This window comes from Peromyscus eremicus, chromosome 12, assembly GCF_949786415.1.
Source record: "Peromyscus eremicus chromosome 12, PerEre_H2_v1, whole genome shotgun sequence".
Lineage (NCBI taxonomy): Eukaryota > Metazoa > Chordata > Mammalia > Rodentia > Cricetidae > Peromyscus > Peromyscus eremicus.
Genome location: NC_081428.1, coordinates 1909879 through 2053351, shown reverse-complemented (window position 1 = coordinate 2053351; position 143473 = coordinate 1909879). Strand labels below are relative to the sequence as shown.

Sequence of the window (143473 nt, the reverse complement as noted above, 5' to 3'; positions counted from 1 at the left end):
GCCTGTGAGAGGCCCCTCAGGGATTTTTTTCAATGGCAAAGGCAAAGGATTACCTTGTCTGTCCCTTGATGATCTACATTTGTTAGTCCAATGTTTGCCTTTACCACACCTTCTGCATAATCCAGAAGGGAGGGGCATTCTGTTGGGATTATTCCTTGAAAAAACATTGTTTCTAGGAATGCCCTGTTTAAAGTCCCTTTTTAGGTGACCTTATTTACCACAATTGAAACACTTGACATTACTATTTTTCTTCAAACCTCTAGAAATCACCTCTTTTATCCAAGTATCATCATGGTCATGAGATTCAATATTAATTGTATCTGGGATCCATTTTTCCAAGGGTGCTGATCTTGTCTTTAATGGCCTAATTGCCCTTTTACATTGTGCATTAGGATTTTCAAAAGCCAGAGATTCATTTATTATCTGTCTAGCTTTTAAATTTGGTATCATTCTATTTACTGCTGAAGATAGCCTTTGTAAGAAATCCTGAAGGTTTCTTTGGGCTCTGTATAACTTTTGTAAATGACTCAATTTTCTTCCCTACTTCCTCAGTTCTGTCCTAAGCATTCAAGGCTGCCATTTGGCATAAAATTAGGGTGTGGTCATCATACAAAGATTGTCTTTGTATATCAGCACAATCATATTCTCTAAGAAGTTGATCTTGGCAAATTTCCATACCTCTAGTTCAATTGTCTTAGACTCTTCTTTCCACCAGGTCCTCCATTGTAACTGTGGACCAGCTTCTAGAACAGCTATAATCAAATCTTCCCTGTCTTGACTGATAATTCTATTACAAGTTGACCAAAACTTTAACATCTGATTTTAACAGAGAATGCATACCATATGAGACTATAGCTGCCTTGAATCTCCTCAAATCTAACATTTGCACAGGAGTCCAATCAGCTTATACATAGCCTTGAGCATTTGGAAGTTCTTGTAAGGTTACTGGATAGATTAAGGTTCGCTGTTTGAAAGCCTTAGGCTGTTTCTCTGTAACCTTATAATGCAATGCTAAGATTGGTTCACCTTTAAATTCTTCTGTCTGGGTCTGAATTTCTCTATGATTTTTTTAACAAGTTTTTCTAAAATTTTTATTTTGGCACTCACATTAACCAACTTTTTAAATGACAAAACAGAAATGATCAAACAAGTAATATTTACAATTGACATTACATCTATCCCATCAACATTAATTATCCTCTCATTTATTTGTTCCATTTTCAGGTCACCTAATGTGTTATCAAACAGAGACCAAACACCTTCCATTGTAAAAGTGTTTTCCACTTTTTAATGTGGAAAAAAAAATTTCTTTTAACTAATTTCTCCCTTTAAGAAATCTTAATTGCCTCACCAACTCTGTGAACTGTGTAGAACAGTAGAAGCACAAGTGGGTTTCAAGGCAGCTACCTAGTGTGGTAGCAGTCCGAGATGGTGATCCAGGGAGAGCCAAAGGGAAGAAACTAGAGAGCCAGCTGTTTGTATGGGGAACATACAAAAGCAGCATGTTTAGATCCTGGGCCTGGGGAGTTTGTTATAGAGAGGCTGCAACAGAAACTTAGCCAGTGGGTTAGGGACTGCTGGCCCAGGGAGGATGGAGATTCCAGCGGCATATAGCTCCAGCCTGAGCCTCAGGCAAGCGGCTTTTTTGTGAATTCATGCCACAAACATTGGGTCACCAAATGTAACATGAATTGCTAAATGGTCTTATTAATTGAAAACCCAGAGCCAGACATTGGGGTGAAAGCTGAAAGATTAGAGAAATAGAACAAGCCAGGCACGTTCTTACCTCTATGAAATCCTCAGCCTCAAGAAGCATGAGTTTCTGTTTACTCACGCCTTATATACCTTTCTGTGCCCTGCCATTCTTACTTTCTTCCTAGTGCTGGATTAAAGGAGTGTGCCACCACGCCTAGTTCTGTTCCCAGTGTGGCATTGAACTCACTGAGATCTGGATGGATCTCTGCCTCTGGAACACTAGGATTAAAGATGTGTGCTACTGCTGCCTGACCTCTATGTTTAATATAGTAGCTGGCTTTGTCCTCTGATCCCCTGGCAAGCTTTATTGGGGTATACAATATATCACCACATTTCCCCCTTTTTTTGGTCTAAAATAATAAAAGCTTTATTAGAGTACACAATATATCGCTGTATTTCTCCTTTTTTGTCTAAAATAATAAAAGGTTAGCCGGGCGGTGGTGGCACATGCCTTCAATCCCAGCACTCGGAAGGCAGAGCCAGGAGGATCTCTGTGAGTTTGAGGCCAGCCCGGGCTACAGAGTGAGTTCCAGGAAAGGTGCCAAAGCTACACAGAGAAACCCTGTCTCGAAAAAACCAAAATAAATAAATAAATAAATAAAATAAAAATAAAAATAAAATTTAAAAAAAGGTTAATATCACCACACTCTATAATAGTGAAAAATGCAGATAGATGATATTTGTGGTCCTCTGGAGTTATCAACTAATGAGAAAGTGAGTTGTACAAAGAATTAATGGTATACAACCCTGTAATTAGATCCATACAACACAATGCTGTAAGTGCCTGAGCTTACTTCCCAGGCCAAGGTCACCTGATATAGCCTCCAGGAATTAAATCAGGCTATTTGGATGGGCCACAGCACAACTGAGGCTGTGACAATTTTACTGAGAGCAATCAGACTTTTTTTGATGATTCTTAAGTTTTTTAAATTAACTTTTCCCCCTTTATTTTATACACCTATCACAGTTTCCCTTCTCTCCTCTCCTCTCATTCCCTCCCCTTCCCCCACTTCCATTTACCCCTCCCCCACCCACTTTTCCTCTGTCTTCATTCAGAAAGGGGTAGGACTCCCAAGGGCTTGAACATAGCATGGCACATCAGCAATCGACTTTTTATATCTTTATCAGAAACAGACGATAATGGCAAATTCCAGGATCAATACAGTTGTAGTTGCCAGGATACAGTGATGTTTGCAAGCTACACAGGGCACACAAGATTAATGTCTAAGACTAGTTTTCCAGTCAAGCTTCCTTGCTTCAGAAAGACAAAGCAGCCTGAATGCTTCATTGCTTGAAGGGGTGCCTTGGTCAGTCTGGAACTGGAAGGCACATTGTGCCCAGGAGCCATGGACTCTATCCAGAAAAACCTATGATGCGTGCCTCTCAAGGTAGCTAGGCCAGAACAACGTCATGGTTCCCTGCATAACACAGCACACTGGTGATGTGAGTAGACTATGAAGGAAGAGCTTCGAATAGGAGCAGGCAGTTAAGGGAGATAGGGCAGAGGTGGGTGAGCATGGGGGGCATAAGATCCACACAGAGTGGGAGTGACCCAGGTACAAAAACTGATGTGAGGGCTGGGAATTGTGTAGTCACCGGGACTAGACAAACCAGCTTGCAGACTAAGGGAGCCATGTCTTTCCTAGTGCTGAATTTGTTCATCAAGAAAATTCATGGGAGTTGAGGTGGTTGTGTGGTCAAAAACAAGGGATTGGACACGTCAGTGAAGTGCTTGTCACTTGTCGAAGTTATCTTCATAGTGCTGTGATAAGATTCCATGACCAAAGCAATTTTTAGAAGAAAGAGTTTATTGGAGTCTTACACTTTTAGAGCATGAGTCCAAGGCCATCATATTGGAAAGCATGACAGCAAGCAGGCAGACAGTAGCTGAGAGCTCAAATCTGATCCACAAGCATGAAGGGGAGAGCAAATGTCATGGTATGAACTTTTGAAACCTCAAAGCCCACCCCCAATGGCACACCTCCTCCAAGGCCACACCCCCTCCAAGGCCACACCTCCTCCAAGGCCACACCCCCTCCAAGGCCACACCTCCTAGTCCTTACCATTTGAGGTCCACCAATTGAGGATCAAGTATTCAAATACAGGAGCCTCTGGGAGACATTCTTATTCAAACCACCATAGGGTTCAAGGAACCATTACTTTATTTCACTGGACTTTGGTGGTCAAGGATCTAATACAGGATTTTCATAGTTTCTAACTTGGATGGTCAAAATACCCAGCATTGCTATTGATGTCATTCTGCAGAGTTTAAAAAAATTTTTTTGTAGTTTTTAATTAGTTTTGTTTGGTTTTTGCTAAGAAGAAGACTCTATTGCTTTGATATTTTTAGTGTATTGAAGTCATCAACTTATTTTCCTAAAACAAACAAACAAAAACAACTGAACATCCTAAAATCTGAAAACATTTTTTTTGTTCCTTTTTGACACTGTGGGTAAATTGTGCTCCACAAAATTTTCAGTATCATCTGGGGTTTTGTTAAAAAAGGAATCAAGCAGAAGTTCCATGCTTGAAAAACATGTCGCACCATACTGGGTGAAGGCCCAGCATGTTGCTCACTGCTTGTAAAAAAGATGATTCATATGAGATAGAGGCAGCTTTAAAAGGGAGCAGATTGCAGGCTGAGGGACAGAGCTTGAATACAGCATAGATACGCTCCCTCCACCATCAACACCCCCCCACCCCAATCTGTGTTTCCAGGCAAGGTAAGATGACCTTTTCCATGTTCAAGAAGGAAAAATCTGAGGTCAAGTGTAATTTCCCAGCAGGAAGCTCCCCTGGAAAAGAGCAACACTCATTCGGAGACAACCCTACCCCTGTAGGATTGAGAAAGGTGCCCCACGATGGTTGGAGATGATGATTCCTGCCCTGGACTGGATTAGCATCTTCTGATTCATAGGCAGAGCCTCAGCTAGCCTCCAGAGCACTGGTGCCTGGACATGGGACCTTTGGGAGTTGAGCAACTTTGGGAGTTGAGTTTAGGTGAGATCAGCAGGGTGAAGTCCTGTTGAAGGGAATAATGTCCCCACAAGAGTAGGAAGAGACAGTTGGGCATGGTGTTAATCCCAGAACTCTGGAGGCAGAGGCAGGCAAATCTCTGTGAGTTCAAGGCCAGCCTGGTCTACAGAGTGAGTTCTAGGACAATCAGGGCTATGTAGACCCCACCTTAAAAAAAAAAAAGAGTGAGAAGAAGCGTTAGAATTCTGTCCTTCCTGTGCAAAGACACAGCAAGGCAGGGAGAGAGTCCTCCCCGAGCAGCTGGTTCCCTTCTTGGGGACTTCAACTTCAGAACTATGGGATGGTGTATCTGTGATTTTGGCCACTTGTGCGTGTTTTCCCACCGCATGTGGAACTACCTCCCTGGTCTCCCTCAGCTGCAGCTTTCCCTCCACACACTGTACTGTTACCCACTGGGCAGTCTTGGATGCCCCATCTCTACTGGTTGGCTTCCTAGAGTAGGAACATCCCTATGTGAGACTTCTTTGGCCTGGGCCCTGCCCACTGGCTTTGGATAAAACTCCTTGCCCCAGCCAGTCACGGGAGGCCAGATGTGTGCTCACACTGCCCTTTAAGAGAAAGTCATTGACCTCTGAGGGACATGTGTCCCTGACTGTGCTCTTCATCCTAGAGAAGAGGCTTGGAATGTAAGCAACAAGCTTGGAGCAAGGCTCTTATCCTTTGGGCTCTCCAGTTATCCCTTGGAGAGGAAACTTCTGTTATAGACAGGAAGGCTGGTGCTCACAAGGCCTATGGAAAGGTGGGGCACAAGGGGCAGAACCAAGCTGGCACCCTGAGTACCATAATGTGGATGCTACAATATTGTAGTTGGAAGAAGTCACAGTTACTCTTTCCTCCATGTGATGAGGGATTCAGGATCCAGATGTGGAACACTACACACCATGCTGAGATTGAGCTGGAATGGGGACAGCTTTCTCTTGTGTGTGTGTGTGTGTGTGTGTGTGTGTGTGTGTGTGTGTGCACATGTGGAAACCAGAGGCCAGCTCCAGGTGTCATTCCTCATTCCTGAAACTTGCCAAATAGGCTAGGCTGGTTAGACATTGAGACCCAGGGATTTGCTGTCTGCTCCTCCCCAGTGTTTGAATCAGAAGTGTATGCCACTATACCCAGCTTTCTTCTGAAGATAGAACTCATGTCCCTGTGCTTATACCAACTGAACCAGCCTTATGAGCAGTCTTCTGGTTCCAAATCCTGGTTCTTTCCATCTGGTTGCATACCAGGACTCCTGTACCCGAGTCTGCTGCCTCACAGCCCATTCATAATGGAAATCAGAATAGGCATTGGTATGTAATTGAGTGACTCAATAAGTAATGAAATATTGCAAGAGTCATTGTGTAAACTCACAGTGATCAAGCGTTCCACCAGCCTCCAGCCTCTCCCCAACTGATGTGAGGTTTGGATTGAACTGAAAGCGCACTCAGTTGTCTTCCTGTGGCCTGCTTTGTGACACAGAGGAACATGAACTGTATGGTAGGGGAAAAAAATCAAAGCTCTCACCAAATGAATTTGGACAGCTCTGTAGAAGATACCAAATTTCAGAGATTTATTTCTAATTGTGATAAAAGTATTAGCATACTATACTCATTAATTTTTGTTGCTGTGAGAAAACACTATGCTAAAAGTGACTTATGAAAGGAGTTTATTTCAGCTGTGGCTCCAGCGGGATAAGAGTCTGTCATGGGAGGTATGGTAACAAGCATGACAGCAGGGGTGTGGAGCTCAGAGATCACATCTTCAGACATGAAGCAGAGGGTGGGGGAAGGGAAGAGGGGAAGTTGGACTAGGAGGTAAACCCCCAACGCCTGTCCCCAGTGAGGTACATCCTCCAGCAAAGCTCCACCTCCCAAAGGTTTCATAACCTCCCCAAACATCACCACTAACTGGGGACCAAGTGTTCAAACACATGAGCCTATGGGGTGTAGCTGTAAGTTTTCTCTGGCTCTACCTGGCCCTGCGGTCCCTCAGCTGCTTATAAAATAATCATTCAGAGGTTTAATATTAATTATCAACTGTATGACCTGTGGCAGACCTCTTGCTAGGTAGCTCTTATAGTTTACCCAACCTATAACTGTTAATCTATGTATCGCCATGTATTCCGTGGCTTTATCTGCATCCCATTACATGTTGCTCTTAGGATGGCAGTCTGGCCTCTCCCTCACTGCCTTTCTCTTTCCTGTCTCTCTCCTTGGATTTCCTGCCTGCCTCTAAGCTGCATAATCCAAAGCAGCTCATTTATTAACCAATCAATCCCCTTTAAATAAAATAAAACTAAATGTTTTAAATTAAATTAAACAATATTTTGGGAATTTGGGTGTAGCTTCTCCTACTACTTCCTGCTAATTGGGGGTGCTGGTAATCTTATGGGGATCCTGAGAAAATTAAGAATTATAGTTAAATCTTGGCTTCAGTAGTCTGTGAGGATGATCATCTCAGCCAGTGGCCTTGAAGCTGGTCTGGATGTTGGATCATCTGGACCATGGTGTAATCAGAGAACTTTCAGGAGGTCTTGGCTGGTCAAACCATATTAACCTGGAAGCAATCCACAGGTTCTCATTTTCTATGGAAGCAAAAGCAGAACCTCCTTTCCAAAGCAATGCATCCTTAGATATAAATTTTGAAGTCAAGATACCTTAAAAATACACACACACACACACACACACACACACACACACACACACACACACACATTTAACTTAGCAGCCTTTACAATAAAATGTCTTTCTGTAGTCAAAAATCCCCAAGACAATATAATCCAGATTCTATGTAATTTCCATCTTTACATGGCTTATTATATTACTTTCACTGTTTCTTTAAAGACTTTATTTTTTAAAACTATTTATTTTTTATATAACTGTCTATCTTCCTTTTCCTCTCTCTTCCAAGCCTACATACATTTTTAATACAATGTAAATGATTTACAGGTTTATTCCATCTGAATCTGTCTTTTGTGTATCTATAATCCTATTTTGATCATTGCAAATTGCAGTGTGGCTAGATTGAAGAGCAGCCCTGGCTGCTGACTCCACCCACTTCAGCTTCCCAACATGGCAGAGGTACCCAGGAGAGTCATGCTTACTCTGTCAACTCTGGGTCCATGCTGCCACCAGGTAGCTTGCAGCCTGCCCATAAACCCTTTGTGTCTGTATGAGTAAAAGCTAAATCCACCATGCAGCGTGCTGAGCAGTTTGGAGATAGCTCTGTGTACTGCAGCAGGAATCCTCCATGTTGTAGGTCAGGCTTCCACCCCACAGTGTCTCTGTATCACAGCTTGCCTGAGAGAGGCTATTTTTTAGCTCCATTTTAGAATCTTTTTAAAGCTTTCTCAGGTTTTGAGTGGATTCTTGCTACCATATCTGGGCACCAAATGTAGCCAAAAAGTTTCTACTGTTCTGCCTGGCCCCTCTGGAGAAAACTTCAGGCTACAATGGGGAGGGCATTTCTCATTCAAACCACCATCCATAGTGTATGCATATGACAAAAGGCACAGGTCTCAGCTGTCTGGTCCAGTGAATCTTAACATATTATTATATCCTTGTAGCCACCATTCCGATCAAGAATAGACTGTTTTCAGCTCTCCAAAAGGTTCCTTATGTCCCTCCCAGTCAACAATCCTTCACCAAAGATAATCACTGGTCTGTCTTTCTCTACCATGAAAAGGTTTTTCCTGGTTCTGCTTTGTAGAAACATGTCCATTCTTGTGCAGTTATTTTTTTACAACATAGAGTCTGTTGTGTTAGCATATGGTGCATGTGTCATTTGTATTTTATGGCTGTGTGGCATTCCACTTCTCTGTCTTTCTGTTAATGATTATTTCCTGATAACAGTTGTATTAGGTATCAGTGTATTCCTACTGTGCTCCAAATTTGCCCTTTTCTCAGGGACTGTGAAAGTAGATCTGGACTTTTTGAATATTGTTTCTCAGAGTCCAGCTCTTAAAGCTTGTCAGTAGAGGGTGCTGGAGTCGCCTTGTAGGGGAAAGAGTTTTCTTTGCAGGTCAGCACTGCTGGTGTCGCAGGCTCATAAGTCCCACCAGCACCTGGTAGAAAGTAGCTTCAGAGAAGACACTTCCTGCTGCTCTTGTAGCAGAGTGTGGCTGTGAGGTAACTTGCAAATAGCTTTCCCAGGCAAACCAGAAGTCTCTGTCTGTCTGTCTGTCTGTCTGTCTGTTTCTGTGTGTGTGTGTGTGTGTGTGTGTGTGTGTGTGTGTGTGTGTGTGTGTGCGCGCGCGCGCAGCGCGCGCGCACGCGCGCGTGAGCGTGCACGAGCACGTGTTCAAGCGTATTCCTGTGATACAGAACTGCATGGCTCTGCCTTTCCCCCAGGGTCCAGATCTCAGCCTGGGTCTGTGAGGTTTTTCCTTGGCTGTGAATCTCAGTCTGGGGTGGGCAGTGGCTCTTCCTGGTCCTTCCGAGTTCTCTTCTTCCTGTGGTTAATCTCTCACTGTTCACATCTGCCCCTGAGGTAGCAAATTCTTTGTATTAAACTTTCTGTTTGCAAATAACTCGGTGGTTTCTCTCTCTTGTTTGGATTCAGAGGCATTTTTGGCCGTCAGGAGCCATGCTGCTGTGAATGTTCTGGCCCTGTCTCTGGGTGTCCACAAGCAGCCATTTCTGTTGAGAATGATCAGGAGACATTTGCTGAGTCATGGCGTGTGTGTCCTCCTTGGGTGGATGCGGCCAAGGCAGGTGGGGCTTTTCTAAGTGTTTCTTACAATAGACACCTACTGGAAGGTTTGAAACATCCAATCATCTTGCTCTTGGCAGAGCTGGGTGTTGTTGCTTGTGCCCTGATCATGGTGTTTCATTACAACTTGTTTCGTTTCCTTATGACTAGTTGTCTTAGTCACTGTTCTATTGATATGAAGAGACACCATGACCACGGCAACTCACGCAAAAGGAAGCATTTAATTGGGAACTGGCTTCCAGTTTCAGAGGCTCAGTCCATCATCCTCATGGCAGGGGGTATGGCAGCACACGGGCAGACTTGGTAGCTGAGAGTTCTACATCCGGATATGCAGGCAAGAGGTAGAGAGAGACACTGGGACCGGCTTGGGCTTTGGAAATCCTGAAGGCCACCCTTAGACACGCTTCCTCCCATAAGACCACACACACATCAGCAAAGTCACATCTCCGAATCTCTCAAGTAGTGCAACCCCCTAAAGATCAGGCATTCAAATATATGAACCTATGAGGGCCATTTTCATTCAAAACACCACACTAGTGATGGTGACCTTTCATGGGTGCTGGGCCTTCTGATATTTATTCATAATACGTTCTTTTAAATGGCTTGTCTTGATTAGGGTTACTGTTGCTGTGATGAAACACTATGACCAAAAGCAACTTGAGGAGAAAAGGGTTTATTTTGCTCACAGTTTCATATGACAGTTGATCATCAGAAGCAGTGAGGGCAGGAACCCAAGCAGGGCAGGAAGCTGGATGCAGGAGCTGATGCAGAGGCCCTGGAAGGGTGTTGCTTACTGGCTTGTTCAGCCTACTTTCTGATAGAACCCAGGACCAACAGCCCAGGGACGGCACCACTTACAGTGGGCTGGGCCCTCCCCATCAATCACTAATTAAGAAAATGTCTTACAACCGGATCTTATGGAAGCATTTTCTCAATTGAGGCTCCGTCCTTTCAGATCACTCTATTTTGTGTCAAGTTGACATTAAACTAGCCAGTACAATGGTGGCTATTACATTCTTTTCCAGTGTGTGTGTGTGTGTGTGTGTGTGTGTGTGTGTGTGTGTGTGTGTGTGTGTGTGTAGGTGTAACTTTCATGTGGGTCTGTTTCTGGCCTCTTGATCCTGCCCCAACTGTGTCCTTGTGCCAATTTTCTCAGATAATATGTAGTTCAGCTTGTTCCCCTAGTGAAGAACACTTAGCTATAGGCATTAGATGCCAGACCAGATGTGCCATCACAGGGCTTTTTAAAATGGGGTTTGGGGATCCAACTCAGGTCCTTATGTTTTCTTAGTAGGGCTTCACCAGCACTCACTTAACAGTTGAGCTGTCTCCCCAGCCCCTGGGGAGATTTTCCTGATAGATTAGGGAAGAATAGCCCCTGTGTATTCCTGTGGTCTTTTCTGACTCAAAGCAGGCTGTTTGCGACCTCTGGCAGGGTGATTAAGTGAACAGTGCAGGTGAGCACAGGCTTTCAGTGGGTTGAGGATCAGTCAGCTGTGGGATGACGGCTCCACCCAAAGGGACCCCCGCGCTGCCACGTGGGCCTGAACTCATCTCAGACCTCTGCACCGTGCTTCTCCCATGGCATCAGTAACTCTAACAATAAATCACTCATCCAAAAGGACAGTTTGCCTCGGTGTTGTTCCCCTGAGATGGTTTCAATACAAGAAGTAGGCAGCTGCAGCTTTTCATATCAAAACACTTGTTTGCCCAGGTCAGTCTGGTGCAAACTGAGTTGTAGGACATCATTGCTCTGTGCCTCTGTCTGCTCTCTGTGTGTTCTGAGGAATGCTCTGGAGGTACCAACTCCTTCTATCCTCCCCAGGAGCTCTTCCAGGGTCTGGTGCCTTCTCCGCATGCTTCCAGAAGAATCCATTTACCACCTCCACAACATGAGCCACCTTTGAGGCCTTGTGTTAGTTACTTCTCTGTCACTGCAATAAAACACTATGAGCAAAAGCAGCTTGCAGCAGAGAACTCATTTGACTTATGGTCCCAGGACTAGTCCATTATGGCAGGGGAGAGATGGTGGCAAACGGCCAGAGCTGGAAGCTGAGAGCTCACATCTCAACTGCTCACAGGAATCAGAGAGCAAGACCTGGAAACGGGGCAAGGCTATCAACCCCCAAAGCCCTGTGACATACTTCCTCCAGCAACTGGGGACCAAGTACTCAAATACTTGAGCCTGTGGGGGCGCATTTCTCATTCAAAGCCTCCCAGGCCTCACTGGCAGGGTTCTCAGAAGATGTGGGCCTCCCTGCATGTGCTGGTCAGGGGTCATCAGGGAAACAGTCAACAGGATGTGCTCCTGTGCCAGGAGATTGATTACAGAGCAGTGGTTGCAAAGTCCCCAGATCTGCAGTAACGAAGCTAGGGACCCAGGATTGCTGCTGGCTTAGCTCTAGTCTGAGTCTGAGGATTGAGAACTCAGAGAAACAATGGTATAAAGTCCAATCCAAAAGCCAGCAAAGTAACCACAAAAGCAAGGTGTTTCACCCGAACACAGGGAATGATAGCTCACTGAGGCAGTCCTTTTGACCAGACCAGTTCCTCAGCTGAATACAGGAGGCTCACCTCCATGGGGAAGGTCCACCCATTCAAATGCTGTTTTCATTCACAAACACCCTCTTAGACACATCCTGAATAATATTTGTCCGCGTGTCTGGGAGTACCCCATGGTCCAGTCAAGTTGACATGGAGTAGTCACCACATTGCGGAGCTGTGCAGGCTGCTCTGCCTGTTGTAAATGCCTGGCACTCACCCAACGGGCAAAGAGCTGGATTCCAGCCAGGAATTTGGAGCTGATGGCCCCATCTGGGTCTGGGCATTGCGGAGGATTTCACTCTGCCTTGCCACTCCATGGCTGCCTAGGTGGCTATGAAGGATGCCTGCTCCATCTCACTCTTGGAGATATTATTCTGTGGCATGTGGTTTCCATAGCTTAGATAATTTTGGTGGAGGGCTTTCATTTTAAGAAGAGAACAATGTGGGGCCTGAGGCTTGCCTTCCTTGCAAATCATGGAACTGTATTTCCCCAAGAAGGGCTTGTTTAGTCTGTCCTGGTAATATTGGAATAGGATTCATTTGGGGGAACCATTGGTCTTCTTTGGCTTCAAGCTGTGGGTGACCCATGAGTTCATTCCCTGTGCAGCACCCTTAGCCACTACCCTCATTCTCCTCTTACTACACTCACCAGAATGGATCTTTTCAGACTCCACAGCTTAAAGATTAAGTGACCTAAGGTGTAGACGGAATTTTCTGTCCCGTCAGCAGCTCCCAAATAAATACACTGAAGCTCATATTAATTACAAATGTTCAGCCAATAGCTCAGGCTTGTTACTAGCTAATTCTTTTTTTTTTTTTTTTTTTTTTTTTTGGTTTTTCGAGACAGGGTTTCTCTGTGTAGCTTTGCGCCTTTTCCTGGAACTCACTTGGTAGTCCAGGCTGGCCTCGAACTCACAGAGATCCACCTGGCTCTGCCTCCCGAGTGCTGGGATTAAAGGCGTGTGCCACCACCGCCCAGCGTACTAGCTAATTCTTACATTTAAATTAACCCATATTTCTTATGTGTGCTTTGCCATGTGGCTTGGTACCTTTTCTCAGAATGGCATGCCCATCTTGCTTCTCTCTGCACCTCCTGGTGACTCCCAACTCCACCCTTCTTCCTCCCACCATCCTCTTAGTCTGGCTCTCCTGCTTATACTTCCTGTTTACCTATCAGCCAATCGGCTTTTTATTAACAATGAGAGCAATATATATTGACAGTGTATAAATATTGTTCCATAGAACTAAGGTTTATTACTCATTTATGCTACAGTGCCACATTTGGTTGATTCTACACACAGTGATCAACTGTCCCTGCCTACCAGAAGTTTAGGGCTGCAATCTGGGGGTACACAGTGCCCTTCCAGAAAATGCTGTCTAAATCTATATTTCCTGGTGGTTCTACTGCCTTCCCAACTCCACTGTCTGAGAGGGAGGTGTCCCTTTCAACTCAAGGCACAGATACCTTCTTTGTACACGGGAATACTGAGGGTGTCACTTTGACAAAGTTTCTTGTTAATTCTATTATAGACAGGAAAAATGTTGCAACCTTTATGGGAACAGAAAATCCAGGGAGTGTTGGCATTGGGTGTGGCATCTGCTTTGGCCCTGGGCTGCCATTTAGCATTTATATAGAGGGAGGGGAGTGATATCTATGTATCTATGCAGTGAAGGAGGGAAGTATCCATCCCTGGGAATTTTAACCTCTGTGAAGTATCCAGAGTAAAGGCACCTTGGAGGTAAAGGTACTTGACACCAAGCCTGATGACATGAGATCTGGATCCACGTGGTGGAAGGAAAGAACTGGGCTTCCAGCATGTTTTTGTCTGACCTCTACACATACACTGTGGTGTATACACACACACACACACACACACACACACACACACACACACACACACACACACACAGAGAGAGAGAGAGAGAGAGAGAGAGAGAGAGAGAGAGAGAGAGAGAGGGGATTTTTTATTTTACTCTTATTTACTTTTGAAATTATATGTATGTGTTTGTGTCTCTGTAAAAGTGTCAGATTCCCTGGAACTGGGATTCCAGGTAGTTGAGAACTGCTTGACATGGGTGCTAGGGACTGAACTCAGGTCCTCTGAGAATACTGTTCTGAGCCCTTCCCATTCAAACCACCACAGTTCACTCTATGACCCCATAGACTTGCAGCCATACTGTACTGAAAAAAGAATTTAGTCCAACTTCAGAAGTCCCCATAGTCTTCCACAGTTTCAACACAGTTTAAAAGTCTAAAGTCTCTTTTGAGACTAAGGCAATCTCTTTACTGCAACCACCTGTAAAATATAACCAAAAAGCATATCATATGCTTTCAACACATAATGGCAGAGAACATACATTACTATCCCCAAGGGGAGGAAAGGGGAACAGTGAAGAAATATTAGATAAAAGAAAGATGGAAACTAAACACAGCTAAGTCCAGATCCTGTAGCTCCATACCCAATGTCTTTGAGCTTAGCTGGCCCTTGCTTTCCATCTTTCTCCCTGACACATACACCCTTCTCATGTTCCACTCCTCTGTGTAGCTCTCCTTGGCAAGTATCCATGGCTCTGGCATGTCTAACATCTTGGAGTCTCCATGCAATCCAGACTTCAGTTTCACAGCTTCATGCAATGGCCTGTCAGGGCTTCTAGCTCTTGCAGGGACTTCCCTACCATGTACTGCCTGGCCTTGTCAGCTCTCCTGAACCACAGAGGAGGACCCCACAATCCCTTTACTTATGTACCTTCATGACTCTGAAGCCAGAACCATGTGAGTGACAGTTTGAAGTTTGGCTGCCCCCTTGAATCACATTTACTGTATCTTTCCTTTGTTCTTGCTTTTTAGGAGCAGAAAACGCCTTAGTCTTTCCTTACCATCAGTTGGGAGCTTAGGTGGGTGGGGTCTTGCTCTGAGGACACCCCTCCTTTATTCTATTTTGGGTCAGGCCTTTCTTTAATCTCCTTATCTCTTTTAGCACAAGCCTTGGTTCCAACATTAAATTTCTATGGTGCTCTTTTTCTTCTTAAACTGTACATTTTGTATTAATTTTTGCTCCACTTGCTCTTTTTCATTGTATATTTGTATACGAGTAAGCACACAAGAAAGTCAATATTCGCCTGTCTTGAAATTGCTCTGCCAGTGAAATTGTCTTAGTTAGGGTTTCTATTGTTGTGAAGAGACACCATGACCATGGCAACTCTTACGAAGGAAAACATTTAATTGAGGTCGCAGCTCACATTTTCAGAGGTTTAGTCCATTATCATCATGGCAGGGAGCATGGTGGCATACTTGCAGACATGGTGCTGGCTATATCTTGATTAGAAGGCAACAGGAAGTGGACTGTGTCACTGGGAATAGCTTGAGCAAAAAGAGACCTCAAAGCCCGCCCCCACAATGATGCACTTCCTCCAACAAGGGCACACCTACTTCAACAGGGCCACACCTTCTCATGGTGCCACTGTTAATATTCAGAACCCGCCCTTTGGTGCCACCCTGTGTTCTGACATAAAAGTCTCTTTTTAAGGAAAAACTCCACCCATTTCCTCTCTCTCTCCTCTTCTGCTTCTCTCCCACAAGGTGCTCACCTCTGGAACCTCTCGTCCTTCTCTGTCTCTGTCTCTCTGTCTCTCTCTCACATCTTGAACCACAGCCATGAGGCAGAAAGGGAGCACACTGGCTATGGCATGGGCTTTGGAAACCTCAAAGTCCACCCCGAGTGACACACCTCCTCCAACAAGGACACATCCCCAATCCTTCTGAAACGGTTCCACCAACCGATGACCAAGTATTCAAACATCTAGGCCCACGGAGGCCATTCCCACTCAAACCACCACAGTTCCCACCTTTATCTGTGAGGCCCAAGAGGATTCTCAGACATCTGTTTGTTGTTGTAGACAGGTGAATCATGTGGTTGACTCTGTGCCTCAGTTGTACCCATTTTAGAAGTCACAAAAGTGAGGCCAGGAATACAGCTCACATACTTGCTCAAGGTCACACTGGGGTGAGGGCAAAGTGTGAAATAAAGTGCAAACAACTTGAACTCTGTCATATTTTTTTTTTCTAGTTATCCCTGAGAGATACCGTCTTCATTGTTGGTAGACAAACCAAGTCCGGAAGGTTGTCTCAGAAGGTAGGCGGAACGCTGCTTACCAACTCCTCTTCAGAAGGAATTAATTTCCTCGTGGCTTCTGCCCTGTGGTTTAGCCCCCCAGACGGAGCTAAGTTCTTACCCAGCAAAAGTGAGTGTCTTTCCTTCTCAGCGTCCCAACACTGACCCAGGTGATCTCAAACTTACCACATTTCAGGTTTCTAGAAGTTCAAGGTAATTGTGCAAACTGGAAAACCGGTGGTGCTTCTGTGTGCATTACCTTTCTCCTTGTTATGACCAAATACCTGAGGAGAAATGACTTATGAGAGGGAGGATTTACTTTGCATCATGATTTGAGGCTGTTCTCCTTTGTGGAAGGAATACAGACAGACACACCACTGGGAGCAGCTTGTAGCTGTGGCAGCAGGAGTGTGGGGTTGCTTGCTCACATCTTAGGGATCAGGAGGCAGAGAGAGGACATGAAGTGGATGGTACCATAAACTCAATGCCCATCCCTCAGGACTCACTTCTTGTAGCCAGGCTCCATCTCATAAAGGGTTCCACAACCTTTCACAACAGCACCATCAGCTGCAGACCAAGAGCTCAAACACTTGAGCCTGTCAGGAACTCAAATGGTTAAGAGTTGATTTTTGAGCATACTTAATTAGAGCAAAGAAATCTGTGGCTAGTCCTGTGCTTGCACCCAGAATGCACTGCTTCCAGACCTGTGCTCATACCCAGAATGCACTGCTTCCAGACCTGTGCTCACACCCAGAATGCACAGCTTCCAGACCTGTGCTCATACCCAGAATGCATTGCTTCCAGACCTGTGCTCATACCCAGAATGCACTGCTTCCAGTCCTGTGCTTGCACTCAGAATGCACAGCTTCCAGACCTGCAGGCTGTCTAGCTACATTGTGTCATTCTTTGTCATGGAGTCATCATAGGTCAGAGCTGAGGACTTGTTGGGAAATCTGGTCCCATCTACTGAAGGACAGGGAGTCTGAATACTCCATCAGTGAAGGACTGGCAGTTCCCTGAGCTGGGATCAGCATCTAGAATCCCAGGGCTCTCAGTGTGGTACTAGGAGCCAGCATGCCAGGCTGTCCTGTGTACTTCACTGTTGAGGCATGGCCTCCATTTCTGTGTGCTGAAAGATTCCAGAGTTTTCTAAACTGTGGATTTCTTCATCTATTTTACCTACCTGGCACATCAACTTATATTTTTGGAAGTTCATTTTAAAATTGTGTATATATGGGGTTTGATTTAATTCAGTACACATGTATAATGTGTAATGTTTACATTGATTCACAATTCCATTTTCTTAAACGTCTATTTTTCCTTTGTGCTTGGCACTTTGGGTAAACATTAGACATTTTTAGTTGATGTGTATGGGTGTTTGCCTGCATGTGTATCTGTGCACATGTGTGCAATGCCCACAGAGGCCAGAAGAGGGCGTCGGATCCTCTGGAACGGCAGATAGAGGTGGTTGCTGGTAGCTCCTAACCACTGAGCCGTCTCTCCAGCCCTGTGTTGGGAACTTTCAAACACTTCTCTGTTAGTTATTTATAAAACGTTTATTCTGTCCCTGGTGCTAGACTTGGAACACCCACCTGAGTGGAGTCCTCTGATCTCCTTGTGTCTGGGTATCTGTTACTCCACCCTCTCACTTAGGAGACTTGGCAGTGTGTCTTTGTCCTTTCAGATGGTCTACACGAAGATGAGGCTGGTTTACGCTTTCATTCTGGTGGTGGGCGCGCTCTGCTTGTACTTCAGCATGGAGCCTTACAAAGAACTGCCGTTTGTTCTCAAGAAAGATCAGGGCAAGTTCCTCCAGCTTCCGGACATAGACTGCAAGCAGAAGCCCCCTTTCCTCGTGCTGCTGGTGACTTCATCCCACAGGCAGCTGGCGGCTCGCATGGCCATCCGCAAGACGTGGGGTAGAGACACAGAGGTGCGGGGGCAGCACGTGAGGACCTTCTTCCTTCTGGGGACCTCAGACAGCACCGAGGAGATGGATGCCACAGCCCAGGAGAGCGAGCAGCACCATGACATCATCCAGAAGGATTTCAAGGACGTCTATTTCAATTTGACCCTGAAGACCATGATGGGCATGGAGTGGGTCCACCACTTTTGCCCTCAGGCCACCTTTGTGATGAAAACCGATTCAGACATGTTTGTGAACGTTGGCTATCTGACCGAACTGCTGCTGAAGAAGAACAAAACGGCCCGGTTCTTCACGGGCTACATAAAGCCCAATGACTTTCCCATCAGGCAGAGGTTCAACAAGTGGTTTGTGAGTAAGTTTGAGTACCCCTGGGACAGGTACCCACCTTTTTGCTCTGGTACCGGCTATGTCTTTTCCAGCGACGTGGCGAGTCAAGTATACAATATCTCAGAGACTGTTCCGTTCCTCAAGCTGGAGGATGTGTTTGTGGGGCTCTGCCTGGCCAAGCTGAAGATCCGGCCCGAGGAACTCCACGCCAAACAGACCTTTTTCCCCGGTGGCTTACGCTTCTCTGTGTGCCGCTTCCAGAAAATTGTGGCTTGCCACTTCATGAAGCCCCAGGACCTGCTCACTTACTGGCAGGCCCTGGAGAGCTCTCAGGAACAGGACTGCCCCGCTGTCTAAGGGGAGCCTGCGGCCCCTGGGACAAACTTCTGATGATAACCTTTGGTGATGCTTTGGGAAGATCGGGGATGGCCTTGCTGGGAACTGTCCAGGGTAGAGAGAGAAGGCGGAGAAAGACAAAGCACTGATCTCAATGCCCTGCATACGCAAGAAGGGAACACACGCAGAGTAGCGGCTTGTTCCCACTTGGCACCCAGAGCAATAACAGATCTCGTCTTTCAGGCCTTCGCACTACGTTCTCAATGTTTGAGACACGCCTTCATCTGCTCATTTCAGGGCTGAGTATTCATGTGAAGCCATGGATGTGATCATTCCCATTTGACAGGTTAGGAACCAGCAGCCAGGGTCACTCCCTTGTCCAAAGACTCACAGCCTGTGGACGCAGCAGGAATGAGAATCAAGTGCTATCAGAATTCAGTTGGTGTTCCCCAACTGAGTGTCCCATTCTTTGGGAGAGGGTGGTGATGGGAGGAGCTTAGGGTGGGTGTCTTAAAGCTAACTAGCATCCTTCCGTCCCTTTCCTGAGTCCCCTGCCCCTTACTTCCCAATCCTTATACTTTTTAAATGCTAAGTCTGAGATGAACCAGCTTTCTCAGGCCTCTCCCCTCACTTGAATGATGTAGCTAGGCATTGAGTCTGTTAGCTACTTGGTACCCAGTGTATCTTCAATATGGTCCTAGGAGACATGCATGCCTGCAGATACTAGCTCACCTCCATGCTAGAAGGAAACTGGGTTGTATGACCATATAAATCAGCCTGACAAGCCATTGCTGAGTCTTGCTGTATAGGCCAACCACACTGCTGAAACCCCAGTGAGGGTGATCTCTCCCCTGAGCCTTCTGGGGCACCTGGTCTCTGTTGCGGATGTACTGATGGATTGATGGTGAACAGTGGCAGCCCTGGAGCACTTCAGATCTCTAAGTTCAAACTCAAGGACAGCCAGGCACAGGCATGGTCTCTATGGGTGTCCAGGAACTTTGCTGGGACCTAGGCTGGTCCAAGACCCTGGGATGCAGAGCATGGAGGTAGGGGCTCTCTCTGCATCTATGATCCTTCCTGACCTTCACACTGGGTTTATTACATGGTCATAGATCTGCTGAGTGTTGTGGTTTGGAACTTAACCCTGAAGGTTTTCAGAGCTGGGTAAAACCAGGGGTTCATGGCCATTCAGCCACTGTCACCAGACATGTAATCTTGCTCTGTACTGTGGAAATTATTGCTTTCTCCTGCTTTTGACTTTATTAGATTTTACTATGTGCTTGGAGCAAAGGCTTCATGTGACTGTAATTGTAAGCATTGCAATATGCTCTCATCTGAACTCAGGAAAACTTACTCAATGGTCAGAACACTGTTAGGTTGGAGGAAGCTGGAAGCTGCCTCCAGGGCCTCATTTCCACACTTGTTCCTGTCCCTCCTCTGAATCTCTTACATAACTCTTGGGAAAAATTATTCTGTCTGCAACATTCTTCAAAAATCATACAACATCAAGTTCTGGACCCTTAGTTCAGAATATGTGAAAATCTGAGCCAGGCAGAGAGAAAGGGCAATTACTCCTGGGTGTGTGCTAGTGATTACATACACCACCAAAACCACACCCAACCTGATCTTTTGACAGAAGAGGAAGCCAAGGCTCGTAACAGTATGGTGGCTTTGCTGTCTTATGGATGGAAGAGCTGGCATCAGAACCCAGCACCAGCCTCTGCATCAGACCTTCCCTTTATTTATTCATTTGTTAGCCATATTTGCTCATTGCATTCACATACATCATGAGCAAGGTCAAAGTTAGGGGTCTACAGAGAGCAGACCTGAGTAAGCACTCAGTGCTGAGAAGATGGTCGGGAACAGGTTCTCTTGGTCTATGCACAATACCCCGGAGTATAAACAGATGTGGTCCCCTGTGCTCACGCTTGCAGATACCAGGCATCCTTTGCAGGCAGCCGTTCTTCGTTCTTACAGCCAAATTGCTTGTTAGCAGAGGCAGCTGAGGTGACTCAGTGACTCACCCAGAGGCTGAGATGTGGAGACCCAGCCCTCAGCCTTTTCCACTGGCACACCACGAACACACCTTCCATGTGCTTACTTCTCTTAGAAGCTTGGGGCATCTCCCTTTGCCTGCACACTGCCACCTCTGTCCTGGGTGTTGGCTTGAGTGTTGGTCTACTTCTTCCTGGTTCTGTCTGATTTCTGTGATTTGGCCCTGGGGCTATCCATAGAATTCTCACAAGCCTCCTGTTTAGACTAGCTTTCTCATGAGGCCATGTGCGTTTCACACACACACAAATGACAGATCCAGCTGTCTACATGCAGGCACCAGGCTAGTTTTATCACTTGGGATGTGACAAAGCGAGCGCCTCCGATCTTCTCTGTAGTGTGTTAGGTTGCCTTGTTCTCTCACTTTTGCACAATCAGCTGCACACTTGTCACCAGGCAAGTGTGTGCCAAAGGCCAGGTGTGCTCTGGTAAGGACATGAGCTGAAGGAGTGACTCACAGTTACAAACCCCGGAGGGTTTCTTGAACTCCAGCCTAAAGGCAGAAGTGAGACACCCCGCCCTGCTGAGTGAGAATCGCTTTTACGTCACAATTGCAGCGGCGGTAGCACTCTAGTGCCCACCGCTGGCCTCAGGATGCTGTTTTGAAAGAACAAAGCCAGGCTTCAGACACCCTCTGGTTTCTCCACAGAGTCTGCGGCCTCATGGCAGACTAAATAATTAACAAACCGAATTTAATACGGTAGCTGCTGGGCACCGTTTAAAAAATAGATGAGATGGTGTTTACATTTTCTCCATCCCTCCATTTGGAAGCATTTGCTTTTTCACATCACATTTTTAAAATTAAGAATTAATTTTCTGTATCCATCGCATTGGAACTGGCATCTTAGCCTTTTCTAGGCTGGGTCTCTCCTGGTAGATTGGGACGTTTACTCCTCCCTGTGTGCAGGACTTTGACTCAGGCGTGTTGGGGAGGAGACACCTGTAGTTATCCATAGGTCCTAAGGGGGCTTCCTGAAGGGGATGCCTGACACCAGCCAAGCTGCGCAGTCCATGAGGGTGCTAGCCTGGAAGTGAACACCAGTGTCCCTTCTGGCCTGGGTAACATCGTTCAGTGGGTTAAGGTGCTTGCTGCCAAGTCTGGCGAATATAGTTCAGTCCTTGAGATCCACATGGTGAAAGGAGAGAATTGACTTTCACAAGCTCATGGTGGGCCTGCACACACGCGCATGCACAGACACAAAAAATGAAATGTAAACAAAACTAGTTTTTTTGCAAAGGCTCCTTCAAACACTGACCTCCAAGGCTCTTTGCTTATTTTTATTTTTTGGTGGCTCTCCATGATGTAAACCCCTGTGTGCGAACACTGGCAGAGGTGTATTAGGTTCCCAGTTACACCTCCAGGGTTTGCAAGGTGCTTTCATTTGGCTGATAATTTGATAGGAAAATTTGTTGGGGCCTTGCCTCAAGTGTTGCTGGTTCCCTGTCTCTTTACCTAACTCCCAGGATGAGACAGATCCTCAGAGATGGCCTTAGATTGTTCCTGGAGGTGAACAGGGAAACTGTCCAAGCTCAGAGTTGAGACAGGGTGTATGAGCCTGAGATGAATGAGTTGGAATGAAGCATAATAACAAGAGCAAAATGTTTTAAGTCAATTAAAAGCAGCATTCTCTAACTACTAGGCATAGTCATTTTAAATACAAGCAGAAATATGGATTCTGTGGCCAAATGTCTGTGTGTGTGTGTGTGTGTGTGTGTGTGTGTGTGTGTGTTTGTGTGTGTGTGTGTGTTTGTGTGTGTGTGTGTGTGTGGTATTGCTTTGTGGTTTTGGTGCTGGGGATGGAGCCCATGGCTGCACACATGCTCCCTCCAAACCCTGTTGAATTGTTTTGCACCATGCATTCTACTACCTCCATGCAGGGGGTCATGGGACCAGCTCCTGATGCCTGCAGTCAGTTTGAGTGCTGTGCTGGGTAGTTATGACTGTTAACTTGACACAACCTAGAATCACCCTGGAAGAGAGTTTTAATGAGAAATATCTCTTTATTATCAATTGATGTAGGAGGACTCAGCTCATTGTGGGTGACTCTGTTCCCTAGGCAAGGTGTCCTAACCAGTATGAGGAGAAAGCCAGCTGAGGGCAAACGAGGACCAGTGTTTACCCTGTCTCTGTTGGACCTGCCTGTGCCCCACTGCTCTAAGTTCCTGCCCGGCTTCCTGCAGTAAGACGCTGCAGCCTGGGATTGTGAGCCAAATAATCCCTTTCTTCCCTACGTTGCTTTTTGTCAGGGTATTTATCACACTCACAGAAACGAAGCTAACACTGATGCTCAGGGCCATACCTACTCGGGGTCTCGGACCCTTCTCACACCACCACGCCCCTGGATGTCATCGCCAGTGCTAACCCTCTGTCCCAAACAGAGGGGAGCCCAGCAAGCTGTGAAGCCCTTCTCATAGACGGGGAGAGCTGACTCATTTCACTTGGTCACATAAGACAAAAAAACACCCGCTGTGACTGGAAGCAACCCATCTGAAACTGAGGACACTTTGTGATCAAATTTGATTTCCTAAAGGATAAAAAATTTAGATGTCTATGTCAATGAATGGTGTTTGAAATTGTCATTTGCCTGTACAATGAGGAGGTTCTACAGGCTGGTACTGTATTTTGGGAGCGGGTATATGTATTTATGATTTGTTAATAATGATATTTATCTTTAATAAAAGTTGAATTATAAGCAGCATAATGTATGTGGGTGTTCTAACTTACAGCTCCTCTGAAGTTAGCAATATCCATATGGTCTAAAATTGGGCTTTTTTTTTTCCATTGATGTTTGTGTCTGGAAAGACTTTTTTTAAAATTTAATTTGGCTTTGATTTTGTATGCTTAGGAAAGTATTGCTGAAGAGCCTTGCTTACCTTTGAAATACAAGGAGACTTCTTGTTTCATCGTATTTTGGAGGCAAAGCCACAGAACTTGACAGTTTGAAAGGCTTTCAGGGGCAGTCAGCCTTGGGTGAGCAGTGTGAGCTACTGATAATTATAAATCCAGACAGCAGGCAACCATTCTTTGGAGTTCTTTTCTCTCTGGCGTACTTTTCTATTGTTTAAGCTTAAGGAATTAATCTTATGAATTGACTGGCTGTGACTTCGGCATCTTTGGCAATCATTTGTTTTTGGGGTTCAGTTCGGATCCTGGTCTCTCATGTGTCACTTAAATGGAAATAAAGCGGATGAACAGAAGTGTCTCCCTTTGACTCTGACATGACTGTCACAAATCTCATGCCACAGAGCCCTGGAAACCTCTGTACCCATGCTCCATACTGCTCACCTCCTCTGCCAGCCTCAGGGATCAAACAAAAGCTGGAAGCCAGCAGGGAGGGCCACAGGGCTGGGCATGGAAGTGCAGGGATGCCTGGAGATGGGCAGCTTCCAATGGCACTAATTCTCCTCACCCACCAGCTACACCTTGCCTCTCCATGACACTGTGGAGACTGTCCGTGGGCCCCTTGAAGTCTGGTCCCATCTGCAGCTCTGGTACCCACTCCCTTCTGGAACAGTCCCTCAGCACACAGCATGCTCTCCCTGTTTACACAGACTGTCTTCCAGACCGCCCCCCTCCAGTTCTGCCTCTTTTCTCTTTTTCTCTTAGTGCAAAAACCCTTCCAAAGAATAGCCTTCCCCAGGCTGTCTTCACCTTGTTCCCCTCATCCCAGTATACCCTGACCATCCTGGTGGAGGGGCAGCACCCTCCCTCTGGTAACTGCTCCAACCACATGGGAGGGCAGAGTCCGACCTGCTCCTTCCCCACCTCCCAAGGCTCTCATCCCTGCATTCCTCTGCTTTATGACAGACACGGTGGTCTGCACTGGATTGTGAAGAAGGATCGGTGAATACAGTGCTTGCCACATGAGCAAGAAGATCTGAGTTTAGATCTCCAGAGCTGTTGTAAGCTGGGAACAGAAGTGTGTTATCCCAGCCTCCCGACTGTGAGATGGGAGATGGAAACTCCCTGGAAACTTGCAGGCAAAGTGGCCTGGTATACAAGGTGGCAAATGCCTCCAACAAGGTGGAAGGTGAGAAATGACAGTAGAGGTTGTCCTCCACGACTTCCACAGATGTACTGTGACACCTATGTGCTAGAATTCACACATGGAAACACACACACACACACACACACACACACACACACACACACACACACAGAAAACAACTGTGGTATAATGATTTCCTTTCCATTGGAGGACAACCTGGATGAGCTTGTTTTCTTTCCACTGTGTGGGTTCTGGGAATCAAACTCAGGTTGCCAGCCTGGGTGACAAGCGTCTTTACTGGCTAAGCCAATTCGCCAGCCCAGGTAACTTTCTGTAGCCATACGCAACACTGGTTGGATGAAGAAGCAGCCAGTTATTGTCTCGAAGCCTTATTGATCTGCGCTATCCTGTGGTGCAGAACTGTTTAAGGTGCTAGAGAAAGGTGGTCCTACAATGTCTATTTTAGGTTTGTCAATGATTCCGATCCTTACGACCAATGTCTATGGACCAGGGAAATCGTCCTTTCCATCTGGCATGTGCAGGCGGGGAGGGTGGGCCAGGCCAGTCACAGCCAGCCCCTCATGGTAATGCTGTGTATTCTCTTCTTGTTTGGAGGCACTGTGGCTCTGTAGGCTTTGTGGGCACCACCCTTTGTCAGTACAGATGGAGCTTGAACTCAGCAATTAGATCTCTTTCTGTGATGAGACCCAGCCCACCCTCAATTAGATAATATTTGTATTAGTGCAGTGAACAGCAGAAATTCTGGTAATGCTCGCCTCAGGTGAGAACCAAGAACACCAGACAGGGAGGGCCCTCAGACACAAGCACCCAGCTCCATGTTCAGAGAGTGAAGCTGAGTTCCACTGACCTGTCGACCAGAGATGACATCAGAACCAAGCAAGGCTTTCTACTCCCTTCTTCCTGGTTTGGGATTTCAAATACTACATTAAATCATAGTGCTTGAGGTGAGATGTTAACCATTAGGACTTTTCTGTGATTTGCTGGTTCTGAACTGTGGAAGAGGAGACCCCATGCATGAGAGGCCCCGGACTCAGAGGCTCAGAGAATAGAAACGGTTTGTCAAGGTAGACAGAAGTTCAATCCTGTTGCCTTATACCTGGAACTCTGATGAGTGCTGAAGGCACAGATCTTAAAGGAGACGTGACTGGTATAGATCAGTTTCCCACCAGCTTCTGGACCAGTGACTACCACATATCAACTCAATAAATGTGTTGAGCTCGCTCCCTCCTAACTCCCTTGGCTTCTTTCCTTCCTTCCTCCTGCCCTTCCTTCCTTCCCTCCTTCCACTCTGGCCTTGAACTCACCATCCCCCTGACTGGCCCTCCTGAGTACTAGGATTACAGATGTGTACTACACCTGGCAGAAATTTATTCTCTATTAAAGGAAATGAGAGCTGAGGAGGCTGACAGTACAGTGTAGCTGTGATGAGTGGAAATGGGACAGGCACCAACAGTATTCCTGAAGTACCAGAAAAGCTCTCCAGAGAACGTACAAGCAAATGGACACCCAGTGAGCCCTACTCACACAGGAGCAGCAGGGGCTGCTGGGGAGATGGAAGCAGGAACATGGTGGACCAGGGAAGAGTTTGCTCATGTATGGAGATGGGAGTCGGAAGAGGCTGGGGAGGGCTGGGCCTGCTGTGTACTGTCTGTGCCCCCCAGATTCATATGTTGGAGCCTATTTCTCCATGTAGTCATGTTTGGAGGCTGTCTTAGGGTTTCTCTTGCTGCAAAGAGACACCATGACCATAAAGGAAAACATTTAATTGGGGGTGCCTTACAGTTCAGAGGTTTAGACCATTATTGTCATGGTGGTTGGCATGCAGGCAGACATGATGCTAGAAAAGGAGCTGAGAGTTCAACATCTCGATCTGCAGGGGGTAAAAGGAGACTATGTGTCACACTGGGCATACATGGAGCATCTGAGACCTCAAAGCCCACCCTCACAATGACACACCTCCTCCCAGAAGGCCACACCCACTCCCAGAAGGCCACACCTCCTAATAGTGCCACTCCCTATGGGCCAAGTGTTCAAACACACGAGTTTATGGGGGACCATAACTATTCAAACCACTATAGAGGGCTTTTAAGAGGTAATGCCCTTGTGGATGGGCTCGATGCTTTGAGAAGTAATGAATTAGTCCATCAGAGTTCCACCCTAATGGATGGGTTTGATGTTTTGAGAGGTAATGAATTAGTCCATGAGAGTTCCACCCTTTCTGCCACAGAAGGTACAGTATAGGGGATAAGAAAATATCTGTTTGTATAACAAGAAGAATGTTTTTAGCAGGAACTGAGTTGACTGACACTTTGACCTCAGACTTCCAGAACTACCTGATGTTTAAGCTGCCACACAAGACATTTGTTTGGGAAGTCCAAGTTATTAAAACAAGACTAGACAATTTGGGGCCAGATGATGGCTGTCTTTATAATGTGATACATGGAATTCTGTTATGGTTCCCTGGGATTTTGTGCTCTGATCTCTGGGACAGAATCCAGTGAGACAGCTGTGGCTATGCCATATTGCATGACAAAACAGATTTTGCAGATGTAATTAAAGTTCAGGATCAGTTGACTTTGAGTTCATCATAGGGGCATGACTTGGATGAGTCCAGACTGGGAGCCCTTTGAAAACTGAGATTGCTCTGGACTGCGCAGAGGTTCCAGAATGGGGAAAGAGCCATTTCACAAGCTGATGGTGGGTGTGCATTGGGAATGGGAGGCCTCAGCTAACAGCCAGGAAGGAGATGGGGCCTCAGTCCTGCAGAGCCGAGACTGTTAGCAACACAGAGTTGGAGTGGATTTACCCAGTACCTCCTGGGATAGCCTTGGTAAGATGGTAAGATACACACAGCCTTTCTCTGACGAATGTGGCAGGCTTTCTGTCTTCAGGACTGTGAGGTAGCAAGCAAGTGTTTAATGCTAACTCTAAGGTGATTAGTTGCAAGATGTGGTGGTTAGTTTTTAATGTCAACTTTATATAAGCTAGAGTCATCTGAGAAGAGCGAATTTCAACTGAGGAATTAATTAAGTCTAATGGCCTGTGGGCATGCTTTTGGGGGCATTTTCTTGATTAATTATTGATGTGGAAAGAATAATCCACTATAGGTGGACACCTTGGCTGTATAAGAAAACAAGCTGAGCAAGCCATATGGAACAAGCAGTGAGCAGCACCCCTCCTGGGCCTCTGCTTCTGTTCCTGCCTCCAGGTTCCTGCCCTGACTTCCCATGTGATGGACCTGAGAGTTGTAAGGTGAAATAAACCCTTTCCTCCCAGGTTTCCTTTGGTCAATGTTTTATCACAGCAGTAGAGAGCAAACTAGAGTAGAATTTGGTGCCAGAAAGTGGATTGTTGCTGTGACACAGCTGAACATGGTTTTGGGAGGATTGTGGAAATGTTTGGAACTCTGGGCTAACAAAACCATTGAGTACTCAGAGCTTAACTTGATCCTCTGTGGGGGTTTGTAAGGTTAAGACTGCTGAGATCCATGCAGGCAATAGAGGCCTGGCTTGAGAAGGTTCAGAGAATGTTGAGAGTTTCTCAAAGATTCTATCATTATCATATCACTCATGTGAATTAAGAACCTGTTGTGTCTAGCCATGTGAGGCTGAAAAGTCAGATGTGATTAAGAAGAGACCAGCATGAAATTAAAGTCTTCTGGAAATATATCCTCAGGGTCAGCATACAGAAGCCGCAGTCCAGAGGGGACCAAAGTTGCATCTGATGCTGGCAGCTGGTCATGTGCAAGAGACTTCCACGTGGTGCTGGTTTTGGCCTCATCAGAGCTGAAGAACTAAAGAGATCATGGAGAGCAGCTGAGGCCTGGCACGGAGCGGCCAGGAGAGGCCACTGATGAAGGTGCAGCCTCAGTACAGTGAAAACCCCAAGATGGAAGGGGTCATGGAGAGAAGCTGAAGCTCAGGCCGTGCGGCAAAGTAGTCCCAAAGAGGGACCAGGAAGCCATCCATGAAGGTGTAGCCTATAGAGACCCCAGCACACTGGAGATGCCAGGACCATGCCATGTCCATCAAGTATGGCCGAAGGTGTGCAGTGGAACTGGCCTGATCTTAGAAAGCAAGCTATGTGTGTTGCAGGTGGCAGAGTCAGCGAGGTGGAGAAGTCCCAAGTCTTTTGGAACCCAGAAGATCATGAGTGAATCTCAGACATCAGGCACTCAGGTATTCATACTGCTTGGTTTGGGTTTTGTTTTGGTGTGGTTCTTCCTTTTTGAAATGAAAAATACATACTTTAAATTGGTATGTGTGTGTGTTCATGCATGCATTCATGCATGCGTGTGTGTGTGTGTGTGTGTGTGTATGCACGTGTGCATATATGCATGTGTGTGTAGGTGCCTCTGAGGCCAGAAGAGCATGCAAAGCTGGAGTTAAGGGAAGTGGTAAAGCCACCTGATGTGGGTGCTGAGAACTGAACTCAGGTCGCTAGAAGAGGACCTCCTAACCACCGAGACATTTCTCTGGCCCATTTACAGGTTTTTTAAAGATTTATTTTACATTTGTCTGCATATATGTGTGTGTATACCACATGTGTACACTGTCTGCAGGGGCCTAGGAAAGCCTGGACTCCTTGGTACTGGAGTCACAAACAGCCGCGAGCTGCCGCGTGGGTGCTGGGAACTGAACCTGGGTCCTCTGCAAGAGCAGCCGGTGCCCTTAACCACTGAGCTGTTTCTCTAGCCCTTAACTTATTTTTGATTTTACAGGAGTCTGCAGTTGGGAGACTTTGGACTTTTTTTTTTTTTTTCATAGAACTTGGACTTCAACAGTTTTGAAAAATTTAAAGCCTGTGAGAGTTTTAAAGTTACACTATGTTTTGTATTGTGTGACTTAGAAGAGATCTTGGGGATAAATCCAAAAGAAAGGCCAGGCATTTGTGGGTTGAGTTGACAGGGGGTCAGTTGTGCTAGTTTTTTGTCAACCCAGCACAAGTTAGGGTTATCTAGGAAGAGAGAACTTCAGTTTAGGAATTAACTCCATCAGATTTGCCTGTGGGCAAATCCCTGGGTCTTTTCTTGATTAATGATTGACAGGGGAGAGTTCAGCTCACTGTGGGCGGTGCCAACCCTGGTAGGTGGTCCTGAGTTGTATAAGAAAGCAAAGGAGCAAGCCAGTCAGCAGGGCTCCTTCCTTCCTTCTGTGGCCTCTGCTTCAGTTCTGGTCCCCACGTTCCCACCCTGACTTCCCTCAGTGATGGAATGTGACCTGAGAGTTGTAAGCTGAAATAAACCCTTCCCTCCCCAAGTCACTTTTGGCCATGGTGTTGATCACAGTGATTGGAAGGCTCTGGAGAGAGCAGAGGAAGTGTTTAAGAATGAGAATTAGGGCTGGCAGCGTGGCACAGTGGGTGAGGGTACGTATTACCCAAGCCTGGCACTTGGGCTTTATTCCTGGGACCTCTATGATGGAAGGAGAAGAAGTGAACAACAGAAGTTATGCTCTGACTTCCAAATGTATGCTGTGGCACACAGGCCCTCACTCTCATACATCAAACACACACACAATAATAATAAATAAAACATTTAAAAAACCCAGAAAATAAAAGAAAGAGTTAATACTCTTAGAGACAGAAGTGGTAACATAAGAGAGTAACAAAAAAACACACAACAAAGAGGACCTAGAAATCAAGAAAATGGCAACAGAAAAAAAATCTTCATGATACATTCCCATAAGCCAGAAAGACAAACTGATCAGATGAACAGCCTGCTCCTTTCTCCAAGGACAGTTAATGTGAACTTGGTCACACGGTCCATCTAGGGGCAAGGGTTCCTAGGAGATGTGTCTTAGTCCTCTTGTGTTGCTATAACAGAATACCGTTTATAAAGAACAGACATTATTTCTCATAGTTGTAAATGCCAAGAAGCCCAAGATCAAGGAGCTGTCAACTTTCAGGCTTCTGGCTGACTGAGCCTCATCAACCTGGTGCTAGCCTCGAGACCCTGAGCGTGAGCTGGTGGGCTAGCCAAGGGAGCAGCCGGGTCTGGGGCTATCTCTGGCTACAGGGGCAGAAGCATCTTCTTGGGTTTTTCTTGGGATGTTCCAGAGTGTTCCTTGTTCTCTGGGTTGAATTGTGGCCTCTCCTGACTCAGGTCTGTTCTGAGCCATTTTGTCAGACTGTGCATTGATTCTCTGTGCCACTGGATACTACTCAACTGCTGTGGTCATGTTGTGAGTGTAATGGGAGCAGATTTCTGTTGACTGTAACTGTAAGCCCTAATTAGTGTGTACAGAAAGCCTACAGAGAAAAATCAAACTTCGTGGGGAAAAGCCAGAATCCCATCTTTAAAAGAGCCCTTAGGGACCTCCACTACTGTGGAACCCAAGCGAGACCTGACCCACTGTCTTTGTACCTTGCGTCTCTAAAGTGACACTTGTCATATGGGTATTCTGCTCAGCAGCAAACCATAAAGTCCCCACTAAGGGAGGGGCTCACTTAAGAGACAGGAGTACAAGGTATGACCCCATGGAGACAGTAGCTGAGATTAGTGTGATAACTGTGTGTATCAGCATGTGTGTTAACCAGAACCACAGGAAACTACGGTTGCCAGGGGTCCCTTTTCCAGCTACCAGGATACCGTACCCGACATCAATGGCTGTCATAAAACAGAGGACTGATCGGGCATAGGAGGGGTTTTAATTGGGTGGGGGCGGGTGTGTGTAAGCTTGGATAAATGGCAGATGAAGCTGGAAGAGGCTGAGGGAGAAGCCATGGGATTAGCGGCTCCAGATTTCCTTTGGCTTACATCTGTCTTCTGTCTTGTATACAGTTTTCACATGATTATATCATAGCTCCCTTCTTTCTCCTCTCTGCTTGATTTCAAATTTATGGCCTCTTCTTCTTCAATTGCATGTGTGTGTATACACAGACATACATAGAGTATTCCTAAAAACATAAATGCCACCTGCTCAGTCCACATATTGCTCGTATATATGTTTTCAGGGCTGACCATTTGTTATTGGATAATCAATTGCTGCTCTCTTCCCTGGGGAGAACTATCCCTCCTGCTCTCAAGGCACTTCAGTTGCCTGTAGTTGTTTATGGTTGAGACCTCGTGGGTTTTATTGCACACAATATTATGTATTAGCTTGTCCTAGTCATCACAGGGTTTTATTTGGGCACCTTAAAAACACAACCGAAGGTGTTTATAGGCATTGTGTTTGCACCTTCAGAAATGAGTTTGTTTGATCTAAGCTGAGAGAGAGAGAGAAAGATAAACAAACAAACAAACAAACCAAACCAAACTCCTTCCCACACCCAGGCTAATCAGAAAGCTGCCACAGACAAGGCAGCCCGGCTAGCTTTGTGTGGGTTATTTCTCACAGGACCCCTCACCTCTAGTCAGTGGGCAAGTACTGGCCGGTACACAAGAAGTGAGTGGTTTAAGGCCACCTGAGCCTGCAGTGTTGGAGGTCAGGGTCTGACAGGCTGTCTTACTCCCAAGCCTAAAAGAACTAGCCTGGTCTCCTGCAGCTGAGAGCTGAGGTGGTTCTCCAGAACACACCTCTCTTTTCTGGGTGAGACATCACCAAGGTGGGTGACGGGGTCCACTGGAGGATTAGACCCTCTGCCACCTCTCAGGAGCTAGAGAAGGTGGGTCAGAGGTGGGTCAGCAGCCACCAGGCTGAGAAGCCTGGTCCAGCCGTAAGGGGGAGCCAGGGCCTCTGCGTAGGTGCCGTTTCATTGCAGCGATGGAGCTACATGTGTGGCTGAGGCAGTGGGTTTAGCAATGGAAGAGACAAGTGAGACAGGAAGTGGGGAGAAGCTGGGGCTGGAACCCACTGTCTGGTCTACGGTTGTGGCTGCTGCTGGTGGCCACGGCAACCTGCCGTGGGGAGAACCTCCTGCTCTGTTTGTTCTTCCAATTTTGTGCAAATTCCGGGTTTGCCAACTGTACTTTGGAATCATACAGAGAAAGAGATTAGCGGAAAAGTGGATCTAACTTGATCAACTTGGCACCATGGAAACCACTCTAGTGTTCTATGAAGGCTGTGTAGGGCATTAGCAACAGCCAGCAAAAATCCTACACACACTCGTTATCCTTTGAGCTGAAGACCCCAGGGTGGAGGCGGTGTCCCCAGCACCACTGAGCCATACAAAAGGACTGTTGGCAGGAACACTGCTTACCTCAGCAAAATGTGGAAAACGATGCTCACATTCAAGGAAAAAAATACGTAATAAATAATGGGAAATTGTGCACTGGTCCAGGAATAACACACATGGCTGTGGAGTACTAAGCCGTTCATAGACTGCTAAGATGTACTGCTAAGCGAAAGCCAGCTGGGCATAGACTGAGCAGAGAGCAGTCAACAGTTCAAGTCTCAGCTTCACCCAGGGCCCTTTGTTCTGCAAATTTGACTTCGTAGTCTATGAATATGTTTCATGGTCACACATGAAAATTAACTTTAAAATTCATTTCCAAAAATTGAAGAACAAAATGAAGCAAATACTCTGTTGTGTATTGATTTTGTAGTGTAGTAAGATGCCCGCTCTACACCCATCCCAGGACAGTAATAACTACACCTGATTGTGACTTTAAGCCTCTCAATAGGGGTCCTCTCTAGCTGTGGCAGGTGTAGTGTGGAGTGAAACACATGAGCAACAGGGTATAGAACCAGAGATTTGGGGGGTGCTGAGAGCAGATGAGACACAAGGTCTGTTGGTCAGCTGGATGCTTTGTCCAGAATTGGACTAGGAGATACTAGGCTTAATACATGGCAATTCTCTCTTTAAAACACTCCCTCACTTTCATCTAGGCTACAAGCCTAGACACAATGAATGATCCTTCAGCAGCGTAGACCCTCACTGCCCGCTCTGTGGTCACTCAAGCAAAAGGGGCTAGAGTTCTCTGCGAAGGCACCTCTTTCCAGATGTGAGACCAGAGGTGGAGAATGAGACCCAGATAGTAGGCAGACTGGAATGGTAGCAGAAGGACTCAGGCCAACAGCAAGCAGCTGTTCTGGAGATGGGGAAGTCTAAGATGGTCCTCACCTTGTGAGGACCTTCAGGCTGTGCTAGAACCTAGCAGAAACCAGATGGCCGTGGATTGAAACCTCTGGAGCTGGAAGCCCCAAATAAATTCTTCCTCCCATTGAGGGTGAGTGCCTAGGGACACTTTTGTATCCAGAATGTAGAGAGGAACCTGTATGTATATTATCAACAGCCTAGGACATGGCTAATGGCTCATTTGTTCTCACTGGCCTCAGTGCCCAGGTGCTGACTGGAGTAACAGGGTTAATGTAGACAGACACTAACTAGGCCCAAGTGCTGACTGGAGTAACAGGGTTAATGTAGACAGACACTAACTAGGCCCAGGTGCTGACTGGAGTAACACAGGGTTAACTTAGGCAGACACTAACTAGGCCCAAGTGCTGACTGGAGTAACACAGGGTTAACTTAGGCAGATACTAACTAGGCCCAGGTGCTGACTGGAGTAACACAGGGTTAATGTAGGCAGACACTAACTAGGCCCAGGTGCTGACTGGAGTAACACAGGGTTAATGTAGGCAGACACTAACTAGGCCCAGGTGCTGACTGGAGTAACACAGGGTTAATGTAGGCAGATACTAACTAGGCCCAGGTGCTGACTGGAGTAACACAGGATTAATGTATGCAGACACTAACCAGACTCAGTGTTCCAGGACCCGCCTGAGCTGGATGTCCAGAGAAGAGGGAGGTAGGGAGAGAAGCACTGAGTCTCAGAATGTGGCTGGGACCACCTGAGCAGAGAGGCAAGACTGAGCCCCAGAAGGACTGACTGCCCTTGTTCCAGCCCTGTCAGGTCTGGGGGTGTGGAAGCGGGATGCCAAGGCAGGATTTCCCTGTGGTGTGAACCTGCCTTCTAAGGTTGTAGTCAAAAGTTTTTTCCAGTCCTGCCCAGCCCCATGGTCAATGTAGTCAAAAGTTTTCTCCTGTCCATGGCTGCTTGGTCCCAAGTAAACACACAGAGGCTTCTATTATTTACAAACTATATGGCCTATGGCAGGCTTCTTGCTAGCTAGCTCTTATAATTTAACTCAACCCATAACTATTAATCTGTGTATTGCCACATGTTCTGTGGCTTTAACGGTCTGCTGGCATGTTGCTCCTTGGGTGGCAGGCTGGCGACTGTCTAGACTCTATCTTTCTCTTTCCTGTCTCTCTCCTTGGATTTCCTGCCTGCCTCTAAGCTGCCTTGCCATTGGCCAAAGCAGCTTATTTATTAACCAGTGGGAACAACATATATTCACAGTGTACAGAAAGACATCCCTCAGTATAAGGTCTCTGTCATTGGTGGCTGTGGTCTGTTAGTCAGCTCTACTTTGAGCTCCCTTGCTTGGTGTTTTGTTACAGTGATGGGAAGTACAAAGCCCATGGTGGATGGGCTCATAGAAGCCTTTGAGCTGCAGAGAACAGGGGCATTTTTTTCTTCTGTGGCAAGACTCAGAGCCTGTGATCTATTTTAAGGTTTCCAAGTTAATTGGCATGATGGGGAATGATGTCCAGCTCCTCTGAGCCCACTGAGTCTTTGAAAGCTCCAGGGAAAAGATAAACTGGGCTTAGGAGACTGATTGAAAGGTGGGCATGGGTCCATAGGAAGTATCTTCACTATATAACACACCCAGGGGAGAGCAAGCTGTCTGCTTTACAGCCTTGGCTCTGGAATTCTAGGAAGTTCTTCCAGTGAGCCTCCACATCCACCTAGGATCCCTTGCTGCAAGATCCCAGATTGTTCTGTATTACCTAATAACAACAGAAATGACATCATGAGGACTAGTGTAGCTAGAGTTTTCCTGCCTGCCCCACCTCAGGACAAATTTCTCTCACCTGCCAGACCCACAGCTGCTCAGACCTGACCAAGTAAACACAGAGACTTATATTGGTTACAAACTGTATGGCTGTGGCAGGCTTCTTGCTAACTGTTCTTACAGCTTAAATTAATCCATTTCTATAAATCTATACCTTGCCACGTGGCTTGTGGCTTACCGGTACTTTACATCTTCCTTGTCCTGATGGTGGCTGGCAGTGTCTCTCCCACCCAGCTTCCTGTTCTCTCTCTTCTCCTCTCTGTTAGTCCTGCCTATACTTCCTGCCTGGCCACTGGCCAATCAGTGATTTATTTATTGACCAATCAGCAACACATTTGACATACAGACCATCCCACAGCACTTCCCCTTTTCTTTTCTTAAAAAGGAAGGTTTTAACCTTTACACATCTCCAAAGTCAGCTTGGTATTTTTGGGAATTTGGGCGTAGCTTCTCTTACTACTTCCTGTTGGAGGGGGGCACTGTATCTTATGGGGACACAAAGAATATTTTAGGATTATGGAGTAGTCCACGAGGGTGTATCGTCTGAGCCAGTTGCCTTGAAATGGTTCTGGATGTTGGATCATCTGGGCCATGGTGTCATCGGAGACCTTTCAGGGGGTCTTGGCTGGTCAAACCTGATGTATCTTAATCTGGAACAAATCCATAGCCTCTGGCTTTCTGTGGGAACAAAAGCAGAGTCTCCTTTCCAAAGCAACATATCCTTACATCTAAATTTTGAAGTCAAGGTACCTTTAAAATATACATTTTGGCATAACTCAACAGCTTTTGTAATCAAATGTTTTTCTTCAGTTACGAATATCAAAGAGAACATAATCCAGATTCTCTGTGTGGTAGCCATCTTTACGTGGCTTATTTTTTTATATTAGCTTGAGCCTATTGTTTTAAACTGTAGCCTTCTAAGCCTGAAAGGGCGCCGGCGCTGTGGCTGCTGACTCTGTGCACTTCAGCTTCCCAACATGGCGGTGGTACGTTTTCTGCCAGCTCTGGGAGCCATCAACTCTCAGAAATAGTGGGTCTATGTTTCTATCAAAGCAGCGTGTAGCCCAGAAACCTCTTTTTTTTTTTTGTACTAGCAAAGGCTAAATCTACCACACAGCTTAATATGCCACTTGCAGAGGCCTCATTCCCGCCATACTGCAGGTCGAGCATGCACGCCAGGAACCCGCCATAGTAGCTCAAACATGCAGGCTGCCGCTAGCTTGAAAGAGACAACTAGGAGCTGTTTTTAGCTCTGTTTTAGAATCTTTTTACTCAGGTTTTAGGTGGAAACTCTTGCCCTACGTTGGGCGCCATTTGTAGCTAGAGTTTTCCTGCCTGCCCCACCTCAGGACAAATCTCTCTCACCTGCCAGACCCACAGCTGCTCAGACCCGACCAAGTAAACACAGAGACTTATATTGGTTACAAACTGTATGGCCGTGGCAGGCTTCTTGCTAACTGTTCTTACAGCTTAAATTAATCCATTTCTATAAATCTATACCTTGCCACATGGCTTGTGGCTTACCGGTACTTTACATCTTCCTTGTCCTGATGGTGGCTGGCAGTGTCTCTCCCACCCAGCTTCCTGTTCTCTCTCTTCTCCTCTCTGTTAGTCCTGCCTATACTTCCTGCCTGGCCACTGGCCAATCAGTGATTTATTTATTGACCAATCAGCAACACATTTGACATACAGACCATCCCACAGCAACTAGTGATGTGACTTGGTCAGAAAAGTGCCTGTTGGGCAAGCATGAGGATGTGAGTGTGAACCCAGCACCCAGCATCCCCATAAAACATCTAACTTTGGTGGAATGAGCTTGAATTCTCAGCTCTGGGGAAGCAGAGACAGAAGAATCCCTGAGGCTTGCTGGCTGGCTAGTCTAGCTGAATCAATGGTTTACAGGTTCGGGGAGAGACCCCGCCTCAAAAAATAAAGTAGAGAGTGATGAAGTAATACACCTAGTACCAACCTCTGGTGCTGTGGATATTGCTCTGTATGCTGTGAATGTGTTGCTCTGATTTGGTTGATAAATAAAATGCTGATTGGCCAGTAGCCAGGCAGGAAGTATAGATGGAACAAAGAGAGAGGAGAATTCTGGGAACAGGAAGGCTGAGTCAGGACTCGCCAACCAGACACAGAGGAAACGTGGCTGAACATAAATAAGAATTATGGGTTAGTTTAAGTGTAAGAGCTAGTCAATAATTAGCCTGAGCTAATGGCCGAACAGTTTAATTTATTATAAGCCTCTGTGTGTTTACTTGGGTCCAAGCAGCTGCAAGACTGGCATGTGAGAGAGATTTGTCCTGACCATGGGCCAGGTGGGACACAGGAAAACTTCAGCTATACTCTGGCTTGTATATGTGTGTGCACATATGTGCACAGGCATCAGCATGCATGCATGAACATACACACACAAAGAAATAGCATCACCTAATCCACGAATAGCAGATGGCATCTCCTAGTCTTCTTTGCAGTTGGATTAAGGTCATGTGATCACTTATAGCCAATTAGGTTGTAACCCAATATGTCTTCCGGGCATAGCACACAGAATATGTGAGCTAACAATATTTATTTCATATACTTGATGGTGATTTCTGAGGCCCCTTGCTGATAGATTAGAGCTTCAAGTTGGACATGGCTTAGGTCTCAGAGAACTATGGAAGTGTTGCCCTTGAGAGAGCAAAAGTCAACAGTACCTGCATATGAGATCATGTGCGGTTCCTCTGCAAAGTCCTGACAACCACAGCAGGGTGGATGTGCTTCCAGAGTGATGTTTCTTCCCTAGAGTTTGGAACCAGTATGTCTTAGTTTCTTATTATGGATACTTACAACTATTAAACACAAATGTCTTCAAAGATGAAAATGAATAAAAGTGAAACTGTACCTGTAGCTTTGGAGAATTATAAAGATGGGGATGACAATTTGCCTGCGGGAAACTGGAGTCTTTCCTATAGTGAGGGCAATGACATGGGGTCCCTTTGGTGGGTGACAACCTTCTGATACTGCCACTCAGGCACTAACCTTTGCAGTAAGTCATTCAGTTTACAACCCTCAGGTCAGTGCCTTTGAAAACAAGCTAAGTGATAAAGAAAATTTCTCCAGGCAATAAGGCAATATACTGACAATAAGGGGATTTATACAGGGTGAGTTTAGCTCAGAGCACACACCTCTTCCTTCAGACGATATACCGTAATGCATTTACACACCATCAATGATTAACAGTGTGTTTTCCCTTTGTGCCTTGTGACGAGTCAGATGAGGCTAAAGTTAAGATCCCTATGTTCTTAGGTGGTGGGTATGATTTCCCATGAGCCCTTCCTTTCTTCCCTCAGATTTTTCTCCTTGATGCCTGTTGACCGGCTATGAGCTGTACTGTGGCAGCGTGTGTCCCTGGCTGACTGCCCAGTGATCCCCATTCTCCTGTGGGTCCCCTGAGATTAGTCCAGGAGCAAATCCTTCTGGCCTGTGACCCAAGGCAGAAGGCAACTGAGAGCCAATGGAGCCTCATCTGTCTCTTTCTCTGCTGGGGTGACATTGGGGACCATGGGTCCCCAGCTGTGGCATGGTCCACTTTCTGTCAGACTTACCATAAGTGAAAATGAGTCCAACTGTGCCTCGTGACTGCGATGCCAGGCCTTCTTTTCAGTGCCCTCGAGAGTGTCCCAGCTTGAGTCATGACATTACTTGTTATCCAGAGCTTATAAATGCACCCTAAAGAGGCATCTGCTGAGGTTTCTGGAAATGATTAGCACTGAAATTGGGTTGCAAAACACCCTTGAAGACTTAGAGTGTGTGAAACTTTTAGATACGTACAGGTGGGTTTTTAGATTTATAGGCTTATGTGAGTTTTCTTATAGGAATAATTTTTAAAGATTAATTATTTTAACCCAAATATTACCCACACACAGAGTCAATGCTTCTGTGCTGTAAGACCCATAGAGAATGCCAACAGTAGCTTATCCCTCCTCTTCCTGCCCTGGCCAGGGCCCTGTCTGCTGCTGCTGGAATTTATGACATGCATACTCATGCCATCCAACAAGGAATCTGCTCTGGGATGTGTGCTTCCAGGAGATCTTACCACGATGGGCCTGGTTAGCTTCCTTCACACTCTTCTTGCAGTGGGGAAATGTGGCTAACACTGGCTGCGTTACATGTTATGGCATGATGAGGCATAGTTTTGATGGTGGTCATCTTCTATAAGAAGAAATGGGCTGTAAGATGAGGAAAGTGTAGTCAGTAAGTACATGGATGTATCACTTGATGTTTATGGATTACTGATGTTGAGCATCATGAGCTATTCACAGCTGTGTGTCACGTGCTTTAAAAAAATTACATATTATTTGTGTGTGTGTGTGTGTGTGTGTGTGTGTGTGTGTGTGTGTGTGTGTGAGGGGGGGGGCTTGGTGGCAAGCAAGCACCTTTACCCACTGTGCCATCTTGCTAGACCCCATGTGCTTTTACACAATGGGCAGCATTTTAGGTTTGTGAGCTTTGTGGTGTGCTGCGATGTTGGTGTGGTGTCTCTGGGAAACACATTTTCAGCTTCATTACAGTCTTACTGGGATATTCTGTCCCTGACTGAAATGTCATTTCATTATAGAGGGGTGTTTCTTTAATGATTATTAAGACACTTTAATTGTTGCCCAGCACCTTAGCTGTTCTCTCCTGGCATTCTACTTACGCAGTCAGAGATCTAGCTACTGTATTTGTTGTTTTGCATCTGGTGGAAGTCCCAGAGTGAATAACTCCAGAGAGGAAAGACCCATTTTAGTTCATTTCTTTCTTTTATTAGTGCTGAATACTATTCCATTGTCTAGATTTTTTTTTTGTTTTTGTTTTTTGAGACAGGGTTTCTCTGTGTAACTTTGGAGCCTGTCCTGGATCTCGCTCTCTAGACCAGGCTGGCCTCAAACTCACAAAGATTCACCTGGCTCTGCCTCCCAAGTGCTGGGATTAAAGGCATGAGCCACCACCGCCTGGCTTAGGTTTTTTTTTTTTTTAATTCATCTACTAGAGGATGACTGGTGAACCCAGGTTTTACAAGAGTAGAGCTGTTATAAACACGCATGCCTTTGTGTCGTTTGCATTTAAATCCTTTGGGTCAATGCTGAGGAGCACAGCTGTCTGCTGGACTATAAGGGAAGGGTGCACTAGCTCTGTGATTGGCCTATGGATTGCCTTCTAATGTGGCCCTGCCGTTCACCTTCCCACCAGCCGCAGAGGAACAGTTGAGGTGCTCCAAAGAGTCACCAGCACTCGATGTTATCGGTGTTTGGGATTACGCCATTCTAAAATGTGGATTAACTATTACTTAACTGGTATTTGTTGGATTTTATTTCTTCTGACAAAAGTAATGTGTGCTAAGTTATCCTCAAACTGACTTTTGCTGCGTGGTTTTTGATCTATTCTTACACACGAAAAAAGTGAAATATATAGGAAACTTGAAATGTGTATAGTTTGTTGAGTAGTTATGCTCAACAGGATGTTATGCTCAACTCAGGATGCACATCTGATGATCGGCACCTCATCTTGCTTTGAGGTTATGTGGCCTAGGACTGAGCTTCTGGCGGGATGGCTGGGTTTGTCTGGTTTTCTGTTTAGCTTAATAGCCACAGAGTATATGAGGACAGTCTATTCTCCTCTGGATCTACTCAAACCAGCCCTCTTTATTGCACGGACAGATGAGTGCTTTGTGTCTCTGTGCTGTCTACACTCCTTGCTGGGTCTCCCATGACTCATTTCTTTAAAAACAAATTACTGAATTTTTTTTTTATGCAATATGTTTTGATCAGACTCCTGCCAGGTCCTCCTCACCTCCCTACCTACCCAACTTCATCTTCTCTCTCTTTCTCAAACACAGACACAGACACAGACACACAGACACACAGACACACACACAGACACAGACACACACACACACACACACACACAGACACACAGACACACACACACACACACACACACACACAACCAAAACAAATATCAAAACAAACAAACAAACAAGCAAAAAACCCAGTAAGATCAAACAACAAACACCGTGGTGTCTGTTTCGTGTTACTAACTTCTCCTGGGCAAGGGTCCTGCCCTGGAGTGTGGTAGACATACCCAGTGGCACTCCGTTGGAGAAAACCGATTTTCCTTTCCCCAGCAGCTAACGGTTGTGAATAGCTTCTGGGTTAGGGGTGGGACTTTGTGTTCATGCCCCTCTTTGGTGCTGTCATTTTGTCTGGTTTGAACTTGTGTAGGTCTTGTGTGTACTGTCACAGCGTCTTGAGTTTATAAGTGTATGAGTCCTAATGTGCCAGGAAGACAGTTTCCTTAGTATGATTCCTTTGTCTGCACTTGTATTCCTAGTATAGAGATGCCGGGAGAAAGATATATTCAATACTAACATAAAGTATCAACTTGGTTTCTAGATGGTTATACTAATCCAGGCCCCAAAGAGAAGCTGAGAAGTCTCACTATTTAAAAACCCCACTTCACATGGTATTCCAAGCAGTTCAGGGACTACCAGCATGGCAGATGTATAGTAGTGCCCGTGAGACTGAGAGGTGCTGAAATAGGGCTGATGCTATAATGGCTTGAAAATTTAGGTCTTAGGATGTGGTGACAATTTTGCATGTGGAGTGGACATGAATTGTTAGGAGAATGAGCTATAGTACGTTGAATACAAGCTCCCCAAAGATGCCCACAGCCCCCCACAGTAGCTGCGGTTCCACTCAGACACTGGAGGTAAGAGCAAGCTTTTCTAGATTTGTGTAGACACGGTCATCTTTTTTTAAAAAAAATTTAATTATTCTTTGTGTCTTTCACATCATTCATCTTGATCCCATTCATCTCCCCATTCCTTCGTATCTGCCCTCTGCCCTTGTACCCATAACAGTGGCTGACTGCCCGATACCACAAGGTGCTGGGCGGGCCTGTGTTTTCTCCTTAGCCCCAGGTGAAGTGCCCCGGGCATGTGACAGGGTCATCTTTGATGAGCACTTTGTGCCTGTGTTTAGAATAATGTTCTGAGATTTCTCTGTCTGTGTATAACATATTTTATTCTTTTTCTGCCGTTAAATAGTGCTGCATGGTATGAAAATATCCAAATGTGTTAATTTGTTTTCCACAGTGTGGACATTAAAATCTTTTCTGGTTTAAGCTGTTGTAAACAAAGACGGCTGTGACTCATTAGGTCTTCATCCTGTGTGGGTAGATATTTATGTTTCAGAAAACTGAACCACTCAGAGGCAGATTCTCCACTTTATATTGGCTTTTGGTTGGAATTGTGTACAAAGATTATGAACTTTAAGACCAAATGAATATAACCCTTATAAAATATAATTGGTGTTTTTGTAAATATTCTTGAAGTACCCACAAAGCTGTCATTCACTTCCAGAGTGGAGCTATGTCAGCCTGGATTGTAGTGTGATGGTTGAGGAAACAAATTTTCTGATTTCTAGGTATATAAGATGGTGACTTGTTTATCTAAGGTGTTTCTAGGCTGAAGTCCTGCGGCATTTGTCTGAGTAGACCATTGTACTTTGTTATAATTTACCACAGGCCCTAATCCCTTAAGCATCCTCCCTCGGATCTTGGTCAACTGCTAAATTGCTTAGCACATGTTTCCTTGAAGGAAGTGTGAGCTAAACATGGAGACAGAATAGATTCCTCACTAATGAGGCCAATTAATGAAGCCGTGACTTTGTGTGAGTAGAATTCAGATCCCAGTAGCTCAGCCCATGAGGACCAGCAAGTCCCTAAGATGCTAAATGAGACGATGGGACCAGAGGTGGATGCTCAGTGTCACAGCACTGCGTGACAGGCTCCTTCCAATCACATGGCCCTGGTAGGAGAATTTTTAAGATGAACTTCACAGAAGGGAAGGGCATGCTAAGCTAAAGCGGAAAAAGCAGAAATCTTAGTTCTGAACACACCAGCCGAGCCTGGTGCTCACACTTAATTATTTAAGAATTAGTTTCAGGGAAAAGAGAGAGAGAGAGAGAGAGAGAGAGAGAGAGAGAGAGAGAGAGAGAGGGAAAGAGACAGAGACAGAGAGACAGAGACAGAGATAAACAGAAAGACAGAGACAGAAAGGGAGACAGAGAGAGGGAGGAAGAGAGACAGACAGACAGAGAGAAAGAGAGAGACAGAGACAGACAGAGACAGAAAGGGAGACAGAGAGACAGGGAGACAGAGAGAGATGAGAGAGATAGAAGGAGAGAGATAGAGAGAGACACACATAGAGAGACAGAGAGACAGAAAGAGATGGGAAAGCTATTAAATTTGCCTTCTCAGATAAACAGAATAGAAATTGTGTGCTTTGCAACCAGCATTGAAGGAAGAAAATGGGAAGATGTAGCGTTCTCGTTAGGACTTGGAGGGAGTTCAGAGGTTGGAGAGCATCCTGGAAGAAGAGGAAAGGATGCTTGTCTGAGAGTGACTCTCAACACTCTTTACTGTTTATGTGCTTAGGAAAGGAGAGGCCTAGTGAATCAGGTCAGTTTCAGGGACTTCTTGAAGCTATTTTGAGGTGATCGATTCCTGTATTAATGAGCTTCCCTGTAGGATAGAATGTTTCGGTCCTGGAGGGAACTGATACACAACACAAATGTATACATCAAAAAACATTTTTTAAGAGAGAAAAAATAGAGTGATTATTCCTTGCCGCATTGTCACTAAGATTTTTTAAAAAAGAACTAAATGGTTTAAATATTATGAGAAAATTGCCATAGATTATGAGAAATCTTAGGGGCTGAGGGCAGGGAAGCTGGGTTGATCTGGAAGGGGTTAGAGCAAAGAGTGACTGTGATCAAATACATTGTATAAAATCCTCAAATAATTAAAATATATTTAAAAAAGAAGAATATGAGAAACCAGTTACTCTAATTCTCATTGTTTTCAGTAAGTTTCATCAACTTTATATCAAAATCTCATCAGCTCCCAAGTCCCACCTCACCTCATCACCCGAGGTCTGACTTACCCTGGAGCAAGAGAATACTGACAGATTCAAAGTGATGGTTATTGGCTGGGAAGAGGGTCAGCACTCTTGCCCATGGCTTTGGGCATCAAGGGCAGTAAAGCTTGCAGAATACTTGACAAGGCTTTTACTCTGTCCCACTTGAGATTTTTGGTTGGGTAAATAATAAACACTAGGGATGTGGCTGAGGTGACTTCTCTTGCTCATGTCCATGTCATCTTGAAAGGGGAAGGGAACATGTGCTCACTGAACTGAGTCCGAGTGCTCATGCATGTGGGTGAGCTGTAGCCAGAAGTTTCTCCAGTCCTGCCTGGCCCTGTGGTGCGGTCGGGATGAATCTCTCCTGCCGGCAGTCCCACAGCCACTTATAAAATAATTACTCAGAGGCTTATATTAATTACAAAGAATATGGCTTATGGCTCAGGCTTCTTACTAGCTAGCTCTTATAACTTAACTCAACCCATAACTATTTATCTACGTATCGCCGCGTGCTCCATGGTTTTACCTGCTTCCCATTCATTCCATGTTGCTCCTTGGACGGCAGTTTGGAGTCTCCTCTCACTATCTCTCTGGGATTTTCCTGCCTGGCTCTGTCCTGCCCTGCCTTAGGCCAATGCAGGAGCAGCAGATATTCAAGGCATACAGAAAGACATCCCACGGCAGTGAGCTCAGTTCAGTCAGGGAGCAGCGCTCGCTACTGAGTCACATGTCACAGTCTACTTGAGAGCTACATTTGGTCTAGCGACAACCCACGACAGAACCATCCGATTCTGCACAGGATTTCCCCCGAGCTTGTTAAAACACACCTTTATTCCAACCAAGACCTAATAGATTGCAGTTTCTACAGGGTAGAGGCCTGGGGTGTATATTTTTCAAGACCCCCCCTCTTCCCCAGGTGATTTTGTGCTCCCCAGAGCCTGAGAACAACTAGGCAAAAGAGTCTCTGAGAATATTGTCAGCAAGTCAGAGGATGCAAAAAAGCCGCACTGCCCTGGAACCCACTGGCAGAGCAGGAAGGGTGGTGTGGCTTTCACTGGGTCACATGATAGGAGAGAAGAGAGTAGAATGTCGCTGATAACTAACCGGAGGCCACTGTTGACTTAGCAGTAAGGGGAGGGCCAAAAGATCCACTACTGCTGAGTCAGGGGAGTGGCCGAAAGAGGGCGAGAATGCAGATGGGTAACCTTGCATCGCCACCTGCTGGTGGGTACCCAGATAGCATACAGAGAGCCCCTCAGCAGCAAGCTATCCACCGGGTCTCTGAGTTCTCAGGGTATACCAGTCGGCAAAGACTGAATACGCCAGGTATAACCAGGCTACTGCTCTGTGGCATTTCCAAAGAACAAGCTGGAATGTCCTTAAGAGAAAAACATTGTAATAAACACGACATTTTTACAGGTACTCGTAAGTATATCTCAGTGTGGAAGAACGGGTCTGAAGGGACTCGTGCTGTGTGATTACTAAGTGGCAAACGAAGGAAGATACCCCACATGGAAAGTTCAAACACCTTCTGTTAGTACATGGTTTCCAGAAGAAAACCCACTGTGACTCAAATCCAAGCTTTGCTGTGTGACATTGGGCAGATCACTCAGCGTCTCTGGGCCTTGACCTTCTCATCTGTATTATAAGGATACAATTAAAGTGCTGCTGTGCTCTAAGGCCACCGAGGGAAGTAAATGGTGCAATATGCATGAAGTTCTGGGTGCAGTGGAAACTTCCTGGGTGTTGGTCAGCATAGTGTGGTGTAGATGTAACCATCTTATTAAATAAGAAACACAGAGCCAAATGCATAGTTGAAAGCCCAAGGGGTCAGAGCAGTAGCTAATAGCTAAAAACCCTTTCTTGCCCTTCACTGCCGCTGCTGTCCTTTCCCCTGGGCTCTCAACTCTGCATTTGGCTCTGTGTTTCTTATTTAATAAGATGGTTACATCTACAGTGTGGGGGTGGTGAGAAGAGAGGTGTCAATGTGATCTGAAGTGGCGATTTTAAGTCATAAAATAACATTTGTGTGTTGTTAGCCACCCCGTTTTCATATCTGTGACTGCGACGTGGTAGCCTGACCAAAAGTGACCAAAAGAGAGGAAAAGGCTTATTCAGCCCCTTACCACTCCGGGTTACAGTCCGTTACTGTGAAGTCAAGTCAGGGGCTTCAGATATCACGTCCACAGTCAAGAGCAGAGAGAACACACACACAGATCCCCGACTGCTTGCTCTCCTAGGCTCAACTCGATTTCTGAGCTCATAAAACGTTCAGGACCTCTGCCTAGGGAATGGTGCCACCCACAATGGGCTGGGTCAGCCGACAAGTTGCTCTCTCTCTTTCCAGGTAATTTTAGTTTGTGTCAGGCTGACAGTTAAAATTATTCAACACACGAGTATATGTAGTATAATATGGTAATATAATATATGTATAATAATAGTATTTAAAGGAAAAATGGCAGATAAAATACTAGAGGCAGAAACACAGACATTTAAGGCTGAATGGAAAAGAAGGAAAGAGAAATGAAATGTTTTTAAGAAGGAAAGAGAAATGAAATGTTTTTACGGGCATGCTGTGCACTTATTCAAAGCCTGTGCTGTTTGCATGCATTTTGAGTTCCTGACATACATTGTTATGTGGTTGAGCCCAAGTATCCCTCACACAGTGACATCAGAGAACATTTTGGTAGGCACTAAAGGAACCAGCTTTGTGTTGATGTAAATATTCCATTGAGAAGTATTATATCAGAATAGAAATGTCTAAATGGAGATACAGGTCAGTCTCTAGCTCATGTTCTCCTGAAGTTTCAGCTACTGGACAGCAGCTGGTGGCCTTCTTAGCTAATGGTGAAATGTGTGACACTTTAGGACATACTCCCAAATAGCTAGTACCACCACCATCACTACATGTTTATAATTGTGAAATATTCCAAGATGAGATGGTACACACCTAATGGGTGATGTCATTCTGTATGCTGTGAATATGTGTTGCTCTGATTGGTTGATAAATAAAGCTGTTTGGCCAATGGTGAGGCAGAATAAGGTTAGGCGGGACATTCTAACTAGAGAGAGAGGAAGGAGAAAGAGAGAGCAGAGGAGACGCTGCTAGCCGCCGCCATGAGAAGCAAGATGTAAAGGTACTGGTAAGCCACAAGCCACAAGGCAAAGTATAGATTTATAGAAATGGGTTAATTTAAGATGTAAGAGCTAGCTAGCAAGAAGCCTGAGTCATTGGCCATGCAATTCATAATTGATATAAGCCTCTGTGTGTTTATTTGGGTCTGAGTGGATGTGGACTGGGCTGAGGCAGGAGATCCCAAGTTCAAGGCCAGCCTGGACTATAAATAAAGACCATCTAAAAAAATAAATTAAGGGATAAGGAGATGGCTTGGTGGGTAAATCTTGGCATGTAAGCATAAGGACCTGATTTTGGATTCCCCAAATCCCCATAAAGTCAGGTACATAAACATACTTCCATAATTTTCTCCAGTGAGATCAGAGCAGAGACAGGGGGATGCCTGGAAGCTGGTGGGCCAGCTAGCCTGCAAATGCAGTGGGTCTCCTCATATGAGGCAGAGGAGAGAACACACACCCAAGGTTGTCCTCTGTCCCACACACATATGCTATGGTATGCTTATATCTGCCCTTACACATGTACATACACATGCAAAGATAAAAATTAAAATAATAAAAAATATGGTATGTTCACTTCTGAGTTCTAACAGAAAAGATCCATTTCCCATGGTGTGTGTGGCTAGATGGAGATTAAGGATCTTAGAAATGGGATATGAGACTTAAGACAAACACATAGCTGTATATATATATATATAAATAAATAATGTCAATTAAATGAACTATATCAAGAAACTGCACAGGGCAACGGGCACCCAGAAGCTCAGGATGTGGTGCCAGCTGACGTGTACTGAGCCTGCCTCTCCCCATGCTGGCTGGTCTCCTTGTGATCCCTTCTGCTCACTCTGTGTGAAGAAAAAAATCCCCTCATCAGTGAGGGAGCTAGTGAGAGGATGTCCAAGGTTATGGTCATGGCTGAGCAGGTGACTCTCGTTAAATTACCTGTCAGGTGTGCTGTGTATGTACAATGCCAGCACTGTGGAGCTAGGGACAAGCAGATGTGTCAAGTGGATAGGAGCTAGCCTAGACTAGGTGATGAGCCCCAGGTCCTAGTGAGAGACTCTGTCTCACAAAACAGGGAGGACATCCGAGGCTGACCTTTCCATATAGGTGTGCCCACACGTGCACATGTACCAGTGCCTGCACACATGCAGTCACACTCACATGAACATTCACCTCCTTATACTATTATGATGAAAAAATTCTTACAAAGCTCAGATGGATGAAAAGATCAGCTTCTTTTTTTTTCAGAGTTAAAAGCCCAAGAGGTCAGAGCACTAGCGAATAGCCCTTAGCTTACCAGCTGCTGCCGTCCTTCCCCTGAGAAAAGACCTACTTCCTGTGTGTCTGTCTGTTTATTGACTTCCTGTTCTGCCTTCTCATTGGTTGTAAACCCAACAACATGACTTCTTCGTCACTGCCTGTCTATACAGACCTCCAGGTCTCTATGGTTGGTAATTGGATTAAAGGCGTGTGTCACCAAGGATCAGCTTCTTTTTAAAAGGTATTATAATTGTGTGTGTGAGAGGTGTGTAAGTGCAGGCACACACATGTCACGGTGTGTGCATCTTTGTAGGTTCTGGGAATCAAACTCGCATCATCAGGTTTTGTTTGTTTTTTAAGATTTGCTTATTTTTATTTTATGTGTGTTGGCATTTTGCCTGCATGTTTCTGTTCACCACATGCACGCAGTGCCCACAGAGGCCAGAAGAGGGCGAGAGATCTTCCGGAACTGCAGTTACAGACAGCTGTGAGCTGCCTTGTAGGCGCTGGGCATTGACTGGAATTCCCTGGCAGAGTTGCTAGTGCTCTCACCCACGGAGCCTTCATCTCTCTAGCCCCGTGGCAAACATTTTTACTCACTGAGCCACAGCAACGGCCCCAAAGCCCAGTTCCTTCACCAATGAATCTACACTTAAAGTGTCAGAGAGCAGAGGGATATGGATACTTTGGGGGAGATGCTGGGTAAGACTCAGAGAGCACTGTGTATCCCAAAGGTACCAGCCCTAGAGTACAGACTTTGCATCACACAGAGATGCCATCTGAGACACATGGTCATTGGATGCCACCTGAGGCCTGAGGCACAGAAACTTGTTTACTGAGTTTACTCGAGTTTACTCAGAGGCAATAAAGTTTTGTTATTGTTGAATATTCTGTTAGGAGGAGGTCAAGGAGCCTTTCAGATGGAGATAAAATTTAGGTGTATTCAACATAAAAATGTGGATCTGTTTTTATTTTGATTATGTTATTGTGAAAAAAAAATAGCCTGGCAAAAGTAACTGTAAGGGGCAAATGGTTTATTTGGCTTAAAATTCCAGGTTACAGTCTATCATTATGGGGGAGTCAAGGCAGGAACTTTGAGTGGCTGATCACATCTGTGGTCAAGAGCAGAGAATGGAAATATTCATGCTTAAAGTCAGCTGCTTTTCTCCACTCACATGTAGTCCAGGATTCTCTGCTTAGGGAATGAGACCCATCCACAGTGGGATGAGTTTCCAGTATCAGTTAGCAACTATGACAGCAGTCCCCACATGCATGCCCCCTGGTGAGCCTGATGTAGACAGCAGCTCACTGAGACTCTCTTCCCTGGCAGTTCTGGGCTGTGCAGGATGACAATTCAATCTAACCATCAGCCAGGCATCACAGTCCACATCTTTAGTCCCAGTACCCAGAGGCAGTGGCAGGCAGATCTCTGAGTTCAAGGCCAATCTGGTCTGTATGATGAATTCCAGGACAGCCAGGGCTATGTAGAGAATGACCCTGTCTCAAACAAACAAACAAACAAACAAACAAACAAACAAACACCCCAAAACCCAAAAACAAAAACAAACCCAAAACATGTGGTAATATATTGTGTCTCTCAATATATTGTATACCCTAATAAAACTTATCTGGGTTCAGAGAACAGAACAGCCACTAGATTAGACATAGAAGCCAGACAGTGGTGGCACACACACCCTTAATCCTACTATTCCTGAGGCAGAGATCCATCCAGATCTCTGTGAGTTCAAGGCCACACCAGAAACAGAGCCAGGCATGGTGACACACACCTTTAATCCCAGCACTTGAGATCTAATGTCTTTGCTTGGGAAAGACACATGCATTTAATCCCAGGAAGTGATGGCAAGAAGCAGAAAGGTATATAAGGTGTGAGGACCAGGAACTAGAGGCTTTTAAGCTTTTAGGCTTTTAAGCAGTTCAGCTGAGATCCATTCGGGTGAGGACTCAGAAGCTTTCAGTCTGAGGATTCATGGAAACAGGATCGGATGAGGAGTTATCGAGGTGAGATGAGGTGAGGTTGGCTGTGGCTTGTTCTGCTTCTCTGATCTTCCAGCATTCATCCTAATATCTGGCTTCGGCTTTTTTATTAATAAGACCTTTTAAGATTTGTGTTACAAAAACAAACAATGCCCCCAAACCCAAACCAACCAAACAACAACCCCCCCTACAAAAACCAAACCACCCCTCCAGAAAAGAAAGAGAGAAGTAAACAAAAACCAGCAAATGAATAAGATCTAAGCATTATGGATGCTGTACCTGTTGTTCACCTGGATTTCATAAACTGAGACACTTTTCGTAAATTGAGGTTCTTCTAAGCTTGTAGTTTATAAGCCAGGTACTGTGCTAGGTAATTTTTACTCACTGGGTTCTTGATCACTGAGTCATCTCTCAAGCCCCCTGGGTTTCTGAGGTTCATTGCATTTTCTTCCTGAATACTGACTGAAAAACAAACAAAAAATATTCAACACATTTGGACCCAACTCTGTTTCACTAGCTAGGTGTGAGGGTTATTCTTCATTGCCAACATGGCTGGTGTTAGCCTGACTTGGAGACACACCTCTTGGAGTGTCAGTGATGTCGCTTTGAGAGAGTTTAACTCAGGGACAACCCTCCCTCCCTGCAGCTGGTACCATCCCATGGCCTGGGGTTCAAGATCTGAATAAAAAGTGGAAATGGAGAAAGGCAGCTGAGTAAGGCATTAATCTCTCTTTGCTTCCTGACTGGGGACACAATGTAATCCTTTTTCTGACTTTCCTACTGCCATGCCTCCCTGCTGTGAGAGACTGTATCCCTCAAAATGTGAGCCAGACAGATTCTTTTTCCCTTGAGATGATTTTTGTCAGGCATTTGTTACAGTAACTAGAAAAGTAACTTTAAAATTGGTTAACAGGTGTGTAGATGCCTCCAGTCTGCCCCTGAAATTTGGCTCCCTTGCTCTTTCATCCACCCCCTCTTCAAAGTCTGGTCTCCATGTTCAGCCCTAGGTCAGGGGACCCGTGCAGTGGACCCTGGGATGGAGACTTGGCTGTAGCAGCTGACTGGGGTAACTCTCATGGAGGTATGTTGGGAGGACTTGGCATGAGAAATAGAACTGGCTGATGTGACAGTTCTTAGCAGAGCTCAAGGATGGTGCTGGAGCCTGGACAGCCTTGAAATGTCCTGAATGAAAGCTAAGGGCGATGGGCTTATGGACCTTGGTATTAGGGCGTTACTCCTTAAGGAGGGAGCGAATCTGTGGAGAAGGTAGTTCCCTTCAGCTCAGGATGAACTGCTGATGTAACTTATTTAAAAGCCAGAGATTTGAAGAGGATGCAGTGCAGTCATTAGCAAGAGTATTATTCAAAATACCAAGTATGGCCATTCCTCTACCTGTGGCAGCTGAGGAAATGCCTGCCCATGGGTGAATCTGTGGACCTAAAGGTCTGGGTAATATTCTATTATCCAGTCCAATATGTACCCACTGCAACTACTTCCTCTGCAGGTCTGGGTCTACCAAATCTACTGCTGATGTGTGCAGTCTCAATGTACTGACCTAAGATGATGTGGGAGAAAACATCACTGGGACAGTGGTGGAGTGCAAATGGAAGGTTTTCTCATTAGAGGCAGATCCAGATGTCAGGCGATTATTATGCCCAAGTCACCTTTCCACACAAAGTACTTCACCATCACTATCTGGTATCAATGCCCGAAAAGTCATTTTTTACAAATATATAACATTCATCCCTGGCATCCACTCATTCACTCCTTTTCCATTAATTATGCATTTATCCATGACACATGCTAGGAATGGTCAATATATTAACCAGCTTGCGTCATACAGTGAAAACCCTGACATGGATTTCACGTGAAGTCAAGAAGAGCCTTATGATTCTGGGGTTCAAATGCAAGGTCAGGTGACTTCATTGGCTGGGTCTTCTGGCAAAGGTTTCAGGTAGCATGTGCTGTGGCATGGAGAGAAGGGGTGGTGGTGGTTACCAGGGTTCCACAATTCCTTTTGAGACATATCACCAATCCCGAAGGACTTCCCAACAGAACCAGATGGTACCAGTCCTGGGGTCCTGGGCTGCTACTGATGGCGTATTTAGCCAGAGGCTGAGGGTACATCACATACAATCACTGAAACACGCACTCACTGTTGAAGAGTAAAGAGTGCCCCAGCCAATCTTTGGATCATGAAAGAAAGCAGACACACTTCTTCACATTAAAAAAGAAAAACAAAACAAACAAAACAAAAACAACAGAAACCATAGCTGGTGGACAGTCACTCATGGTTTTTCTGCAGAAGTAGAACCTACAGCCTATATTTTTAGGGTGAGCATTCACAGAACATCTGACCCACCCATTCACACAGAGTAAAACAGAATGTGATATGTGTGTGTGTGTGTCATGGGCAGGGAGGGGAACAGCCCAGGGAAATTAGTAAATTAAAATTTTAGGGCTGGGGAGAGGGCTCAGTTGGTAAAGTGCTTGTCTTGCAAGCATGAGGACCCGAGTGTGACCTCCCACCCCCAGAAGCCACAAAAATGCCAGGTGTGGTGACATGCCAGCATTCCCAGCTCTGGGGAGGCAGGAATAGGATTCCTAGGGCTCACTGGTTTTCCAGCCTAGCTTAATGGGTGGGCTCTGGGTTAATGAGGAAGCCTGTTTCAAAGGATGACACTGTCACCAAGGATGCCACACAAAGTTGTCCTCTGGCCTTCATGAGCACACACACACAAACATGGACATACATTAAAAACAAAACAAAACAACCAAAACACTTCACTATAATTTTCATTGTTTCTCGCCTTGCAGTGCCATCTGGTGGCCAAAGTCAAGTACTACATTCCAACCTACATCTGTTTATGCTTGTCTGTGGTAGCCACATACTTTACTTTGCAAACTTGAAGTTTTGAGTGTACGATGGGAAGCAATAATTCCCTGGAGTGCCAAGTGTGGATGAATCCTGTTGAGAACAAATGCACCTTGGAGGGAAAAGTGACCATTTCGTTGAATCAGTGACCATAAGCCTCATTTCAGATGTTGGAAGGCTTGACGTTTAGGTTTACCTCACTAATTACCATGTGTGGATTGTGGGATTACCAGGTAAACTGTAAGGCAGCTAATCACAGATCATCAATGACTACCTAAGGGTGTCTCAAATGTCCAGATAAGCATCAAATACTTTTAGGTAAATATGTCCTACACTATGGAACATTTATACTAAAAATATTTGCTGCTTATCTGAAATTGAGACATTTCTGTGGAGTCTGTTTTTCTTTCTCCCAAATGTAGGAACTGAGGTTGGAAAGGTCCAGTAACTTAAGGCTAGAGAGTTTTTAAAGACTAGGAGTTGAAACCAGCTCTTGCTTAGAACGATGCTGTGTGTAGGGTCTTACCTGCCTTGTCTCAGGAGCCAGGGGCGCCGTACAGTGGGAAAGAAGGATGCAGTGTACACAGTGCTCAGCGACTTGAGCATGGCGACTCCTGGGGGTCCTCCTGTGCTCATGTGCCAAGACAGTGTCACAGAGGCACACTGCAGTCCAAGTGGGAACAGCTCCTCTGACGGAGGTGGGCTGACAGTAGGCTGGCTATGGGTATGAGTGCTGGGTTTGAGCAGGAACCATCAGCTTCTAGAATTTTCATCTTAGGGACTTTGTAGTATCAGACCTTTCTTCTGACACTTACCTTCCTTCTGACATAGGGGTCTCTGAAACCCATTTCTGAAGCCATGGCTTATCCTCATGGCCACACAGCAGCCAGTTTTGGGGACATCTGATTAAGGTGGAACAGGTAGAGTCCAAACTCCAGGAATTTAAAACTTGGGGTCCAAAGTGTTAGTCACAGGTGAAAATGAAATTCTAGGATCTAGAATAATCTTGCCAGCAGGGAGGTAGGAAGAAGAGAGGAAGAGAGGGAAGAGAGCATGAGGAGAAGAGGAGGAGAGAGGATCAGGAGTTGGAGGGAGGTGTGTGTGAGAGAGCATGAAGGTGTCACAAGGACATGCAGAGACCCCACGGCCCCAGCAACATGTGAATCCCAGGGCTCCAATCTCTGTGTTCTAGAACCTGCAGTCCATCAGTGAATCCAGTGTTGGGGGCTCCTGAAACCTCTGGATGGCCCTGTAGCCCTGTAAATCCAAAGACCCCTAGTCTGCATGGCTCAGCAGCCCCACAGCCCCACAGCCTTACAGCCCTCACATCCGTGTGGACCTGTAACCCTATACGAGTCACAGTTCTAGCCTGTGAAGAGAGACCATGACCAAGGCAACTCATAAAAGGAAGTATTTAACTGGGGGGTTGCTTACAGTTTCAGAGGCTCAGTTCATTATCATCACAGTGGGAAACACGGCAGCCTGCAAGCTGAGAACTACATCCTGATCTGTAGGCAGAGAGGCTGCGCCTGGCATGGGCCTTTTGAAACCCCAATCACACAGTTCCTCCAGTAAGGCCACACCTCTGCGGGGAACATCATGTTGAGGTGATATGTTTCCATAGGGGTTCCCCATGTCCTGTAAGTAATCCCTAACCCATGCCGTGTAAGTAAGTCCAGGAGACTCACGGACTCCCCAAGTTGATTGTGGTGGAATGGCACTTTGTCTTGTCGCTGCCTTGTTTTGGGGCAGGGGAGGAGCAGCTGTTTGTATCTCCCAGGGAAGATGTCGCACAACGCCCTAAACATGTTTTCTGCGGACTGCTTTCCAAGCACTAGTCTCCCCATATGTGAAATACTGCAAACGTGGCTTCAGAACTCTTCTAGATGTTCCACAAAGGCACGCCTCCCCCCCCCCCCCCCCCCCCCCCGGCTGCAGGTCCCCTGCTGTATCCCCAGGTCCTTCCTTTTCTGTCATTAGTTGTCTTTTAACCCCAGGAAGTATCTGTAGCTTCCTGCCTTGCACGATCCAGCAGTCTTGGTATCTGTTTTTGGAGACTCAGGCTGGTGTCTTAGAGCTCTGGTTGATGAGGTCTGTCGCCACCTAATGGCCAGCTAGAGTAAGAGGCGAAATCCATCCAGAATGGAGGTGGACCGTGTCACTTTCTTGGGGTCTGGGTAAGAAGCAGCATCACTCGTGGGAACACCAGGAAGTTCAGAAGATCTTCGAGACAAGTGGGATTTGAAGTAGTGTGTGCAAGAGCACGAAGTTCATGCCCGTAGGCAGACAAGCAAGCGGCCGTGAAAATGCCCACCAAGCAGCAGTGGATTCTGTTTACCTCACGGTTTCTTTTCCTGGCCATGGGAAACTGCCCACCCACAGCTCCTCTTGTGCCTTTTGTGGGTAAGTGCCCGTTCTCTCAGCTTCCTGGCCAGGCCATGGCATTTGGCCCAGAGGTGGGCCTCTGCCCTAAGAAGGGTGCATTAGTGTTTCTCCTTGGAGTTCTAGACATAGGACTTGAAGAATAAAGTCAGGGGACTGAGGAGATAGCTTCTTGCTAACCATGAAGACCCGAGTTTGGATCCCCAATACGCATATGAAAGGTGCATCAGCTTGCTCCTGTAATCATGGCACTGGGGCCAGAGATAGGAAGATCCCTAGGACTTACTGCCAACCAATTTAGTCAGTCAGTGGGCACAAGGTTCATTGAGAGACCCTGCCTCAAAAAGCAAGGTGGAGAATGATGGAGGAAGATTCCTGATGTCAACATCTGGTCTCTACATGCACATGTATGCATACCACCCCCACCCCATGAACATGAACATATACACACATATAATCACAACCAGAATAAAGGCAACCTTTCCCTAAGGGCTAGGAAAGTGAAAGTCTGAAAGACATATGGCTACTTTTTTGACATGTTTTCATGGTAGTGGTCACGTGAACTAGGATGGCAGAAGCAGAGGAGGCGTGCTATCCTCAAGACTTTCTGTCCTGATTCAGGACCATGAGACCCTCTCTGTGGGAGAGAATCACACTTGATATGCAGAAGTCTGTCATCTGAAGATTCTTGCTTTTAAAAATAGCATTTAACATTTAGTTTTTATCATTAATTATGTGTTTATGTATGTGTATCTCTGTGTGGGTATACGCACTGTGTGCAGGTGCTCATGGGAGCCAGAAGAGGGCGCCAAATCTCCTGGTATTGGAGTAGTTGCTGGGAACTGAACTCAAGTCCTCTGCAAGAGCAGTGAAGATTCCCTTATATCTGAATTACACATGGCTGAGACTAACCCTGAGCCACAGGTGGCATTTGCAAATGAAACATCTGTGTTACCTTGTCAGGCTGTGAGCAAATGAGACATGGTTTTAGGTTCCTTCGAACATTCATCTTTTGTCTGCTCCACACAACTTTTGTTCTTGTGATATGCCATGATTCCAAATAGAGCTGAGGAGCTGCTGCCTTGGGATCTGAGGCACTGGGCTCTACTTCTCCACATGAAACCCTGAACTGTTAAAAGCCCTTGTGCTGTGTCATGCTCAGAGGAATCCACAAAACACAGCTACTGTAGGGAATGGTAACAGTTCATAAACACTATTTAGTGTTAAGGACTTCAGATGTCACCAGCCTTCCTCAAAGGGAGCCAAAATAATTTCTTTTGTTCTGTGTAGGATCAAAACAGTTTATTTTTCTAACATTACAGGAGGCTCACAGCAGGGGTTCAGCATTTGAAAGCGGCAGGGCCACTTCCTTCTCTGATGTGGTTAAGATAAAGGGGTTGCTGGCAGCTTCGAGTGGGAAGGAAGAATCCAGGTGTTGATGCCTGTCTACAGATCTGGAAGTGGATAGGTCTCCTCCTCAGCAGGTAGACTGTGGGAGCCCGTTCTTGGGTTCCTCGTGGCTTTACCCAGCAGGTCCTCATAGAGGATGATTAGGACCACAGGCCTGAGTGCAGGTGTCTGGGATGGTCTGCACTTGGCTGTGCTGGGGGAGGAGGTCTTTTGCTCCACCCCTTGGTGTCTCTATAAAAACTCTGGGGCAGAGACAGTCGGGGCCCGTTGGAATAGGTTCCAGGCCCTCTCGAGGCTATCCTTTATTTTCTATCTGTTCATCTCCGCAAGATTCTCCGCAATAAATCCTTCTATCTAATATTTCCTGCTGCTCGCACTCAAGAAAACTCTGGGGAACTGTGGGGGTGGCGGGTAAATGCCCCACAGTAGACCAGCACTCTGTCCCTAGGATCTGACTAGATAGAGGGCCACTGTTTTCACAGGAGTACCTCAAGTCACCCTCTGGAACACAGACATACAATTTTGGTCTCGGTCACTAGGAGTCTAACGTGTAAAGGAGAGCCACAGCTAGCTCACTGCATTCATGATGTCACAGATATCATTGTGAGCAAGGGCAGGGTGAACCACTCCGTGAGTGGAAAGAAGAGCGTTCATTTGGGTGAAATTGAAAGATGCTATGGCTGCCCCTTGGAGGCAGGGAGAAAGAAAACGGTGTGGGAAGGCCTTTCTGGTTTTAAAGAAACAGGCTGGGATGGGGGGGGGGGGTAGCAGGGGGAGGAGCCTGTAAACTGGAAGTTAGAGTAGCAATGGGGGAGGTCTGTGGCCGGAAGACCCCAGGAGCTAGTGTGTGGGCTTTGACAAGTGTTTTAGGTCCATGCTAAAGGGGAACTTGATGCCCCATTGCCAGAGATAAGGGAGGTAGTGGCTCTTTGTGACAGACAAACCTGCTTCACAAGTTTCTGAGGAATCCTGGGCATAGGCTTTTATTTACCTGCTAACAGTCTTCCTGTTTACCTGGCCAGAGTGAAACCTGAGCTGACACCAGACTGCTGTTGGGACATTCTCCATGTTGGGAGTTAGGGCACTTTGGACTTAACACTTTCCATTTAGAGTAAGGCTGAAGTTGGTAACTGTTTTGAGTGGGAAATCGAGTTAATGAAACAATAAGTGACTACCAGTCATGGAATGACAGGAGACTCAAGTGGAGAAGCCTGGTGTGCTTGTGACTGGCTTTCCTCCTCAGTCCCCCAACGGCCACGCCGTGCTCGGGAAGAGACAGCTATGGTGGCGTGAGTGAAGCTAATACGTGAGTCCTCATCATGGCTGCCACACCTCCTGCATCCACTGAATGTCTGTCGGGTTCATCCTGTGTTGCTAGCCTTGGGGAACCAGCTGCGACTTCACTGACAGCTGATGGCATTAGAGCCCTTCCCCAGCAAGGGAGGTGTTTGTTTCCAGCCAGCCATGTGGTGTGGGTGCCTCCAAGATGAGTGCTTCACAGAACAGGAACCTTGTTGGTTAAAATGACAGGACCTAGAGTCACCTGTGTGACAACCTTTCGGCCTCTCTGCGAGAAATTTTCTAGATTTGGTTTTGAATATGGGTGATAGCATGGGCCGGGGTACCATGTGAGGGAAAAAGGGCGTTTGAACACGAGAATCCATCTCTTGCTGCTTCCTAACATGACCAGCTGCCTCCGACTCTTGCTACTGTAACTTCCTGTGGAGGATAGTACGCTCAAAGTGTGAACCCCCAATAAACCAGTTCTCCCTTAAGCTGCTTTTTATGTATTTTATCACAGCAAGGAGAAAATGGACTAATCTACCAAAGGAGCCGTGAAAGGTCCTTCAAAGGCTCAGCGGTGGGGCCAGCTTGGGTGACACCCACTGGAGTTGGGATCCTGTCCTCCAGGGCGGTCAGTGAATGGTACAGAGTCTGAAGTCACCTCAGAGTGACTTATCACCAGTCTTCAGTGGTCTGAAAGAGAAATGTCCCCATAGGCTCATATATTTGAACAGTTGGTCCCCAAGGTGTCGCTATTTGGAAGGTTATGGAATCTTTAAGAGGGGTAGCCCAAGTATGTCATTGGGGGTGGGATTTGAAGATGTATGGCCTAACCCTGCTTCCTGTGTACAGACAAAATGTGACTGGCCAGCCGCATGCTCTGCCCTCAAAGCTCCCAGTGCTTTGCCTTCTCTGCCATGGTGGACTACATATCCTCTCTGGAACTGTAAATCAAGATCAACCCTTTCCCCTCCAGGTTCCTTTCATCAGGGTGTTTGTATCCCAGCAACAGAAAAGTAACTAATATGATCAGGATACACGGGTCTGGGAACCAAGTCCTGGAAGTGTGATGGGCTGCTTTCACTATCACGACTGGTGACTGGCTAGGGGTTATGCTTCCTGCCTCTGGAATGTAAGCCCAGCAGCATATAGATCCTGGGTCCTGGAGGGGTGAGTTGGGTTCCACTGAGGTGCACAGTAAGGGTTCCGTGGGACTCAAAAGTGACTACCACCTGGGCACTTTGGGCCTTTCCTGACAGAAACCAGCAGGCAAAGCCAGAGGTCCCTCCATCAGAAGTGGCTGTCGGCTCTCGGGGTCGGGGGGACTATAGTCATTGCCATGTTCCTGAGGTGCCTGGGACTTTTCTCAGTGCTCCTGAGACGGGTAACATGGTGATGGAGAAATCACAGCACCTGTGGCCTGATGAAAGAGAGAGGGATGGAAGCTCAGACGTTCAGAGACGGAGGACTGGGTTTGTACCTGGACCACCATGAGCACTAATGGGGCACAAGGGACATCTGGAGGGAGCGATCAGTATCTGGACCACAGTGAGCACTGATGGAGCACCAGGGACACCCTGGTATCTCGGTCTGCAGTTATAGGGGTGGTTTGCACAAACAGGCAGTTTCACAGAAGCTGAGGTAAGTTAACTGGGGCATCTTGACCTCGGGTTCCTAGAATAGAGGTGGGTAATTTTCCACAGGATTCTCCATCAAGGAGGTCGAATTCTAGTTAAACCTGAAATGGCCTCAGCAAGAATACAAGATGGAGGAGCCTCTGCACTCCCTTGCCCTGTCATAGGTTGTAGTGGTTTGAAAGAAAATGGCCCCCATTGGCTCATAGGGAATGGCCCCATTAGGAAGTGTGGCCTTGTTGGAGTAGGTGTGACATTGTTGGAGGAAGTGTGTTACTGGGGGCAGGCTTTGAGGTCTCAGAAACTCAAGCCAGGCTCAGTGGCTTCAGTCTCTCTTCCTGCTGCCTGTGGATCCGGATATAGAACTCTCAGCTCCCTCTCCATCACCTTGTCTGCCTGCACACTGCCATGTTTTCTGCCATGATGATAATGGACTAAACCTCTGAAACTGTAAGACAGCCCCAGTTAAATGTTTTCCTTTATAAGAGTTGCTGTGGTCAAGGTGTCTCTTCACAGCAATAGAACCCCAAGGCACAGGTGAACGAATGAGCTTATTGGGGTTACCTACAAGAGTATGGGTAAGGGGTTACTAACTTACAGGAGCCGCAACAACTCAAAAGTGGCTGCCTCACTGAAAACCCACAAGGTGATGGCTCACGAAATTTGCATTCCTGGAGCTCTCCTCAGGCCTGTAGGCTGCTCCATTGATCTGAGATCTCCTCTCAGAAGCTCAGCTGGGCAGAGTACCCGCCCACTCCAGCTGCTGTTTACTGCTCCTATAACCTTGGGGAGGGGCTCCTGTGTGTAGCTAGAGTTTTTCTCTCTGGGTCCCACCAAGCCCCAGCAGTCCTGTAGCCCACTCATAAAATAAACATACAGACACTTATATTATTTAAACTGCTTGGCCATTAGCTCAGGTCTACCATTGTCTAGCTCTTACTCTTATACTCAGCCCATTTTTGTTAATCTATATGTTGCCACGTGTTCCGTGGCTTTACCTGCTGCCTCTACATGATGCTCCCTGGACGGCAGGCTGGCGTCTCCTCCTCTCCACCTTCCTGTTCTCTCAATTCTCCTCTCTGCTAGTCCTGCCTATACTTCCTGCTGGGCTACTGGACAATCAGTGTTTTATTTATCAATCAATCAAACATCCACAGCACCTGTGAAATGCACAAATGGGGCTGGAGAGATGGCTCGGAGGTTAAGAGCACTGGCTGCTCTTCCAGAGGTCCTGAGTTCAATTCTTAGCAACCACATGGTGGCTCACAGCCATCAATAGTGAGAACTGGTGCCCTCTTCTGGCACACAGGCATACTGTATACATAATAAATAAATAAATAAATAAATAAATAAATAAATAAATAGATCTCAAAAAAAAAAAGAAAAGCACAAATGTTGGCTTTCCTAGTCATAAGAGGTTTGTTTAATATTTACTTCCCAGTCTCATGAGCATCCCACCTCCTTTGTGAAGGGAATGTTTCAGTTGAGAGGAAATGACCGTGTCACACCTTGCTGTCACCTTTCTCAGATTCCTGTCACCACAGCTGGAATGGTGCTGCTCTGTCAGGGTCTGTCCTTTGCAGCGACTGACACCTCTAAAGTCATGAGTCAAATTAAGTCCCTTAAGCTTTTGTCCTGGTGATGAGAGAAGTGACCGCCATACTCATTTTCACCCGTCTGGACTTGTTTGTAGGTTGTGGCCAGTCATGGCCTTGTAGGCATGGCAACAGAGCAGAATGAGCGTGCATCTGGGATCATCGGAGAGGAGTGAGGGGCAGCCTCTGTGTTTTTATGGTGGGTCGTTCAATGCCGACGGCAGCCTGCTGCAAACCTGGGCTGCAGGGTCTTACTTTCCTCTGTAGACTTCACACAAGTCATGCATGAAGAACTACTGTGGGTAGTTTATACCGTTGGAAAGGGGTGATGCTGAGTGAGCCCCCTCTTGTCTTTCGGGGGGAAGGCTCTATCTAGAGTGTCTTGTGTGCTTCCCAGGAGGTCTGAACGTTGTCTTACCATCCACAGCAGTTTCCCTGGCAACAGTGGCTCTTCTTCATTTTTCTGCCTCACTGTTAGTGGTTGCACCTGTGAACGTGACCTCATTTGGAAATAAGGATTTGCAGATTCCAGCTAGTCAAGATGAGGCTGAGCTACAGGAGGGATGGTTGGCCTTTAATCCTATGTGCCTGGCATCCTCATAAGAAGACAGTGGGAAGATCCGTGAAGAGAAGCCATATGATTGCACAGGCAGGGACTGGAGTGAGGGAGCTACAAGCCCAGATACACTAATCATGGTGGTTTGAATGAGAGATGTCCTCCCAGGCTCATGTATTTGAATACCTGGTCACTGGCTGGCTGTTTTAGGAAGTTATGGAACCTTTAGAAGGTGGAGCCTCACCAAAGGACTTATGTCACTGGGAGTGGGCTTTGGGAGTTTACAGCCTCATTCCATTTCCAGTTTGATCTCTGTGCTATGCATTTGCAGCTGGTCTCCCAGTTTCTGGCTCTGGCCATCTGCTGCTGTGTCTCCTACCAAGGACTCTCTCTCTGGAACCACAAGCCAAAATAAACCCTCTCTTCTATAAGTTGCTTTCAATCAGGGCAGTGATTCACAGCAGCAAAAAGCAAGAAGTACATTAAGTGTGGTGACCACTTGTCAACCTGGTGGGGTTTGGAGTTGTCTAGGAGGCATGCCTCTAGGCATGGGTCTGAGGATATTTACAGACAGGATGAGCTGAAGTGGGGAGGCTACCTTCAGAATGGGTAGCACCTTCCAGCCAGCAGCCCAGTTATAAAGAGGATGCTGTAACCAAGAGACCTAACCCAGTGGTTTACACAGAGGAAATGCATCGTGAGGAGGCTGCAAGTCAGGGATCTGGGTGTCAGCAGCCATATACCCTCCAAAGCTGCAGAGGAAGGGTTATTCTGGGCATCTTCAGGCTTCTGCTGACATAGACCTTTTTGGTATAGCATCTTCTTTCCAGTCTCTCTCTGCTGCTGCTTGGCTTTTCTGGGGTCTCCCCAAATGGTCTTTCCTACAAATGTCTCTAAGGCTGACTCTAACCACCTTGTTTGAACTTGACTAGTGAGGAATGGTTCTATTTCCAAAAAAGGAGACATCCACAGGTGCTGGAGGTTAAGACTCAGGCTTGTCTGTTTTGAGGAGTTATATTTCAACCCATAATAGCTTGCCTGATAGATGTTCCTATCTGAAGCCAAAGTAAATTCAATTCTCCTCACAGAAGCAAGAAGAGTCCCTCTGAAGCTAATGAAAACATCTGGGGAGTTTTGTTTCCTCGGCAACTGGCAGCTCTGGAGCAAGCACCTATGGCCATAAAAGGATGCCATGCTTATTTCTCAGCACGCATACCTGTGTGATGGCCGTCATCACGTCATGCCTGAGGCAAGATTCATCAGTAAAAATAGAACAGAATAATCTAGACTGGAGGTCCCAAAGGCAATCTGTGCTTCTCTCAACTGTGTTTTCAAAACACATTTTGCCTTTGAAAATCTAATATTCTCAAGGCCAGCTCCCATTTTACTTTTTGACAATTGTTGGTGTATGGACCGTGTGACTTTCGGGATAACCACCTAATGAGGGCACCCCTGGTATAGGGCCCAGGGACCAGCAGAAGTCCTCAAATGTAATACATTCTCTTGGAAGACAAAACACCACTGTTGCTTGAGCTTTTTCCTGGGGAGACAAAAACAAACACCTCTTCCCAAGGCACCAGTGATAACTAGGTATGATTGTGTCAAATCCAACCTGGAGGGGGTGCCAACAGGTTTACTGCTTACAGAGCCTGCATGAAGGATCATCTATATACAGGGTGACTCACTCCAATCTCACAGAAATTCTCACCCAGCAAGGACGACGGCTTCTTCACAGCTGCATAGGTGGAGCCCCATCATTTAACGTTCCCCACTCTGTATTCTAGCAGCTGGTGAGAACACAAGGTCACATATGATTAGGGCAGAATCCTGATCAGGTGAGGGGGTGTACAGGAGGGAGTGGCTGAGATCTCAGGCCGGTTTCTGATGACCCTCTCCACCCCTTCCTTTGGTGTGGGGAATGTCAGCAGGTCCTGCTGGCAGTCACAGCCACCACTGATGAAGATGTTAAAATCTGTTATGTTTGGAGGACACTACTCTGCAACACTCACAGATGCGTGTCGACAGGTCAGCTTGTCCAAATGGGTTTCTAGTCACCAGGAGGACAGTTGGGTCTTGTGGACTCAGGTCCAGATCTGGGGACCTACCTGCCCAGGGCTATGGTTTTGATGTAATTTCTCACCCATGGGCCTGTATTTAGGGGTGTGGAGGTGTATGGGGTACTAGGAGAACCTGGGGAAGTTCTTTGGTCAGTCGGGTGTGGGTGACCAGCCTCCACACTTATTTACCCCAGGAACTCTTGAGGATTGAGGGATAAGAGACTTAGTTAGAGATAGTGAGGAGAGAGAAACAGAGAGAAAACACAGGATAGACCCGGGTGGGCCTGGATCCTTATCCACCGGCCCAGAACTTTATTCCAAAGGTCTATTTGTAACAATGCAAAGGAGTGGAGCAAAAGACCTCCCCCTTGCTAGTTACAGTCACCTGGTACCCAGGCCCGTGGTCATATCAATCTTCCATGCAAGTCCTGTTGGGTACAGCCACTAGGAAACCTAGTGGGCTCCAACAGTTGGGCACATGCTCTCAGGGGGGATTGTCTGGCATCTGGTTTTGAGATATTTCACTCACATGAGTTCTTGTGCATACCCTGCATTGATAGAGCCAAGCTGAAGCTAGTCAAGCCCTTGGACCATGCTGTGGTTTGGATCTGAAGCACCCCACCCAAAGGCCCGTGTATTAAAGGCATGGCCATCAGCCTGTGCAAATCTTAGGAGGTGGTGGGCAGGAAGTTAGGCCAGTGCAGACATTGCCTTGGGGACATATGGGGACTCCAGCCCCTCCCCTTTCTCTCTTTGCTTCCCAGCTGCTCTGTGGCAAACAGGCCAGCCCTGTCTACCTCAAGCTCCCAGACGTGACTCTCAGCTTCACCACACGTCTGAAGCCATGGAGCCAAGTGACCATGGGCTGAAACCTCAGGTCCAAAACAAACCTCTCCTCCTTTCAAGTTGATTTCCTCAAGCGCTTTGTCTCCTTGATAAGAAGCTAACTCAAACAACTAGAGCTGTGAGGGAAATGGACCTCTTTTCCTTCCAAACTAACCTGCCTCGAGACTGGGCAACAACAGCAATAACAGAAAGCGAGGGTGAACGCATCTAGGATGTTGCTGATATGGTTCACATCTTCTCACAGGTTAAAATGATTGAACCATCTACCCATGACCCACAGGTTCTTCAGTACTCTTCCAGTGGCGGCGGGTGGGTGTGTGTCCTAAGTCTTCTGTCCCTCCCTCTGGATTCTGACTCTCCAGGAGAAAGAACACCATGGGTGTGAATGTGGTAGGTGAGGTCACGGATGTCCCCCAATGAGGCACATCCTCTGTGGTCCCCTTCCCTTTGAGTGACATTGTGAATAAGATGGCATCATAGGACAGAAAAGGCGTTGCCTCCCTTATTCACATGACATGTGCCTTTGGAAAGTAGAGAGTTCCTTTCTAACTGGCAGCAGAAGAGGAAGCCAGACGCAGGAACAGGGCTCGCTGTATTGTTTTGGGGTTGAAGATGGGGAGTGAGAGACACACCCAGCCTAGCGAAATTCTTATGAGACCCTGTCTTAGTGTCACTATTGCTGTGATGAAACTCCACGACCAAAGGCAAGTTGGGGGAGGAAAGGGTTTATTTGGCTTACACTTCTGGATCCTACTCCTTTATTGGAGGAAGTCAGGACAGCAACTCAAACAGGACAGGAACCTGGAGACAGGAGCTGATGCAGAGACCATGGAGGGGTGCTGCTTACTGGCTTGCTCCTCATGGCTTGCTCAGCCTGCTTTCTTATAGAACCCAGGACCACTAGCCCAGGGACGGCACCACCCACAGTGGGCTGGGCCCTCCTCCACTTATAGCTTATGTCTTATAGCTGGATCTTATAGAGGCATTTTCTCAATTGAGGGTCCCTCCTGTCAGATGACTCTAGTATGTGTCAAGTTGACAGAAGACCAGCCTGCATTGGCCCTGCGCAGAGAACCAAGGCATACCAGCCTAGACGTCTGACCCCCAGAACTGCAAGACACTGGATGAGAACGTCTGTAGCCTACCACATTTGTGGTAGTTTGTTACTTGGCAACAGAAGACTGATAGAGTTACATTATGATAGCTTTTAGGTCCACACTGTGAAAGTGCAGCAGCTTCCATTTCATGGATCTCAGAAGTAATGGCCCCAGAGACTCAGCTCCATGTTGAGAGGAAGCTCTTGCAACCTCATGGAAGGGTCCACATGGACAGGAACCAAGGCCCTAGATCACTGTAACTAGGCTTCTTGGCTGCAGCCAGGCTAGCTGTAGTGTTTTGAATGAGAAAGGCCCCCATAGGGTCATATTTGAATGTTTGGTTCCCAGTTGGTGGAACTGTTTGGGAAGGATTACAAGTTGCAACTTATTGAAGGAGGTATGTCATGGGGAGTGGGCTTTGAGGTTTCAAAAGCCCATGCCAAACCAGTCTCTTTTTCTCTGCCTGTAACTTATGGATCAGACGGGAGCTCTCATCTACTGCTCCAGTGCCATGCCTGCCTGCCTGCCACCATACTCCCTGCCAGGATGGTCATGGATTAATTCTCTGAAATGGTAAAAAAGCCCCCATTACGTGCTCCCTTTTACAGGCTGCCTTGGTTGTGGTCTCTTCCCAGCAACAGAAGAGTAAGGAAGTGTAGCACGAATCCTAACAGGTCTTATTAATAAAAAACAAACCTGAAGCCAGGTATTGGGTTAAAGCTGGAAGATCAGAGAAGCAGAACAAGCCACAGCCACCTCACCTTGCCAGTTCCTCAGCTGATCCTGTTTCCTCAGACTGGAAGCTTCTGAGTCCTTATCCAAATGGATCTCAGCTGAACTGCTGCTCAAAAGCCTAAAAGCTTAACCAGGCTCTAGTTCCTGGTCCTCACGCTTTAAATACCTTTCTGCTTTCTGCCATCAATTCCTGGGCTTAAAGGCATGAGTCACCATACCTGGCTATTTCCAGTGTGGCCTTGAACTCACAGAGACCCTGATGGATCTCTGCCTCCAGAATACTAGGATTAAAGGTGTGTGTGCCACTATTTTCTGGCTTCTATATCAGTGGCTGTTCTGTTCTCTGATCCCAAATAAGTTTATTAGGATGCACAATATTTTGGGGAATACAATATCACATTTCCCCTTTTTTGTCTAAAATTTAAAAAAGCTTACAACTAATACAAGAAAAACTGTATCCAATAAGTATATACAATATATGCAGTCAAGAATTACATTAACGATTGACAGATTCAGACAAAAAATTTCATTACTTATCCTATTTAAAACAAGTAGTTCCTTTTTAAAAGTAATTCAATAATTGACCTTTTTATCTTATCATATCCATATTCTCTCTTTTTTCTTTTCATAACAGATTCAATAATCTACCTTTTGTCATTTTTATACTTTCCCCTTTTTCTTTTTAGAGTAGATTCAATGATCTACCCATTTATCCTATTATTTCTTTATCTTTTTTCTCAGAGTAGATTCAATGATCCACCTCATATCTATATTCTCTTTTTTCTTTTTTCAAACAAAAACTCTGAATCTAATCTCCTTGTTCAGCTTTTTTCCTGACCATTAAAAATTAACAACTTGTAACCAACCATCATAAACAATGACAATATCCATAACTCATTAAGCAACCAAAAACCTCCCATCCCACCTCTTGGGAATGTGGGCGTCATTTTCTTAAAATTACTTCCTGCTTTCTGGGGGTGAAGACATGTAGATGTAACCAACTGTCTTATTAAATAAGAAACACAGAGCCGATTCAGAGAAGAAAGCCAAGAGGTCAGAACTAAGAGCCTTACCCTTCCTGCTTCAGCTATCCTGCTTCAGCCAAGAGAGCTCTCCGGAAAAAAAAGGGCCTACTTCCTGTGTGTATGTCTTTTTATAGTCTAGCTGTTCTGCCTTCTCATTGGTTGTAAACCTAAACACGTGACTGCCTTGTCACTGCCTGTATGTACCGCCGTCCAGGTCCTTAAAGGCGTGCGCCACCACCGCCACACACTTGCTATGGCTCTAATAGCTCTGACCCCAGGCAACTTTATTTATTAACATACAATTAAAATCACATTTCAGTACAAGTAAAATACCACCACAAAGACATCTTTGGGGAATCCTGAAAAGAAAATTTTTAGGTTAATTGTCAAGTCCTGGGAGAGTTAGCTGTATCATTTGCCCAGTCTCTGCATAATGGGAAAGTGCAGGGCTTGTCTCAAGTCCTTGTTCGAGTAGTCTATGAATCTGGATCATCTCAGCTAGCCATCTTGAAATTGTCCTGAACAGTTTGTAGTCCAAGGTCGATCTTTCCGTGGTGTTAATCAGCTTAATGGCTTTACCATAGTCCTTGTGAAATCATCGTTGTGGGGTCCCATCATCCTTTTGAAGATTTCAAAATTGCTGTTAGGCGTGGTCATGGTTCCCTGCAGGGTTTTTTTTTTTTGTTGTTTTGTTTTGTTTTGTTTTGTTTTGTTTTGTTTTGTTTTGTGCCTCCTCTGTGGTTTGGAGCAATCACAGTCTGATAAATGTCTGTCTCTCAGAACCATGAATGTTCTTCCCTAGAAAAGAATATCTTCACAGCAATTTCTCCCCACCATTTGTCTTGCCAAACTTTTCCAAACTGACCTGTGCGGATGCTTTCTTGTAACACTTGTCCTGGCAATTCTTCTCTGAACAAACAGCAATAAACTTTTTGTCCCAGGGAGCAGCATCACTGCAGTCACCAACACGATGAGAAGCAGCGAGTAACTCAGATTTGATTTTATTAATAAGACTATTTAAGATTCCTGCTATAAGGAAGACACAGACTGCTTAGCCCTGTGAATGAGCCTCCTTAGAAACGGCCATGTCTGACACAGAAGGACATCAAGGAGTGTTAGATGGTTGGTTTTGGTGCCAACTTGGGAGAATTTAGAATTACTCGGAACTACCTCCCCACCCTCTCAAAAAAATGTATGCCTAGAGAGGGTGGGGAGGTATAAAAGCCTTTCAAGAGATAACTGATGAGGGAAGACCATCCCTCCAAGCAGGCACCTTCCAATGGGCAACCTGGAGACAAAATGGTCCAATGAGAGAGCAGCATGGGTCTAACTGCCCGTGCTGCAGTCCAATGAGAGAGCAGCGTGGGTCTAACTGCCCGTGCTTCCTCTTGAACTGGCTGCTGACCTCACCTGCTGTGGTCATCTTCTCTAGCCTTTCAAATGAATGGACTGAAGACCAGAGATAATTCACGGAGTTCCAGGCCTTCACTTCTGGGTTGGGACTGCTGAGGCAACAGCTTCTTGGACTGAGCATCTGCGGGGCTCTCAGCCTCCTTAGAGTGCAGACGGCCATTGCTGTCCTGCTCAGCTCCTATTCAATAAAGCCCCATGGTGTTCTGTCAGTCTGCTTCCCCAGAGGACTCTGCTTAATGTGCCTTCCTCAGCTACAGAGTTAACAAACAGACTGTTCTCTTTTGCAGCCATTAAGATTTGTGGTGGTGGAGTAGACAGAATTTTCTGCGGCTTGCCACCAACATTGCTGATTGTGCCTCTGATGCCGTGGTCGATAGCGCATCCATTAAAGACCAAGCTTCCCGAGAGAAGGTGCAGCTTTTGGAATCCTAAGGCCACATGGCCCTGGTTCACGGTCCTCCTAGGTGTGGACAGAAGGCATTTTTCAGACTTGGCTATAGGAGAATTTATGAGCCTGGTACCTAGGTATGCCACAGTCAGAAAAAAATGCCAGTAGTTCTGACAAGGATGAACCATCTCAAATCACTCGGGTGGGTCTGAAACTGGGCATGGTGCTGGGAATGAAACCGTGCTCTGTTTTAAAGTGATCGGTGTTTTGACATATGGTTCTAATTAAAAGGGCCAAGTGCAAAACAAAAGAAAAAGCAAAGGCCCCCCCTCGTGCATATGTATATTCATCTCAATATTATTTGCAGTTTTAGGAGACTGGGACCAGCATAATGCTGAAGCAGATGAGTGTTCTTATAGTCGCTGTGATATAATGATATTGTGATCATAATGTAGCATATTATTATGGAGCCATTAAGACAGTGTTTGTGAGTAGCTTTTAATGATAGGGAACCATGGCTTTAATAGTCTTAAATTAAAAAGGCTATAAAATTGTATATACAGCCACTATATCCTCCTATATAATATATGGAAATGTATAGTTGTTGAATTAAAATATTTCTAGTAGTTAAGATGTAGGCACAATTGAATGCTTTAGAATAAAATGATTTTTAAATAACGATCGGTATATCTATAAAACAGAATGCTGCTTAGCTACTCAAAAGATAATGTTGTGACAGAAGGCCAGAAAAATAAAGAAAATGGTAAGTTCTAGGAAGGAACTAAAATAAATATTTCACTTTCATTTAAACCAAAAAAAAATGTTGTGAGAGAACCAAAGCTTATGTGTATCTTGTGGTTATGTGGGTACGTTAGCAGTCCAGGACTGCTGATGGAGAGCACCACAAGCATTGCATCTTAAGCCAGCGGTGATGTGTTGGACAGTGTCTGCTGAGAACCTGGCCATTTGCTAATTCTGCAGACCTCACCAGTGATTTATGAAGAACAAATCCATTTTACAGCTGTGGCCGGGGCTCAGTTGGCAAAGTACTTACCTAGTGATTGTGAAGCCTGTGCTCAAACTACATAAAAGCTGGGTGGTGAGATGGAGCAGGAAGGTCAGAAGCTCAGGGTCATTTGTGGCTACAAAGTTAGTTTGAAGGTAGCCTGGGCTACTGTATGACACCCCATCTAAGAAAACAATAATAATAATAATAATGATAATAAACTTTACATTTTAGAGTGGCTTTAGGTTCGCAGTCAAACTGAGCAGAGGACGCTGAGAGTCCTCTATCTTGGTCCCCTCCACATGCAGTTTCCCACCACTGACCTCTGAACAGGGGGCCTGTGTGTTAATGGTGAGTGACCCTGCATTGACTGTCATACTCACCCAGGGCTCACTCTGGCTGTGGGATACTCTGGGTTTGGGCAAACACCTGTATTGTGACATGCATTCAAATTGCACCCTCACATGGATCAGGAAGTCCCAGACCCCAAACCCTCCGTGCTTTGCTGGTCCAGCTCTCTCCCGACTCCTGCCAACCACCGAGCTTTCTATCAGCCTTATAGCATCAACTGCATTTCCCCCAGAACTGACCCTGCAGAAATGCACCTTTCTGATTCACTTCTTACGGTGTTCATCACTTACACAGATAAAAACTTCAAGCAAGCTGGGTGTGGTGAGTGGTAGAACTCTTCCTGTGAGGTCAGCACACAGAGCATGCCTGAAGAAAGGCCTAGGCTGCAACCTATTCCTCATAGATCAGCCTTGCTGCCTCTAGAGGGCAGGGTATGCTAATCATTAAGAATAACACATTATCAGGCTTGGCAGGCCTGGCTAGTGCAGACCTGTAATTCCAGTTACTCAGCTAGCTGAGGCAGGAAGAATCCAAGTCCAAGGCCTGGCATGGACTATAGGATGAATTTAAGCCAGTCTGGGCAACTTAGAATCTATTTCAAAGTAAAAGGAAAGGAAAGGTGGCATCAGATCCCCTTTGGACTAGATGGCTGTGAGTGGCCAGGAATTGAGCCTGGGTACCTGGGTCCTCTGGAAGAGCAGCCAGTGCTAACAGCTGAACCATCTCTCCTCCACGTAGATGGATTAATCTTTCTTGCCCACCTGTTCCTGAATAACCAGTCAGAGGCTTACTATTAATTACAAACTGTTTAGCCTATGGCTCAGGCTTATTACTAGCTAGCTCTTACATCTTAACTCATTTCTACTAATCTGTGTATCGCCACGTGGCAAGTGGCTTACTGGTACTTTCACATCTTGGTTGGCTCACTGGCATCTCCTCGACTCCGCCCTCTTCTCCCTGTATCTCTGCTTGGATTTCCTGCCTGGCTCCATCCTGCCCTGCCATAGGCCAAAGCAGCTTTATTTATTAACCGATGGGAGCAACACATGTTCAGAGTATACAAAGACCTCCCGCAGCACCTGCTCCTGGATGATAATATATTAAAGGATTAGAATCTGGTTACTAAGTTACTACACCATTACATTTTAAAACATTACATTAAAAAAAAAATATGCTGCGCTATTCATAGTGCTTGCACGGTGTGGTAGTCTCAGCCACATTCTGTTTAAAAAATTTCCTCCTTTTGGGCCAGTGATATGGCTCAGTAGGTAAAGGGGCTTCTGCTAAGCCTGAGGACTTGAGTTCAAGCCCCAGAACCCACATGGTAGAAGCAGAGAAGTGACTCCTGCAAGCTGTCTTCTGACCTACACACACACACACACACACACACACACACACACACACACAATGCATGTATGCACTAAATATAAAAAATTAAAGAGAAGATTTCTCCTTTTGCTTTCCTGTATTTTATTTTGGTTTTTCAAGACAGAGTTTCTCTATGTCCTGAAACTCTCTGTAAACTAAGCTGGCCTTGAACTCACAGAGATCCGCCTGGCTCTGCCTCCCGAGTGCTGGGATTAAAGGCGTGCGCCACCACCGCCCGGCTATTTTCTTATTTTTTGTAGTAAATATGTATCATCTCTTTAATAAGGAAAATAATTAAAGCTTCTCATTAAAAATTCATAATGCTTATTCATGTGGGCTGGTGAGATTATAGTGGATTTTCACTTTCTTCTTTATGTGAAGTTGCATCTGATATAAAATTGCTATTTCTGGGGGCTGGAGAGAGAGCTCAGTGGTTAAGAACATTTGCTGTTCCAGTAGAGGACCTGAGTTTGGTTGCCAGCATTCCCAAGGCAGTTTACAACCACCGGTAATTCCAGTCCAGGGGATCTGGCTCCTCCTTCTGGCCTCTGTGGATACTGCAGGCATATAGTGCATGTACATACGTGTAGGCAAATACTCATACACATAAAATTAAAAACAAATCTTAAAAAATGGTATTTCTGGAGGCAGGATAGAGTTGAATATTGGCTCACTTATTTCATATTTTCTAAATCTCTCCAGTGGTCATATATGTAAATTCCTCAAAAAGAGATGAAATGATGGTTGTCTTGAAAGTCTAGAGTGAAGCATGTGAACACACGTTAAAGATTTTATTTAATGTGTCAGTTGATGAGAGAACCAGCATGATGTTGGAGCAGAATCATCAGAGAGCTCAAAGAATGCTGATATTCACGCCATCATAGATCCGGTCACTGTCCCGCAGCTGAGGCGTCAAGAGTTCTTTCTAAGTACTCAGACACCTCTATCACCCTTTCCTAGTCCCAAGGTTCTCACAGCTTTGCCCCCTGTGCCTTTGTACAATGCCCAATACAGAAACCAAGCCTGGCTAGACGTCCTGGAACCTGCTGTGGGTACATCGAAGACTGCTCCAGCTCTGCCTCTTCGCATTCAGGGCTTCTGACCTCTTTAGGTTCCACAGAGTCCCCGGGCTCCTGTCTTTACAAGCTGCCCGATGCACCCTATTCCCCCCACCCCAGTACTGACTGGTTGTCCCTCAGTCCAGCTTCCTTCCCCTGACCACCTCACATGTCCAAATCCATCTGAACTCAGTCCTGGTTTCCTGGGGCTTCCCAGGACCTCCCTGGACTCATTTTCCTTCAAAGCCTCCCTGCCATCTGAACTGCCTCATGAATATGTGTTATGCAGATTTGAACTTTGTGAATTTAAAATAGCGAGGGCTAAAAATAGCACTAAAGTTTCTCTCTAGGCTCAAACTTAGAAAAGATGCAAATCTCCCAAAAACATAAGGTGCTTTGGGACATCAGCCCTTCAGAGATGCGTTTTTAAAGATACCTAGATAGTGTTTTCTTGAAGAGAGGGCATCTCTGAGAGTAGAAAGGGGTCATATGGGGGCTGTGGAAGTGGGGACCACAGTCCACATTCAGTCTTCCAGGGGCTGCAGGAGTGGGGGCCTCAGCCTAGGTAGGCTCCTTCCTCCAGGGGCTGCTGAGGAGCCTGGTGGCAGTGGTCCATCTGTACTGAGGTCTCAGACAAATGCTCGGCAGGAAAATGAGATTTATAGGGAAAACCATCTCTTGTTCCAAAAGGAGTAAGGGGTGGTTGATTCTGAGCAAAATGTGAGTGACGCTGGCCCAGGAAGCCAGATTGAGTTTCCCCTGAATGGCGGGTTCTGTGGTGGAACTTTTAATCACAGAAGAAAAGGCAGTCACGAGTCAGACACACTGGTGGGACATTGGGTAGGCACACTACTGCGACACTGAAGTCTCTGTTACAGGTTTCAGGTCCTTTCTGACTACGTTCCCGGGTCTTAGTTTGGTGGAAGAGTGGTCTGCTAAGTTAATAATTCCAAAGGTTTTTACTTGATAAGCCAGAGGTTACTTGATAATTCCAAAGGTTTTTACTTGTTACAGACAGAGAGATGGGTGATGGGTGGCTACCAAGGGGACTAAAGGCAGCCCAAGATAAGCTGGTTCTTGATCTACAACATTCTTACTTCTCACAATCAGGAATTCCTACCATGCCAGGCAGTCTGCAGAGCCTTTACGGGGAAACTTTCTCCAGGAACTTCAGCTCACACTCCTAAAGGCTGTCAGCCCAGCTCACCCACCCCTAGGGCTTTTGTCTGTATCCAAGGCTTTGCTCCTCTGGCTGTCCTGTTTGCTCGGGGAGGGAACCGGTTTCACCAGACCTTGGGGCTCTGCTAGAGGCAGGTGGATGGCCAGGCCAAGGTGTTTTGGCTCAGCCTTTGGGGCTGACTGAGCCTGTCAGACTCCAGCTGGTGGCAAAGGACTGAACAAGGATATGGGCAGCTTTGACCCCCAGGAATGGAAAAGGCTCCACCGTCAGGGTGGAGGCTCCGCCTCTTGTTTCTCAGCCTGGGCCTGGACTTCCTGTGTTTGGACTGGCTAATGGTTAACAGGGAATGTCCCTGCAGCTAAGGGTGCTCATACCATTCTGCACCTCCGTGGTTATAGCCTGGGCCACAGTCAGGATAGGGCCACTTCACGAGACACTTCCTGTTACCAGGTAAGGAGTGCCCAGTCAGAAGTGTTCCTGTGTTTGTGTGGAGTGCAGACAACAGCCAGGAAGCCCTGTGTGACTGGAATACAGAAATTTACCTGCCTGAGGTAAGGGAGGCAAGGCCAGTGTGGCAATCCTGTAATGAGCATTTGGCCGGTGGGTTTCTTTTCAGGGCTCCATGGGTTCCTGATAGGCCATTGGTGGGTCTCCCCACAAAAATGCCCAGAGTGTTTGCCTTCCAGCTTCCACGGGGTTGAAAATTAAACAGGGAGGCTGCTCTTAGGGTTCAAAACTTCTAGCAATTTTTTAGTGAGCTTCCCTTTTTGTACAGAGCTGTTCTGGGGATATGCTAGGGCTCTGCTGGTATTCAGAGGAGGGTCTCAGATTCACAAGCTGCGGAAGCAGTCTCCTCATTCCTTGGACAAACTTGTAAATTGCTATTTCCCTTGATGGTTAGCTTCATGGGGTGCTTCTGTTGCCATTGGGGGTTCTGAGAGGGCAGGTCAGAAGGGAAGGCAGGGCCCCAGTGAAGAGACAGGCCGCAGTCTGTGAGGAGGCAGGATCCTGGTGAAGAGAGATGCTATGGTGAGGAAGGAGTTCTGAATGCAGTGTGCAGTTGCAGGCTCCAAAGTGTAGCAGAAACGCTGGGATCTTGCACTGGAGGAGGTCAGTTGGAGGGAGTCCCTTGCTCAGCTTTACTCCAAACAATTCTCCTGTCCCTGAGAAGCGTTTGGCCCTCTGCTCTGCCTGAAACAGCATGTTTAGACCCTTTGGAAGGTCCGGTATAAAATATTTTCAGCAGTTCAAAAGCAAGGAGCGAGCATTATGAGACCGCAGACTCATGGTCTTTCTTTCAAGCTACTGGGGAGACCTGTCAGGTTTTCTGGGTGGTTTTTTTTTTTGTCCCGCTTGTCAGGCCAATGAAGGTTGGGTAGGATGTTAACAAAATTTAATTAGACTTATGTTTTTGAAAAGATGGCAGTTTTTTTTTTTCAACTAAAAGTAGGTCATTCAAACAAAGCTTTCTGCAACAAAATGAATGAGAACTTGAGTCTCAGGTTTGGGTGTCATTGGTTTTTTTACTCTTGGCTCTTTGAGGGCCTACCACCCAGCTCCCAAATCAATACATGGAGACTTATTCTTACTTATTAATGCCTGGCTGTAGCTTGGCTTGTTTCTACCCAGTTTTTCTTAACTTAAATTATCCCATCTACCTTTTGCCTCTGGGCTTTTACCTTTCTCTATTCTATATACCTTTCTTTCCTTCTTACTCCATAGCTGGCTGGGTAGCTGGCCCCTGGTGTCCTCCTTTCCTCTTCCTCTCCTCATTCCTTCCTCTCTTCTCACTTTTCTTTTTATTCTCTGTGCCCACCAGCCCTGCCTATCTCTTTCCTGCCTAGCTATTGGTTGTTCAGCTTTTCATTAGAATACCAATCAGGTGTTTTAGACAGGCAAAGTAACACAGCTTTACAGAGTTAAACAAATGCAATATAAAAGAATGCAACTCATCTTTGTATAATTAAATGACTATTCCACAGCATAAGTGGATGTAATAGATCTTTCTTAAAATAATATTCCCCAAATTTGGGTCAACCCCCACAGGGGTATTAGCTAAAGATTTCTGGCGTAGGTCCATACTTAATTAAATCACACATAATTTTGGCTATCCTTAAATGTCCATTTTTGATGATGTCAGTGCCTGCACACACTCTCAAATGCTGTGTCCATATGTCCGTCCTGTTGCAGTGGCCTCACTGCTGACTCCTGGATTCTGCTGCTGGCCTGGAACAGCTATGGGGCAGCGGAGAGAGTGGTCTGTGGGACACACAGAGTGACACAGGCAGGTAGGAAGCTCCCAAGGGGAGTTCTCCCCAGGTTAAAGAACATGCCCTTCTGCTGTAGCTGACCCACCCCATTTATCGGTGGTTGAGGCATTTCCTGATGACCTTTGCCCTTCCCTCACTTCGGTAATGATCTGTGGCTTTCAGTGAAATATGCAAATTCCAGGCTGGGAATAGTGGAGCTGACTCGTCACCTCAGCACTTGGGGAGATGGAGGCAGGAGGTCAGGAGCTGGAAAACATGCTTTGCACCCCAGTATCTCTGAGTCCAGCCTGGGCTACACAAGACCCTATTCTAAAACAAAACAAAACAACAAAACAAAACAAAACAAACAACCAACCCAAACAAAAGCAACAACAACCAAGCCTGTGCGGCAGCTTTCAGAACCGGGCAGTGGAGTCTCCTCTTCTGCTGGCCGGGCATTCCAGGTGACCGATAGAGCAGTTTCCTTGCGAACTCGTGTTAATTGAACTTGAAAATTAGCAAATGATTTACTCCCCACTTTGTGAGACTGGGTCTGGGCTCAGGCATCAGTCTCAGAAGGCTGTGACTTCAGTAGCAGCTTGGCTGCCAGGTGACCCCTGTGGAGGAGGCACGTTCTCCAGTTCTGTCTAAGGACTTCAGGCCCACAGCAGGACGGTACCTTAGTGGAGGTGTTTCAACCCTAAGGTAGGAATGTGGGTAGTTAAAGTTCAGTGTACATGCTGAGGTTTGAAATACATCAGAGAGACAAAGGAGCAAAACCCCACCCTATCCCTCTTCCTGAGCTGGGGTCCCTGGAGATGAGTTTAGGTGTAAGGGGTGAGTCACAGGCCTCAGCATCTTTGCTGCCCGGGAATGGAAACTCTTGTCCTCACACCTGGAATATGCACAGCCTGAGAGGTGGGAGTCATTTCCTCTGCCGGCGTGGACCCTGTGCCAGCTGTGGTGCTTCTGGGCCCAGCAGGGCAGAAAGGAGCACAGGGGACTGGACAGGTGTGTCCACGTTACAAAATCCCACCACCAGAGTCCTGCGGGGACCCAGCACGGCTCAGCTTAGAGGGACCAGGTGTCAGCAGGCTGTGGTATCTGTGGAGCCCACACTGGAAGCTTCCTGTGTCTTTGCTCTGCAAGTGAGTGCTGGGAAAAAAAAAATCCGGGAAACAGGCCCTGTCCTGAGGGCAGGAGCAATGGTTTTGTAGATGACTCACAATGATTCAGTGTGCAGCGAGCTAGTGCCAAGCTCGCCAGGGGGATGCACATGCTGTGGGAAGGGAAAACAAAAGGAAAAACCCTGAAGGATTGGTGGTGAGCATGTGGGTCATCAAAGAAGCAGGGGTCTGGAGGAGGGTGGACCCAAGGGGAACCTCTTGTGCTGTCAAACGGCCAACAGGGCTCACTCATCTGCCTCAACCTCCATGAGTATGACCTTACCCTTTTCACCCACCCCTCACTCCGCACGGGACCCTCTCTGCAGCTCCTCAGACATGCCCTTTGCCCCTGCCATTTCTTCTGTTTTTCTACTAACATGCACGTGCTTGCTGCCGGGAGCCTGTCCACGACCACCTGCTTGAAGTGATGGCCAACCCCTGTGTGCTACGCTCTACTGGTTCTCTTTCTCTTCCCATGCCTCACCACCTTCTAATTGCCTCTACTATGATTTATTCACTGAGTCCTATCTTCCCTTACGAGGTTGTGAGCTCATGACAGACAGGTGTTTGCCTTGGAGGTGAAAATGAAGAGCAGGCAACCAGGCTGTACCTTTTGGCCAGAAACTCTGAGTCAGGTTGTTCTGTTGGAGTCTTGTCAGCTATACATGGGCTTAAAGTTAGGTCATGTCCTTCAGAGATTCTCTAAAGTGAGCTGTACCAGAGTTCTCAGAGGTCTATGTGAACACAGTGAAGGGGCCATGCCCAGTTTCTCACCCGTGGTTCTGTGATGAGCCCCAAATGCATCTTCTGAGAGAATGCTACCCTACCTAGATGGCAATGATCCCAGAGGTGTCCAAAGTGTCTGAGTGGCACGGTAGATCCCTTTGGCTCTAAACATCACCTGTTCCTTTCATCTTTCAGTGAGGAAGATCATGCTGAAATGGAGGGCAGCTGGAGAGGTGTCCTGGCTGTGCTGGTCATCCTGGCTGGGCTGACAGGTAGGTGTGGGTGGGTGGATTGTTTACAGGCTTCAAAAGCAGGGCAGGAGGAAGGGTGAACAGAAGATGCCGCAGGATCGGCTACAGTTGGTCCTCCCCGGGCACGCCTCTGCCTCTCTGTCTCATGGCCACCCCCTCAGGAGCTCTCGTTCCTATTATTGTAACTCTACCCCAAAAAGGTCCCCTTAGTGCCTCTGACCCCCACATGGCCCCCATTAGGATGTTCCCTTACTCCATGAGGTACCTGAGGTTGTCTGTCACATGAATTGTTTCACTTTTTGAGATATCTTTCCCACCTGCTTCTCACCTCGTCAATCTCTTTGTATCTTTCAAGGAAAGATTGTCTCCTGTCTGTGTCTTCTTGACTTTTGTGATATCTCGGGTGGGATCCCCAAGCCTCATAATGTGGCATGTCTCTGACCCTCACCACAGCCTTGTCAACAGGAGTCCTTCAGGGCATCAGCTAGGGTGGACTCCTGAGGATCCAAGGCCCATGTGGACGGGGGTGAACTGACTCTGAAGGTCTCAAAACCCTCAGAGTCTCTGCACCCAGCTTTGGGTTAATTAGGTCTTGACTCCTTGTCCACTGCCTCTGGGACCTGGCTTTCTCTGTGTCTCCTATTGTGGCAACTTGGAGGCATGCTCTCATAGAAGAGTAGAAGTAAGGCAGGGACATTTGCAGGCTAAAGTGCCCTGGATGACTTGTCACAAACTGACTCATCCTTATATCCACTTGGAGACAAGAACACCCAATGAGCAGCTCCATCTGTCCCTCGGCTCCCCAAATGCCCCCAGGTCTACTAACTGTGTGGGCGGCCATGCTTGTTTGTGCTTCAGAAGCTTGAGTGCTCCATTCTGGATGGGTAGACACTGAGCTTTAAGAGCCTGGGTGTGATGGTGTCAACGGACGTGAAACTAAGTAGGAAATGGCAGCGTATCAGAGGGTCAGGTTTGGGAAATTCTACTTTTGGGTGTGTTTGCACGTGAAGCCTAGGAGCACCTGACTGAGGAGTCCAGAGGTAAAGGTGTGAGGGTCCCCCATCTAACAGCACACAGTAAGGAGCAGTCTGTAGGGGCCCACTGGACATATGGAGAGGAACATCAGGTCTGGGAACATTTTAGGGACTGAGCCTGGGGCTAATAGGCCACCATTAATCCAAACTGTAGGGGCACTTTGAGGTTACAAAGATCCTTTAATGACTGGAAAGAACTGGATGAACTCTGAGCTTAGTTTTTCTGATATATGTATAGTTTAGAAATATATATAAAATCATAGATATAAAATCAGAAAGATATATAATCAGAAATGTTGTTGGTTGCTTCTGTTCTTTTGAGGGGCACACCACCCAGCTCCCAAGTAAATTACACGCTGAGTCTTATTATTATTTATGAATGTCCAGCCTTAGCTTGGCTTGTTTCTTGCCAGCTTTTCTTAACTTAAATTATCCTGTCTACCTTTGCCTCTGGGCTTTTTCCTTTTTTTACTTCTAAAATCTTATTTTTACTCTTACCCTGTGGCTGTGTGGCTGTGTGGCTGTGTGGCTGTGTGGCTGTGTGGCTGTGTGGCTGTGTGGCTGTGTGGCTGGGTGGCTGGCCCACATGTCCTCCTCTCCTCCTTCTCTTGCTCCTTCATCTCTCTTGCTTTCTGATCTCTTTTTTCTTCTATGTATTCCCTGTACCTGCCAGCCCCACCTATCCTTCTTCTGCCTTGCTATTGGCCATTCAGCTCTTTATTAGACCAATCAGGTATTTTAGACAGGCAAAGTAACACAGCTTCACAGAGTTAAACAAATGCAACATAAACAAATGCAACACATCTTAAAATAATATTCTACAACACAGGTATATATATATATATATATATATATATATATATATATATATATATATAACCATATATATATATATTTATGGATATTGAGTCTTAAGTACTGGTTTGAATCAAGATGGATCTGGTTTGAGGTTTGAAGATGGCCGCATCAGGAGGGCAGAGTATTATGGGCTGGCTTTAGAGTCCCCAGGGGGAATTTATAATGATACCACCCCTTAGATATTTCATCCCGGAAAGTCTTGAGTTGAGTTGTCTTCACTTACAGACTTAGCTCCACATGCCCACAGGGCTCTACCAAGCCTTTCCCTTCTCTCCTCTCTCCCTTCCTTTCCTCTCACCTCTCATCCCCTCCTTCCTCCTCCCTACCTTGCCCATAATCTCATAACTTACATAGGTCTTGGTTACCTCATTTATTTGCTCAGCAAATATTCACTGAACCCCTGATAAGTGTCACATAGTTGAGTCATAGGCACCAGAGCCTAGAAGGACAAACAGGCATTGAGTGAGAACAAAGAAACAAAACACTTAAGTCACCATTGTGTCAGTTTCTTTGAAGAAACCTCAGTGGAGAGCCCATGGTAGGACAGTTTAGCATAAACAGGATGGTCTGAGATGTATCCCCCAGGGCAGATGACTGGGCCAGGAACCCAGGGGCAAGTGAGACTGGATTCCAGGCTGTTCATGTGCAAAGGCCCTGGGCCAGAAAGACTTGATAAATTTGGTACTTTAAGAATGTCTGGTGGCCCAAGGGTAGAATTGGGACAAACTGGAGATGGAGAGAAAGTTGCTGTGGGGATGAGTTTGGTGTTAGAGTATGATCTTATGAAGGAGTATCTGGTCTACCTGAAGTAATGGGACTCTTAGACATCTGGAGTATGGAGGTAAGGTGGGGATGCTATACACAAAAAAAACCCTACCTGTTTTGAGATGCTCCCCCTGGCTGCATGTGCAGGGATGTTTTGGGGTGCAGCTGGTAGCCCAGAAGTGACATTGGCTTTTTCTGTCATTATCCCAGAAGCTCAGCACACAGTTCAGACCTGCCTGGGCTCCTCTCGGGACCCCCTCCTTCTCGTTCTGCTCTTCCTCAGTGGGTTCCATCATCTAATGTGGTTGGTTCTGTCTCCTCTGAAGGCCTATCACCAGGGCCATTCTGTCTGCCCTCTACTCTCCATCCCTTATTTCTCCCCAGCTGTTAGCCACATGTCCATCCTGCTTTCCCATTCACTACAAAGATTGAGTAAGAAGGAGGCAGTGTGGGGTCTGAGGCTGTAGCATAATGTCAAGATAGAGTATCACACTGGACTAGGAAAATGGAGAGGTGATTAGTATAGACTGTGAAGTTTCTTTTTTTGTTTTCATTTTTCTTTATTAAGAAATTTTCTACTCGCTCTACATACCACCCACAGATCCCACCTCCTCCTCCCACCCCCAGCCCTCTCTCCCAAGCCATCCCACATCCCCACATCCCCCAAACCAAGGTCTCCCATGGGGAGTCAGCAGAGCCTGGCACACTGAGCCTAGGCGGGACCAAGCCCCTTCCCACTGCACCAAGGCTGATTTTCAAAGAAGAGCTAATACCAATACTCTTCAAATTCTTGCACACAATAGAAACAGAAGGAACATTACCAAATTCTTTTTATGAGGCTACAGTTACCCTGATACCCAAACCACACAACAATGCAACAAAGAAAGAGAATCACAGACCAATCTCCCTCATGAACATCGATGCAAAAATACTCAATAAAATACTGGCTAACCGAATCCAGGAAGTTTCTTATGTTAAGGAGACTGTTTCCATTGTGTGTGTTTATGTGGGTGTGCATGTGTGTGCATGCATGTGGAGGTCAGAGGTCATGCTGGGGTGTCATTCTTCAGGATGTTATCCACCTTGTTTTCTAGACTGTGAGCTTCTAGGGAATGGTGTTCAAGTCAGTGCTTCTCATCTAGGGGAGAGTGGAAGGAAGCATGCATTGGCCATGTATCTACCAGCAGTCCTGGTCCCTGGCCTCAGGACCAATAAGGCAGAGAGGCTGAGCCCTCTGATGGACACTCACAGCATGACAGCTTGCAAACAAGATTAAATGACATCGTTGACTTATGTCAGCCAATTCATTTACTGTCCTGAAAAACTGGTTGCCTTCTAGCTTCTGGATCCAGTTATCAGATCATAGAAGGTCCTCAAAATGTAACAGTCCTAAAGGGCTCAGAGGCTCGCTTCAACTGCACTGTGACCCACGGCTGGAAGCTTATCATGTGGGCTCTCAAAGGTATTGTGGAGCTGAGTATCACTTCCCAGGAAACCATCATCACCAACGACCGCTTCACCTCCGCCAGTTACAATGGGAGCAACAGCTTCATTTCCGAGCTGATCATCCATGATGTGCAGCCCAGCGACTCGGGGTCTGTACAGTGTAGCCTACAGAACAGCGACGTGTTTGGAACAGCCTTCCTCTCAGTGGAAGGTGAGTCGCCGGAGGGCCTTCTGAGGCTCACAGCTGTGTTGTGACACTTGGGGTCCACATTCAGATATGGCGGTGTGTACTGCAATTCTGAACTGATGACTGCTTTGTGCGTATTGGTTACATCCCTCCATCCCTGCATCCTTCTTCCCTGCAGAGTCTAGACTTCATGGTGCTGAATATTTGGGGCGAATGCTTGCTGAGCTCATGTCTCTGTCCCTTCCTCTCTCCTTCCCTCCCGCTCTCCCTCCCTCCTATTTTTTCCATCCTCCCTCCCTCCTTTCCTGTTTGACTCCCTCTCCTCATTTAATCCTTTTCACCCCTCCCCTTTTGAAATGGGTTTACTACTTCTCCATCTAATCTACTCCGGTGTCTAGTTGCCTTTCTGAAGCCGTCTCCTGGAGTTCTTCATGTAGTCGCAGCTCCCCAGAGTTGGGCAGTTGGCGGTCATGACCTCTTCTCTAGCTTTTTGCATACCAGCTGATACTTTGTCATATATGTTATCAACGTGGAAGAATGCTGTAACGACTTTCTCTTTTGAAAGTACTTTCTCTGACCTGTTTTTCTTCTTGCCCCAGTGACCATAGCTGTTATAGTCAAAGGTGTGTGTTCTCCAAACACGCCATGTATTTGAGAGGAAAGGGTAGACACTAGTCTATACTACTGTAACTTATTTTCATCTGTAAAGGTAATTTGGTCTCCTGAAGATCATTACACAATGGTAAAGGTAAAAGGATGTGTCTTATGAGGCTTTAGATAGTTTTACCCAAATCAAGACCCCTTGACACTTTTTGAAAGTGAGTTTATATATTATTGATAGAGGTTATGCTTAGTGGATTAAAATTTCCTATCAGGGTTTTTTATTTTGTTTTATTTTTTTTATGGTGTTGGGGACCAGACCCAGGTCTTTGTGATCTCTCTCCAGGGCTCTCCCATTGAGTTGAGCCCTGTCCCCAGCTTTCCCGAGTTTTGAATTCTGTGACAGCATTTCTCATGATTACAAGCTGTGTCTTTAAGATTTTTTTTTTTATATCCACTTATTTCCTTACCCCAGTGAAATCCCAGATTCTGTCTGTTGCCAAATCAAATGTGATAATATTTGGTGGAAAAGCATGTCTGTCTATCTATTTGTATTTGCATTTAAAAATGATTGTTTACTTTAGAAATTGAATTATATTGGTGATTCTTTACTTTGGGTTATCTTTAATTCATGTGGTTTCATTAATGGTATAGTGATATTTTCTAAGTAGTGGTTTTCATGGGTTACCTAGAACTCTCGGCCAAGTCTGCATGCCCAGGTTCTCTGGTGTAATTCAGTTACAATGGAAAGAACACAGGACATGAGTTCTGCTTTTGCCTTTCTCATTTGTCAACCAGTGAGATCCCTGCGCTGGCTCCCTTCCTTCCTCTGGAAGGTGGGATGAGGCTCCTCTGCTCAGCTCACATATCTGCTGTGAGGGTCAGGTGTCAAAACCACCGAAGACTCCAAAGCTTTGTCCCATTCAGTTTTATATCCATCCAGCTGGGCATCCAGAGCACTCTAGTGGTTAGAAATGCAGATTTGGGAACCTGGCTGCCTGGGTTTCCATTCTGTCTTTGTTGCTTAGAATTGCATGGTCTCAACAGAGCACACAGTGACTTTGGCTCTGGGTTGCTCATCAGAGGGCTGTTGTAGCATGGGATGGGTGGGTCAATAGAAAGCCTTTACTGTAATGTCTGGCTCGTAGAAATCACCACATGAACTTTTTTTTTAATTCCTGGACAAAGCATACTGTTCTAGGTACTTAGTGGGACCCAGAGATGAACAGAAGAGAGCTGGCTCAGTTGGTGAAGTGCTTCTCTGCAGACATGAGAGGCTGAGTTGATTCCCCCAGAACCCAAATGGGAAATCTGGGTGTAGTAGTGCATACCTGCAGCTCCAGCTGGTGGAGACAGACAGATCCTTGGGGCTTGCTGGACAGACAGACTAATCAAATTGATGAGTTCTAGGCTCAGTGGGGACTCTATCTCAAAAAATAAGATGAAGAATGATTAAGGAAGACACCTAATATTGACTGGCCTCTGGCCTACACACACACACACACACACACACACACACACACACACACACACACACACACACACACAGAGTTTCAGGACAGCAGACCTTCAGAGACACATTTTAAATACCCATAGATAGTGTTTTCTTGAAGTGGGGATATCTCTGAGAGAGTAGAAATAGGTCATATGGGGGCTGTAGGAGTGGGGCCTCAGTCCATGGTCAGTTCTCAGTCCATGGTCAGTTCTCTAGGGCCTGATAGAAGTAGGGATCTCAGCCCACACCCAGCCCTCAGGGGATGAGAGAGGAAGTGGGTAGTCACACATCAAGGGAGTACAGTTTGAAGGGTGAGGCTCCTTACTGCTGTGCTCATGGCATGTAAAGTTGAAAAATACACGCAGTTCTGAAGTGTTTTCCAAAGAGCTAAGCCTGTACATCTGCCTGAATACGTCTGGCATAAACTATATACAGTAGTGGTTATTGAAGCCTTTGGGTTTAATATGGAGAGAAGAACAATTATGTAGGGCATTAAAGTTTTCTCTGAGGTCCTGCACAAGGACAAGAGTGAGACAGAGCTGCACTGTCATCACAGGAACACTAAGCAACAGCCTTTCCCCAGAAACACAATATTGGAGAAAGAGGAAATGTCCACAAACTACCCAAGGCCTTTCACTTTCCCTTCCTGTGTTTCAATAGAGCAGATAGATAAAATTCCAGCTTGAGTCCTCTCACATCTCCGTGGCTGTTCTAGAGACTGCTTTTGAATACCGTGTTTGTCACAAGAGCAGATAACCCAGAAAAGGCTCCTCCAGTGGGGGAAGAGAGGCCAGGGGAGCCGAAGTCCAGCTGCATACACAGCAAGTCCTCCACATGGTTGCACTGGCCCAGTTACTGCCCAACTTCCATTGACTCATTCATAAAACGCACTCTTTAGCTTTCCAAGGACCAGGAGGACCTGAGTTTATGTTCTTCTGTCATGATCTGAGGCAGTTCCATCCCTCCTAGGGCCTGTCATCATAATTTTTTTGATATTTATTCATTGTACACACACATGTGCCACAGAACTTGTGGGATTTGGTTCTCTCCTTCGACCATGAGTGTCTTGGGGCTCAAACTCCTGCTATTAGGCGCAGCAGCAAGTGACTCCCTGCTGAGGCATCCGGAGGGCCTCCATTGTCTGCTATCTTAAGTCCATCAAACAAAACAGAGGAGCTGAAAAAACAATGAGCATGTAAAACCTAAGCCCTTCAGATTTAAGCCAACCCCTTCTCACTGACTCATCTACAGGAGTGCTTAAGGCCAGCACAGACATCTTACTATTCTCAGGTAGCATCCAGGAAGTATAACATTTCAGAGTGTAGAGATATGGCAGAGCCAGTCTGGTCTTCTCCCACTCCAGGGCATGACTTCTCCTAATGACCTAAGACGGTGCTAACAGGCGAGTAATTCTTCTCCAGGTTCCTTCTCCTGAGTGCACAGGGGAGCTTCATGCCACATGTTGGAAAGGTCTTCTAAATCGCAGGCCAGCATTGTCCACATGACTGAGTATAATGATACAAACAAATCACACAAGGGCAAAAATCCAGTCAAGTGCCAGGTAGGGCCACAGTCTAGAGGGAGAGTGAGAGAAAGCCCTCACTGTGGGTTCAGGTTCTCTAGTGAGCTTACCTTCAAGAAAACTCTCCTGATTGAGTTTTGACGTGGTCTCAAAGAATACCCACGGTTATTTAAAAAGGCCATTCAACACTCTGTGCTGTTCCAGCTGCGCTTCGGTGGGAACTCAGATTTCTTTCGCACTCTTCAAACAAAGCAGTCCTGTAACATATGAATAAAGCTGGCAGCTTGGAAATCTAGCTGAACATAACAGAGATTTACATAGGTAAACATTGCCACTTGGTTTTTTTTTTTTTTATTAGTTTAAAAATACAGTTTAGCGGAAACGTGTTCATATACATTAACAGGTAATGAGTTACGATTGTTATTTTTAAGTAAATATTTTATAATCATTTATGTAGTTACTATCCACACAAAGGAAGTTCTTTGGAGTCTCTGGTGGCTTTGAAAAAGAAATTGAAACCAAAGTGTTTGAAAATCATGTATTCTGGTCAAATTATCTCCTGTAGAGACAGAAAACGCAGAGGTGGGGGCTCCAAGACCCCGAATTTCAGTGATTTGCTCTGAGTGATGGAGCTGTGCTGCAGAACCATGAATGAGAGTCGAGTTTTTGATTCTTAGTCCAGTGTTCTTTCCATTATATCAAGCAGCTGGGGGTGGTGCCTTGTAGCATGTTTGAATTTGAACATTTGAATGCATATGTATGTCACTAAGGCTGTGTCTTTGCCAGGGCCAACCTTCAGGTTATTTTGGTAACGTCAGCATAAGTAAACATCATTTTCAGATGGATTCCTTGCAGTGTGCATGCTGCCTCTGGCAAGTGGGTCCTTTAAGAAAATATTGGTCTAAGTCAATAATTCTGAAACTTAATTGAGTTAGTTCAGTGCATAATAGATTTGATTTTGGTGTAATTTATGACTAGAAGCTTATTTTAAAGGAATATCCAAGGCAGTTCTTTTTTAAAGTTTACTACTGGGTGAGATGGCACATGCCTATCTTCCCTGCCCTTGGAAGATGGAGACAAGAAGTGGAGTGATGTTTGGGGCCAGCCTGGGCTAACAAGACTTTGTCTCAAAACAAAACAAAACAAATAACAAAAAAAGTTTATGACCCTAAATTGTAAAATGAAGGCAATTGGCCCAAACTTAAGAGAAGATATTTGCTATTTCTGAGTCTCAGGGGAAAGAATATGGATTATTTCCTTCCTTGCTTCTGTTTCCAGGACTGCCCAAGAGAATCCTGTAGCTCCACTCCAGTGGTCCTTGGCTTTTATTTCTCATTATTCTTGGGAGACACTTCACCTTCTTGTAAGAACCCAGCAGGTGCATGTAGATATGGCAGATAAAACTTGAACTATGGTTTCCTGGGACAGACACAGCCTTCCTGGGGCCTGGGAAGAAAGTCTCATGAGATGTAATTTGAAGCTAAAATTGGGGAAATCGTAAGGCTGTTATTCCTGAGCTTGTTTCTCTCTTCTCTTTAGTTATGGGGACCCTGAACATTCCTAGCAACAGCCTTATAGTCACAGAGGGTGAGCCCTGTAATGTGACTTGCTATGCCCTGGGCTGGACCCCACTTCCAGATATTTCCTGGGAGCTTGAGGTCCCAGTAAGCCATTCCAGCTACTATTCCCTTCTGGAGCCGGGTGATTTTACGAGGGCCTTGAGTGTCCTGACGCTCACACCGCTGGGCAATGGTACCTTGACATGTGTGGCAGAGCTGATGAACCTCCAGGCCAGCAAGTCCTTAACTGTCAACCTGACTGTGGTTCAGCCCCCACCTGGTAAGTGAGCCTCACCAGCCGGAAAGCCATGGACTGTTCATGGGAGGGTCAGGCTCTCGGTCATGGCCAACCTGGACTATGACCTTGATGTTGGGTGGAGATGGTGATGAGGTAAATCCAGTGCCATGGGCTCAGGGAGTCTATGATCTTACCTGTTCTTACAATTCCTTCTTGAGAGTTTTTCTTTTTCCTAGTTGCAAGTGGACCATTGAAAAGCCCTATCTGCTTCTTAAATGAGAAGGCAGCAGGTTCAGAGACAGACACTTGACTTAATGTCTTTCAAAAATAAAGCTAGGCGTGGTGGCTAATGCTTATAAATCTAGCACTTGGGAGCTGAGGCAGGAGGATTGCTGAGTGTTTGAGGCCAACCTGGGCTATGCAGTGAGTTCCAGGGAAGCCTGGTTAATAAAGTGAGATTCTGTCTCGAAAAACCAAAACAGCATCTCATTGTCTAAGTTGACTAGGTGGCAAAGCTTTAAAGTGTTTGTCTTCCAGAGGAATATATTGTGACGTAGCAGAATCTTTAATCTTGTTCATTAAGGGCCCTGGTGGAGCCTGTGAGCTCCGCGTTGGCGTCGGCAGGGGTTCAGGGGTACAGGGGTGATGTGGTATGACATGAAGATTTCTCTCTCTCTCTCTCTCTCTCTCTCTCTCTCTCTCTCTCTCTCTCTCTCTCTCTCTCTGGTGGAGGAAGGGATGGTGCTGGGCATAAACTCAGGACCTCATATGTACTAGGCAAGGGATCTCTACCACTAACTGCTAACTGCAACTCCAGTCACCCGAGCCCTGGAGACTCAGTAAATTCCTCATCTTACAGAAGAGGAAGGGACTCCTGGGGAGTGGAGGAGAATCTCTTCGGTTCCCTTTCTTGTTTCAATATTCCTTGGCTTATAGAAGTAGCCCTCTGTCCCCCAACCTTTATTTTCATATGGCTTCTGTGAGCATGTGTCTGTCCATATCTGTCTTTCTATTTCTGTCTGCCTGTCTCTCTTATAAAAATTCAGTTCTCTCCTGTCCATTATAATCTATTCCTGCCCTTATTCTTCTTGGTGTTCAACTTGGTCCAGGGTTGCCCACCCCCTCAGGTGTCCTTCTGACATTTCTTATTAGCCTTTGAACTAATAAGATAGACCAATAAGCTCAATCAGATAGACCATCTTCCCTTTGCTTTGCCCCTGTCCAGCTCTCTTATAAGCTACTTAGAGACAACAAAGTCTGGTCCAGGCTTTGACAGGGAAGATTGAAACACAAAATTCTGTTGGCACCAAATAGACCAGAACTGACTGTTGAAAACCCACATTTCACCAAGATAATGAGGTAGCACAGAGCTCCGGCTTGACGGATGGCCCCTTCTAGAAATGAGTCTTACACATTAGCTCTCTGCCACCCCTCCTTTTTTTCTCTGAAGGAGAAAGTGGAAGGGAAGGGCACTTCATTCCCCCATCAGTGGAATTCTTCCTTAACTGGGACTGCACCTTAATTACAGCAGCTGTAGGCCGGAGGGCTGGGAAGGAAGGCTCTGCGGGGAGGCATCAATGAGCCTTGCTTTATTGGACTCATTTGCAAAAGGGTAATTCGTTTCTAAATTATTCATCAAGATCAGAGCAGCTGGTATCTGGCTCCGTGTTGTGTGTTTTATGCAAGTTTTATTAGCTGCAGACCTCATTCAACCTTGGCTGTGGAGCTAGAGGAGCTGGGGTCAAGTTCATGGAGAGTGGAGAGGTGAGCCACCTGTGAGAGCTGACAGACTTCCTCGGGAAGGGGAACCTCAGTTCTGCACCCACATCTGCACCACAAGGCTGGGGGATGATTTTCATTCCTTAGGTGAGCTTAGGAAGTCTAACAGACTCAGGTCACAAAGTATGTGCTGTCCTAGAGATCAAAAACTCCCTTGAAGAAGGCACTAGGGAAGCCAAGTCTTTAGAGCTGGGTTCTCAGTTATAGAAAACCCAACTTTCTTAGTTACTGAAATCACAAGCGTGTGGGGCAGCAGACAGCCATGTTAGAAAGCAAAGCCCCTTTGTTATGTGTTGGGGAGAGATGTGAACGAATACTTACTCACTCCAGATAGGACCCTGGTGAAACACCAAAGAAATCATTTAACCCAAGTCTACTTGGGTGCACCAAGGAGTTTATTGGGGTTACTCACAGGAACACGAATGACTCAAATGCATCACCAGCTTGATGATTCAGGAGCACTATATCCTTGGAACTCCCTGCCCAGCTTGCAGGCAGTTCCACTGAAGGGTCTTCCTGCAATTGTTATAGTTTATACAGCCTTTGCGAAGAACCTCGTGAGGCTCGAAACTTTCCACACCTTTCTGAGCATTATGATCCTCTCTCTTCCTCTAAGAGGGACTATCCCATTGGGAGGAAAGAGCATACAACACCGTGTCAGGCCCGACAAAGAAATCTTCAGGCGAACAGCCTGGCCCCACCTGTGCTCTTCTGGGTGTCCCTCAGTGTCAGGTCTCCTGATGTGTAGGTTGTGAAGCGATGGCCAGGAAGCTGCATTCTAGTGCACATGAGCATCTTGCAGGGTACAATGATCTAGCGTGATTACAATTCATTTCCATGAAAAGTGACAATGTCAGGGGCAGAGAAGGTGGTAGGTATGATCCCGTTTCCACTCCGAGGTCACAGTAAACAGGGTGGCTTCCTCCTGGGGTGTGTGGGGCAGGGGTGATAGCCGGCCTTCCTGTTCTTTGTGGTAACTGCTGCCAATCTCTGATGTTCCTTGGGTTGGAGAAGCAGTCTTCTGACCCAGACCTTCATTTCCACATGGCCTCCCTGATGACATGACTCTGGGCATGTCACACCGAGTTCTGAGGCTCAGTTTCCCTGCATGTGAAATGGGCAGGCAATGGATTGAGCTGTTTTGTCTCCTGGCTGTGGGGTCAGTCACTGGAGGAGCCTGAACGCCTATGCCAAGGCTCAGTCCTTCTCTGAAGTTCTCATTTAATTGATTTTTAGGGAATATAGTATCTTTGATTTTGAGTTCCCAAATAACTGGTTTGAGAGCAGTTAGCTCAAAATCTAAAGCTCCACTTTCTTCTTTAGCTGGTCGGGTTCCACAATCTATACAGACCGTAGATGGGATATCTCCCCTACACTTTAGCTCTGTGACTCGGGAGGAAGTGACTTAACCCCTCTGAACCCCTGTTCTGTTATCCATGAAGCTGAAATAGCTGTAGTGCCTGTCTCCAGAGCTCTCGATCTTGGGAGAAACAGCGTATAGAAATGTCTAAGACAATTTCTTCATGTGGTTCCTGCTCCTGAGCGAGCAGTTTTTGCTTATGTTAGTGACTCAGACACCCATGTCCTCTCCGGTCAGTACTGGCTTTGCACATGGTGGTGGCATTTTATGGCCATGTAGCTGATTTTGAGAATTCTGTGCAACCCCATTAAAGTTCTACTAACTCTTTCCAGAACATTTGGGGGAAATGATTCTTTCCTTCAGAGATCAGGAAAGGACAGCCCCCAAGCATACAGTAAAGTCAGTTATGTGGCCCTGAGGAGCATGCAGGGGAAAAAGGGAAAAAGGCTTGAAGTGGAAACTGTGAGATAAGCTCCTGTAGTCACTGTGGCTTGCTCAGGTGAAGTATATCCACCCTCTCCAGGGGCTCTGTCACTCACCTGAATCATGCATCCTCTGCCCTGAACAAAGCAGGGACCGTACCTTTCCAGATGCCCTGAAAACATCTTTATCTCAGATAAAACCCAGGTGGTGCTTCCCTGGAGGGATTATTCCACAATGACAGGGCCTGTGACAGAGTAGGAGATATGTTGGGAACCCTAGCTTTCTTGTGCTGAGAGGTGGGGCAGGCTCCCAGGGCCCTTTCCTGTGTTATTTACACTGTGAACAGATTGGATCATGAATCATTCCAAGAACCTGTTTTTCTATCCATTAACATTTTGGGGGGCTTAGCAATATGACTGTTACTTGTTTTCAATCAGCTGCAAATGCACGTATTCTAAAAATGACTCTCTACTAAACAAAATAATATGTAGCAAGGAACACATGTGCACACATAGATGTAACAGGTAATAAATGAAAAACATTATTAAAATAAGACAGCTCTGCAGTTCCAGTTGTGACTTACACTTCCTGATGACTTCAAACATGATAGACTGGATAGAGGAGATTTGAGCTGTAGTGTCTCCTAAGTGTGAGACTCTGAGGAAGGCTGGACTTCCAGGGGAGAATGGTCACAGCAAATAGGAAGTGAAATGAACCCCCTGGCTGTTGATACCCATACTGTTTCAATGTGGGGATGTTGAATGAGGCTGGGTATGGTGGCTGTCAAGGAAGATGACAGTGAGTAATAATATGAAGTCTCTCATTCCTTTCCGGACTCAGTCATCAGCTCCAGGAGGTGGCCTTTCCACTGTACACATGCATACTCAAGCAGGCACTCTCTACTCAGTTGAGGAAGGTTGTTGGATCCAGCCTGGTTTGACAGAAAGTTGGAATGTGAAGTAGGGGAAGGAGAGGCCATGGGCAGGGAATGTTTGAGTAGTCAATAAACATATTGTCCTAGGTAGGACAGCAAGCCTATCTCTTAACATCAGGAGCCAGACCTCGTGTCTAACCCCAGCCATCTCCCTTATTGTGATAACTTGTGACATTTACAAACTTGATTTTGAGAAAGAGAGTCCATCTCAGTTGATGCAGGGTGTCCATGGTGATTGTGAACACATGAGTCCTACCTCAGAAACTTTCACACACTTTCTTGAGTCTGAACAACCTGGTGGAGCAAGACTTGTGACTGACAAGTGAGCCAGAGGCCAGAGACAACCCAGAAAGTAAACAGGGCCACAAGAGGGACTAGGTCCTCTGGTGGGAAGCCCAACATGGCTGACAGTTGACAGGCTTCCACCTGAGCTGTGAGAGTCAAGAATGCAGCCCTCGCCTTCATAATTCATTATTGTGTTCATGGGAAGGGAAGCATGGGCATATCCCACAATGAGGCAGAGTGGCCTGAATAATACTCCCAAGTGTGGGTCACCAGCCACTTGCATGTGAAGCATTTGGGGTACCTACTTTTGCAGACCTCTTGACTCTGCCTCAGTGGAGCAGGTTTTGAATCTGGTTGCTCAGTGGGTTTTACAAGTGATGCTCAGTGCTGTGCTCTCTGACAGTGGGACCTCCTTGTGATGGCACCCCAGTTTGTGGGGTTGGAAAGGTATGATAAGGGAAAGGTACAATCCTACTCCCCCCTCATCACATTTTTTTGCATTTTAAACATTTTGGAGATTATAGTTATGTTATTCCCCCTTCCCTTTCCTCTCTCCAAAATCCTCCCATACATTCCCCTTTGCTGTCTTTTAAATTCATGGCTCCTCTTTTCTTTGTCATTGCACTTATAAAATAAACACACAGACTCTTACATTATTTAAACTGCTTGGCCATTAGCTCAGGCCTATCATTGTCTAGCTCTCACTCTTATATTCAGCCCATTTCTATTAATCTTTACTTTGCCACGTGGCTCTTGGCTTACTGGTACTTTACATCTTCCTTGTCTTGGCAGTGGCTCCAGCCGGTCTCCCCTTCCTTCCTCCTTCCTCAATTCTCCTCTCTCCTTGTCCTGCCTATACTTCCTGCCTGGTCACTGGCCAATCAGTGCTTTATTTATATAAAGCGATATCCACAGATATATATATATATATATATATATATATATATATATATATATATAAATATATAAATATATACAGCATATATACATATATATGTATACATGTATTCCTAATTACGTAAATGCAATCTACTCAGTTTGAATAATGTTACTTGTATGTCATATTCTCAGGGCTGGCTATTTGTTTTTGGATATCCAATCTGTGTGCTCTTCCCTGGAGAAGATTATTTCTCCTGCTCTCAGCATTCCCTATATTTCTTTGTGTAGGGTAGGGCTCTCTCTCTTTCCTATCTTATCTCAGAGAGATATTGGGTGAGGTGGCAACATAAGGCATTAGAAAAGTAGTTTGGACTTTTATACAGCCTGCAATTCTTCTCTGGATGTTGTAATATGGGGGAGAAAGGAGAGATCTAGACCTGTCTCAATGTGGCTGACTACCTAGTACAGGAGGCAGATAAGAACTCAGCTTTTAATCCATCCATCCATCCATCCATCCATCCATCCATCCATCCATCCATCCATCCATCCACCCACCCATCCATCCATCTATCCATCCATCCATCCATTCATCCATCCATCCATCCACCCACCCATCCATCCATCTATCCATCCATCCATCCATCCTCCATTCATCCATTCACCATCCATTCATCCATCCATCCTTCTGTCCACTCACTCATCCATCCACCACCCATCTGTCTGTATTCCCATTTAACATCTACTCACCTACCTATCCCTCTCTCTCTCTGTTACCCATCTACTCATCCATCTACCTACCCATCTGTCATTTATCCATCCATTGTCCATCACACATCCATCCATCATGACTAGTACATTCTAGGTTTGTGGGGTATAAGGAATATTACACACAACACTTGATCTCAAAGGAGTTAGGACCAGTTTAGAAGATACATAAGAAGAAATGGAAACAACAGCAGTTTGAAATAACAGTAAATATAAGCTGTTAAAAATAAAGCAGTCATCAAAATTTCCCAACACTTTCTAATTCTCTAGAAAGAAATAAAGAAATATAAGCAATTCATGAAGAACAAAAACAAGTATCTTTTAAAATATCGTATAATTCTTCAAAGCACAGACAGTTCCCTGGTTGGTTTTCAGACAAGTCTATGCACTCTTTGCATTTTTTGTTGTTCTTTATTTTGTTTTTCTAGACAGGATTTCACCGTGTAGCTCTCACTGTCCTAGAACTCACTCTATAGACCAGGATGGCCTCGAACTCACAGAGATCCACCTGCCTCTACCTCTCGGGTACTGGGATTAAAGGCGTGCACCACCAGGTATCTTTTTAAAAAAAGACTGTGCATGTGTGTGTACTCACAAGTTCAATGCCCATAGAGGTCAGCAGAGGGCCTCAGATCCTGCTGGAGTTGGAGTTACACACATTTATGAGATGCCCTGTGTGGGGCAGAACTCTGGACCTTTGTAAGAGCAGCAAGTACTGTTAGTTACCACCTCTCTAGGCTTGCCTGTGGCTCCTTATGTATCTGGGTTCTTGCTTGCCTGTGGCTCCTTATGCAGTTGGGTTCTTGCTTGCACATGGCTCCTTATGTGCCTGGGTTCTTGCTTACTCTTGACTCAGAACTGAGGCAGAAATGATCTTCTCTAAGCATTCTACTCATATTCTGACCATTTAACATTGGCATAGGAACAGCCAGCTACAGCTGCAGAATCAACCTTAAGCAAAGCTCTATATGGGGAGAGCTTCCAAGAGAGATTTTCATCATTAGCTTCCCCTGCCATTGGTTCCAAAGCAAACCCCATGTTCCTTCAGAGGAGGCCTGCTATTTTAAATGTTCTAGTGGCTAGCCTCTACTTCATTTTCACTGAGCTACCAGTGAGGTGGGCTGACAGACTTTGTTGAATACAATGCATGGTTCCACAGATCAACACAGTTGTCTGTGGTTTGACTTCTGTGTGGTTCCTGCTTGGGCACAGAGGAGTGAAATATTGTTTAAGGCTCCCCCGGGATCATGCACATTCTTCCCACGAGCCAGTGGCTCTGCCACGCAGCAAGACTTTCAAGGATGGTGGGTATGCTTCATCTGGTTGGCACTTGAAATGTAGGTAATACAAATAAGGAACTGTATATTTAATTACACACAGTTTTAATGAAAAATCGAATTTACATGACCACCCAAGGCCAGCATGTCAGCTCTAAGACATAGTTACAAGAACCAAACACCAACCAATCAATCAACCAACCAACCAACCAACCAACCAACCAACCAACCAACCAACCAACCAACAAGGTTGTTGTTTCTTCCTTTTTATTTCCTTCCATGTTTTCCTTTCATTCCCTGCTTTTCCTGCCTCACCTTACATTTGTCCTACTTCATGCCTACTGGATAAAGCAGGAGGACAAAGTAAGTCACTAGTAACATCGGTCCCACAAGAGCTGTGGAAAGCTCACACGACTGTAGGAGAAAGCATTTAGTGGAAGGCTCTGGTGGGGTCTTGGGGAAGCTGTGTACCCAGCGTCTTTTGCCCTCCCATGGGGTGCACCTATTACCTTTGGTCAATAGAATCACAGAGCATGGGAACACGGATGCCAGAACTCACCATTCTCTAGTCCACAGTTTTGGCTAACCATCCCAGCATGGTAATCAGAACTCTAACCCTTATCCAGCTCTCAGGAATGTGGGAGGTTCAACCAACTGATAGTTGGACCTAGGTTACAAAGCAATTACTTGTACCAATAAATACTGGGATGGGAGATACTGTTGAGTCATTAAACACACAGGAGGGAGGTTGGCTGAGATGCCCTGCTGCAGCAGACTGAAGAGTTCTGTTATTGAAGACACAGGGCAACTTAGATCCCATTAGAATCAGTGAGTCTACAAGGTACAGACGTCATTGAACTCCTTTTTTCTCTTCCATCATAGATAGTATTGTTGAGGAAGGCACATCGCTGCCGACCTGGGCCATCGTCCTGCTGGCAGTGGCTTTTTCCCTGCTCTTGATCGTGATTATCACTCTGATTATAGTATTTTGCTGCTGTGGTATCTCCAGGAGAGAAAAAGAAGGTATGGTTTTTCCATGTAAATCTCTATGGGGTTTTGAATTTGTGGTACAAGCAGTTGAAGTGAGTGAGCTTATCAACTTCTTCAAAAGATGAGTCCCACCATAGTGAGATGCCACAGCACCCTGGCAGATGGCTGCCACCACAGAGGCAAAGGATAAGAGCTGACAAGGCAAACATACACACCGTTGGCTGGAATGTGAGCAGGTATAGCCACCATGGAGAATGGTATAGAGGTTCTTCAGAGAATGAAAATGGAATCATGTGTGATCCAGCTCTCCCACTGCTGGGTGAATATCCATAGGAAGTGAAACAAGTGTTTCAGAGACACATATGCCTTCCCATGTTCACGGCAGAGCTATTCACGATAGATATCAAAACAGGCTGAATGCCCGTCAACTGATGGCTGTGTAAAGGCAGTGCTACACACGAGTGCACATACACATACATACATACACACATACATACATGCATACATACTTACATTTATTCACACAGGGATACCATTTAGCCTTTAAAAACGTAGAAATCCTGTTAATTTGGGACAACACAGTGAAATGGAATACGTGAAGAGAAATGAGTCAGTTACAGAAAGGCAGGTGTGGTGTGACCTTGCCTGTTTGTGGCACACTCAGCAACTGAACACACAGGAGCAGAGTGGAACAGTGGCTTCAGGAGTTAGGGATGAGGGCCTGGGCCATGCTGGTTAAGGCGTGCAAGGCTTTGTTTAGAGCGAGCATGTTCCGGAGACCTGTACTAGTCATAATAGATCACGATGTGAAAATACATCTCTAATGTTTTTCCTTTAAAAAGTGACTCATGTATGGAATGATGGTTATATGGATCAGCTCCATCTAGTAATTTCCCAATGCCTACTCACATCATCTTGTCATGCAGTGCCTGAAAATTTATACACACACACACACACACACACACACACACACACACACACACACACACACATGTACATATATTTAAAAATACTCCTGTTCTGCCTTAATGAGCTGGGATAGAGGTAACAGGGATGCTGAGCCAAGCAAAACTGAACTAAGAGGTGAGGCTCTCCATCTTTGGAAGGAGTCATGGGAAGAGAAGGCCAGTCCTCTAGGGCCCAGGGGACCCCACATCTGTTCCCACATCTGAGAAGGTGATGAATGAGAGACCTTCTTGCTAAAGGCTGGGCTACTTGACTTCTGTACTTATTTGCAAGGATAGGCAGTTGTGGTGATATGTCATTTAACATGCAATTGCTTTTCTTGAATAACACTGGTGGGCACATGCCGTTCCTAGTCTGTGGTTTAAAAAACCCTGGTGCAGGTGAGGGAGGCTGCAGAGGTAAAAAGGGAAACGAGGCACACACTGAATCACGGAAGTGTCGCACAGGTCTCGTGAATGGGTCTGCTGAGACACCCCTAGCTATGTGGAAGCTGTGGCTGGTCTGGAGGTCGGGGTCTAGAATAAGGGGCTTGTTTTAGAGTTTGACAGTTTGAAGCTTGAGTGCTGAAGGATGATTTGACATGTGACAGCCCAGAACTTTCTAAGTGCTGAATCTTTGTCTTTTCTCTGATTTGAACACTTTCTACAGTTAAATTATTTTTCGTAAGAGCTGAGATTCGGTGTTTGGGTGCCTGTCACTTGATGTGTGTTGTTAAATTTGTGAACACTTTGTGTGTGTGCCAGATGTGATCTACTGGCTGTTTTCAATTGATCTCTCTTCCGCAGTGAGACAAGCCAGGTAAATCCCATCATCTAGTATAAGGACAGGGCCTGGCCGTAGCTCCTTTACGGATCAGGCTTTGATTTGGGGGTTAATTTTATTCCTTGGAAAGTACAAGTTGGAGAGTAGTGAAAGCCTAGGAACTCAAGATGAGAATTTGGTTTGACCAACAGACCCATTCCTCACATGCTGTGTACTGAATTTTAAATGAGAATGGTTGAAATGTCTTCCATCTCATTGAGGAGGTACTGTGGATTTGGGTAGTGCCTTCAGTTGGGAATTCTTGACATAGCGTTCATGGAATTGGTGGGAAAGTTCTGATGTTTGAGGTTTTTCTCCTTCTCCTAGGCTCCTGCCTACCCCACGTTAGCCCTGTAAGAAGGTTGGTTGGTGGGTGTTGTTCTGTAAACAGCCTGGGTGGTCTCTTTTCTCTTCCTTCCTTTTCTTTCTTCAGTTTTCTTTTCTATAAATGCCACCCTATGTATTAGTTATGAAAATTAAAAATGCATATTGAGAGTCCTAAGCCAGGCGCAGTGGCTCATGTCTGTAATTTTAGTGCTCAGGAAGCTGAGGCAGGAGGATTGTCACAATTTTGAGGTGAGCCTGGCCTACACAGTGAATTACAGGCCAATGTGGTTGCATAGTAAGACCCTGCTTTAAAAAATATTTCTGTGATACACCTTAGATTTTGTCCTTTATGTAATTTTGATACGAAGAGCCCATGCCAGTGTGAGTTATTTCTTTCCCTCTCTTGTTGCAACAAGTCTAGGGTTGTGAACGGAGACCTGCCACACCCACTTACAGTGTTTGTCCTCTGCCACCAGGTCAGAGGTGGCACTATGTAATTACACTACATAGTAGCAAAAATGTAAAAATCAGTGACCTTCTGAGTTTTCCCAATACAATAATTTCAATCCATAGCATGTATTAAACACTTTCCCGTAAGAGTGTTTTCTGGTGCTTTGCTGGCTCCCCAGGGAATTCTCCATGTGCCTTTGGTTAATTGAGAACTGACCGAGGATGGCTGAGGGTCCTGCTTATCCTGCTCAGAGGCCTTGGAATGTCAGTGTAGAGAAAATGATCGAAAATCCTGTACCCATCCCCAGCTGAGTGGGAACATGTGGCTTGTCCCACCGTTGGAGGGTATTGACGGAGGGAGACTGGAGTTCCTTACAGTGCAGAGAAAGGCGTTTCTAAGTTTAGTCTGAGACCCGAATCAGATGATGTTACTAGAATTTAAAATAGGTGAGACTATTATCTAAAAAAGTTATAATAAGGGAAATAGATATTCCCTAGACCTCAGCAGAGCTTGGCATATGGAAGGCCTGGGTAGGTGAGTGAGGTGGTGAGGAACATGGACCTGCACACAGACTGGGGGACTTGGTATGTGTCTCAGAGTTTGGATTCTGGATTTGTCCAAGAGTCCACTGATTGGTACCATTGGCTAGGGAAGGAACGGCAGCTTTGGGGTGTGTGTGTGTGTGTGTGTGTGTGTGTGTGTGTGTGTGTGTGTGTTGACAATGATATGAATTGACACTGTTGGTACATATGAAATTGATTGAAAATGGATCTTAGCATTAAGGAACTAAGAGGTAGCAACATTATGGTGCCTTGTTTGTTAGAATACAGCAATGCTAGTGTTCATGTCCTGGACTGTTGCAGTAGTCCAATGAAGATACACTTTGCACAGTAAGCAACCAATGACTAGCGTGGCTGGCTTGGTAGCTTAGAGCCCTTCTTGGTGATGGAGCCTGTGCAACACTGGGTATCATATTCAGTCAGCATTCACTGGGTACACACGGGCATCTACTATCTTTCAGCTACCTACAGAGTATTTATTTTTCTGATACTGAACCTGTTTTCCTTGGGCTTAGTCATTTACTAATTCAGTGCAGAGTTATTTTGAATGCTGACTGGGTCAAAGTGAGGTTTATCAAGTCAGAGAGTCAATAAAAATTAGTGAGTGTTATTTTTAGAACCAACTACCCTCATTTTGCTAATGTGACTTTTCTCCCCCACCCTCTTTTATTTTTCAGCATCTAGTTATCAAAATGAAATAAGGTAAGTTGGAAACCTCTTCAGCTTTTTGCCAAAACAAAACCAAGTAACCATGGTAACACTCAAAAGTGGGGTTATAGGGTTTTGGGGTTTATGTTGCCCAGTAGGTACTGAAATCAGACACTCTGGAAAACACATGCCAGTCACAAACTCATAAAGCAACCTTGGGCAAACTGTCTACAGAGGACTTGTTTAGGTTCTCTAAGGAGATGGAGGTTTGCTGAGCACCTGCCATTTGCAACTCTCTCCACAAGAGGACACTGTGCACTGTGACTGTTGGTGGCTGTTGTCCAGCCTGCTTTGAGCCAATGCATCTGCAGAGATCGCACTGGGACTTGAGGCATGTTGCAGGACAGCAAGCCGTGCCAGACAGATGTCTATAAGGCATGCGGCATTGCTCTGGTAGACAAATTAGGCACTGTCTGCAGCTCATCCCAGCACTGAGAAGACAGGAGTGAAAAATTTCTTTCATTCCCACATCATCCAGAGTGTCTGCGAACACTTTTGAGGGAACTAAGTCCAGATTCCAGGACTACATGCTAGCTGGTATGTTCATAGAAATACACATTAGCCAGTGTGTTCCAGGAATACATGGCAGCTGGTGTGTTCACAGGAATACATGCTAGCTGGTATGTTCACAGAAATACACATTAGCCAGTGTGTTCCAGGAATACATGGCAGCTGGTGTGTTCACAGGAATACATGCTAGCTGGTATGTTCACAGAAATACACAGTAGCCAGTGTGTTCCAGGAATACGGTAGCTGGTGTGTTCATAGTAGGCAGTGTGTCCAAAGGAATACATTATAGCTGATGTATTCACAGGAATACATGGTAGCCAGTGTGTTCACAGGAATGCATGGTAGCCAGTGTGTTCACAGGAATACATGGTAGCCAGTGTGTTCACAGGAATACATGATAGCTGATGTATTCACAGGAATACATGGTAGCTAGTGCATTCACATGAATACATGGTAGCTGGTATGTTCACAGGTAGACACAATATCCTGTGTGTTCACAGGTATACATGATAGCCACTGCGAATGTGTGTGGTACTTTCAGAGTCACAGAGTCACCCAGAGTGTTTCAGATGCAGCTGTTTAGCTGAAGGTGTCTGCAACCACATCCAGCAGTCAGTGTTTATTAGATAATATAAAGTTTCTAGGCTCTAAAATTGAAAACCTTTGGGCTATGTACAGTCCTATGAATGGATGTGTAATGGTTGCCAAGCGACAGATTCTTTCCATTCACCCTCTGGCCCTGGTTTAAAAAAAAGAAAAAAGCAGGTTCTGAGAGAGGCAGCTACATTCTGAGACGTCATGCAGAAACAGTCTGGAAACTGCTCTGTGGGTCCTGATGTGAGGTGAGGGAGAGCAAGGAAAAAGATCCTGGTGCATATTCTAGCCTTTCTTTTGACCACGGTTACCAGGGGGTCACAGCCTGGATTCCTCCTCAGCTGAGCATGGCGATTGTTACCACAGCCTTGGTTCTGTTCTCAGAATCTTAGAGGATTTCAAGGCACAGTAAAGCAACCCAGAGTTATTCAGCAAAATGGTAGAGAATAAGAATAGGCACATACAACCACACGGGTAGCCATGACAGCACTAAGACCCGCCCCATCTCAGTTACACTCACACCCACCCCTTAACAGTTGGGTGCTGCTCTGAGCTCTGCACAGGCTTCAGACTCCCTGGTTTCCCACCATGGTTGTATAGGCCTTTTCCATTTTGTGGCTGAGGGTACTGAGGCAGAGAGGTGATATTTCTAACATTCTGCTTATGGAGGAACCGGGGATGTAGACAGGGCAGCTGTTGCCAGGGTCAGGTCCCTCATCTGTGTGCAGCTCCTGGTTTAGAATGGATTGCCTTGTCCTGGGGGCACGATGGTGGCTCACTGCCTGTTCGCATCGCCTGGCCCTTTCCTTCCCATCGCCTGGCCCTTTCCAGCCACTTAAAAGTTTTGCATTAAAATAACCATACCTATTTTTTTTTGAAGATTCAGTACATATTTAGTGTAGAAAAAGAAAAGAAACACCAATAGATCTGAGAAACAATGTCACATGTAGGTCCATGGTCTAGAAGTAGTTAGTTACCCATGTTTGTGTATGCATGTGTGTGTGTGTTCACGTATTGAAGCCGAGTTGTACATGCAGGCATTTTGTACAATCTGGACCCTAACAACTGTTATCTAATAGTGTGGTCTTTTTATCTGACACGATTCTGAAGGGTTTTTCTGCTGACAAATAGCTCTTTGGTTTTCCTTTTTTTTTCAGGTGGTATTTATTTTATTTGTTTTATGAAAGGCGTGCATGTAGTTTTATAATCTGCCTTTTCTGCTTGAAACATGTAAAGAACTATCTACATCAGCAAAATTACAGAAGTTAAAACAATTTTATTATAGGGGCCAGAGAGATGGCTCAGAGGTTAAGAGCTCTGGCTGCTCTTGTACAGGATCTGAATTTAGCACCCCACCAGGCAGCTCATGACCACCTCTAACTCCAGCTGCAGGGTATTGGACACCCCCTTTGCACATCAGCAGTCACGTGTTCATACCCACACGCAGACACATGCATATATACTTAATTTAAAACATCTTTAAACATTTTTGTTAGTATAGATTTGTTTTAAAAAGTGATGGGTTTCAGGACATTTTCATTCACAGTTGGAAGTGGAGGAAAGTGTACACAGCATGGCCGGAGTTCTCAGGTACCTGTGCTATTGCCTCTGCCAAAAATCAGAACTAGCGAGTCGGTAGCCCCAAAAGCTCATCTCAGACTTCCCATCCATCATTGTCTCCTTGCTCCTAAAGGTGGCATCCTTCTGACATCTTTTCCCACATCTTAAGATTAGATCCCCATAGATGAATCATCACACATACTCGTTCAAACATGCCTGCTTTCCAGAGCTTTCTACGGCGAGGCCCATCCACACTGTATCATGTGGATGGAGATATTTTCTGATGACATAATGCTGTGTCCTAGCTCTATGTGGGACTCCTTCTCCTCAGCTTTGTGTGGGGCTGCGGCAGTTTTCAGGTTGTTCCTGTATGAAGGGAATACCGCTCTCTGAGTGTCCTCGTGGGTCCCTGTGGAGAACCCGAGTGCCCATTCTGTTCAGAGTTCTGTGTCATCCCCACAGCAGCAAGGGCCCAGACACATGGTAGGTGTGTGTCCAGGTCTGGACTGTTTTCTCCTGTTGTCTAGAGCATCCCAGTGTCCACTGTCCCCTGCAGTATGTGGAAGCCCTTGTCGATCACATTTTTGTGGACAGCGTAGAAGTCCATTACTCACTTATGTTGGCCCCTTGCATGGGTGGTCTGTGGCTCACCTGTGAGCCATCTCTCAGGCAGACCTTTGCATGTATCAGGATTGTTTCCTTAGCAGATGCTCTTGGGAGTTGAGTATGAACATTTTTCATTCTCTGGCTACCTATCATCCAACTTTGTTTCCCTAAGGAGTCGCACTGATATCTGCTTTATTTTGGGGATCAACCCACTTTTTGCACAAAGGGATACACAGTAAATACTTTGGGTTTTGCCAACCATGAAGTCTTTGGCACAACTACTGAGTTCTGTGATTGTGACATGCAGGCAGCACCAGAAACTGTGATGGTAAGCGGGTGTCCTGAATTTCAGCCACAGATGGTGGAATAGTCCGGCTCAGGGGTCATAGATTACTGACCCTTGATCTACCTAGGGGCTTTTGGGAGTTGAGTCCACACACCTGCCATGATGGGCCCCATCCCTCCCTCTCACTGGCTGGCATGCACCAGTGCACAGGCTCTCTAACTCTGCTGAGCAGAAGCTGTAACTGAAATGGTCTAATTTCAGGAAAACTGCAACCGTGAAGACAAACAAAGCAGATCCTGAGACGAGGTTAAAAAGTGGCAAGGAGAACTATGGGTACAGTTCGGATGAAGCAAGGGCTGCACGTGAGTACCAGGCAGGGCACAGGAAGACCTTCAGAGGAAGATGTGGGTTACCTGGACACCAGCTTCTCAAGCAGAAAAATCTAGGCACTGGGAGCAAGCAATGTTTGGATAATTTTTTTAGGAGAATTTTTAGAGTCAGGAGTAGATTTAGCAGTGAAGCTCTTTCTCTCTGCTTAAAGCTTAAATAGAATGAACATTAAAAAAAAAAAACGTTCAAAGCTTTTACTTCCTTTTAAAATTATGGGATGGCCCTTTAACTTACTGTGGGCAATTTCTTCCAAACTTAACCCAATTCAAGTACAACTGATGCACAGAACTCTGCTCCTGAGCAGTCAGACAGGATGGTTGTTGGAAGGCTAAACTACTTGGAGGAGTCTTTTCACAGAGTCTCATATTCTGTAATCACAATGGGATAGAGACTCTCTGTAGGCAATGTCACAGCAGTAGGATTTGGAAGGATGAAGCGAGAGGGCAGGTGGCATACACCATTCCTTAGCACTAGACGGGCATCTCAGCCATGTGGGTTGGCAAAACAAACCCCAGGGAAAGACCCTCAGCAGGTTGGCCCTTGCTAAGATTGGGGTTCTAGTTTTCAGTATGCCCATTTTTTCACTTCACCCTTGTGCATCCCAAATTCTATGCGCCACATTAAAAAGTTCCACAAAGCATGAGCTGCCATGTTTGAGAAGCCCCCAACTTCTTCCAGGATTTCTTGCTATTGTGTATTCATTGAGTATTTTGAGCATTTTGCAAGTAGCTTGACTGAAATCATGGCTTAAACCCAACCTCTCTGCCCCATCCTCAACATGCCCTGTGTTTATTTTCCTTGGTCAGCTAATGAAGCCATGGGTCTTCATTATGTCTAGATAAGACCAATGTGTGAAGAAAGGAATTGATCTTTATTTCAGTTTTCCTAATTTTTAGCTTCATACATAAGGCATGAAGTTCTAAGCTTATGTAATAGAAAGTGATAAATAGCTGTGTACTCACAGCACTGTTATCTTCCCATCACCCTCAGGGTACTGAGCTGAACAGCCAAGACATGCAGGAAAGGTTCATTTTGGCTCATGGTTTCACAGCTTGGGGCTGTGGTGAACAGAGCATCATGGAGTATTTATTCATGGTGCTAGGAAGCAAAGAGAGAGACAGGAAGAGGCCAGGGGCCCAACATTTTCTATAATGTGTCTTCTCTTTGACCCAACTTCTTCCTACTAGACTCCACCCCTTAAAGGACCCATTTCTTCCCATTAGCCCCAAGTCTTTAGTACATGGGCCTTGAGGGACATTCCAGATCTAAACTGCAGAGATTACATTATGCCAGAACTACATAGGAGCAAATGTGCTTACTTGGCAATCTTAGTTAATTATTAGAATATGCAACAGGGTTTCTTAAAAAAAAGTCATGTATTACATTGAAAAAAATTCTTCTATTGCAGAGATTGCTTCTCTCCCTCCTAAATCTGGTGAAGTCAGCCTTCCGGAACAACGCAGCCATAGCTCTCCTTATCAGGTGATGTAGAACATTTTGGACAATACATATATTTTTGCCATTTAAAAATGCATACCTTGTGATAGGTACATGCTGAGTAGTCATGATGGAAGAAGGGGTCTCTTCTTCACCTCTGTTTCAAACAGACATCCTGTCAGGAATGGGGCAGAGAGAGGAAGTATCTCTTGCTTTCTTATAGCAGTGGCTGTTAAGTCCGTTGATGATTTGGAAGGATGCACTCTGGCTGGGGAAATAGTCACCTGAACCAACCAAGTCATGAGCAATGTGCAATTTGTTGTTTGTTCTCCTTGACAAAGATCTCTAGGACCTGAGTCAGCTTTGCAGTCCCAGCTACCTGGAATCTGCATAATCCTCATCTACAGTGGGACCTTGCGTCTCATGGAAGGATGCTGGGTGATGGGTTTGAAAAGCAGAAGAGTAAATGTGGTTTGCTGTACATGTGAGGTCTATGTCCATGAGGTTGAGAGTGGGAAAGATCCTGTTGAGATTGGAGTTTGGGTGGAGAAGGGAAGAGTCCTTGGTCAAGAATATGGCCAGAACCATTTGGAGGTTGGAGCTGCCATTGACAGAGATTGCTGAGGGAGAGAAGGTTTGGGTACAAAGCGTAGTATTTATGTGGAGTGTTTTTGAGGTCTCCATTAAATGTCATCACAGAGACTCAGTGTGCAGCTGAATACATAAGTCTGTGGTGTTTAATGGACAAGACAGTTAAAACTGTCAACTGGGAACTATGAACACATACATGTATGAGTTGGAGTTAATATTGCAGAAAATAGTTTATATCTGAAATAGTAGGCAAAGCATAACCAACAACCTTCTCTGACCTACACAAGTGAAACTCCTAGAGAGACACACTCCAGGGGATGTCAACCTGGGGCCCCAGTTAGGAGGGCTCTTCTTGTCCCTTTCAGAGAAGCTGCCTCTAGATCTCCCAATAACTCACTCAATGGTTTGATCTGTTCAGTGATTGCTGTTGACTTGTGGTGATGGCATCTAGCACACGTGCCTTTGTGATCCCTGATCATTCTTTTTAGATACATGGATTGGCTTAGATTTCCAGGTAGCTCTGGGCTGTGGTTTTCTCCCTCCCTCTGGGATTCAGCTACCTGCGTGCATTCTGCCAGTGTCACAGACCTTCTAGACTTTCAGTGGGTAGGAGACTCTGCCTGATGCTCAGTTAGATAGCTTGGGGACTTAGGCGATGTTGAGGGGGGGACACAGGGAGCCAGCTGAGAAGATACATGGAACTGTGGCACAAATGAAGGTAAGTCTCAGGGACAGATTGCCAGCTCTTAGTACACACTGTAGTCACTCCCTCAGGCGAAGTGGCAGGAAAACAGAGAGGTCAGTTTTTCTCAGGAAAGCAGATCCTTGGCTTGAGGATCTTTGGATGGATCTGGAGCTTTAGAAGTGAGGGAAAGGAGACAGGCTTTCTTTAGAAGCACTGGTCTGGTGACCAAGAGGTGGCAGTTACAGGGAGGAATGGGCAGGCTGTGTGTGTGTGTGTGTGTGTGTGTGTGTGTGTGTGTGTGTGTGTGTGTATGTATTGTATGTCCAGTCCCGGTGGCTCTACATGGGCAGGGTCACAGGCTGATAAGGACGCAGGTGGCTGAGGGGCTCCCTCCCACCCAGCTACCAGCACTGTGTGTAAGCTATACTTCTTGTTGCTGAGACAAGATGCTTGGCAGAAACGATGTAAAGAAGGAACAGTTTCTTTCGGCTCACGTTTGGAGATGCAGTCTGTTACGGTCTCACAGAGCCGAGAGAGATGGGTGTGCCACCTCCTTTCTCCTTTTGAGTCAGTTTGGGACCCCAGCCCACGGGGTGATGCTCCCACATTCAGGGTGGGGCTTCCCTCCTCTGAAGCCCCCCTGGAAGCACCCCCATGGATATGCTCAGAGGTGTGCCTTTCAGGTGATTTCAGATTCGGCCATGTTGGAGAGAAACCATCCCACATAGATACCCCAAGAGCACACTTGAGAAACCCCCACCTCCCCAGCTCCTTTCTGGTTGCCTTTTCTTGTCAAGAGTTTCCTGTAGACAAGCCCAAGTGTTTGCTTAGGAAGAGATCCAATTAGGGTCCACTAGGTAATTTTGTCTGGAATGTATCTGGTGTGAGTGTGGAAAATGGGAATGTCAGTGACTGGACAAGAGAATAGAGAATGGCTTTTCAGAACTCCAAGAGGATGCTTCTTAAAGCTGTGCTGAAAATACACAGGGAGAGAAATTTGAGAGTTTTGGGATACTAACACACATAGCCAGTTAAGTGATCTATTGGTGGAAAAAATAAGGCCCTGGTGGTGAACCTGATGATGATGATGATGATGATGGTGTATGCCATGTTTTCTAAGGGGCTTGCAAAGCTTCAAGGTGAGCTCAGCATTAGCAGAGAGTGTTAAGGTCCTCACAACACCAATCAGATCCCAGTGAGAACTGTCTTTGCCTAGCTAGAAACTTAGTGGAGTTATTAAATGGCTGGTTCTTTCTATTCCCAGTGGGGGGACTTTAGGGAAGGCGTGCCTTGAAGAGGGTAGTCAGGTTCAACCAAAGGATGCCTGTGCAGGTGTGGGCCCCAACACTGCCTCTAGGTGGCCCATTCGGAGACTCTGAGTGTGGATGTGCCATGGGCTGTGCTTTCTGGGAGTCACATTGAGTAGCCAATGAGCTGGAGTGATGCCAGAGGGAAGGGCTGCAGCCAGCTACACAGCTATGCCCTGTGTTTGGTTTGAAGAGGACATAGTCTTTTGTGAGGTCACCTGGACACGTGGAAGTTTCCAGTGTGGCCATAACCATTTCTTACAGTGATGGTCCAGGTGACCCTTAAGCCCAGAGGTTCCTTTGTAGAGCTTTGCGAAGGCCAGGTCCTACATCCCAGTCTAGTCTGGGAGTCTTTAGGGGGTGATGGGCACTGTTCCCAGAGCTCTTGTCTCCTGTAAGGATGTTATATTCTGTGTACCCTCCATCCTCCAGTTTTCTTCCACTCATCCACTCTCCTGGAAAGGTAGGAGAGGTGGCTGAGAGTGTATCCTTCATCTTTTTAGCCTCCCTTCTGCTGCCTTGGTGTGGCTACAATTTGTCACAGGCCACCTCACACTGACATGGGGCATTTCTGTACATGCATGCCCCTTAGGGTCAGTGTTGGCTCCCAGCTCTTCTCCAGCTTGAGATGCTGGCTGATTAGAGTTCAGGGTTATTGACTTCAAGCTGTGCTGCTTTGTAGAAACCCACCCCACCTCCCACTTAGCCTATAGTCTGAAAAGACTGTAGACTAAACTGAGCTCTCTAGCTGTGGGCCAGCCTGTAGCCGGTACTCTTCCTAGCCTGAATTGCTGGAGAACTCACTGGGCCAGATAAGTGGCCTATCCATAGAGACACAGGGTGCCACCAGCAACAGAGGCTCCTGCTTGGTGCTAATAGGCCTTGGAACAGGCAGAGCTTAATTCTGTAAATAATTGCCAAGCAATTGCCAAGCAGGACCTCAGGGCTATGTACAGTGCAGGAAACAGTAGCCTTTGGGGCTATTCAGAGGCTTCCTGTGAATGCGCCAGCTTCTAGTACCTCTGAGCTCTACACACATGAATCTGTATCTCCAGGTTGGTGGGAGCTGCTACATGTGCATCTTCATCCTGGGCCATGTGGCATGATTCTAGTTATGGCCTAGATCTAGCAGTTACCTGTAGCGTGATCCTAATTAGTATAATTCAGTAAAAACTGGAGTCAGATATCCGGGGTGAAAGCTGAAAGATCTGAGAAGCAGAGCAGCAGCCACCAGAGAGTTTTTGTCTCTACGAAATCTCAGACCAAGTGGAGGCTGAGCTCCTGTCTCCACCTACCTTATATTCCTGTCTCCACCTCCTTAGTGCTGGGATTAAAGGCATGTACCACCACTGCCCTGCTCTGTTTCTCTTTTAGACCAGTTCAATCTCATGTAGCCCAGAGTGGCCTTGAACTCCTGATCTTCATGCTTCCTCCTCCCAAGTGCTGGGGTTAAAGGTGTGTGCCACCTCTGCCTGGCCTCTATGGTTAAGTAGTGGCTAGCTCCGCCCTCTGATCTCCAGGCAAGCTTTATTTGTCAGGACACAAACACAATATCACACAACAGTATTAAAGACTTATTTATTCTATGTGTACAAGTGATTTGCCCACATGTACATGTGTTTGTGTGTGTGTGTGTGTGTGTGTGTGTGTGTGTGTGTGTGTGTGTGTATAGTGCCATGAGAGACCAGAAGAGGGCGCCAGGAACCCTGGAAGTGAAACTATGGATGGTTATGAGCCACCATATGGTTGCTAGAAATGGGTCTGCCATGAGAGCAGTACATGCTCTTAGCCACCATGCCATCTCTTCAGCCCCAGGGGGATTTTTCACTTAGGAATATATATCCTGATTCATGCCAGACCCTGATAGAAACTTGGGTTATGTTTCCAAATGCTGGATGCTTGGATTCCTAAGAGTACTTGCTGAATGTGAGTTATGTGTGACACCTGTAGAAACCTGTCTGGTACCCTGATATCTCAGTGCAGCATACCCCAGAAGCACTCCGGTACTTGTGCAAGCCCTTGGGGCTCTTCCAGACTGTCTAGACATGATCAGGCCTAAGAACCGGTGTTTTCAAATGTTCCCTGGATGATCTGCTTGAGGACAATGTTTTTGTAGACACAAGTCTGTTTCTAAGGCAGTGTCCTCTCTGAGTTCCAAGAGGCTGCCTAAACTGTGCCTTGTGTGTCCGCCGTGATGAGCTTCTTACATCACAGAAGAGCTTGAGATGTTTCTGGGGGTGCTGTGATCAACACAGTGCAATGCTCAAACATCTCGCCATCTGCAGCAGCATTTTCTTCCTTCCTTCCTTTCCTCCCTCTCTTCTTTCTTCCTTCCTTCCTTCCTTTCTTTCTTTCTTTCTTTCTTTCTTTCTTTCTTTCTTTCTTTCTTTCTTTCTTTCTTTGTCTCAAGTGTTTTAGATGCATCCTAAGACACACCACATTCAACATGGGTGGAAGAATAAGATTTTAGGCTGCAGAGCCCAGTTCAGGCAGTAAAATGTCTAGGAAAGTTAGAAGGAAAAAAATTATCAAAATGGACACATGCCAGTGTGACCACTGATGGCTCCTGTCACGATGGGGTGTGCGATTAGGGTATGGGACAGGCCATTGATTACTGGATAAGAGCTTGCTGGGTGGTAGAGGGAGCTCAGGTGTAACATGGTCAGCATATCTTAGGACAGAACTCACAAAGATTGATTTTTTTTGCTACGAATCAACCAGCTCATGGGACAAGTGAACTCTTTCTATTTTGGACTAAAACCATAGGCTTTATGAATGTTTTGTACCTAGATGAATATTTAACACAAATGGCCATCCTTCCTTCTTCTCTTCAGGGGCCTTCACTTGCTGTCAGTCAATTTTTCTGGTTGTTTTTAGCAATTCCATCTCTTTACCATTCAGTTTTCGAGGGCATATGAATGTTTCATAACCCTGCTTGTGCCTTGCCCGCTAATCCATTCCTCCTGTTGAGATAAACAGAAATAAACCCATGATAAATTTAGAAAGCGGCAGTGCATTTGTGCAACCCAGCAGCGCAAACAGAAGCAAACAACTGCAAAAACCTCCAGCACTCCCAGCAGAAGGCACCCTCCAGAGAGACCCTGGCGTAGACAGCTCCATCCGCCAAGCAGGCTTCCTTCCTTATTGGGAGCCTGTAAGTGAAAGCCACACAGCAACGTGAGACTATTCCCACTCAAGATCCACAGCGTTCCACTGCAGCTGAATAATTCATCCTGCCCCACTGCATTATTTAAGATGTTTGATACGCTCACTGTGCCCCACAGTCTGAATGGCTACCCTCAGGGCTGGCAGGGAAAATGGGTTGCACATAACTTCTTTGCTTATGAGACAGGGTCTCCCTGTGTGGCTCAGGCTAATTTGAACTCATGATCCTCCTACCTCAGTCTCCCAGGTGCTAGGCTTACAGGTACATGTTAGGGTGGTGCTCACATCTTCCTAGGGTGAAGTCACTGGCCTTGTAGAGGAGCCCAGGTTTGTTTGGAAGGTTTCTGAATGAGAAAGCAGCACCACACAATGCTGCAGGAGACATGGGGGTGGTGAATTTCCAGTCAGCTCTTCTGTCTGGCTTTTGCTCTTTTCTTGAAGACATCCACAAATATCTTATATTTAAAAAGAAAAAAAAAAACCCTATCAGGTAAAGCAAGAACTTCCACAGGGAAATTGGAAAACAAAACAAAACAGGGAGCCTTTGCATCTGTAATCTGGTTTGGTAGAAAGTGGGTCTTGGATTCTTGGAATGAGCTTGCTCTTTGGGCTTGGAAAGCACCCAGAGCATGTGTTGCGGAAGAAAGAGGAGGAGGGTGTGTCTCTATACAGTTGTTCATCTCTGCTCTCTGGTGCTTCTCAGGTGAGCACACTGACCCTTCTGCCTTTGTTACCAGGAACCCAAAACGCGTCAGCCAAGCCCAGCGGGTCATCCACGGGTTTCCTTTGACACCGCCAGCCCTCAGAAGGTCAGAAACGTAACTTTGGTGTAGTAAAGATTCCCCATGGCTGTGCTTTGCACACAGCCATCAAGTTGACACCATCTTCCTCTCCGTCCTGAGACTGGGCCTCAGCTTTGCTGAAGCCTCGGAGTCACCAGAGCTGATGTTCCATAGTGACAGGAGGAATCAGTTTTCATCTAAACTGAAAAGAATTTGATTTTGAAATGTCTCACAGTTTGGATAAATTCCTTAAAGTGACTGAGCAAAACGTGAGGGTCTATCATGGAGATACTCCTCATGGATGACACTCCTGCTTGATACGCCAGTAGAAGGCAGATAGGACTGGATCTGCCACGACCTTCAGAATGTTTTTGTTGTCCTAGGTCGTGGTGATTTGCTATTTATGTGCATTTTATAGGTAGGGGGCATTACTGCGTGGTATCGACAAACCAAGAACATAACATTAGAATCAACTGGACCTCCTTAAGTGGACTGGGCATTCAGAGCTCGGTGGGTTAAATAAAAGGAAATGCAATGCCAAGGTGCGTGTTCAGAAGACAGGCACTCCTGGTTGCTCACCCATGTTTTTGGGTGAATTAGGTGTGGATTCTGCCTGATAGGGGACCAAGCTCAAATTCAGCCAGCATCATGGAAGAACTGGAAAGAGATGCATATTCTTTAATAAACAAAGAGAAAACAAAACATTTGTTGTGTTTTTAATTTACTGTTTGAGAATTTCATAGATGCATACAATGTATTTTGATCCATTCTGTGATCTCAGCACCTCCTCCAACTTCTCCTAGACCCCCAACACCTGTCCCCCAACTTCATGTCCTCTTCTTTTTCAATCAGTGCTACCGTATGCGGATGTCCACTGGAGCATGGACAACCTACCAGGGGCCACACTGTGTAAGAAAAAAAAATGATTTTCCCCTCCCCTAGCAGCTATCCACTGTTGATAGCTCCTCAGTTTATGGGTAGGGGCTTGCCAGCCCCTCCCCCTCTGTCCTAGTTTGGGTTACTGTTGCTGTGATGAAACACTATGACCAGAGGAACTTGGGGAGGAAAGGGTTTATTTGACTTACATTTCACATCACATTTCATCATCAAAAGAAATCAAGATAGGAACTCAAACAGGGCAGGAACCTATAGGCAGGGGCTGATGCAGAAGCCATGGAGGGGTGCTGCTTACTGGCTTGCTCCTCATGGCTTGCTCAGCCTGTTTTCTTATGGAACCTAGGCTCACCAGCCAAGGGATGGCACCACCTGCAATGGGCTGGGTCCCCTCCCATCACTCACTAATTAAGAAAATGCCTTACAGGCTTGCCTACATCCTGATCTTATGGAGGCAGTTTCTTAATGGAGATTTCCTTCTCGTGGATGACTACAGCTTGTGTTAAGTTGACATGAAACTATCCAGCACACCCTCCATGCTGGGATGTTGAGTGGCTTGGTCCTGTGCAGGTAGCCACGGCTGCTGTGAGTTCTTGAATGTGGTGGCCATGTTGTGCCCTGAAGGCGTTGATTTTTACCAGTCTCCCCTGATCTCTGGCTCTTACAGTCTCTCTGCTCTCTCTTCTGTCATGGTTCCTGAGCCTTGGTTGGGGAGGCGATGATACAGATGTCCATTTAGGGCTGTGCACCACACAGTCACTTATTGTCTGCATTTTGTCCTATTGTGAGTCTCTGTGTTAACTGCTTTCCGCTGCATGAGGAAGTGTCTTTGGTGGGCTAAGAGGTGGTGTTGCATTATTGTTATTATTATTATTAATTATTTTATGTGTACATGTTTTTTTTTTGCTTGCATTAATATATGTACAGCAGTATGTACGGTGCCCATATATGTCAGAAGAGGGCATTGGATCCTCTAGAACTGGAGTTAAAGATGGCTGTTAGCTGCCATGTAGATGCTAGGAACTGAACCTGGGTCCTCTGGAAGAACAATCAGTGCTCTGAACCACTGAGTCATTGCTCTAGCTAAGATTTGGGTGGTAATCCAAAGAATCATAGTGTTTAGAAATGAAGTTGTTTCCAAGAAGGAGGTCAGGAGACTTCAGTGCACCAGTGGATCCAACATGGATGTTAGGATCCAAGATGAAATTTCTGCCCTTTCCAAATCCCTTTTATCCCTAGGTTTGCTCCATGAGTGAATTTCACTTCCTGCACCTGGTGCACTCATATTTAACCTAGAGGCATGACCATTGTTATCTCGAGCTCCAAACTGGTTGGTACAGATTTCTCTTGTGGTTAGCAATTAATCCTATATTTAACTATGCTACTGCTAAGGTAGAGTTTGGCTTTTTAGATATGTCAAGACTAATTCCTGTGAAGATTGAACAAATATCTGTTCACCTCAGACAGCGAGCCTGTGACAGACCAAAGAATGGACACCACCAAAGTCCAACTTGGTGAACCGATGAGTTTTGTTGGGGGTCACTTACAGGAGCAGACATCACTCAAACACGGCTGCATCACCCAAGCCCACCTCCGCACAGGGGACAGGTCACTAACCTGGGAACCTGGGGCACGCTGCACAACCTGCAGGCGGCTCAACAGGCTGCAATGTGTCCTTTCCAGGTCCTTCTGTTGGTCCTGTCTGAGAGCGACTCTTAGCAGTCTTACAGCTTATATACTCATGGGAAGGAGGGACCTAGTGAATCTGGTTGGTTTCAGGGACACCTTGGAACTATTTTGAGTTGTTTACTTTCCTGTATTAAAAGCTTCCAAGCAGGATGGAATGTTTCCGTAAACATCCTGTCTTAAGGAGTTTCCTTTGAAAACGGAAGATTTTAATCTTGGAGGAAACTGCTACCCAACCTTAGATTCTCGCAAATTCTGTGAAATTGTTAAATCAAGATGGCATTCCTTGTCTCTCAACACTCCTGCTTGCTACAGAGCCACACAGCACCACTTAAACTTAAGTTATTTAAACTAAATAGGATACAAAATCTTTCCCCTCAATTATACAAGGCCATCTCAGTTGTTCAATAGTTACTTGTGGCCAGTGACTACTGTATATAGACAGATGACAGGTTTTCATTGTTGAAGAAAACTCTGTTGGACTGTACTAGTCTATAGAGAGCTACTTGGGAATGACCTTGACGTGTCATGGGCTCTTTCACACAAACACAATCTGTGTTTTCTTCAGTGTGAAAGCCTGCAGTCAACTGGTTTCTATTTAGGGATTCTGCAAACCCCCAAGGCGGCTCTCAGCTCAACATGGTGTTTTGCTGATGTGGTAAAAGTGTCTTTCACTCTGCAGTGGGGACAGCTGAGGAAGGCTCAGGAGGCTGGGGTGTGAGGAGGCAATCAGCCAATGACATGGACAAGGTTGTTTCTCCAGAACAGAGACGAGGGTCTCTGGTGATGAATACCTGATGAGGCTGCAGATACAGTCAAACAAGCATCCCTCAAAGCCTCGTGCCATCAAATCCTGGCTAGAGAAATGCCCTTGTTTGACTTCCTGACTGGTTTTGAACTTGACTGATCTTACCTGATCTTTCTGGAGCCTTCTCTAGTTGACTTAGAGCAGGACTAAAGTGGTGAGGACAATACTCTGAGGAGAACCAGAAGCATCCCCTCTGCTCTGTGTGGCTCTGACCTCAGAAAATCATCAGGGAGGTGAAAGTTGCATTGCATGTCCCTAGCAATCAGATGGCATCAAAAGCGAATGGGGGCCATGGTGGACAAGAGTCATATTGTCAATATCTTGCCCCTGACACTGAAGTGTTTAGGACACCTTGGAGATGTACAGTCCATCCTGTTTAGAGATGGAAAATCCCCTCTTCTGAGAAACAGAGAAGGAGGAAGGCAGGGGATGATGGTAAGTGAAGGCTCAGGAAGATGGAGGAAGCCAAGGGCCTTGCTTGGAAGGGGCTCTAGAGGCCTTGGAGAAGGCAACCTGAGAAGGCCTGAGAGGACTGACAGGTTAGCAGAGGTGGCTAGACATGCACAGAGCAGGTCCCATAGTTGTGGCCTTAAGTGGGGAGACAAAGCTAAACTATGGGAACCTGTCCTGGACTAGCCTTGGCCAGAAGCCAGATGCCCTGTGAGTTCATTGGTGAGGTGTGTAAGCGAGTCTCTGGGGAGGACGGAGCTGGGTGAGGCAGTGTAAAAAGGGTGTGGATAGACAGGGGGGGATGTTCAGGAAGCAGAAATCAAGAATGGAGAGTGCATTGTGAAGTCAGAAGGAAGTACAGTCTGCCCAGTAGCTCCATGACTCCTCTCACCCCCACCAAGGCTAGGCCACTTACCTGAAGTGTACATGACCAGGGTGCCCTAGGCATGCACCTTCCTTGATTGAGCAGTTCAGGCCCTTCGGTGCCCATGTCCACACCCACAGAACAAGGAGATAGAATGATGAGCCTCAGAGGTCCCTACTCACTGTCACAGAGATCTTCACACACACAGGCAAGCCAGCGCCAGCACCCAGTCTATCCTCACCCAGCGTGGCCCAGTGGTCGGGACACAAGCTGTCTTTTTAAGTGTCCATAGCGTCCCTCATCCAGGCAGCACTCGGGGGCTGTGTTTCTGTAGGTGGCAAATGTTTGATTCCTCCCAGCACAGGCTTGCATCCTTGGACAGTGAGGCCTTGACCGAAGTATCTGTGGTACCTGGTGGACTGAGTCCTAAGCAGCTCCCACTGTCTTTCTCATGCTGTTGGGGGCTTGTGCCACTTCTGAAAACGCAATGGGATGTTGAACACTAGGGCCCTAGACAGATGCATGAGAATTATTGCCTAGCCAGCGACTTCAGGCTAAGAGATTAGAGGTTGATGTCCCGCCTCCTAATACTGGGCTGACACAGCAAAAAAATCCATTAAGGTGCCAGCCAGTTAAGTCTGAGGGGGAGTGCAGCCCAAAGCACGTTGATTTTATTTCTCTCTAGGAAGCTAAAGAATGCATGTGTTTTACAGGATAACTTCATTGGCAGTTGGGTAGCACTTTTCAGTTTCATGGATAATAAAGTCTGAGATAGTTCAACTAATAGAAAAAAATCTAAATAAAAAACCCCTAATTTTAAAAACTGCAGGTGATGGAGGTTTTTTTTTTTCCTCTAACATTTAAAAAAATTGATTCTTTGGGAATTTTATATCATGTACCCCAATCCCATTCATCTTCCAGTTCTTCCATATCCACTCCCTATATCTTTCTCCCCAAAAGATAATAAAAATAAAAATTAAAATGCAAAAATAACCCCACAAAAACCCCAAACAAAAACAAACGAACAAAACCATCTTGCCGACCCCTCTGGGTAATGGCCTGCTCCTCTATCAGTTTCAACCCTCTCTCATACTAATCACAGCTGTCACATGACAGTTCTGCCGAACTTGTACCATTCTGATCCTCCACCCCTCCTCTCTCCCCCGTCTCCATCGCACCTTCGATCATAGTGGCGTCAGAAGCTGTGGTGCCTCATGCAGTACACTCGTTTGTCCAAACAGCTTTGCTTGCAAATGTTCATTGTAGTGAGTCCTTGGCCTGGTTCAAGGCTTCTGGCTTTTGCTACATACAATACTGGACCCTCTCTGAGACTTCTCTTGGATATTCTGCCATGTCCTGAGTCATGGAGATTGGGCAGCTATGGTTCATGTAGGTGGAGCAGTTATTGGGGTGGGTTAATTTAAGGTCCTGGACCTGGGCCTGGGTGGTAGCTGAGATGATCAGCCTGGGTTTCTGCTGTGTGCCACTCCCCAACTCCCCACCCTGACACAGCCAAGGCATCGCTGCTGGCACTTCAGGTCACAGAGGGGTGGAGACCTGCTCTCCTTAGTGCAGCTGCCAGCGAGGGTCGGGGCCTACTCAGCATGGCCCTCAGACTTCAACGTGGCTTCAGGTAACCACTCAGTCTGTGGACATCCACATGGCCTTTGGTGGTAGCACTAGCCATGAACATCAACACAGACTGTGGCTGCCATAAGACCCAGCCATGGCCCTCAGCAGCAGGCATGGCCTAAACAGGTGATGGAGATTTTTCACTCCCTTCCGTTAGGAGCAGCGTAGCAGCCGAAGGCTCCTGCCGTGGGAGTTGCAAGGATGGAAAGTTTTGCTTCCTTCCTGCCTCCTCACAGCTTCATGGCATGTTTGTGTGCATGCAGTTCTGTGTGCTGTATGCATGTGTGTATGTGTGTATCTGTACATGAGTACATATTTGGTAGGTGTGTGAATTGCACATATGTATTTTATGTATTTATATCTACGTATGTGGTATGTATGTGTATACTTGTGTGAACATGAGATTGTACGTGCATATGGCATGTGTGAATTTTTGTGTGTTAGCCTATGTGCTATGTATTCTTGTGTACATATGAGCTCCAGTTCACCATCCTGGCTTTAAGTTCAAATTGTCTTTCTGGCCACCAGTGATAATAGGCCCCTCTCTACACACAGGGATGGCAGCTGGCTAGGGGCTTCTCTTTGCTTCCATTGTAGGTCTTTGTCAGTGACATTTTCCTGTCCCTCTGACATACTTCTTCCACAGTTACTCCCAAGCACTCCCTCCATCCAGTGGTCTTTAATTCCTCTGATAGATTAAAAAAAATACTTTCACTTCTTGTGTGTGAGTGTTTTGCCCGAATGTATGTATGTGCCCCATATGCAAACCCCTGGTACCCTTGAAAGCCTGAGGAGGGTGTTGGAGTCCCTGCCAACAGGGAGTTGTGAGCCACTGTGTGGCTGCAGGAAACAGCCTGGATCCTCTGCAAGAGCAGCAAGTTCTCTCAATGCTGCACCATCTCTCCAGTCCCCTCCCGTAGACTTTTTTCCCCGTCACTTAAGCCATTCTGCCTGCCTGACAGGCGCTCACCTTCCCTGTGCCCTCCCAACTCCTGACGTAAGCGCCTCTGATGTGTTAGTATCACTTTAAGCATCTCCTCCCTAGAGATGGGTTGCTAATGGCATAAATGTGATGCTGGACAATCAATGTCTGTTTTCCTATTCAGTTCCCCTCAGGTGGACAGGCTCCACATCTGCCTGTCCTTGCCTGTTGTGATGCTGCTTACACTGGGGCAGGCACCTTCCACATGGCCAGTTAATGCTCACAAGATCTGCTACAAAAGCTGGGAGGCATGCGAACACCCATTTGCTTCTAGGCAGCAGCTTGGCTGTGCGCGCTCAGAAATGGCCACTTGTACTCCTTGACTTCTTAGCCACCAAAGCCTCTCAAACCAGCGGACAGGCAGGGCTGAGAGTGATCGTTGTGGTACGCTATTGTAGTGTGCGAGCGTCCCTTGTTTGGAGTCAGGAGGCCCACAGAAGCATATTGCAGAGGAAGCTGGGAGAGCAGTGACCAAGCCTGGGGGTATCTTACTCTGTGGCCTGGGGTGTGGTGTTTGAACATCCAAGACGCGTGCTGCTTGGCAGAGGTCTAGCTCATCTCCACATGCACCCAAGATTCCTTGATCTCTCTCTCTCTCTCTCTCTCTCTCTCTCTCTCTCTCTCTCTCTCTCTCTCTCTCCCCTGTGGAGCTGTAACTTTGAGAGCACTTTATGTCCTAGGCAAGAACTTGACCTCTGTGATAAGTCACCTCTTTTTGTCTGTATGTGTGCAGGTCTGTGTGTGTATCCATGCAGGTGCCAATGGATGACTATGGAGGCAAGAGGAGGGCAAGGACGTTAGATCCTCTGGAGCTGGAGATGTAGGAGGCTGTGAGCCGCCCATTATAGGAGCTGGGAACCAAACTCAGGTCCTCCGAAAGAGCAGTAAGTGCATTAATCTCCAAGCCATCTCTCCAGCCCCTTTGCGTTCTTTTTTGATACATAGTCTCACTTTGTTGCTCAGTGGCCTTGAACGCACACAGTAGCCCAGATAGGGCTGGAACTTGTAATCTTCCTGCCCTAGCCTCCCGGAGTAGCCAGGACTGCAAGCTTGTACTGCTAGACCTGACAGATTTCTTGACGATTAATATGTGCTAGGATTCCATGCTACTTGGAAGGAGGTTTCTGATGCCCCACAACACCTGGAAATATCTGCAAAATCTTCCTGTGTCCCCCAAACATTGCAAAGGCAATAAGCCTATTTATAACCGTAAATATCTCACTGCGTTTGTCACAGTGTAAAAGATTTTGAAGTTTCTATGAATGCAATTACATTAAAAACCCGAGCCGGGAGTGGGGTGGGGTGGTGAATTGAGTTTGGCTCTGTTAGGAGCCTCAATCAAGAGCTCTTGGACCCTTGGGTAAACTGCAGCTAACAGCTCTGCCATAGGAGTATCTGAGCTGTGAGCAGGACATGCTGAGACTCCCCGGGATCTACTTGGGACATCTGCTGATGCTAAATGTAGGTCTAGGGGTGCTACTCTCCTATTTGTCTAGATGACGGCTTTTTCCACAGATATTTATACAAACTTTGCTGTGTATTTTCTTTATAAATTCACTCTTCTGTCATCTGTGAACCTAGGGGATTCATCTCTTCTCTATCATTTAAATACTTATGAAGCTATATGCCACATCCTAACATGGGCATCCATCCAATAACTCAAGATCATGAATTTGTATCTGTTAATCTATCAATGGTTCTGATTACTCTTCCCTTGCTCCTGTCACGTGTCAGGAAACACAAAATAGAAAAGATTAAAGAAAAAACAAATGAACCCCTACCCAATCCAAAAATACTTCCAAAAGTTACAGAAATTCATGCCCAACTCCTATAAATATTTTCAAAGTATTTAATATGTGTCTTACGAGACATGTAACATAAGTGCCTGCTGGTGAGATGATCTGTGCTATTTTAGAAAGCGGAGTGGAGCAGCAATAAAATATGTTTCTGTTGTGTGAGTCTGAAAATACTGTAAGTGAAGTTTATATAAAATTTAAAAATTAATAGCTGAGGAGAGAGGAATAGCATCCTCTACAAAATGCTCCTTAAGCCGCCCTGCCTGTGACATTGTGTATGGCATCCTGAGTGCACTGTGCTCAGGAAAGACCACCCATAGGTGCCCACAACCAGGTGATTGGATCTTTGATATAGACTCTTTACTTACACTGGGGTGCAGCCTCTCTGGAACCTCAGAAGCGTCACCCTGATAAAAGCCAAAATGCTTTAGCACCATTGTTCAGTGACCTTCCGTGGAAGCTTCAAGGTTGCCAATAAGCTCTATTTGTCAGAGATTCCTTTGGAACATAAAGACCATTCCTGTCTGTATAGAATTTCCAAGTTTTGGTTTTGTTGGTGTTTTAGGCTTGCCTGTAGTTTATAGTCACATCTCTGAACTTGCATTTAGGGGCCAGCTTAACCTGCAGCTTCTCCAGTCTGTGGACTATAGACTTTTCAAATACCAGCTATAGTTAGCCTGTGTGCAGGCTGGGACTTGTAAAGATATTAATGAAATTTATTAGTGATCCAGAATTGTCACTTGAAGTTAGTTACCTCATCATCCAGTGTCCTGATGACGTGACCCAGCGGTAGCAAAGTTGATGGTGATAACGGTGTGAGTTTCTTCTCCATCAGAGAAGGTGGTTCCAGGAAGTAAGAGCTCAGGGTAGGGGAGGTGAGGCAGGAAAGCTGACATGAGGGCGCTATGTGAGTTATCAACATAGTGCTCAGGGCCAGTAAGTGTTCCTGCTGTAGGTGCCCCAGTGGCACTCAGAATCAAAAAGGGTGGGGTGTTCTTCAAACCCGTTTACCTCTTCAGGATGCACAGGAGCAGGTACAACAGAGACCTGAAAAATGTGAAGTTTCATTCTCTTTCCTGGAACTCCTAATTTGAAGGGAGAGCATGAGCTAGAGTCGGCCATGGTTTAGAATAGCCCTGCAGACTCCCCACATTTCATTTTATCACTCAAATAAACACAGTGACATCTGTCTGAATAGGATCTTGAAATAAATCTGGAATTTATGTCCTCTAAAAGTCTAAAATGCAGAACAGATTAGAGGCAAGACACTGAATAATGGAGAGTCAACTGTGCAAATGTTCAAGTGAGTGTTTTAAGAAGGAGGCTCTTAGCATCCTTACCAAGTAGCACTGTTGTGAGTGGGGTAATGAGACTGAGTGCTCTGGGGAGGTGTGATGGTTCGAATAAGAATGGCCCCTGTAGGGCCGTATAGTTGAATGCTTAGTCATTAGGGAGTGGCGCTACTTAGATGGATTAGGAGATGTGTGGCCTTGTTGGAGGAAGCATGTCATTGGGGTGGGCTTTGTGGTTTCAGTGGCCCAAGCCAGACCCAGCACTCTCTCTTCCTACTGCCTGTGGATCTGCACATAGACTTTCAGCTACTTCTCCAGACAAATGTCCGCCTGCATGCCACCATGCTTCCTGCCATAACAATAATGACTTAAATATTTGAAATTGTAAACAAGCCGCAATTAAGTGTTTTCTTTTATGAAAGTTGTGCGGTCATGGTGTTTCTTCACAGTAATAGAACACTGACTAAGATGGGAGGGTGGAGGGTTTGGCATTGTTTCTACAGGGTACTAAGTTCTTTGGAAAATTCTCTCTTTAGGAATTGCTTACATCTAGGGAGAGATTATGGTAAGACAGGCATTTGAGGTTGGGTATCCCAGGATGCCAAGGCTGACTCCAAGAGGAAACTGTGGGCAAGAGTAGACTAAGGACATTTATTAGGAAGAACACATGTTGTTGGTGGTCTAGAAGGATTTGTCACTGGGTTCTCTGTAGTGTTTAATTAATGAGTAAAGAGAGATAATGTGTGCAATAAAGAATCCAGAGAAGAATGGAGAAATACTTTTTGGGTACTGGTTCTACACTGGATCATTATGGAAGGGAAGGGTTCTGGAGACAATTGAGAAGAAAGACATGAAAAGAAGAGAAAAGGAAAATCCAACATTGGGCAAAGGGTGGTCCCAAACAGTAGACAAGTGGTCTACTAGGGAGCAGGTGAACCAGAATAGAGGAAATGTCATGAAATGTCATGAAAGTGCCTACTCTTGCATCAAATCTTCCTCAGCTCATAGATGATGATCCCTGAGAACCTTCTGAGGGAGTGCTTGCAAGGCCAGACTCTCCCCCGAGTGCTCTGACCTCTCATTACCTATTATGGAACAATGGAAGCAAAACACTGAAGGTAAAAGCCAGCCACTGGTGCTTGAACAGACAGTGGAAATGGGTGTGCAGAGGTGGCTTGAACAGACAGTGGAAATGGGTGTGCAGATGTGGTTTGTTCTCCAAAACCCCCGCAGGGGCTTAACACTTCCAAATCATATGTTAATGGTAGCAAGAGGGTAGAAACTTAATTTCAGTATGGTGGGCTAACACTGGGGTTTTTGGAAAGTTGTTAGATTAGATGAAGTCACTAGATTGAAGCCTCCATGATCCCTGTGGTCACTCTATAAGAAGAGGGAGAAAGCCCACACAGACAGAGAAATACCCATCAGATGTAGTTGAGGCCGGGGCTCACTAGAGCCTGAGTATACTGCCTGGCTTCCAGCCTCCCATGATACTATCAGCTAAATATGCCTGCTTCATTATAAAGCAACCTGCATCAAGTATTTTGTTATGATAACACATGAGTTATTTTTCTCAGAATATCTGACCAGAAACAATTTAAGGAAGAAAGATCTTATGTTGGCTTACACATCTGGGTGATACATTCTATCATGGTTGAGAAGACATGAGCATGGGAATAGGAGGCAGCTGGCCACACTGTATCCTCAGTCAGGAAGCAGAGAGTGAACAAGAAGCGGACCCTAACTATAGACCCTCCAGACCCCACTCCCATGACAAAAGATCCACTTCTGGCAATAAAAACCATTTTTTAAAGATCAACCTTCCCAAACTACATCACCAGCTGAGGACCAAGTATTCAAACATGTGAGCCTGTGGGGACAAGTTCACATCCAAACCATACCTGGTAATGAAAGGTGAATTAAAATATCACATACCATCAGGCCAGATGATGTGACTTCTATTACCCATATTTGCATGGGTTATCCAGAGAAACAAGACCAACAGGTATGTTCTCTATTTCTCCTCTCTTTCTCTCATCTCCCCTTCCCTCTCTCTTTCTTTCTTCTTCTCTATTTAAGAAGTCAACTCAGTCAGGCATGGTGGCACACGCCTTTAATCCCAGTGCTCAGGAGGCAGAGGCAGGCAGCTCTCTGAGTTTGAGGTTATCTTGGTCTGCAGAGCAAGTTTCAGGACAGCCAGGGCTATATAGAGAAACCCTGTCTCAAAACAAAACAAAACAAAACAAACAAACAAACAAAAACAAAAAAAGAAAAAAAGAAAGAAAAGAAGTCAACTCATGGACTGATGGATGCTGAGGAGCCTGAGGTCCACGGCAATCTGAAGACAAGGGTTGCCGAGGGCCTGGCTATGGCCTGTGTTGATTAACCTTGATTGCCAACTTGACTAGATTTCAAATCACCTAGGAGATACTCTGAAGGTCATTTCCAAAGAGATCTAACTGAGGTAGGAAGACCCACCCCAGACATGGGCAGCACCATCCTGTAGGCTGGCGTCTAGGACTGAATAAAAATGGAGGAGAGAACACCAATGTTCACTTCTCTTTGCTCCCTGATGGCAGACACAATGTGACCAGCTGCCTCATGCTGTGGTTATCATGACCTTCCTGCCCATAGTGACCTGTACCCCTAGAAACTGCATAAAAGTTGGGTACAAGCAGTTTGTGTCTGTAATACCAGTTATAGGGATGGGGGGGGGTGTCCCTAGAACTCATAGGTTCAATGAAAAGAATTTGTCTCAAAAAATTAGGCAGAGGGCAATTGAAGAAGACACCTAATGTCACCCCCGACATGTACATACACAGGAATAACACCCCCAAAGAGATGTTTAACATGTAAATAAGCCCTACATTTAATTGAACTGGTTTCTTACTTTTCACACAGAAAACATGTGTCTGACCTCCTTAGACTTAGGATTATTTTTTTTTCTGAAAGCATTATGAATGACTACATGGACCAGAGAGGAGGCTCTCCCTGGAGAGAAGTCCACTGAAGATCTGGCAGCTAGGTCACCGTGGAAAGAAACAGAACCAGCTTTTGTGCTGGTGATTCTGGGGAGTGTAAGCCATACGATGGTTGGTTATAGTGTGGAGGAGGTGTGGTTGGTGGGTCCCGTCTGGTTGGTCCTGATACCTTATCTTCTTCAGGTACCCTGTCTCTCCTGATGCCACCATGGTGACTCCCCATGGTGCTGTTCTTGAAAATGAGCCTCTTCTGGGGAGAAACCAAACATGATCTTGTTAGTGTGGGGAGGGCTTCTGGGGCTCTCTTGGAGGGCCCCCTGGGTCAGTTTATAAATGTCACTTTGAGGACCAAGACAAAAGTAGAATCCTCCCATGAATTCAGTCTTTGTGGCATAGCTTTTATAGTGTGCCCACTCAGCCGAGCTGCGGGCATGGGGTGTTTGCTGACCTTCAGAAACAGCCATGACCTAGAGTGTGTGAAGTCACAGAGGACAGCAGGGTGCAGGGGCACACAGCCTAGTCACTTACTCGGTTCTAGTGTGCCTTGGGCCCCATCCTTTTTGGAAAGCTTGATCTTCTGGGTTTCCTTCAGGAAGATTATCCAGACGATCAGCAGGAGGACAGCAGCCCCCAGGACACCCACTGCCACGCTCAGTGCAGTGGTGGTAGGACACACTAAGGAGAAAGCATGAGCCGTAAATCATGTGAGTCCCTGTGGAGGACCCGGCCCCACCGTTATGTACCCCAGGAACTCTTGCGGAATGAGGGATAAGAGACTTAGTTAGAAACAGACAGGAGAGAAACAGAGAGAAAACACATGATAGATGGGCCTGGATCCTTATCCACCAGCCCAGAACTATATTCCAAAGGTCTATTTATAGCAATGCTAAGGAGTGGAACAAAAGACCCCCCCCCCCCCTTGCTGGTTAGACCCTCACAAACACCTGGTACCCAGGCCTGTGGTCCAAACAATCTCTTATGTAGTCCTGCTGGGTACAGCCCCTAGGAAACCTAGTGGGCTACAAGAAGTCTCTACCTACAAGCCTCTGTGTGTCACTGTCTCTCCCAGACGATCCCCACTCCAGAGACTTGCTGTCTGCCCCTCAACATGGGCAGACAAGACAACATAGGCTCAGCTCCATCAGAAGCAAGGCCAGTCCCTGTGGTCCCAAATGATACTTAAGGGCCACTGGGCCTGGCTTCTTATTCACAGAGAAGAAGGTTATGGGCATGCCTGAGGGATCCTAAGCCATCTCACTGCACAGTGGGAATGGGGACCCCTGGGGAGGTCCATGCTCATAGCCTGAGGACAGGTCCTCAGCTTCAGGTACCTCGCACTGAGTCTGTGACCCTCCTACTCTGGTGGGTTTCCAACTTGAGAAGGGTTGGGGAACAGTGGGCTCCAGGTCTCTGTCCTGTAAGAGTCCCAGTGTACTGCTGGCTGGCATTTCTCATGGTTATCCAAGTGGTCTCACTGACTTTGTCCCTTCAGTCCTCCAAGCATGAATGGGATGTGGAACTAGAATTCTGGAGTTTCTTGCCTAAGACCTGTAAGGATGTTGTGCCTTTTGCCCAAATAAATCCACCATCTTCAACGTCTTTGGTCATTGTCACTTATCACTTCTCCCAACTGCTCTAACCCCCAACTTCCCATGCCACCTGCTGGGGAACCCTGGACCTTTAAACTTCCACTTAGTCCTCTATTTCTCTTCTACCATCTTCACCCAAGGGTAGCATCTGTCCATACTCCTTCCTGACTCAACCCAGCTCAGCTGTCCACCTCTAGTCTGTTAGTCCTGACCAGACGACAATGTGTGATAGGACCATGTCTGTCCTCAGCAGCTCAAGACAGGACCATGTTCACCCTGTCCTCTTACAGGACTGTGTCCAATATGTCCCTCAACAGTTCTGTGTGGTCACTGATAGGACACTATCCACTTGGTTGCCAGCTGAGATTTAAAAAAAAAAAAAGAAGACAAAGTGGGTGCTGCCACTTTTCTTCTGGGAACTTTTTTTTTTTTTTTTTTTTTTTTTTTTTTTTTTTTTTTTTTTTTTGGTTTTTGGAGATAGGGTTTCTCTGTATAGCTCTGGCTGTCCTGGAACTCACTTTGTAGACCAGGCTGGCCTCAAACTCACAGAGATCCACTTGCTTCTGCCTCCAGAGTGCTGGGATTAAAGGTGTGCACCACTACTGCCCAGCACTCTTCTGGGAACCTCTAATAGATTCCTGCCATGCTCAGGAACAAACCTGAATCTATGGAATATGTGTGGTGCCCCAAGGGCTGATGACTATCATGACCACAGACCTGCCATGTCTCCTCGTCCCAATGATCTCACCACAAGGGCCCCTCACCACAAGGCCTTTGTATCATTTTAACTGCAGTTGCAGCCTCTTACTGTGCTGGACATTGTCTGATAGGACCATACTGTGAACCCCACGAAGACCAGGTCAGAATCTTCAGTTCACAGGCATTACTGTCAAGGACTTGAGCTGAATGGGGGCAAACAGTGCTTGTGGGGCAGCAGCAACCCCACGCTTCTGAGACTCACCATAGGTATCCTGAAACAGCTAATGGGTGCCAGCCCATGGGGCCCTCCCATCAAATGGGAGATGCTCCCACTGTGTGGTATGGTGCTTCAGTGGTTCCATGCTCAACACGTACTGGAGCTAGTACCAGAGGACCTATTGGTCATCGATCTCTTGGTGCAGGGCCAGGTAAGGGTATGGATGCCAGCTTCCCTGCACTACTTACCTGCCCAGGTATCCTGGATAGTTCCCTTTTTGCTACTGAGTATCCTTGCCCAGAGGAGAGAGACCCTTCTCTCTGCAGCCCTCCTGCTTTCTGCAGAGGGACCTGTGGCTAGAGTTCTTGCCACTATGTCCTACCTGCACCAGATCTGGGCACCGTCCAGCCTTACCTCGGCTCACATCTATGTAGATGGAATAGAGTTTTCTCCAGTCTCGCCAACGCAGAGTGTAGGTTATCCAGCAGCCCTCTGAGTCCTGTTCACTGCAGTTCTTGCCCTTAAAGAATGTGTCTGAACTCATCAGACTCCCACACTCACTGATGCATCTTAGTCCATCGCTGAGTTTTAAGCATTCGGCACAAGAGCTGAGGAGAAGTTGGGGAATGAGTTTGATGGAATGGGGTGAGCAGGGGGGTCCAAGGGCATGAGACATATGGCACATGGATGGGCAAGGTGCACAAGTGTTTGAGGACACACAGGTGTGTTGGGGTGCAGCACTATGTAAAGACGCATGAGTGTGTCAGGATGCACAGGTGTGCGAGACTTCACGGGTGTCACGCTACATGGGTGTGTTAGAGTGAAAGGTGTGTGAGTGCATACTGGTGTGAGAGGATGCACCAATGAATAAGGGTGTATTGGTGTGTAAGGCTGTGTGTGTGTGTCAGGGTGCACATTGTGTGAATGTATACTGGTGTGTTAAGGTGCACTGGTGGATCAGTGCATACAGGTGTGCAAGGTTTATAGTGTGTGAGTGTAGACTGTACATGTTTGGGTGCCCTGATGATTAAGGTGTACAGATATGCAAGGATGAGCAGGTGTCTCGGGGTACATGGGATTGTCAAGGTTCACAGCATGTAATATGTGAGGATATCCACATACAAGCTGGTCCTATAGTGAGAATCCTAGGCACGCTTAGAGGTCAGCACAGTGGTGTAAGTGAGGGTGAAAGCAGACTGTGATCCTGGGAGGAGATGAAGGGCAGAGCCAGTGGAAACTGAATCCAAGGGCCCAAGGGAGGTAGAGACTCCCCTCAAAATGAGGCCTCCTGCTGGGTCTGTTGGGTCTCGCTGAGAACTCTGGTGCAGTGGCATCCCTGGGGACTCTCAGGTAGACTAGCAGTGAGGCCAGTGTGGGTGGTTGGGGACACTCACATGTGCTGGCTGCAGCGCGGGATATGGTAAAGATGCTCACACAGTGGCGGAAGGTAGCCCGGGTTACATTTACACCTGTTGCAGTGGCATTGGCCGTGGCCACTGCACTCCACCAGCCGTGTATTCAGACAGCCCTCGGTGGACCTCCGGCACTGGCAGGCTGGGCCCTCAAAGCCCTCCTTGCAACTGCACTGGCCGCAGAAGCAGGAGCCCCTCTCTGGAAAACAGCTGAGGTCACTACAACTCTCCTTCCTGAAGGTGGGTAGGAACTAGGAACCATCGCCCTGGGCCCTTGCCTGATACTGCCTTGCAGGGAGGACTGTACTTACAGGCTCCTCTGCTGCTCACGTGTACCTGTACCTCCTCACACAGCCCCACACCACCAGGGAAGGACAGCTGGGCAAAGACACAGGGACCGGGGAGGCCCCCCACCCCTCCAGCCATGCAGCCCCCTTTCAGCCAGAGCGGGCCTCCCCCTGTGTCTGAAGAGCTCTTGGGTCAGGACTGTTACCTCTGTTGACCTGCTAGGACAATGCCTGACCCTCACAGACATGGAAGGCCTGCCCAGGTTTGCTGCTGCTGTGCCAGCAAGACTAGCAATCATCTGTCCCTCTATCTCAGTGTTCCACTCAATGTCTCCTGGTGGAAGATTGACAAGAAAATCTGTCCCCGCCTCCAGTGTCCCTTGTCACTCACGTGGACCACCGCAGACTTGGCCATCGTGTCTCTCACAGTTATAGTTGTCACACTCGCAGTATCGTCCATAGATCACCTTGTTTGGGAGGTCACTGGCGTGGCACACACAGTGCCCACAGATGCAGTCTCCCAGTCCGGAGCACACTGTGGAGCCGTTGTACTTACGGCAGCTTCTTTCCAGTTCCTGGCTGCTCTGGCCATGTGTCTGGCACTCACAGTTTTTCCCGGTGTAGTTGGAGTCGCACCTGGGGCAGGGTAGGAAGAGCTGTGCTCAGGCTCTTCCCTGGGATGGGCACCCCTTCAGCCGCTTTGGGTCTGGTGCACATCCAAACACCTGTAAAGTATGGCACACCACCTCTGCTCTTCTCTCAATGGTCTGAGCACACACCGTGAACGGAACATGGGGGAGGCACTGAGATCCCTCCAGAGGCTGCCCTGAGTAAGCTGCCCACCAACAGTCCCTCTGACAGGGCACTGTGGTATCATGCAGATCACCCATGTGGGGCAAATGGTAACTAGTTGTGGCTTCTGAATATCCCTAGGTCTCAGGTAACTGATGGACCAGACCTGAGGGCTGACCTTTGACCCGTCCTGTCCCCAGTCCTTGCCTGCTACTGGATCTCTGTCTTCTAGTGAGGGGAGTTTCCTGTCAGTCAGTTCTCTGCCTTAGATGCTTCATGGCCAGAGAAAAGAGAGTGAAGTCAGAATTTCTGAGGGGTAACCTGGTTGGGGAGTGACAGCGAGGGTTTTGGGGGTATGAACCCCAGGTTCCCCACCATCTCCTCTCATACCACACAGTCTAGAAGCTATCTAGTAGGATAATGACTACCTTACCCGTAGATACCCTTCCCACAGGCTGGTATGCCCCAGGCTGGCCATTCCCACCTCACCTGCAGACACTTGTCCTGTGAGTGGGAAAGGCTGGTTTGCTGTGGATTTCCTGGGTCCACCTCACCTACAGACACCTTTCCCATGGATTGGCCTGCCAAGGGCTGCGTGTACCTGCCTCACCTGCAGATGCCACACTCCATGGCACCCTTGCTTCCACAGAGGCTGTTCTCTTGACTCTGGTCCTGGCACTGGCATTCACACTGGGGAAGGACTTTCACAGTCATTGTATCAGGGAAACCCAGGGCCTGGATAATGAAGGACTGCTCCTGGACGCACTCTGAGGCTGTGACGTTAACCTGGAAGGTGACCTGTAGGAGCAGGGTGGGGCTTAGACAGAGGCCATGGGTGACCAGGGTCACAGTCCTCCTAATTTCCCCTCAGGGGTGCTGGTAGGGACCAGATTGATGTCAGGGGAGTGGGTGGCATGGGTTCTCTCTGAAGCAGAGGAATGAGGATAAGAGCTGGATCTTGGGATGGACTATGGACCAGGCTGTAGGGAGGCCAGACCTGCACCTCCACCCACAGCCCTCACTAACCAGCATCCAAGCCATGCTGTGAATCAGACTAGGGAGGTAATGCTTTTCATTATATATACAGTAGGGGATTTTACAGTGAATTTGTGGGAGACAGTTTTCCCTTGTGTCGGGCCCATAAGTCTAGTGTGCTAAGATACTAAAATGTCATAGGGAATGTGAAGATCAGGACCCCAGTCTGTGACAGCACACATAGGTGGTACAAGGAGGGTTCTGGTTTGCCAAGTCAAGCCACATCTAAAATAAATTTAAACCCATGGTTCTTGAAGATAGAGGAGAAATGTCAGTGAAAACGAGTAACACACAATCTAAAAATCAGGATAAAATTGGTCAAATTCCCATGTGGATATCCAGCATGAGGGGATGGTATTTTGTTCAGTGTGAGTGTAGGGGTGGGGTGGTGTGGGGTGGGGTGGGGTGGTGTGTGTGTGTGTGTGTGTGTGTGTGTGTGTGTGTGTGTGTGTGATGTTAGTTCACAAGCAAAAAAAAAATGAATGCTTGGGTAACAAATTTATATCCGATGTGTTAGGGAAATAACTCAGTTCGTTTTTCTGCTCACCTGTGTGGCCTGAGTCTTGATGTTTTCATCAAAAGATGAAACAGAAGTCAGAAAAGCTGACCCAGTCCATCTTGTTTGTATCTCCCTTCATGCCTAGCAATTGCCTCTAGGGGGTGCTGTTATCGCACGGCTGGCCAGTGCATCAGGGCTACTCCAGGAGAGGCCTGGGGTTCCCTGGCATGTGCTTATGGTGTCTTCCTGCTCCTTAACATTACCACATAGACAGCGCTGGTCTCTGCTAAGTGATGTTCAAAGGGAGAAGGGGTGGCTGCTGGTCACCAGTTGCTTTCCCTCTTGCTTGTCCCCATGTGAGCCTCTGTTTCCTCCTAGATGTTCCTGGGATGGAGTTACTGAGATACCCGCGGGCCCTCTAGGATGCTGAGGTGGGAACCCCAGGCTCACCGTGTCGTTGATCTGCACATCGCCACAGTCCCCTCTGGATTTGCCTGTACTTGATGCTCGGTTACTGCAGAAGGAGTCGTAGGTGACTTTCAGGGTGCTGGGGATGGTGGTATGGTCCAAGAAGATGCTGGAGGTGAGTTTCTGTGGGTAGAGAGCAGCCGTGCTCGGGGCGACAGGTTCAGCTGTCCCTGCCCTCCACAACTGTGGCACCATTGCACTTTTCACGCCCCTGCTGTGCACCAGTTGATGACACAAACATACTGGTAGGTCAGTGAGTGTGTCAGGAGAGATCAGCAGGCCGAGGCCATGGCTTGCTCTGAGTCAGGCCACTGGCAGGGGACCAGCATAGACACAGCTGTGAGCCCTTTGAGGACAGTCCCCTCACTGTTGTGTTCCAGGGTTAGCAGAGGAGGAACCCTAGACGGTTGAAGTGATGTGAGAGATAAGACACAGATGGAGGGAGAGGTGGACAGGAGGCATCTGGTGAGTGGGCAATGATGGCATCCCTCTAAAGGCAGAGATAGACATGACTGGGCAGTGGCCTGGCTGAGGAGCCTTCTTGGGGGGCATCTGGGTTCACAAGGCTTGAGAAGGAAGAGTGCTATAGGGTCCCCCACACACTTGTGCTGGCAGACCCCAGGATGTTTGGCCATAGAAGCCTAGGTCAGAGTTTGAGGGTACCTGTCACTGTTACAGGCCTTCCTTCCCAAGGTTGTCTATACAGGGTATGAATTTATTGAGGTGATTTCTGGGGTCTCCCCAGCCTGTGAGGCGGTATGTGCTCTCCTCTGGCCACCTGCCCTCCTATCTCTCCACAGTGGTTGGCAGGGAAGAGCCCCATTTGGGTAGAGCTTAGAACTCATGTTTCAGGGAGAGCCAGATGAGATCTGGGAGCCATACATACCATCATTCACCAATAAGAGGAACTGCCCTGTGCTATGTGTCTGTCCAGAAGACTGTGGGGTACCTGTAGAGGCTGCAGGAGGCTACAGCGGGGTTCTAAAAGTCAGAGCTCTGCTAACTGTGAAGTTCAGACCAACTTATCCAGCTACTGCAGGAGACTCACACTGTAGGTATCCTTGATGAGCTGTGCCACATTGCTGGAGTCATCTGACAGTTCCCCAATGGTCAACTTAGGGATGAACATGGCAATTCTCTGTTGGGAGAGAAGATCAAGCTGGCACTTGGTACCACCAACTCCTCCATGCTCATGAGGGCTTGTGATACCCAGAGGGTCCCTCAGGCTCTCCAGGTGGCTAGGATGATGCTCAAGTGAGACCCCACTTCACCGAGTCACAGAACGAGCACCAGGGGCATGCTGCCAAGTGCCAACACCTGGATCTTAGTACTCTCATGTCTGTGGTGTAAGTGCTCCTGGAAATCCATTTCAGTTTCAAGCTGGTGATGTCACTGACTTGGGAACATGGACCTGGCTCATCACAGGACAGTATTTTCAGTATATCACCACAGTGGACAGAAATCGTACACATAACACATAAGGGCACAGATGACAATAGAATGTGGTAAAATCGCAGGAAGAGGTAAGCTCCGAGCATTACTGAGTTTGAACAATCTAACTTCCATGGTGACCATGTCACACAACCCTGTGACAGTCAGCTCTGGCAGGACTGATCTGCTTCCCAGAATGTCCCTAGAAGTGGCCCAGCCTGAGCCCCCGGGTAGCAGATAGGACAGCATCCTCCTCACAATTGCCCTAGTGCCATTCAAGGACTGTGTCATATGTCATGAAATGGGAGTGTTGCCACCTTCTCCAGAGACATCCTACTGATAGTCATGGCACCTCTCCCTCCAGCATTGTCCCGTGATTCTCTAGAAGGGAGTCAGTCCTCTCTGTGAAGTGCAGAAGGCTTGCTATAGCCAGACTCCCAGACTTCTCTGAGTTCCGCAACTCACAGTCGTTGGTCTTGGCCATGGGACCAGCCCACCAGAAAATTTGGGCTCTGTCTTGTCCATTTTGTGGAAGTTGCTTTCTCCTAAGTCCAGAAGCATGCACAAAGAAGGGTCTTATGTGTAACATCCTCATATGCTCCCTGTGGCCTTGGTCAGCCTCCCAAGAATAGAGACTTAGGAAGGTCTATGACCTCCCAAGGCAAAGGAAGTGGTGGGCCTCTAGTCTCTCTCATCTGTGGCTTCCTCTCTTGTCACCACGCTGTCTGTGGGAGTATGACTCCTGACCTGCAACAACTGTATGAGGAGGAGGGTTGTCATAGCCCAGTTACCAATGAGGACATAGGGACTGTGACATCCTAACTACGGAGTGGTCTCTTCTTTTTTCCCCTAGCTGGCAACCTGTGCAGAGCCAAGCCACTGTTCTCTGTGGCTGGCTATGATGGAGGTATTCCACAGGCTGCCCCCTCTTCTTTTCCTGTTGTCTCTGCAGGGTAGTTTCCCTTCTCTGGAGCCTGGAAACCTAACAGCAAGAATTGTGGTTTTCCTGTTGTCCTGGCAACCAAGGCTTACCTAGGACCTGTGATGGGACCCAACCCCGAGTCCTCATTCAGCAATGCACAGCCAACAAAAGTCAACTTCCTAGCCCTTGTAGGATTTTCTCCCCCAAGATTCGTGTTCATACTCAACCCCGCCCTGCATCTTTGTACAACATGAGGTTGTGCAAGGCCACACAGCCTCAGAGAATCCAGACACAAGGGCAGTCAACCTGAATACACATGTGTCTGTGCCTATGAGGATGGACAATGTCAGGGGACACTGTTATCACACTCAGATGGGGGGAATTTGTTCCTAGGGGCAGATGCTTTCTGAATTAATTGGATGGATCAGCTCAGGGGTCCCTAGAGCAGCTCTCTCAGGTGCTCATCACTGTCCCTCCTAGAGGAGGAAGGTGAGGTCCTAAGTGGTCCCACTGCAGACCTTAGCTCTGAGGTTCTCCTGTAGGTACCCTGATGGCCCAGGAGAACTGGTCAACTGACAAATAGATTATGGCCATCATCTTCTTCATCTCAGGCCACTGGACATGTGTTTCATTCTGGTCTCTGGCCCTCAATCTGGCAAATGGAAGCAGGACTCTGGTGATGCTGTGAGTATGCTGGGCTTCCTCACCCTGCAGCTGAAATGCCTCTTTTGCTCAAGACCCACCTCTCTTACCTCATATGTTTTCACCATCCTTGAGGGCACCATGAAGATGGGATGGATGTTGTTTTCAGCCAGCTTGCTTGCCAGCTGGAGCACTGACTGGTAGTCCTGGAGAGAAGAGACATCCTGTCAGGCCACCCAGCCGAAGCAAGTACCCATAACTCTGAGGACCATGGTGCTAGCTCAAGTCCAGGCTGCCCTTGTCCCGTGGCAGCACTTTCTCTGAACAAGGTATGCAAATACGTGAAACAATTCAGCAGAGATGAATGATATTGAAAGACAGTTAAGAAAACACCCAAAATTGCAATTTGCTTGGCCTCTTGGTGCAGACCCAGGGTCCCTCGAATCCTTCCTGGCAGCCTCTCTAGCCTTTCCTTCTAGCCCATATCCAGTCATTTGTGACTCTGTTGACCCACAGACCCTCTCTCTATCAGGGACCCACAGCTTCCACGCTAAATTCAGACTCAGGTCGGGGCTCATTATCCTCTTCCCATCTTTTCAAACTTATCATTAGTCCTGCCGCAGCTTGCTTACAAGCCCCCTTCCTCTAAGTCCACTCCATCCCCTAGGGACTTGGTCTCATGGTGTGCATCCAGGGTCCCCTTAGTTCTTCTCAGTGGCTCCTTCTAGCCTTCTAGCCCATTTCTATTCTTTGTGACTTCCCACTGACTGGCAGAATAGAGGAGACTCTCTTCAGTATGCCTTGTTGTCCTACCATGTGCTCTTGTCTGAGCCTGATATTTAAGACCTAACGCTCCCACTCACAGCTTTCAGAGTTTTTCTTGAATTTGTTTCTTAGGTGGAAAGAGGTATCAAAGGCTCTGGAGAGGTGGCCCTGTGTGACTCTAACCTTGATGTTACGTGGGGGTGGGTTTGTAAGAATCCTGTCTTTTTTCTTGTTTGAGTTTCTATCTTGTGTCACGCAGGGCTGACCCTCAGAGGATGCCAGGGAAGGAAGGGGGCTCACCGGCTCTCTCCTGATCTTGTACACGCCATCTTCCATGTGACAGTGACTATCACTGAGGTTCTGTCTGGTACTCGAATTCTTGTCTTTAGCAAAGTGGAAATCGTTGTCAGTGGCGAGCACCAGAAACCGTGTTCCATTGCGCCAGCCGATTTCTCCCTGAGAAATAAATGGCCTCGAGTTACCCGCCAAGCTTTCTCAGCTGGGTCCCCAGGACTCAGGTGTGACAGCCTGCAGCCTGGAGCCACTGCCCCTCCCGTTCTGGGGTTTCAGAGCAGCCAGACAACAGAGGGAGTCGAGATTGAGTCTGGGATGCATCTGCTAAGATGCCTGAAGTGTGAGGTGAGGGGACATGAAACACATGTTTACTTCCAAAAAGATGAAACTTCTACAGCCTGTCCCTCCAGACCCAGGACTGGACTCTTGAAAACCTTCCCGAAGAAGGAGACGACTATGGTAGCCATCATGACAGATAAATCCCAAGTGCCAGTGAAGGGACCACAGGGGGACTGCGTCTTTCTGGATCATCCCTGGAAAGGAGTGTGTGCTTGGAGCACACTGTATTCTGACACCCATTAGGGCGTGTGTCCAGGGCTCCAGGGAGGCTGGAGAGCTCAGAGATGAGCCAGGGCAGAGTTAGCCTGCTGCAACAGTGACATTATAAAGAGACAGCCTGGGACCGATGCGGGCTGGTGTGTGGTGAGAGAGAAGTCACAGGAAGGAGCTCTGGACAGGGATTGCTGTCTTGTCTTGGAAGTGAGGCTGGGCCCCTGACTCAGGACATGCAGGATGAGGCCCGGATTACAATGACCGCTTGATGGTCTAGGCTGCAAGACTGTTAGTGGCATCACAGATTAATATGAAATCTGTGGGTACCTTCCAGGTCCCTTTGCTCTTTTCCCTCTCTCCCTCCCAGCCTACCTCCTAAGGCTCTCTAGAGGTCTAGTGTGGGCTATTCTCCTCAGGCTGGCAGCCAGCAAAGGGGCCAGTGGCTTGGCCCTTTGAGAGAACATGGCTAGTGCAGGCGGCTTGCAGTTCCACATGAGGCTCCAGACTTGGGGAAGTCTGCAGACCTCGGTAGGGCTCTGTAGGCTCACCAGGCACGTGGTGACTTGCATCATAGCATCCAGCTGTCCCTTGGAGGTATCCAGGTTTCCAGAAACGAGTTGCTTCCCCAGCTCCTTCTGAAACTGGCTGGAGTCATCAGTCAGCTTCAGGATGTGCTGGAAGGTCATGTTCCTGATGGATCCGAGGCCTGAGGAGAACAGGTGAGGCTAGGGGGCTGGGGTGGTAGGAGGTGGAAGGCTGGGTCCAAGGTAGGGAGGCAAGCCTGGGAGATACTTGGACACAACCTCCAGTTTCCCTGTCTTGTAGTAAAGCAAGCGAGAAAGCAAGATGGTGGATGTGGGTGTCTGAGTATGTATGTTGTGGGAGTACCTGTGTGTACATTCAAAATTGTGTGTATGTCTGGGCCCAGTATGCCTATGTGTGTTCCTGTATGAATGTGAGCATGTCCAGGTGTGGTAATAAATTGTTTGCATATGTTACCATATGTGTTTGAGAATGTGTGTGCACATGTGGTCTTAAACATGCCTGTGGGTGTGCAGGTGGCTATGTATACACATACAAGTATGTGAATGTGCACACACATGTCCAAGTGTGAGGGAGTGCATCACTCTTCAGGGAAGAGAGGGTACTATTTTGGAGAAGCCAGGCCATGTGGAGCTGTGTACACACATCACACATACGTGTACCCAAGCCTTATGCTCTGTGGACTTGTTGGTGCTTGTGGAGCACTGACCTTTGATCTGCAGCTCACATGATCACTGCCTTTATGCTATGCTTGCTGCTTAGTCAACATAACTTGATGTTCCTTGATTTTTAGAAATTAGCATCACACCAAAAGATGAATGAAAGAGGAAAGAGGAAGTGGAGGGCTGAATCTCCTGGTCAGGGACTGGATATGGGCCCTGGAGGAGATGCAGGCCCAACTCCACTCACACTGATGCCTTGAGGACTCTGCAGCTGTCAGATCTCTGCCTCTGGTGTGTTGGGGAGGGGCTGCCCAGGCTATGGGAAGAGCAGAGCCAGATCCCTGCAGTGGCTGTGGACCTCACCAATATGGCCTGATCTGGTGATCTCATTGAGGGCTTGGAGCAGGTCACTGCCCAGTGTCTGGACATTGGAAAGATGGCCTTGTGTGGAGCCAGAGAGGGCCATCAGGAAGTACAGGTCAACAGAGCTGTCCTGGGTCCACTGGACGCTCACTCTGAATGCTGCCGCTTGACCTGTGAAGGAGAAGAGTGGCCCTGCATGTGGGCTGTTCACCTCGGTCCTCTGCGTTTCTTCCATCATTGCTGCCTGGGCTAGTGTCCTTAAAAAGGGATTGATGGCTATGCCTGGTGGGGCACACCTTTAACCTCAGCACTTGGGAGGCAGAGGCAGGAGGATCTCTGTGAGTTGGAGTCCGGTCTGGGCTACCTAGTGAAACCCTGTTTAAAAGGGGGGGGGGCACCAAAAACTCTCCTGCCTCTTCCTTGTCCTGTGGGGACACGGAGCTGATTGTGGAAGTGGCTTCTGGGGAACCCAGCACCTCCCAGCACCCTGATCTTGGACTTCCATTCTCCAGATCCATGAGCAGTATGTCTGGCGGGTGAGTTACTCAGCCTGTGGAGCCAGCCCACTCAAGCCTTTTGCCCATGCCCAAGGCTTGATTTGCCACCCTGGCTCCCTGGGGCCAGGCCTCATAGCAATGCTGGGGGTCTGTGCTCCGAGAGACACTTGCTGTGGTCATGGTCACATCTGTTAGGCAGGCTGTTTTAAATAGTTTCTCAGCTGCTTCAAGCTCCTGCTGCCTTGCCTCCCCCACCATGATGGACTGACCCCTGAACTCAGTCAAACCTCTCTCCTTTGAGCTGCCTCTGCCAGGCATTTTATCACAGTGTCAGGAAAAGAAACTGAACCACAGTCTACCTGCCCACAGTGACATCGGGGATGCTGGCCGAGCTTCTGTAAACACTGCGTGCCTGGTTCACCCCAGCCAAGCTCAAGCCTACCTGGTCTCAAGTAAAGTGTCACATTTTGTGGAGACAGCTGCTTCTGGTCCCTGTCCTTGTCCTTCTGGGGTTCAGCGAGGCTCTTGGGGTCCACAAGGTACTCAGATGTGCAGCCCTTTAGCAACAGTTGCTCTGGAGTATCACAACGAATGGACTCTGGCTCTCCTTGGCCTGTGAAGTTCTGGGGGAAGGGCCAGTTTAGTGTCAGGAGGAAGCCAACAGACCAGGAGGGACCAAAGACCCCAGCCTATCTCCTCTTCACTTGTCCTTAAAATTTGGCATAGAAATGTCTGTGGACTGGGACAGCCTACCAAGGAATACCAAGCCTCCTAGAGAGCCTTGGTCTCCTTGAGAGCTCCATGTCATGCAGGCCCTTTTCTGCCCTTGAACTACTCCCTTCAGCAGTGAGGACTTGAGTTCAAATCCCCAGCATGTACACACAAATCAATGCCACATGTGCCTGTAGCCCTAGCACAGCACCTCTGGCTCCGTGCCTAGTTCCAGGTACACAGAGATCCTGCCTCAAAGGAATAGATGGAGAGTGATGTCCTCTTTGTACTCTACTTGTGTGCATGGGCACATACACCTGCAACACACACACACACACACACACACACACACACACACACACCACCCTCAATATATCCAAAACAAATGGGGAAAGTCATTCTGAGGGCATCCTAGCTTAGAGGGGCTCGTGGGCAGGCCTGGGACACTGAAGCACCACTGGGCAAATGATAGTCACAGAACACTGAACAGGATAGAAATGCATATATCCATGGGGGGAGGGAAGGAGAGAGGGAGAGACAGACAGAGACAGAGAAGAGATAGAGATGAAGAGAGAGAGAGAGAGAGAGAGAGAGAGAGAGAGAGAGACAGAGACAGAGACAGAGAGACAGAGAAACAGAGAGAGAGACAGAGACAGAGAGACAGAGAAAATGAATAGATGTCACACTCTGCCCGTCAGCCATGTGGTTCTTACCAGCTTCTGGCACCAGGCGCAGCCAGGCCCTGACCGGATGCAGTCCTGACAGGTGCTCACCATGTCCTTGGTACACAACTGGGACAGGGCTGAGGAGACAGTTGGGTGAGCAGGTTCTGCCCGTGCCGACTAGGTTCTGCCCATCCTGACTGAGGGTTCTGCCCATCCCGACTGCAGGTTCTGCCCATCCTGACTAAGTTCTGCCCATCCTGACTGAGGGTTCTGCCCATCCCAACTGTGGGTTCTGCCCATCCCGACTGTGGGTTCTGCCCATCCCAACTGTGGGTTCTGCCCATCCCGACTGTGGGTTCTGCCCATCCCGACTGTGGGTTCTGCCCATCCTGGCTGCTCCAGAGTCAATGGGGTGGGTGGGAAAAGGCTCAGGGGAGGTCAGGTCAGGACCTAAAGCCCCATGTGACTCTGTGAATTGAGTGATGCCCATGGGATGTGCCTGCTCTTCCCAGAACACCCCATCGGAGGTGACGTCATGGAACTCACCAGATCCCAGGGAGAGCAGCCCAGTTAGGATGAGTGGCAGAGGGTGCCGGCCCAGCATGTCCTGTGGAGGGAGGGTCTCGATAGTCCAGGTTGACCACCTACCGAGCCCCTCCTGGATTGTCTGAAATGCAGGGCTGCTGAGGGTGGAGATGATTTTGTCCCTGCTACCACAGGGTGTAAGAATCAGACAGGTTCAGGTTCCACATGAGTCAGTTACCAGTTTTGTCAGGCTCAGGGAAGGAGGAAGTGGTGGTGGGGGGCACATACCTGTTGATGTGGCTGAGGCACCAAGCACAGAAGACAGGGTGCCCACTGTAGGGGACATACTTATACAGACATATGACACACACACACACACACACACACACACACACACACACACACAGCATATGCCATATGTCAACACAGACGCAGCACCCACCACACGTCACAAATGCAGCACACAACTCATACCCACATACATATGTGTGCTCTATGCTGTGTACCTTGTATGGCTAAGTCTTCAAGCATGGAGCCTGGGCTACAAGCTGAGACATTTCGCCTGTGGTGCTGGAGGCTGTGCATGTGTGGCTGTAGGCCACTGCTTGTTCTAGGTCGCTCCTAGCCTCCAACCTGTAACTTAAGGATTCTGAGGGTCAACAGCTTCAGGGCTGGTCAGTTGTCTCTCAGATCCAATGTTTCCAGGGACTTAGTTACTGGGTGGATCACACCACCTCTGGGTGAGTATCTCCTAACTTAGATTTGTTCTCTTTCTAAGGACACCGACTGAACTCCCCCCTTCCCACACAAAACCCAAACAAACCAACCAAAAAAAAAAAAAACCCAAAACACTGGTGATAACATGCAAAACCCTCATATCCCTTGATAGGGAAACTTGAACAGGATGGATATGGGCCTGGGTACACCCCACACTGTCCAGGAGGGGGCCAGGGTTGCAGTGAGACTAATCCATAGACTGCAGTGTCCCAATGACCTGATGATGGGTAGCCTGACAGGGTGGGGGTGGGTGCCACCTCCCCTCCCCACATTGCTCCTTGCTTATGTGAACACTGTGATTAAGAACGGCCAGGGAGGCTCATCCTGCAGGCTGATCACAGGCAGTCCCTCACAACCCTGAAAACCCAGAACTCTTAAGTGACCACAGTAGGAAACCCAGGACCCATCAACCCACCAGAAATTGGTAGCAAAGCCAACTTTCTCACTGGGGAGGTGATGGCACAACACAGTACATTCTCAGGAAGTGGTGAAGGTTAGTTACCACAGCTCCTGCTTTGGGCTTTGGCAATTTTCCTTTTGTGGAGATCCTGT

General features: G+C 46.7%; 3 protein-coding genes across 5 annotated transcripts; 2 read left to right on the top strand and 1 right to left on the bottom strand.

Annotated features, from left to right (window-relative positions):
* The first annotated feature begins 17808 nt into the window (after positions 1–17808).
* On the top strand, positions 17809–18741 carry B3galt5 (beta-1,3-galactosyltransferase 5). Its single transcript, XM_059277862.1, has one exon. It carries the CDS (start codon positions 17815–17817, stop codon positions 18739–18741), a length of 927 nt encoding a protein of 308 aa, XP_059133845.1. The 5' UTR covers positions 17809–17814.
* Positions 18742–75295: 56554 nt separating this feature from the next.
* Positions 75296–114381, top strand: Igsf5 (immunoglobulin superfamily member 5). Of its 3 annotated transcripts, XM_059277081.1 has the most exons (9): positions 75296–75726; positions 79512–79588; positions 83564–83881; positions 89014–89313; positions 97856–97996; positions 101746–101770; positions 105594–105694; positions 107131–107204; positions 113645–114381. In XM_059277081.1, the coding sequence occupies exons 2-9, from the start codon at positions 79531–79533 to the stop codon at positions 113738–113740; spliced, it is 1113 nt and encodes a 370-aa protein (XP_059133064.1). In that variant the 5' UTR covers positions 75296–75726; positions 79512–79530; the 3' UTR covers positions 113741–114381. The 3 variants fall into 3 exon arrangements, with proteins under 3 accessions (XP_059133064.1, XP_059133062.1, XP_059133063.1); XM_059277079.1 differs by lacking the exon at positions 89014–89313 and having other exon boundaries at positions 75338–75726; XM_059277080.1 differs by lacking the exons at positions 75296–75726; positions 89014–89313 and adding an exon at positions 78013–78129.
* A 12372-nt stretch (positions 114382–126753) lies between these two features.
* Positions 126754–142223, bottom strand: LOC131922446 (integrin beta-2-like protein). The gene is made up of 15 exons (XM_059277232.1): positions 142166–142223; positions 141668–141756; positions 140686–140866; positions 139747–139917; positions 138727–138884; positions 137633–137788; positions 136678–136773; positions 134621–134710; positions 133555–133695; positions 132181–132368; positions 131170–131414; positions 130474–130690; positions 129494–129687; positions 127103–127249; positions 126754–126821 (listed from the first exon to the last, which is right to left on the bottom strand). Exons 1-15 carry the CDS (start codon positions 142221–142223, stop codon positions 126754–126756), a joined length of 2199 nt encoding a protein of 732 aa, XP_059133215.1.
* Between the last annotated feature and the right edge of the window lie 1250 nt (positions 142224–143473).

Excerpts from the sequence above, each read along its gene's own strand:
- B3galt5 (XM_059277862.1), top strand. The coding sequence starts at position 17,815 with ATGGTCTACACGAAGATGAGGCTGGTTTACGCTTTCATTCTGGTGGTG.
- Igsf5 (XM_059277081.1), top strand. The coding sequence starts at position 79,531 with ATGGAGGGCAGCTGGAGAGGTGTCCTGGCTGTGCTGGTCATCCTGGCT. Across the intron at positions 83,882-89,013 it reads AGCCTTCCTCTCAGTGGAAG|TTATGGGGACCCTGAACATT; the intron begins GTGAGTCGCCGG and ends TCTTCTCTTTAG. Across the intron at positions 97,997-101,745 it reads CTCCAGGAGAGAAAAAGAAG|CATCTAGTTATCAAAATGAA; the intron begins GTATGGTTTTTC and ends TTTATTTTTCAG.
- LOC131922446 (XM_059277232.1), bottom strand. The coding sequence starts at position 142,223 with ATGCTGGGCCGGCACCCTCTGCCACTCATCCTAACTGGGCTGCTCTCC. Across the intron at positions 141,757-142,165 it reads GCTGCTCTCCCTGGGATCTG|CCCTGTCCCAGTTGTGTACC; the intron begins GTGAGTTCCATG and ends CTGTCTCCTCAG. Across the intron at positions 136,774-137,632 it reads ACAAGATCAGGAGAGAGCCG|GACTACCAGTCAGTGCTCCA; the intron begins GTGAGCCCCCTT and ends TCTTCTCTCCAG.